At 44.8% G+C, this 101,305-nt stretch overlaps 4 protein-coding genes across 9 annotated transcripts; 1 reads left to right on the top strand and 3 right to left on the bottom strand.

Moving 5' to 3' along the window:
• Positions 1-5,918: 5,918 nt before the first annotated feature.
• FAM98A (family with sequence similarity 98 member A) lies at positions 5,919-23,498 on the bottom strand. Of its 2 annotated transcripts, XM_057415376.1 has the most exons (9): positions 23,369-23,498; positions 20,258-20,406; positions 19,347-19,481; positions 16,166-16,350; positions 13,699-13,779; positions 12,363-12,479; positions 9,356-9,523; positions 7,695-7,824; positions 5,919-7,631 (listed from the first exon to the last, which is right to left on the bottom strand). In XM_057415376.1, the coding sequence occupies exons 1-9, from the start codon at positions 23,419-23,421 to the stop codon at positions 7,075-7,077; spliced, it is 1,575 nt and encodes a 524-aa protein (XP_057271359.1). In that variant the 5' UTR covers positions 23,422-23,498; the 3' UTR covers positions 5,919-7,074. The 2 variants fall into 2 exon arrangements, with proteins under 2 accessions (XP_057271359.1, XP_057271357.1); XM_057415374.1 differs by having other exon boundaries at positions 5,919-7,824.
• A 15,658-nt stretch (positions 23,499-39,156) lies between these two features.
• On the bottom strand, positions 39,157-66,261 carry ZNF318 (zinc finger protein 318). 2 transcript variants are annotated; one of them, XR_008972921.1, is made up of 11 exons: positions 65,827-66,261; positions 60,569-60,714; positions 55,115-55,748; positions 52,589-54,013; positions 49,808-49,907; positions 48,780-49,066; positions 45,804-46,007; positions 45,226-45,325; positions 44,077-44,195; positions 39,511-43,647; positions 39,157-39,394 (listed from the first exon to the last, which is right to left on the bottom strand). XR_008972921.1 is itself a non-coding variant. In XM_057415424.1 (10 exons), exons 1-10 carry the CDS (start codon positions 66,196-66,198, stop codon positions 40,198-40,200), a joined length of 6,837 nt encoding a protein of 2,278 aa, XP_057271407.1. In that variant the 5' UTR covers positions 66,199-66,261; the 3' UTR covers positions 39,157-40,197. The 2 variants fall into 2 exon arrangements, 1 of the variants encoding a protein (XP_057271407.1); XM_057415424.1 differs by having other exon boundaries at positions 39,157-43,647.
• On the top strand, positions 66,017-88,613 carry ABCC10 (ATP binding cassette subfamily C member 10). 3 transcript variants are annotated; one of them, XM_057415425.1, is made up of 22 exons: positions 66,017-66,144; positions 72,838-73,034; positions 73,969-75,337; positions 76,601-76,828; positions 77,024-77,180; positions 77,883-78,022; positions 78,483-78,562; positions 78,711-78,882; positions 79,476-79,574; positions 79,791-79,980; positions 80,358-80,435; positions 80,823-81,014; positions 81,446-81,581; positions 81,964-82,159; positions 82,954-83,297; positions 83,456-83,625; positions 83,934-84,094; positions 84,514-84,767; positions 84,996-85,237; positions 85,709-85,806; positions 86,002-86,114; positions 88,099-88,613. In XM_057415425.1, exons 2-22 carry the CDS (start codon positions 72,874-72,876, stop codon positions 88,232-88,234), a joined length of 4,716 nt encoding a protein of 1,571 aa, XP_057271408.1. In that variant the 5' UTR covers positions 66,017-66,144; positions 72,838-72,873; the 3' UTR covers positions 88,235-88,613. The 3 variants fall into 3 exon arrangements, 2 of the variants coding, with proteins under 2 accessions (XP_057271408.1, XP_057271409.1); XM_057415426.1 differs by having other exon boundaries at positions 85,092-85,237; XR_008972922.1 differs by lacking the exon at positions 84,996-85,237 and having other exon boundaries at positions 88,099-88,223.
• Positions 88,614-89,747: 1,134 nt separating this feature from the next.
• DLK2 (delta like non-canonical Notch ligand 2) lies at positions 89,748-100,009 on the bottom strand. Of its 2 annotated transcripts, none has more exons than XM_057415416.1 (6): positions 99,867-100,009; positions 94,541-94,642; positions 92,877-92,940; positions 92,622-92,752; positions 91,817-91,964; positions 89,748-91,306 (listed from the first exon to the last, which is right to left on the bottom strand). In XM_057415416.1, the coding sequence occupies exons 1-6, from the start codon at positions 99,937-99,939 to the stop codon at positions 90,529-90,531; spliced, it is 1,296 nt and encodes a 431-aa protein (XP_057271399.1). In that variant the 5' UTR covers positions 99,940-100,009; the 3' UTR covers positions 89,748-90,528. The 2 variants fall into 2 exon arrangements, with proteins under 2 accessions (XP_057271399.1, XP_057271400.1); XM_057415417.1 differs by lacking the exon at positions 99,867-100,009 and adding an exon at positions 96,864-97,014.
• Positions 100,010-101,305: the final 1,296 nt, after the last annotated feature.

The following is a 101,305-nucleotide window of genomic DNA, read 5'->3' on the forward strand; positions in this document are numbered from 1 at the left end:
CTTATCTGGAAGAACAGAGGAAACCAAACCAAAACACCACAAAGCTCAAACCTGAAAGGTGTGCCCCAAATTGGCATGCATGTATTATTCTTCCTACTCCATGTCCCCACAAAAATAGGTGTGTGTAGGGAGCATACATGCCGAATGAAAGCAACCCAATTATAGGATTTCCTACAAAATTAAGTTATTGCACGCTTCATCAAGTTACAAGACCAGACAGTAACTTCATAGACTTCCCTAACCAAAACTGACAGCTGCACTCCTCTGTGGTAATTTGACAGTAAACTGCACTGTGACACCTGCTCAGGTCTGCATCTTGAATCCTGCAGGTTTGTTTTCCAAAACAAGTAGTAATGATAGTAATTCTGGGGAGAGAAAGAAAGAGGAAAAAAAAGAGAGGGAGAACATGCTTTCACTGTTTTAAACTCAGAGAAACATGTGCTGCAGAGAGCACTGATTTCCAAGGTAGGATGAGGGCCAGAAGCATCCCTCAGTCTTCCTGCAGTGTGCATATAAGCAGCTTTAGCAAAAATATGGTCCTTATTTCTTGTGGTGTGGCAGGTGACGGGGTCAGAGCAGGCTGACCGCACAGCTGCCATTACAGCATATGGCTTGCACACAATGCAAATGATGTGGTAGAGAATCTGAATGGAGAAAATTGGTTATGGTCCAGCCTGTTGATAGATCTGTTGAGATAAGCTTTTTAATGCTTTATAAATGAAATGCTCTTGTGCAACTCCATTCTTAGCATCACATAAGAGTTTTAGCCAGCATTTAGTCTGCAAACCTCAGCCCATTTCTTTCAGGGTCTTAAAAGTTAGTTTTAAGCTCTTGTGCCATCAGGCCCACAAACCATGCATGTCTTCATTTCGTTGTTGGACAAGAATGTTTCTCTTACATAATCTTACTTTCTCACATATTTACTCCCCAAGATACTTAACAAAGAATTTCTTGTTCGCCTCATCTGACTTAACAGGAGACAAAATGTATCAGCCATCAGAGTCCTGACTAAACAATGAGCCTCTGCTGGTCTTGGTGAAATCCTGCTTGCTGGAAGTAGAGCAGTTCCAGGAGAGTGTCCAGGAGAAAAAGTGTCATAATGACAAGAGTACTAGATTAATGAAGTAGCTAAAGTGAGATACAATCCCAAATGATGCTGGATACTACCACCACATCCATTCTTCCCTGTCTCAGGATCTTTGAAGAAACTTAGGGGGAGAAAGAGGAGCTTTTTTAAAAAACAAACAAAAAAAATCCAAACATAAAAACACCACACAGTGGAAAGATTACATCAAACCTTATTTACGGCACAAGCTGCAAATGCCAAAGAATACAAGCAATAAGAGTAGGCGAAAAATACAAGTGCTTGGATAGACTCTGTAAGAGATTATTTGGCTGTTTGAGCCAAACCCACTAGGACTTTCTGTGCTTGTGTAAAACCTCTGCAAAGCCATGTGATGCAAATAAGGGAGCTTCAGCCCTGCTGTCAACTTTATGGCATAACTTTGAGTGCTGTGCAGGGAGTCAAGGGGACATCTGGCTCCCTCAGAGCAAAATGCAAAACCAGGTTTGAGCTGCAGCTCTCCCCTCTGCTCTAGATCTCCTCAGTCTTGCCCATCCCTGCCACCACCAGTGTTACCCAGCTTTTGGGCTTTAAAAGACTAATCCCAGCTTCACAAAGAAACATCTTCCTAGGCAGAAGATATCTTCTCAGAGGTGCCTTCCTCAGGCAGGTGAAGCCTAAGGGAGGGGAGGGGGGGGGGAAGGTAACATGCTGGCTGACCAGAGCCAGTCAGAAGCATGGATTTTCCCATGCAGGGAAAAGTAAGCCATTTTCCTTTCAGTACAGAAGATGATAAAAAGCTGAGTTACAGAGCAAATTTAGGGGCAGATGCTGCTTAAAATTCTACATTTTCCCAAAATGTAGTGAACTGGCTGCCGTCACCTCTGTGGGCTGTTGCTCAGGAACTGCCCTCTGGAAGCCAAAGTGAAAGTGCGCCCCAGCGCAGCAGCCCCCATGGTCATCCTCACTGTGGGCCTGGGAGTCTGTCTGAAGCAGCCTTAGCAGCCAAAAAAGGGTCCTCACAGCCTGGGACACTTGCTCCAGAAGCTTTAGGCATCTGTATGGGAAATAGCTGCATGTGAAGAAGGATCCTGGATACAGGACACAGGCAGAAAACAAACAAAAACCCCCAGAGAACAAACAACAGACAGATGGGGAGTAAGTGTGGGAAGAAGCATTCTAAGAGAGCTCTCCCTCCCTATGTGACACCAAGAATGGAACAGGATCCCAATGGAGACTGAGCAGAGGGGGAAGGAAAGAAGAAAAGGAGGAAGGAAGAAAGGAGATCTGAATGCAGATTCCATGGAGACACAAGAGGTAGGAGACACAAGGGCTTGTCGTTTCATGATCACCATAGCCAAAGGAAAATCTAGCTGAGATTTGCTTCATTCAGCATCAGCCTGCTAACTGATGGGCCTCTGTACAGCACCAAAAAAAATAGCTCCAAGTCCTTCTCAAGAGAGTCTTGACAACACAGTTGGCCCATCCCGGGACACTGGAGAAACAGAGCTAACTTTGGAACAAGTTCTTGAATTATCAGCACTGATCTGAACTGGATTTTCAAAATAAGCACTGCAGCCAGCAGGCTAAACTCACTGGAAAATCTGCGTGCTCAGCTCCAAAGTGCTGTTTACAGCTGCTGACAATCTGGTCCTAGGAGACAGAAAAGCCATCAGCAAAAGGCTACCGCTGGGGCAGTATGAAATTTAGCCAAAAAGTCTGCTTTTTCCATGAGTTAAGCTAATGCCGGAAAGTTTAAAGAGCCCTTATCACCTTCATCTCTACTTCATGTGTGAAAACCAGTTATGACCTTCCACCTGCCCACAGCACAGGCAGACTCCCTCTTTCTTTGGTTTTACAATAGTGTTTTCCTACTTTTTGTACTTGTTTTTCTCTCCTCTGTTGTGGGAAAGACCCACGTGGACAAGAGGGGAAATTACTGGACAATAAAGGGGAAACAATGACACTGACAGCACTCAGAGCTGTAAAAAGCACTAAGTAAACACAAAGGAAAAGTATTTTTCCCTTCTACCCTTGTTTGTTGAGCCATTAGAGGTAGGACTTATTTTCAGCCAAAGAGGGGAGAAGGCAGTGTTTACAGCTGGTAATAGCACTTGCTTTTTCAATTTGCGTCCCTTTGAAAAGGCACAACCTGAAACAAGCAAACACACAAATATTCTGAGAGCCTACACAGAGGAAACAGAAGTTCACATCCACTTCAGTGTACCAGTGTCCGATCACAACACTGGTGTGACTCTAACCTAAGGGTATTCTAGGAGGCTGGGAAAGCAAGCTTGCAGTTTAGCCTTGCTTGGGACTGCTAAATCACACTCAACACCTTAAATGCGTACATACTTCTGTAGCATCCCTGTTGTCCAAGGAAAATCAGAAGTTCAGAGAGTAAGCAGGATCACAAGCCTCACAGTCTTCTGCAGCAACAACAAGACACTCTACTGCAGCCCTAAATATTGCAGAACTAATTAAAAATCATGTGCCATGAGCAGACAGTTGAGGGCTTTCTTGTGCTGGCCTTCATTAACCTAACAGGGAGCTAAATTAACTTCTAGTACTCTAGGAACTCATAGGAGCTTTTTGGAAACCCAAAAGAGCCATCAGGTCTTCCAGAGAATCATCTTACTCCGCACTCAACTCTTTCCACTTCAGCACAGTTTAATTTTCATTTCCCAGGTGCATAATCTGTTACAGGGAACACTCTTATGCCACAGCACTTTTCAAGCTCCAGCCACTTCTCATGTCTACTGACATGAATCTTGCTTCCCTTCCTCCCAGTTCTAGTTTAGGTAAGTGTCTAGGTCTCTAATTAGGCCAGAGACTGGTTGAAGCACTTGCCACTTTCATTAATTTCATTAATTATCCCCCCTATAAATGCTTGCTTACTTAATTGCCCTCTTGATCTGCTGGAGTTCTGCTTTTGGAACTAGGTGATCTTAAGGTCCTTTCCAATCTTAACCATTCTATGATTCTATGATGCACAATAAAATCAAGCACATATATCCAATCCAACAGTCTCCACAACTGATCTCTCCCAGCTTCCAGTTAAGAGATTCCATCCAGTGCAACAGGAATCGTGTTTGAAAAAACAATAAATATCAGAGCATTATACAGAGAATAACAAAGCAGTGGCTGTTCACTTTCATTAATCAAAGCTGCTCTCTCTACATATACAAAGCGTGTTTTCTTTGGGGAACAAAGAAGTCACAACACACTGAGGAAACAACAGAGTAAGGAAAAACAACAACAGCTGGCAGAAGCAAAGTGTTTTCTTTCCTGTTGGAAAAGTAAAGCCTCCTGTTTTGCCTTCTGAGTTTAAAAAACAACTTTCCCCCTCAAACAGCAGTGAATCCAGATTCAGGTTACCCTAAGTCCTGGAAGAGGGAGAAGGATAAGCAACATATTTTGAGGAGAAAAAGCTAACTGGAATAAGGAGCAAGGGGAAGCTCTGTGCTCCTACTTCATCCCAGCATCATTTCACCATGTCACATGGTGCAAAAGTGAGACTATCCACTGCAGCAACACTCATAGCCTTGCAGAGAAACTGGCAGCTCTAGCACAGAAAGAAGTCTCTGAAGGTGCAGATGCTCTCTTAAGAGCCTCCTGGGCTCCCGCTTGCTAGAAAGAAGATTGCAGCACTTTATGCACTAACAGAAAACACCAGCCTCTTTCCAGTGAAAAGCAGTGCGAAGAAAAGCAGAAGCTGTCAAATTAAAGATATGACATTCCCAGCAAAAGGCTCTTTAACTCTGTCAACCTCTCCACCTCCACCACTCCAGGACTGACCCAGTTGTAGGAATCTTAATTCTTAAAACCCCCACTAAATATTTTTGCATGAATGCAGCTTGACACCAGCTAATGCTCACAACAAGGCATTGCTCTTCCACAAGGGAGACCTATTCACTGGAGCATCCCGCTTTAAGAAACCATCAATACCTTTTTGAAGCAGCAATATTCATATTTAGATGTTCATAATTTGAACTATATTATGCTGAGATAGATCTATATCGGTGATTCTCAAGGACAGGACCTGGATTCAATATAGAAAACTCTTCCTTTGTCAGGCTTGTTAAATTTGTTTGAAACACTAAAAAAGGAGAAGAGACATTAAGTCAGACTCCGAAGTGTCTTTCACAGGCACCTTCACTTCCAGCCTCTGGATCACTAGCAGCACCTAGTGGCCACAATAAATTAAACAGGAAATCTTCAGATTCATCATGGAAGGAAACAGGGAAATCAATTCTAAACAATGTTTACCATGATATTTTCTCAATTAGCTCGGATTACAGAAACACCAGCAGTACACAGATTCTCTCAAATGCTCACGTTATTTACTTCTGTAATCTAAGGAACTCCTCCTGCCTGTATCAACCTGAATTCAGCTCCAAGGGCACTGCAGCTAACCAGAGACTGCCATCAGCATATGCTCTGCTACAGCAATCCCAGCACAGTAGCAGGAGCCTACATTTTCCACAAGTCTGGAGAAGCCCAGGCGAGCTCCCAGAAGCAGCATACCATGTTCACATGGCATGCAGGAGCATAACCTGGGAGACGGGTGCTCACACAGCCTAATTACAACTTTACACAGCAACCCCTAAGAGAAAGTACCACATCCTGCTACACCAGTTCAAAGGGAGGAACAGAACAAAACTCAGAGCAATTGAAGACCAGTTCCCTCCATCTGCTCCCGTTTTGACAGCTTCTCAGCAGGTAGAAAGCAGAGTACGGCTGGGACAACTACAACATCTAAAAACAGATCAAAACGTACATTAGATGAAGCAGGCAGCCATTCCCAGCTACTGTAGTAACTGCTTTTTACTACCAAGAAGGAAAAGAAACTGAATCAAAGTGAACATACACATACTTTTATTGCTCACCTTTTATACAACAGCACACCTTCAGCCATTTTCTTTCACAGCTTGACCATGTTTATGTACACAAAAAAAAACCAGCAAGAAGCATTATGTGGCTTTCAGTAAAGAAAAAACAAAACAAAACCAAAATAAACAAACCAACCAACCAACCAACATCAGAACACCAAACTCAGCCAGGCTTTGTTTTCTGCAGCAATAATAAAAGGGCTTCCTCCAGGCAGGAACTCATCTTCCTAGGCCGTAGTGCATTTCCTTAAAAAGACAACCCCCAAAACAAATTGCCCTAGATTTGCTAAGCCAGTGGTATTAACTTGCAAATAAAATAAATCTGTCATTTCTTGTAGCTGATTTCAAGTAAAAATTAGGTTTGAAGAGGAGCAACTTGTTTTGGATGGATGCAGGTCAGTTTTAATTGCCACACCTAACTACAGGCCTACACACACTATCGGTTCACAATTTAGCTTAGTTCTAAATGATCTTTGCAGATTTTGGCGGTGGTCAGTCTTCCGAGTTGAGCAGGTGGGAACACGTTGTCTAGCAGGAGATAAGGCTACCGGACATGGCATCCACAGGAGAGCTCATAGAATAGACAAAAAACCTGTTTGCCAGAGGGAGTTCACTGTGTGTGTGCGCACGTGTGTGTTAACATCTTTGTGACTAAAATGAGAGGCCAACAAGCCAGAACGCCATACTCAGAACTGGTTTTAGAACATCTAATTGCACAGTGATCTGGGGGAAGAATGCATAAGTTCTATTGTGTATTATAATACACAAATTTGACCAGACAGGTCTTGATATTTTTTTAAATCAAAGCGAAAGGCAAACACGGCAGGTAGTTTCAAAACAAAGGTGTTCTGAGCAGAAGGAACCAGACCAACATCTAAAAAGCATGACTATTAGTTGATGTTTAGGGTGCAGTGCGTAGTGATGATGCACTTAATTCAGACAAACTGGGGGCAGGAGAAGTCTACAAAAAGTGGTACTTTGCTCAGGGCAAAACATCCCACCCAAAGGATTCTACCTGCCACGGTACCAATCTGTACTACTCAAGCAGCGATTAAGCCAGGCCTCTGAAACCAGGTTTCTATTACATGAGCTCTGCTGAAGTGAAAATTTTTAGCAGCCTCAGCTTGTGAAATGTCTTCCTTGTCCAAAGCCAGACTGATTATACTGATAACCTCCATGCTGGAAATGCTGCTCAAACTGCCCCCCTTGATTAAAGTTCTGCCCACCTCTGCCCCCCCAGCCTCCTCCTTGTCCTCCACGGCCACCACGACCACCACGACCACCCCTCCCTCCTCCACGGCCACCCCCTCGGTCACTGTGGGTCCCACCATCTTGATATCTGTTGTCTTGCTGGTAACCACCACCACCACCCCCTTGGTAGCCACTTCCTGAAGACTGGTAGCCACCATAGCCTCCCCCTTGGTAGCCACCACCGCCACCGCCGCCGCCACCACCACCGTGGTAGCCTGTTTGAAAACCTGCATCTCTGTAGTTGCTCTCCCTGTAGCTGCCATCCTGGTAGCCACCACCTCCACCATCTGTCCAACCTCCTTGAAGCTTGTTTCCTCTTCCGCCTCTGCCTCCATGATCATAACCACCACGTCCTCCTCGTCCCCCTCGATCATGGCTTCCTTGTTCATGACCTCCTCGCCCTCCATATGATGAGTCATAGCCTCCTCTTCCCCCTCGGTCGTGACTCCCATGGTCATAACCTCCTCGCCCTCCATATTCATAGCCACCTCTTCCTCCTCTGCCACCACCTTGCTGTGGACCAGCCTCTGGTCTTTTCTGCCACGGTGGCATCTCAGGAGGTGGCGGTTCGATTTCATTGGGCCTTCCTCCTCTGTCAGGCACTCTGCCCATTAGCACCTGCAAAGGGAAAGGGAGAACTGCCATAGGACTTGTAGCACCTCACAGAAGAGTCACATTTACTGATACACACCACAAACAGCAGCCGCCTAAGAGTTCTTACACCCAGAAGATTTCATCAAGGCAAACTTTTGCCTGTTTGAATGTGACAGAACTTCGTCTCCAACTAATAAAAACCGAACAGGGATTATATAGTACTCCAAGCACTGCTAACTGGGTGCTTTTTGGGAGACCTGGGCTTTTTGTTCAAACAGCAGGCACCCCAGCAGAGGCAGCATCAATACAGCCTTTCACTAAACTGTTTATTAGTGCAGACTGCTAATCTCAAACAACCACAAGTACACCACCACCACAGTTTCTTTCCTAACTGGCACTCCGAATTGCTGTAGAAGCCATCAGCTTAGTAAACAAAGTGCAAAGATTCTTATTTTTCAGTAGGGACATGCAAAAACTTACACACCAACAAAGAGGTGTTAGACAGCACTAATCACAGTTGAGCAAGACTCCAGAGGTCTTTAGCTGCCTAAGGGTGCTGTGACATTAAGAATTTAGCAAGACTTACAATGGGACAGGACATTTGCATTGCCTCAGGTTTTAAAGTGATGTAACAGAGTAAGTTCAGTAGAAGCAGGTTACTTTGTTACTGTCTTGGAAAACATTTACTATTGATAATTTAATATTGATTAATATTGAGATAAGTTAATACAGTATGGATCAGCATCAGAGCAGTACTGCATTCCCGGTAGTACATACATGCAGTCTGATGATACAGTCACATCTGTCTTCCTACTTAATTTCTTACATTCCACGCTCCAACTACACTAAAAAGATGCAAAAATTATTTTTGTGTGTGTGTGAGATCAAATCAACCCACCACCACTCTATGCTAAATTAATTACAGCTTTACCTGAAATACAGTTGGTACCCAGAAGGCAGAAAAAGCATGCATGCAACCCACAAATTTTAAATGACTATGCACACCACTGTACATAGCTACTGAGCTTCAAGTTCAGAACATGTATGTCTGTGAGCCTATTACTCATGTGTAATCATAATTTTTGAAACAAGTTGCTTAGACTAAATCATATCCCTACTATGTCAGTACTAAAACTACACACTTGACTATAATCTTTTTTGTGCACACAGAGGAATCTAACTTGAGATCCTTGCTTTGCACTCTTAGTATCTTCTATTCACATAGACTAGAAACAAGGTTACTATGTAGGTGTTAGTTTAGACAGTGACAAAATTAGGTTGCAGCAGGGTAATAAAATCAGCACAAGCCTGCTCCCACTGAAAGTTACCAAAAGATATTGCAGCAATTTTTTACTGCCCCTAAGAAGAGGCATTCTGAACTAAACAGGTGAAACTAGAGCTCCCATAATGCACTGATGCATAATCTGGAGTACATAAACACCACGTTTCTTATCCTTTATTTCCAATTTTACAATCCTAAAAAAGTAGGTTTTATTACTACATTCAAATTACATAAATATATATAACAGAACAAACCATTTGTCACCAAAGGTACCTTATTAATGGCACATGCACTCTTCTCTCGGATGGACCCACTGCTTGTTCTCATGATCTTTGACAGATCCTGCCGAGCTGCCAAGAGATTTGCTATGGAAATAGTGCACTTAGTGGATAAGAGGGCACGTTTTGGCTGGTAGACTTTAGCCAGTTTTTCTGTTTGACTCTATTGAAGAGAAGAAAACCCAGTCAGCTAAAGTAATAGGAAAGCAATGGGATACCTCACCAAAAGAATCAAATTAACACTGATGACACTACTGCAAATAGAAACATATATATATAAATACCAGTGAGAACCACCGCTTTGTAACTACAAATCACTGCAATAAAGCTAGCATTTGTCAAATCCATTTCTTAAGTAATACAGGAAACACTATTCTGACTTAACTGCCAAGACACTGAACAACTGACAGTTTTAGGATTAACAATATAAACATGCAGACTGTGTTACCTTCAGGCAGCCAAACAGAACAGAAGTGTGACATATAGGTATACAAATTACTGATAATGTCTAAAAGATACTGAAAATGAAACATGCCCGTGTCCAGCCTCCAGACTTCCTCCTGTGCCTGCACCCTGACCCACACCCATTCCAGTTAGACTAGCATCACCCTATCTCCAACACTGTATCAGCAGGAAAAGGCTGTGTTAACTCTTTCACACTCTTCACTGCAGCCAGCTTCTTCACAAAAGCAAGCCACGGAAAGCGTACTAACAGAACTAAAGCTCTCAAGAGCTTGTTCTAATTCAGTCCTTTGTCTTCCACATGTACTGCCCAAGCTAGAAATGAGATCCTACACATCATCTTTACTTTGTATGCAATCTCTCTTCCTCTACTGCCTTTTGCCATTAACCATATTGGCTTCTTTGAACACCTCAAAAGTGTCACAGCAGTTTTCCAACGGACAGACACAACAGAAATCTGTGCTACAAGCCATGACATAATACACGAGTTACATCTATCTTCAGTTATCAACAGTGTATATAATGTGCGATGCAGTTAGGATAAACTAGATTACAATCTGCACACAGACAGAAGGGCTGCTTTTTGTCTGGAACCCAGATGACAACAGTGGGGTCAAGCAAGCCAGGTTTTCCAACAATTCCCTTGAAAGGTCAAGAACTTAGGAGCAAATTTTAAAATCCTATTTTCCATCTGAAGGCAGAAAACTGCAACTGGGACAAACTGAGAGAATGTATTTCCAAGTGTCTTGGTGGCAAGTTTAAGTTTTTAGAGCCAAAAGCTTCTATGTTTGTATTACAAACTGAACAGGAAAATATGCATGGCATTTACCTGATGCTGGCTAAAGACAGGAGAAGCAATGGTATTCACTAGAGCAGTAGTATGTTTTTCCCTGGGAAGTTTGACTGAGAGCTGAGTGCAGTATTCTGGTGCTACGGTATTTTTCTTTTCAGTGAAACTTAAAATTTTGCAACTTTAAAACCCCCTAATAACAGACTACGAAGTTTTTACTGGTGCTTCTACTATCTGGAGAAGGAATTATTTAGTTATAGTACTGTGTTCTGATACTTTTCAGATTTTAAAATTAAAAGAAAAATATTAACATTATTACCATAATGTATTAAAGCTAAAAGCTACTGTTAAAACAAACTCTACTGCATGTCTGGAATACCATAGCCATATTCCCCAATGTGAGTATGTTATGGTCCTAAAAAATTTACACTTGCATTTCAACAGATAGAAATGCATATATACAATCTGTGGGCTTTGTGAAAGGATTTCATGCACCTAGTCAACTTCAAAAACATCCGAGAATTCTCCTAGAAAACAAACAAAAAATGAACACGGATTTGGATGCAAAAGCTATAACACAATCAGAAGTCCCTGGCTTTTAACCTAATCCATACTTCTCCCCATTTTCACTATTAAAGTATTCAAACAATCAGTTCAACTTTCTACTAAAAAACCTGAAGAATATAAGGTTTAAGAGACAGTACATCAGCAGAGGTCCTACTCAAGAAAAAAAAATAGAATGGGGAGATGTCACAGTTTATTATTAAAATACAGTTGCCTTTTGAATAAATCGTTTCTTAAGAAAAAATATTTGGTGACTTGTGTGTGACAGTTTATCACTAATAACTCAGTCTCAAACACTGCTAGCAGCATAATTAACAGCAAGTTAGCAGATCTTAGTCCTGAAAAAAAAATACGTACTATTTGTTAAATTCTGCCATGGTAAATGCTCCATCCCCGGCAGTGTTCAGGTCCAGGCTGGACAGAGCCTTGTGAGGCATCCCTGTCTGTGGCAGGAGGGTTGGAACTGGATAACCTTATGGTCCTTTCCAACCCTAACCATTCTATGATTCCTTTTTAGAATAGAATCATAAAAATCATTTCACTATGAAATGCAGGAAATAGGGAAACCACATCATTATTTTTAAAAGTGCGTATGTATCACATAGAACAGATGTCGTGTCACAGCTACTTGCACAGTTTGAAGACAAAAGAAGCACAAAAAAATACTACCCTATCTATGAGGTAAGAAAATGTAGTGCCTTAGCAGCTTTTCTCATGTGCATTTGTGGAGCTGTGCAGATGCACTTTGAGTTAAGAAACCTGATCACTGTGGACAGCACAAATTAAGTTTAGGGATGGCCAACAGGAAGATGCTTTTCTACCATCACATGGACACAGCACTTAATGATTCACATTATGTACTCTGAACACAAACAGCTGGATCTCCACTTACTTTTCTTTTTTCCTAGTGGCCTACTTAGCTGTTATGTGGTGGCTTTGGTGCATAGCTAGTCACACATGGTCTATCTTCTCATTTTACATAATGTTTTAAAACCCAACAAAAGAGTTTTAAGTAAAATCTTTTAGTCATCTTACATCATCACGAAACTTCTTTAGAAACTGAAACCGAAACAAGACAACTCCCGTGGTTATTTTTTACTCATGAAGGATGAAACAATGAGGGGCTTTTCCAGAGATACTTATTCTAGAGCATTACCACCAACCAGGACTTCATAGCAAGTTGTACCTTAGCTCTATCTGACCAGCCAAAGGACTGCACAGTAACATCCAAACGTTTCACTAACAGTTTTCTTCGGACTTCATATTCGTTGACTATGGCTTGATTAATTGCTTCAATTTTTTCCTGAAAAAAAAAATTTATAAACATAACCTATGGATTACAGATAAAATGTTTCTATTTAAGATAATAAACTATGTGAATGGAAGAGAAAAAGACACAGAAATTTTAAACAGGGCTTAAGCCCACAATTATCTCCCTCATCAAATGGGCTCACAGCAAGCTCTGCCTGCTGACACTGTTTTCTTGAGGTCTTCAAAGGCTCTGTTAGCCTCACATTCAGCCTTCTACCATTTCTAACAGCACAGCTGCCTGTTTTTCAGAAGAGACACAGAAACTGCACACAATACTGAGGCTTTTCTCAACACCTAGCAGAAATGAGAAAACACTACATGCAACAAGCTGAAGGAGATGCCAGGATGTAACTAAGTCTAGGGACCAGGGTGTCCTTGCCTTCTTAAAAAGTAGTAAGCTTAAGGGCAAAGATAGAGAACTAAAAGTAGTGTAGGAGGATCTTGACTAAAGCACAATCTGCATACAGACAACAGTGCCCTTATGGTGAAAAGCCAGCATCAGAAACAAACCTGGTAGCAGAGGGCTGTCTAGCCACAGCTACAGTTGAGATATGCACCATTAAGGAAATAATTTATGTATGACTGTAGCCTGACTGGAAGGGGGGCAGGGGAGGGGGGGGGGGGGGGCAGGGCTTACTGTCAGCTTCAACAATACAAACACTAAAGGAAGCAGACTTCAGCTTTAACCAAGAGACACAAAAGAGACTTGCAGTCTTGCAGCAGTGGCCATAGCTTTGTGTTGGTGCAGCAGCAGCACCTAAACCAGGCACCATCCTTCTAAAACAGCAGACAATGCCCAGCTGGAGATGGTTGTGGCTCTGTGGCCTGTGGGCACAGCCTCTTCCACCTGGACACTAAGAGTTCCTTGGACAAAAAGCTATGAAAGAAGCAGACTACTCCAACAAGACAGAGGAGGAAAATGATGGAAAAACACACAGGGTGGTTGGAAAGAAGCCAAAAGTCAGCACCACCACCTTAAGTCTCCTTATAATGCAAAACTTTTGCCTGCATCTGCCCATATAGATTCATGAACCTAAGAACTTACCAGTTGCTGAACATTTATTGCACTGATAGATATGTAAAATACTAAAAGAAACTGTCTTCTCTTCAGAAAAAGATGAGAAAATTTTGCAACACTACACACAGAATCAAGATTAATATTTTATATATCTGAAAAGGGGAAACAGGCTGTAATACCTGCAACTACTTACCCAGTGAGCAGGTCCCAGCTGTTTCTTCAATAAGGGTTTTCCAACATGATTAGGTGGAACCTTTGCTAGTGTTTCCTTCAGCTGTTAGGAGATATATAAAAACATAAGCATCGGCTAAAACAAAATTACCTTTTGAAGATTCAAATTACAGGGGATGATTCTTGGACAGTCATAGGCATGACAGAGCAAACTCCAATAAAGTTGTTTTCTCTGGGACAGAGAACCAAGCACCCTTCGTTTGGAAAGCAGCTATTTTTATATGTCTGGTAGTCTTGGCTGTAATTATTTAAAAGTTAAGAGAAGGGATGACAGAGTAGATCTACAGTTAAAACAGAAAGATCCTATGAGGTACAGCTACTCTTGAAGACAGAGGGATTAGTCTAAACATCACCCCTCTAATTCAGAGAAGAAACACACTTGTTTCAAAAAGGTTTGTATTAAGACTATGTGAAATACAACATGTTCTAAAGAATGAAAAGGAGAAAATCTTCAATATGAAAACTTTAATTTATCTTGCATTTTAAAAGTTTGGGAACAACTTCGGTTGTCTATTCCCATCTCGAAATTTCTGAGGATTTCAGGGGAAGAAATGGAGTAGCAGTGACAAAAACTTGGATGAAGTCAGGCTGCAGTTACGAAACTTCACTTTTCCACTGATGCAAACCATGTTTTTCAATTTCCTTGGCTGTTCAATCCAGCAGCTGATTTAACAAATTCAGTGAGCTGGTTTTCCAAAGGTACTGAGCCTAATTTGTCTAACTTGAAGATTTTAAAACCAAGCGCTTTCAGAATAGCAGAGGTAGCAGTTCATTCAAGTATCAGCAGCTTGGTGTTTTTTAATGGGGTAGATCATTAACAAAGAGTAAATTACACAAAGATCCACTCCAAACTGTACTATGTACGTGCAAAGAAAAAGGTAGCTTGATTTCCACGTGCTAGATTAGAATATTGCCATTCTAAGACTCAGTTTTTAAAAAAACAAAAAATTTTGGGGTGATCTCCTGTCACAACTATCATCTTACACTCAAGAAGAAAATTTCCGCTCTGTTATTTAAGTTTTCATATTTTGCTTAACTTTGTGATATATTTTCATTTACAAAGTGCAGTAAGTTCAGTTCTTAGTCAACTTTCCTTCATCCTCAAATACTACCAACATCTGAACTGTTTGGACTGTAAGCACCAGAGCTATTCATAATTCCTAAGAAACTCTGTAGATTAGAAATTCCTGATGTATTTTATTAAGCCATAAGGAATGTTCAGGTTATTTGGTTTTTTTTGTAGTATGACCATCTACGGATATAAACCACTGAGATAACATTTAACCTTGTAAGACAATGAAACAGAAAAGTCAGTTAGAAAAACATAACAGAATTTCGAGATTAAAAGTATTTTTACCTACTTTGTATTCTCTATTTTTAAGTCTCTTTCACCAGCAAAGCTTGCTAGTATTGTTCATTGGTAGGAATATTTTCTACTTTTATAGAAAATGGAAGCACAGATTCTTATGTATCTAACTATTTAATGTCTATGACAATACCAAAACCAGAAAATATACTGCTTCCATTCTACACCTTAAGGCTTTTTCTGGAAAAATACCCTCCAAAAATACTCCAAGAGGTCAATCTAAACCGAGTTCTTGCAAAGAAATGAAGCACTATTTTCAGTTGCTTGGATCTGTTTAAATATTGCAACTAAAAGTTTAGTCAAAAATCTTCTCTGAAAGTATTTTAGGACGCCTTGTGAACTTTAAAGAACAGATGTGATTACAAAGATTCTTTTCTGCTGTTTTGCTCTCCCCTATCCTGCAAGCTAAGCTAGTTAATGTAACTTAAAAAATTCCTTTCGCCCACCTTTGGTCTGTGCACTGGACAGTCCATTCCACTTCATTTCTCTGCTTTATAAAAATTACTCAAACAGAAGAAAATTTCTTTAAAAAAAAAAAACAACCCCCAAAAACCTGAAGAATGCATACATGTAAAGAAACAAAAAATAAACCGGAACACAAGAACCAATGAAGCCTTACGGAAAAGGTGTAAACTTGACTTCAGTTACAACACCTTTTAATCTAAACATTTTTTTCAAATAGTAGATTCCTGTAGAAATTTCTTAATTTGTGTATTTCTTGGAATACATTTCTCCTTAACATTCTTCCTGAGGCCTAAGCTCAGCATTTTCCATGTCTTCTGCAACAGGTGATGACATTAAAGCCTACAGCAGAGTAAGAAATACCTCACCCTGGAAGGCAATGATAGCAGTAGTCCCTGACCTCGTGCCTTGGCATGGAAAAAGCCTTTAAACTCATCTTCAAAATCTTGACTCTTGGCATACTCAGTAAACCATGTTAGCTCTCCTTCACAATTCCAACACTCGAGTTTCACAAGAGGCAAATCTTTCTCCGGTAGCAGAACTACTTTCCATCAAAACAAAAACACCGTAAATATTCTAGTTTTGTTCCTTTGGATCTTACTTTTTTTTCAATTCCACTGAAGAACTGGAACATTGTTATGTTGGCGGGAGGCTTGGACATGCCTAAAGCAATACATATGCCTTTTAGCTCCTGAAAGACTTCACTGCCACCTCCTTCCTGTGCTTTTTTAGGAGGGGCGTTCACACACAGCATTCTGGCAGCTTCCAGTTCTGAGATGAGGTATGCTGGGGTAAGAAAAATTAGATTTCAGCATCAGATATAGCCGAGTTAAAGTATTTTAGAACCAGTGAGAACTCAAGTGCTTACAATGAACAAATGTGCAAATGGACCATTTTAGAAAGAGTGAAGGCTATAATTTTGGTATCCGCAGAACACTCGTATTTCTAATAATCACTGAGCCCAATGCTAGAAACACAACAAAGGGGGGAAAGGTTTAGTACAACCAATAAAAGCCTGAAAAAAAATCCCTATGATTCCAACAGGTATTACTCAGAGTTCAACACAGCACAGCTCTTTTCCTTCAGGCTTTGCCCAGCAAAGACAGGAGACTAGGAACATGGAAATAAGCAGGATGAGGGACTGGGACATACACTTTAAGCCAGACAAGCAAGCACTGCTTGATGCTCTAGGAAACAAGGCAAGGAAATGAGGAGAGAGAAGCGAAATGTTGGATGAATCTCCTCTACTTCCACAGGCAAGATGCAGAATGGAAACCACTTCTAAAGAATTCAGGTTTATAATAATTCCAGAGTCTTGAACCCAGGACATGCAGAAAGGAAGGCAGTAACTGATGAAACAGAAGCTAGAATGCCTGGAGTGCTCTTCGATATCAGAACTGAGAGAGCCTACAATCACATTATTACTCTTTTATCAAACAAACAAAAAATTAAAATCAAGATTTCTGAACATAGTATACACCCAAAATTTCAGCATCAGGTGTTGGCTGCAGTGATATAAATTTAGCACACCACCTTCATTTGTAATTGGCACAACTTTGAAGTCTGAATTGAAGAAAAAAAATTGTAGACACACAGCTTTAACAATACTTTTATCATGAATCATACTGGGTGACCATAACAGTAAAGTAAATAATTACTTCTAAAAATAAGGACTGATAAAGGCAGACTTGTGAGCAGCGATGTAATCCCACAGCGATACAAAAGCAGCTCACTACCTATAAAACTGGGACAGATCAAAAGATGAAGAAAACAACAAAGCATTTTAATGATCTCTAGAATTTTTCCTGTATCTCCAGAATAACTTCTACTAAAGACACAGAACACCTCTAAAGTATAAAATTCTTACAATATGTAAAGCTACGAAGAATCCTTTCTAAATTCTTTCAAAGGTACTTTATACACATTTTTCTTATATTAATTTTCAGTTACTTACACCCCATTAGGACCTCCTGAAAAAGAAGATACCACCAGCAGAATTTTATGTCAAGAATTCAGACCTCACATTCAAGCTACCTCTGTAAGACATAAATGTTCTCCAGACAGTGATCCTTTTTTGCAGATCTTTTCTGAACGCACCTGAAACTCTTGCACTTCTTATTTTGGCAGACTTAATAGAATAACACTTAATGTGTTATTCTAGAGCTGCTGCACACCAAGACAATCCTAACTACTTCCATTTATTTGGTGCTTTCCTCTCTGGGCAATACTGCTACATCTTCCAATTGACATAAAGTGTGCTGCATTTCATTAAAATGTAAAATATCCTGGCATACCACTGAAGAGGTTTATTCTGTTTCTCCTTAAAAAGTCTGGATTTATGGCATTATGGAATACTGTCCTGTCTCTGCTTCCTCCCGGAAGAGCATGCCTCCTCTGCCCCTCCTCACTGGCAAAGCATGAGAGACTGAAAAGTCCTTGATAGGGGTAAGCATTACTTAGAAACAACTAAAACGTCTGTGTATTATCAGCATTGTTCTCAGACTAAAGCCAAAACACAACATGGTATCAGCTACTAGGAAGAAAAATAGCTGTTACAGCTGAACCCAGGACAGATACTTTTAATTAAGTTAGCTTAATGTAGGTAAAGAAAGCTATGCAATTATCATGGTACACAAAAAAAAGGAATTTGGCATCTATTTCAATTCAACAGTTGACAATAAACACAGTGTTCCTGCCAGATGGGATACCAGAGTTCAGCTGCTGAACATGGGCTTGTATTACCAAAACGTACATCACACAGGACCTCTGGGATAAACTGTGTGTCACAGACAAGCCAAATTTCAAATGGCTTGGCTCACAGAGAATAAGCTGAAGAGCAGATTGTTTGAGCTACAAAGTAATTTAAATTTTTAATTACCTCACTGCATCTGACATTTTTGAGCATACTATCAAAATAAATTCAGACTAAGTCTTGCTACTCATCTTTCTCCTACTGTTGAAATACAGGAACCTACTCTGCAATTCATTTTTTACATCTCAGCTAGGGCTCAACTAAATTTCTGCTTTGAAAGTTAAAGAATTAGCAGAAACTGAGAAACCAAACAGAATATTCATTTATTTTAAGATCATATTAGAATTAGTGTTGCAATTTCCAACTCTGACACTTGTAAACATTTTTCTGTTTTGTTTTAATGTAAATCAACATCACATGCATTTTTCCAAATTTAAGTACTATTTCTTCTCCTCTAACATTTCCTAAGCAGGAGTAAAACCAATTTAGCTATTGAGATCTTCTGGGTGAAAGAGATGTCACTGCTGCTCCTGCTAATTTCTTAAGAACTGATCAAAAGAACTGGCAGTCAGGATAAAACATTCTCTCTTTTTTGCAACGATTCAAACTGTTGTCAGGATGTAGGAAAATGCAAGTCTTATTGCACTTCGCAAGTCCTCACAGTAGGGGCTGATGATGATGCATGTGATGTTAGCTGTTATTTTTAACACCCTTCTAAACAAAGTTCAGTGGCTAAATCCTTGCTAAATCCTTCAAATTACTCCCTCTTCAGAGTACCTTTCGAGAAGTAACAGGACAGGTTTTTTGGTAGTGAATGTGAAAAAGGTTCATGCTCAGACTGGTTACAGAGTGACTGCTAAGTTTATGAGACCCATATTCTGACACTGTAAATTACAAGGAAAACTAACTCATAATTTTAGGTAACTTTTTATACATTGTGATAAACAAAACAGGATCTCATTAAGTGTAAGAAACAATACTATGGTTCTTCACAAGAAGAGGTTTGCTTACAAGCGCCCTTTTAACTTACTAAGCAGCAAGAGACAGTTCTTTTGATTATGAAGGCGTTTTGTCACATCTCCTGATGTTAATGACGTATACGGACAGTTCATTTCAGCCAGCAACCCACTCATTTCAAGTTGAAATTCTTCTGCTTCATTTGGACCTCAGAAGGAAAGGATAATAATTTGTTTACAGCTAATATATACATTTATATGGCTATGATTAGAATGAATTAGCTATTAGAAAAAAAAAAATGCTCTGCTCCAGTTGCTCTTTAAAATTAAAACCCTGCTTTTAATGGAAGCCAAATGCATTTTTTGTGTTTCTCAAAGACAAAGCACAACCTACCTGGAGCCACAATAACCCTCATTATAGTAAAAATTATGTTTCACACGCAGCTTTTTCCAGCTACAACAGACAGCCACTGACAACTTCTACAACAAAAAGTGACATTAAAAACATCACAAATTTTACAGGGATATTTTAAGTATTAACTAACTCTTCCCACTACAAACGTAGAAAAAAAAATACATAGTAAGCACATAGTTAAGGTAACCAACAATAAAAAGAAAATATGGTTACTATAGTTACTTCTATCAAAATAAAACCAGAAGCACTGAAATAAAAGTATTCTCATGATCTTATTAGAAAAAGACACTAATGTTTCCTTAAACCTATCCAAGAAATTTAAAAAGTCTCCATGGCTGAACAACTGAAAGAAAAAGCTAACTTCAGAAGAAAGACTGACTGATCCTCACTAGTATTTCAGCCTCTACTGGCTGCTCCTTAAGCAAGTCTGAGGTGGAAAATATCCAAATTCTGACAGCATGCCGATAATACTCCCTGGTATAACAGATTAAGCAATTGTCAGCCCAAATCTTTATGGCATGCAACAACACACATTAAGTGCATGTTTGTGCTACAGTTATAGCTACTTACTGTTAGTTGCCTGCACATTTTCCTCTAGTTTACAGAATAGCCGTAACTCAGATACCAACCAAGCACAGAGTTTGGTAAATTCAGGGGAGTTGGCTCCATGAGAGACTGCCTGAGCCAGCGCTCCGTCATCTAACAATGGACCTTTGTAACTGAAAAGTAAAACAAAAGCACAGTTTAGTAATGTTTGCTACGACTGATGTCCTGTGATACGTTTACTTTATGAAGTGTACATACTGAGAGCTAAACGCTCTCCACATCCACAAGACTGAACATCTAAACTGTAAGGTTCCTGCACTGAACTGTAAGAAAAAGCATACTGAAAACGTCTGTGTAAACTCAGCATTTCCATGCACATTAGCTTACTGCCAAAAAGACTGCTTCACAAAAGATTATCATCAAAGCTTTCCTCCTGGAGAATGTTATGACACACAGTGACAACTTCTCTGCCTTTGTCTCTTGTTACTTACTATATACCTATCTAGGGCAAAAAAAGTTTCAAAGTATCATTCTTCAGCACTGCTTTACAGTAGGTTGAATGATTACTGAGGAACTAGTGCATCTTTTCTGTTGTTTCTTAGCATACATTCAAGGGTTGCCATGCAAAGCTAAGCCTTCAATATAAATGTTATACAAATAATCTGAAAAACAATATCCTCTTTTGAAAAATTTTCTTCTTAAATGGGCACAAGAAGAATACACAGAATTACTTATTTGCATAAACAAAATAAGCAAAAAATCAGGCCTAGTGTAAAAAAGCATAAGTCTAAAGATCAGGTATTGGAAGACAGTTTTCAGGACATCTGTGTCTCCTCCCCCTGAAACTCTGTCAGGGAAAGGAGGAAGAGTAGGAAGAAGACTGCCCTGTTAACCAGGTAGAAGCACAAAGTCAGAGCTTATCAGAGTATCCAAGAAAAATGCACAGTATTGTTTTGGTATACTGCACCCGAATCAGAAAGACATCCAGGAGTGAGCATAACTGACCAAAACCCCTCTTTCAAATTTCCTGATAAAGTCACCCACTGTATCACAGCAACACAGCAAGTCCAGTCAACTCCTGGCAAACCTCTGGTGTAAAAGAATCTCTCACAGAGCAAATGAAAGTGTTATTCTCTACACTTCATTCTTGTGCTTCACATCATTGCAACAGCCTGCTACTTCATCTAATGAAGTAGCCACACTCAAAAATAACTTTTACCTCACAATGCGGCTCAATTAGCAACACTAAATTAATCTACTAGCAGCTACTAGCAGCTGTAATCTGGTGCATGACAACCCTCCTGCATTACCACAGTAGGTTAGACAATTCCAACAGGCTAATAAGAACAAGTCCTGTCCCACAGATGTTTCAGACCTACATATATAGGAACCTCTGGGACTCAGAACAGAAACATGCAGTTATAGATCAAAGTAGAAGGGGAAGTGATGACAAACCTTTTGCTTTGGCAAGATCTGGATTTAAGTCACTGGTCACATCAGAAATCCCTTTTCTAGAACTCTTCTTTGACAGATATCACATCTTGACTGTGTTATCTCTGATAATTATAACTTCAGTTACACATCTACTTCCCAGTAATCCAATTCACAAGTTGCCAACTGTTTCTTTTTCCTTCCGCTCCTGCCAATGGCACATGTTCTAGAGCTACACTCCTTCTGGTGACATTATGCTGTCCATTTTGTTTGCTTTTTTCAACAGACTGACTTACAAGACAAGAGGCTGCTACTTGAGCACCTCAAAATTCAAAAGGAAACAACTCTGATGTGCAATGCTATTGAAAAAAAATTAATCAAGTAATACATTAAAGATATCTTCAGTATCTGGTTAGAAAAAATAAGCTGAACTATGAAGAATCATGGAACTTCTGGCAAAGCTTGAAACTTCAAACACCCCAGTCTTTCCAGACACAAGGAAACAAATCATGTAGTCACATGCAGTAATTTTCCCAGTTGTTATCAGTACTGTGGAAGCCCCATGTCTTTTGTCCTCCAAATTTTCTTTTCAACCACCTTTGCCAATCTTGATATTTTTTAATCTGCTTCCATTTTTCACTTTATTTATGTCAAAAATCAGCAACACTTTCTGTCTGCAATTACACAGATAAGGAGCACAAATCGCAACTCCTTCAAGCCACTAATATCCTTCTAAACACAAGGCAGAAAAAGGAAGCCAAGCATGGTATATGCATCACGGCAGAGACCTTTTCATATTTCAGCCAGAGAAATAGCTGCTAAAACAGAAACCTATTTGTGAAGTTTTGGAACTATCATCACCAACTTAGCCTGGTAATAGAATCTTTTCTGGAGCATGACGACTCTAGCCACAAAGTGAGTTATGGGAACGTAGCCAGTGTGTATAAATACAACTGTTTGCATAGAACTAGCAGCAGTAAAATTCTAGCTGCCTCTTGTCTGAACTCTCAACAGTTTACAGACATGCGAGCTTACAGTATGACACATTATTCTTGCTCTCCCTTTCATATTTATATAACCTTTACTGACTCTGACAGAGTAATAGGTTTAAACAAAACACAGAAGTTTCCTGTGATTAAGAAAAAAAAAAAAAAAAAAGATGGCAGAATACTATAATTTGCTTCCTTTTTCCCCCTATCTATTATTTTTCATTAAATATGAAGCCTAAGAGTTTTCTTTCCCCGTGGCTTACCGTAAAAGGCCTTCTCCCTTCCCCATCCCCGGCTAAGGCCGCTCTGTGGATGAGAGGTGCTACCGATGAGATGGCACCACAAGAACCAAGGAGATCAGCACGCACTGAGAGGTAAAACGCTTGTAAAGGCTGGTACGGCTGAAAACCTGTCTGTTGCACTTGGTGCTTCGCCAGACCCCAGCCGGCACCAACACCAGCCCAACCGTGGGGGGGCACCGCAGCTCTGAGGAACAGGGACCATGCGGGGGGGGCCGCGGCCCTGCGCGGCGACACCGGCCCCACTTGTCCGGGGCGCACGGCCATAGCCACGGGCCCGCACCGAAGCGCCCTTCTGCCTCCCGGGCCACACCGGCCGCCCGCGCAGGCCATGGCCCCGATAAAGGCCACCGAGCGCCCACCCTTCCCCCATCGCTGACCCCGCGACGGGGCGTCCCTCGGCCTCGGGCACCTACCCCAGGTCCTCCAGCGACTCCAGAACGTCGCTCTCCAGAAGCTCGACCTCCATCCTGCGGCGGGGCACGGGGGGCGAACCTGCGCGACAGCGGGACTCAGCTCCCCGGTACGGGCAGACCTGCCACCCTCCGCTCCCCTCCCCAGCCCCACACCCCGGCCCCGCTATGGGTCAGCGGCCCACCCTCGCCCTGCGCGGAGCCCCTGCGCCGCGCCTCCAGCCCCGGCCCCACGTACGCGGCTCACGGGGCCCCTCGCGGCCGCCGTAGGGAAGTGGGGGGTCGTGGGGAATAGAAGGGATGGATGGATGGAAATCAGCGCTTCCGCGGTGTCGTTCCTCCCTGCGGGCGGGCCTGTGGGTGGCGGCCTGTCCTGAGGTGGATGGGGCCGCCGGGGCAGTGCTGGTTGTGCCAGGGCTCGGTGCAGAGGGTGGACCTCCTCAAGGCGGTGCTCTGGCAGCTGTTTTAAAACTCATTTTTGCCTTTGGGGGCAGGGGAGGAGTGTGACGCCGTTCACTTGTTTCGGTTGCTCACTTGCCGTGGGTAAAGAGGCATCATTAATAATGGAATATTAATTTAGGGGATAATTTGGCTTGCTCTGTCCAGTTCTCTTCAGGCAGCACTGCTGCGTTGCCTGGTACGCAGCAGCTGTGCCGAAAGCGCATCCGTACTGAAAAGGGAGCATGGATCAGAGGGCAGAGTATGTTGTAATGGCAAGGACATGCCAGCGAAAGCCAGATAACAGCCACAGTCTGTGCCCAGCAGCGAGCTGATGCTTCAGCAGAGGAGTCCTGGCTGCCTGTACTTTCTGAAATTGCCCTTGTCAGGCATTAAGAAGAAAATAAGGAGGGAATCTTGTAGCCTCAAGATAGGTAGGAGGGCAAAGAAACACTGCCTCGAAGGGCTAAAGAAGAAATTCTTCTCTAACAGACAGCTCAATCACTGGTTCTGCTATTAAAGACAGGTCAATCTGCACATTTAGGGGAAAATTACCTCCTGAACAGAAAAAATGTAACATGAAAGGAATAATGCAGGCATTCCGCTTTCTTTGTGCACTTGCTTCTAGTGGTATAGTGATTTCTAAAGGGTGGCTGTAAGCTGTTTTGTTTGTTAGAAAACCAAACAGATTAAGGCTCCTGGCAAGCTGCTGGGCTAAACTTGACTGTAAGGATTTCCTGCTTTTCCCTTGGTCCATTCAGTCTGGATTTATTCAAAGCATCTCAGGTGTTCCACCTGGGAGCCTTGCCTGCATGGGTAGTCTGAGTTAAGGGTCTGAGGGTTTGAGTTTTTCCCTCCCAAATTCAACACTGCAGCAGAAGGCTTGTGACATTTTATTTAATGTAATGGTTGCGTTCCAGCTTGCTTGCACAGCTGGAAGTGTACAAAGCAGGGCAGTATGTCCACAGTCTGCCCCTGCTCCTCCATTGCTGCTGCTTCTGGTCACCGCATCTCTTTGATTCGGTTGTGGCAATACTGGAGGGTAGGGACAAGACAGAAGGCATCCTCTCCAGTCTGTATCACTCAGTTCCACAACTGCCTTATTTTCCTTTCTATGCTGTGGGAATCAGTGATTTCTTGAAAACCATACGGATCCTGTGGTTGGAGAGACGAATAGTTGGAGGTGTGATGCTACACTGGAGCAGGCAGCTACGCTTACCCCTAAGGACAGGGAAGAGAGCTTTGCTTTGTTTTTCTGTGTCTTGTCAGTTGTGATTTATCTTTTTTCCCCCTAGCTACATAAGAATTTTCACTACCCACAATTCTGAGGCACGGGAGGTGAGAATGGCAACTGCGCAGCATCCTGCCCCCTGTAGAAGAAATTCACTTGGGTAATGCATGGTTAGTTTTTGTTTTGCATACAAGATCTTCTCAAACAAACTAATCTTGTCCCAGGAAATTTGCTGTTGTGCAGTAAGGCCCATGGCTTTGCAGAACAGTTGCTTCTGGGAGTAGCAGCAACTCAGGCTGTCAGCTTGCACCAGGGTGGTAACTGGCGTAGCTGATTTACATGGAATACCCAAGGCTCTGCAGAAGACTTGTCAAGCTGCAGAACTGAGCTCAGCTCTCCTCATGTTTGTTCTCTCCTTGGCTCCTTCCCTCCCCACCCTCACTCACAGGGAGCTGTAGCTCTGGGATTCCACATGGTCCTCAGGCAGCTTCACTGCAGCATCCTGGCTGGAGCTGCACATAACTCCCTACAATGCACCAGCACTGAAAAAGCAATGTAATGCTAATTTCCTCTATGGTAAGAACAAAACCAGCCCAGGCTGCTGCTGTCCTCTCCATTGGACTCCTGTAAACCCCTTCCAGCCCCTTAGTTCTGGAGGGATGTGGATGTGTATGGTGGATCTTGGTCAGGTGCTCTCAGCCTGTGACATACAAGTTAAGGAAGTTGGCAGCCTTTGTGTGGCCTGCAGCTGTGCAGAGGCCAGAAATACTTACTCTGAGAGGTGTGAGGTGCTCCATTGCTCTGATACCAGTTGTCATTTAACAAAGACAATTGGTTTTCTATGTATTTGCCTTTTGATTGATTGGTTTTGGTGTCTGGGATGATGTGAGCTCTGACTGAAGACAAAGGACTTCCTTCTGAACAGATGCTGCTGTTTTGAAATAGATGAATCTTGTCAAGACATAACAATAAACTGCTGATGCTGATGTTTTGAAATAGATAAACCTTGTATACAGACTCAACGCACCACTTATGCTAGCTGTTTTAATGCCAAAATGGATACTGACTGGTGACCCATGCATGATCTTGTGCAATTGTCTGCAAGGAAACCCTACCAGCCATGCCCTGTGCTCTGGTCAAGCCCTGGTCTTGGTTGGTCAGGGTGTGTACCACCAGATGTTTCTACACAAAAGAATATGCAAGTCACTCTGACTTCCTGATTTGGGTCTTTAAAAAGCTGGACCTTCTTGCAGCAACTTTGGAGACCTCATCTACAAGTGGACACACTGCGTAGAACTTCCCAATTGCTGGGATAGGTTCCTCAAATCCTCACTGCAACAGGGGCTCCTCAGCAGCTGCTGATCTGGGTGGTGGTAACATATTTAGGCAGTTGGTGATGTATCTTAATCACTGTTCTCTTTCTCATGTAGTAACGATTAGGTGCATTACCTTGCTTATCTTGTTTGTTGCTTAAACCTGGAGCATAGTAAGCTGATTATTTTACTAAACGTATCATTTTATTTCTGCATTACCTTAATAGTAAAATAAGACCATTTTTTTTCCCTTGGTGACTGTGTCCTTTCTGGTGCCCCCATCAATTAGTAAAACAGAAAGAGGCAGGAAAATGTAAGTGTGCAGCTGCAACATGACCTTCACATTTTGCCCTGCTGTGGTGCCTGGCCAATGCTCTTGGCGCAGACAACAGTGAGATCATGAGAACCTGCACCACTCCACGAGTGAACAATGAGAGATCTGGCATAAAGCCGGCTGTGTTTCTAGGAATATAAAAGCAGGAGCTTCTTCTAGCCGAGTCTGAAGCCTCACCTGCGGGTGGATGCACCGTGTAGGAACTTTCACATTTACCTGAGACTCCGGCATCAGCTGTAACAGGGCTTCCCATCTTGAAGTGTGGGCCTGGATGATGCAGATTGGGTGGTATTTGGTGATGTATTTCTTCTTAATCACTATTCTCGCTATGCTTTAATGATTTGATGCATTGCTGATTTTCCTCTGTGCTGTACATATATATATGTTATTCTCTTTATTGTGCTTGTTTAGCATATATAGAGAGAGACATAAACCTGATTCATGTTAGTGTGCTTAGTTGCTTTAGTGTGCTTGTTTGCTTTAGTGCGCTTGTTTAATAAACTGTGCATGTTATAAGATTAGTGTGTAATCATTTTGTTGAGTCCCCTGCCTATTTGCTAAACAAGTTTGGGGTAGTTAGCAGGATACGAAACAAAATGTCATTTTTAAAGATAGAAAAGTGTTGCTGAGACAAGTGCAGAACTGGATATTCCAGGCTGGGAACAATTACCTTATAGCATTTTGGCTGCTGAGTGGTCGTGTCATGATTTATGTGAGAACTGGGACCCCTGTTTGAAAGAGGCAGAACTCGCTGATGTAGTGAAATGTTCACAAAATGTCTCAGTAGTTCAAAAGGAAAGGAAGTGAATGCTCTAGGGAGACGAGAGTGGATTCTGCTGGCTGCGTATCGAAAGCAGCATCAGCAGAGAGAGCAAGTGTGTAAGGAAAAGATTGATTTGGAGACGCAAGTATGCAAAGTGCAGGGAGAAATAGTTACGTTGCGGTATTAATTGGATGCTTACCAAGCAGTAGCAGAAAAAGCGGTTGTTTGGATAGCCCAAAATAAACATCGAAAGCAAAGGGGTCAAGTAAACAACAAAAAAGTGCATGCAGTGATCGGGGAGGCAAGAATAAATTGGGACCTTGAGAAATGGGATGGGGATGTGTGGGATTCAGCCAATTTAGATAGCAGTTCAGAGGGTGCAGTGGTTGCTGAAGCAAAGCTGATAATACGAAGGAAACTAGGATGTGACCCTAATGGTCATCCAGATAGGTGGGACGTGATAAATTTCACTCAGCATGAAATTAATGACATTATGGATACATTCAGACAAAAGCCTGGAGAACCTCTGCTCCCTTGGGCTGTTAGGCTGCACAATTAGGGGCTTCGGGAATTAGACTGGATTCAGCAGATGGTAAAAACTTTGCAGTGTTAAGCTGTGACTCATTTGTTCAGGATGCCTTCCGAGGAGCCAATGGGGAAATTAATTTATTAGCAGTAGTAGTGGAAGGCTGTAACAAAATACACCCCATGGAAGGGGAATGGCCCGGTGCAGATAAACCCTGGTGTACTTTACAGGATTGCATTCAGCGTATTAAGGAGGAAGGAATGAAGACTGCTGTTTTTATTGGAGATGCAAACACCGTGCTGCAAAGTGCATTATCAGCTCCAATTCGGAATAGGATCACTAAGACTTCACCACATGCATATAAAAGTATTATTATGATTTTATTGATAAAAGAAACAGGAAACCCCATAGGAGAAGTCATAAAAAAGATCCAGCTGTTAGAAGATTTGGGGGAATGGGGACCCAAACAAAATGCAAGAGGCAAGAACAGGAGTGGCAAAGTGAAAGAGAATTGAATCTCTCAAAAACAAATGTTTGTTGCCTTGTTGAAAGATGGGATGGACTGAGATAAAATTGACGGGATCCCTACTAATGAACTGTGCAGTTTATACAAGCAATGTGGGTTGAATAGACCTGTAAAAAGTGTAAAAAATTCAAGCTCAAACAAAAGTGATGACATGACGGATGAGGCAATTTGACCTTCCATTCCTGCCTTTGAACCTGAATGGGACAGTACACTTACCAATGGAGGGACCCCCATTGGCGAGTTGATGGTTCCAGGGGACAAAAAGGGATGGGATCAGCACAATGATCTCTACCTGCAGCCAGATGTTAAAATGTTAAAACAATTGAAAGAATTAAAACCAGAATGAAATGAAGGCTAAGCTCCAGCACAAGCATGGGTGAGGACAGACCATCATCCTCACATGGCGCTCCAAATTCATTGGAAAAATAGGTCTTGTCAATTGGTTAAGGCCCTTGTTAACACTGGAGCAGAGGCCTCTTTAATTTATGGTAACCATAAAAAATGTAAAGGGCAAAAGGTTTTGATTACAGGATGAGGTGGCAAATTAATTGAAGCAGTACAGAAAAAAATGAGATGAAACTTTGCAATCTGCCAAAACGAACTTACTCGGTGATGATTGTCCCTATCCCTGACTATATAATTGGAACTGACATTTTAAAAGGGTTGACATTATACTTACCTGATGGTAAGTATCAATTTGGAACCAGGACACATATATTGGCTTGTCAATTTTTAGTTGGGAAAGTTATATTATCTGGATTAATTGAACGGATGAATGACATGCTTAAGGAACAGTTAAAGAAATTGGGGGAGGCAAACTGAACATGTGGAGAGTCCATTTATCTGAAGTGCTACAGCTATAGAATAACAGACCCATTGGAGAAATGGAAACCCTTTCAATGAGGATGACTGCTCCTAATTTGCAAATAAAACCATTAACAGCAGCAGAGACCCTCACCTGGGAAATAAAGGAGGGAGGTTTAGCACCTTATCAAGCAACTCCGGATGCTGGAGGATTAGATTTGTATGCTTTACATATGCATAGATTGAATACCCAAGGCATCTGTGTCACTGATACTGGTATTGGAATACATATTGTCAGGTTACTTTGGTTTTATAGCCCCAAGGGCCAGTTTAACAATCAAAGGTATTTAAATACTTGGGGACATCATTGATTCAGATTATCAAGGGGAGATTAAGGTGATTTTGTGGAATAGTGGAGGTCAAGATACCTTAATTCACCATGAGACTGTATTGCCCAAATGTTGATTTTTGCCTGTGTTGAAAAAGCAAGTAAATAAGGGGGAAGCCCCACAGATAACCACAGCTCAAGGGAACCATGGATTTGAATCCACTAACCAATAGAAGAGTGGAGCTAAAGTTTGGGTTCAAACACTCAATGGCCCAACTGAGCCAGCTGAAATTCTTGCCACTGGAGAAAGACCACACAGTGATTAAATCCAAATGAGAAAAATGGGAATATGTCCCTGCAAATAAATGCTATTTGAGAGAATGATATTACTATGTTTTAGTTTTGTGTTTTACGGAAACTACAGATTGTAGCTGTCCTCATATGCCTTATGGTCCCCAGGAAGCTATTTGAACGGGGCTGACAACTCGCTTGTGCGCTCGAGATGGAAAAACAGCACCAGACCTCGCAGACAAGATAATTACACCTGTATGGGAATGAATCTTGCATCGTAGCTAATAAACATTTTTCCCAGGAGTAAATCTATGGACAACCAGTTTGTCAGGACAATGCTACAGACAGTTGTTTGTATAACATCAGACAGACCAAGATGTAGTAACGGTATCTAATGCTAGCACTGTCACTATCAAAATGTTGTAATCTTTCTAGTGTTTATATGATGACACTAAAAGACACTTATAATTATTGCACTGATAGTATTGAAAATGTATACAACTTCAGTAGTAGTGGGAATACAGCTCTGGCAACCCTCAGTGTGCTGTGTTGTATAAATGCTAATGAAATAGCAAATGGATTAGTTTGGGCAGATTAAATTACAGTTTTGCATAATCATCCTGTTGTAAACACTGATCAAACTGTCAGGGTCCCTGCTACCTGCACCCCCGTGGCCCAACAATACCAGAAGAATAGAATGCATTTTAACATTAGTTTTCCAGCCCAACCATCTTGGCAAAGGCGGCGAGCCTGATGGGACACCGTACTGGGGGGAGTGGGAGATGGTACTTAATTTCTAAATAGTGTAAATATAGAATCAAAAATCAAAAATAACTGGGCAAGATGTACCACAAATGCTTAGTTTACACGCACAATGGATGCCCACTGTATTTACCTCACAGCACCTTACTTTACAGTATGACAGTGAGTTCCTGCGACTTTGTAATAGTTCACAAAATCATATTCATCATGCCCAGAAAAACTTTAGTTCATTTATGAATTGGACCAAGTTCACATTACACACTGTATATAATGCAAAGGAATAAGGCACAGTATGACTTAATGAGTAATAATGAATTAACATGGAGATCATACTCACATCCTGGATTCCAGAAACTAACTGGATCATATTGAAATGAATTGGTGAATTTTGGGCATCAGATTGAACAACGCACCACTCACCATTGGTGGGACAGATTTACAGGATTCTCACCATCTGCTATGAAAATTCCAAGTATTTTAATTCACCCACTAATCATAGTAACTGTTACACTTACTTTACTAACATTATGGAAGTGTCGTCTATGGTACAAATTACGAGAAATTGTGTCTCATGTGTCTCTGTCGTGATCAGGGACCAAAGGACTGAATGTAATGGATGGGAACCTGAGAGGTGATCCCTGCTCATGACTCAGAGACATGGCAAAGTATGTTTTTGACAGAGTGTATCCAATAAAGTATATATGTTTATGTTCATTGTCACTGTTTGTTGAAAAGAGGCAGGAAAACATAAGTGTGCAGCTGTTCCATGACCTTCACATTTGGCCACGCTGTGGTGTCTGGCCAACACTCTTGGTGCGGACATCAGTGAGGTCATGAGAACCTGCACAGCCCCACAAGTGAACAGTAAGAGATCTGGCATAAAGCCGGCTGTGTTTCTAAGAATATAAAAGCAGGAGCCTCTTGTAGCTGAATGTGAAGCCTCACCTGCGGGTGGATGCACCGTGTAGGAACTTTCACACTTACCTGAGACTCCGGCACTGGCTGCACCAGGGCTCCCCATCTTCAAGTGTGGGCCTGGATGATGCAGATTGGGTGGTATTTGGTGATGTATTTCTTCTTAATCACTGTTCTCTCTATGCTTTAATGATTTGATACATTGCTAATTTTCCTCTGTGCTATACATATATATGTGATTTGCTTAATTGTGCTTGTTTACTATATACACATAGACCTGATTTGTGTTAAGTGTGCTTATTTGCTTCAGTGTGCTTGCTTAAATAAACTGTGCATGTTATACAGCTACTGTGTGAATGGCTGAGTACCTTGCCTGTTTGCAAAACAGCATCCTGAAATCTGCACTGGTGGAACAGTATGAAACACACTCGACTGTTACAAGGTGCAGAGCAAAGTTAAAGTGCTGCTAATCACTTTTTCATCAAAATACATTTTTTTTACCAATTTCTCCAAGGATGCTGTAGCTTTTCCAGAGTGCCCAGATGCAGCAGAATCCAACCAGCACGTTGCAGATAAAAGCCCACTGGCTGTGACGTACAGCTGTATCTACCAACTATCTAGGAATGTCAGTTCTGGCTAAGGTCACACTCTGGTTAGATGAATAGCCTGCTGGTGGTATTAACTAAAGCCAGATCCCAGGGGAAGATCAAGAGCAGAACAAACACATATGATGCTTCCCCTAATATTCTTCCAGTCTCCAACTACTTTCAGCTTTCCCGACTTCCTTCAGTCCTTACTGCTGTGCCATCGTGTTCTGCCTGAGAGGGCACCAGGGCCAGTTACAGAAGGAATCCATATTCTGAATGCACTTATGTTTGTGGGTGCAAGGGAGTCTGAGTGTCAGCAAACTGAGTGAGGCAGCAGGCCTTGGGGGCTTGTATCACCAGGTGTCTGCAGCTGAAGAGTGTATCACCTGGGTCCAGCACTGCATAAGTGAGCATCTAAGGCCTATTACTGGAGGGACCCATGTTGTATGTACCTCTGTATGTTCCATGAAGGACCTTCATTCCAGAGAGGGGAACTGGGTGATGCTGTTGGTCCTGTTTCCCTTTGCAGAAGTGCTGTTTTCTGGTTTTGTATGTGTTTATCTTTGTGGCTGGCTATCTATATACACATACACAGGCTTGTGTGTGTGCATGCCTATTGCGATGCACACTCTGCCTTGCTGCTGCTGGACCTGGGGAGATGGAGCTGCCAGCAGCTTCACCACTGTCAGTCTGTGAAGTTTAGCAACTCCAACCAACACTTCCCTCCTACTGCAGGCAGGAAGTAATTTTTGCTAAAGAACAAGGTTAAAAAGCAGCCTTTGTGCAGCAGTTAATTTTTCAGTAGCTGTACTGTACCATATTCAAGGCCAGGTTGGACAGAGCCTTGGGTGACATGGTCTGATGTGGTCTAGGGCATCCCTCCCTATAGCACGGGGGTTGGAACCAGATGATCTTGAGGTCCTTTCCAACCCTAACCATTCTATGATATTCTTGAATACCTTCTCAACAGAAATGCATGCTTATTTTATTTTCTAGAGTAGCTGAATCTTTGCTGCTCTGCTGCTTCGGGATGAAAGTACAGGCAGTCTCCTCTAGACAGGGTGTTCAAATCCATCTCTGGATTACACCTCTATTAGCCAAAAGGATGTCAGCGTTTTGGTAATTTAACAATCAGTCTCTGCAGTAGTAAATCAGGAAGAAGAAAGGGAAGTTGATTTATAACACAACAGCAAGCTGAGACGTGACAATTCAGTACTTAAGATTATACATATGGGTAAGACTTTCCAGGTACTGCTGCTAGGAAATGCGTTAGCATTGCATGGGGCTTGTGTGTGGAAAATAAATATTTCTAACGTGCTCTCCTTCACTGAGCAGCAGCAACAAACTAGTTGCATCACTTATAAAGCAGGATGAGCCTATCAATATGTTGTAAAGCAAACTCTTACACATTATTTCCTAGAATAATCAACAGCTTTGATAAACATATGCAAAAAGGCAGCCTGGCTGTTGTTTGTCTTTATTCTTTTACATGCTTGGTAGCTGATGCCAGGACATTTTTTATGCTGAAACCCAGCACCAAGTCCCTCAGGTGAAATAACAAGGGACTTCTGTGAACATACGACAAAAAAGTTTCATTAATAATTTAACATGGTAGCTGAGCTTAAAATAGCTGGAAGATTCCAGAGTAAGTGTAGAGAGAAGAGGTTTAAAAACCATTTTTCCCTACTTAAGCAGCTCTTCCAAGAGATACAGAAAACAAGCTACTATAGAACCATAAAGGTCCTACAAATCAAGAACCTTCAGAATCTAGCACTCTCTTGCTATTAATACCCTGAAGGAGCCTGCACTTTTTTAATCCTCTTTAGAGAATAATTTTTAAACAAACAACACTCAGGATCCAGTATTATTTCATAAAAGTTTAATATTTGTTTTTAAAACTCTTTAATCAAGAGAAAGGAAGCATCCATACATACACAGTCACCCTGGATGCTGGCAAAAGAACTTACAGACATACCCATGAACAGGATGTTTAGGTATTATGAACCTATATGAGAAAAGGCCTCACTGATTAATCACATTAATAATAATGAAAAGAATGTTCCCTCATACCAAAGAGAAGAGGAGGCACCAATCATGCAAATCTGTACCCACCTTCTCAGAACAGCATTCCAGGAGTCCAGCAGTTCCAGGTAACATTTTCTTAGCTCCTGTGGAAATTAACGAAAAGCCAGGAAAGAGAATAGGCTGGTTATGCAAACTTCATGCTCATCCTAAAATCCTGATTGCTAAGCATCTGGTGTATTTCACTGCTACATTCCCAAATCTGAGGCCCTTTTAACTGTTTTCCCCTCTGCATCAAAAACTTTCAATACTAAAAGCTTTTGATGTACTCTGGAAGAAATATGGCAAGCCTAATACGGAATGAAAACAGCTGCTGTAGAACATGCTGGCAATGTAGGTAGTGCACTAGGAGAAGAAACCTGTAAGAACTAGGATAACTAAAAGGTATGTATTTAATGCTTTGGTCTAGGATGCTAACCCTTATAAAGCAGAGAGTTTCATTTTACAAACCTGAAATGAATTTTCAATCTCTGAACCCTTCTTGTGTTCTGAAGCACAAATTCAACTCTCAGAAGAATAATTACAGGTCATTTAGTGTCTTGGATGAGTTCTGCAGACATTGTAGCCTGCTTAGGCTGTGCATACCTGTATCTTACTTCAAATGCTAAGTAGAAAGTGAATCACAAAGTACTGTAGCAAAGGCAGATACAGCTTTTTTTTCCCCCCACCCTGGCCAAAATGAATCCATTGCATGAATTCATTGCACTGAATACATGAAATAAAAGTGTGAATTATTTCTGTAATCCTATCTTGGATAGTATGGCTAAAGACACAAGCAAGATACGCTAGTTTTAAATCTCTCTCATACACCTGGTAAAGCAATATAATCTGTGAAACTAGGTGGCAGAGGACATGACTTTTGAACAGTACTTGACCATTTTAAATTTTAAATGCAGTTTCCAGTTCTTAGGAGAAAAAGCAGTGTCTGATATTCCTTTGCTGAAGGACTTTATTTCTTCCCCTGCTAATCAAGCATTTCTAAATACCCATCTTAGAGGTGCATAGTTACATGAGTCTTTCTCTCATCTAATTATTTGGGTTTTATCTTTAATGTATGGGGTTTTTTTTCTGACAAAGAGATGAACACAGCCTAATGTAAATACTGATGTGAGGATCATCCCTACCATTTCTTTATCAGGTAGCTGTTACAGGGCTTTTTGTATTTTTTTGCAGCTAACACTGCCCCTGAAGTGTTATTTTGTTTTTGCATTCATCTCAAGTTTGTAAGAAAATCAAACAGGGTGGTATTATCCCAATTATTATTTTCTATCAACAAAAGCAGTTTCTTGAAGAAAGGTTCTATTTTATTACGAATGGAAAACATTACCTTGTGTGTATACGCTCTCCTGTCTGTAAACTGAAGATTCTTCAGCCAGCCTACTGGAAAACGGAACACTTGTTTCCCTTGAAGGAGCTCTGATACAGGTTTTATTTCCTGCAGGCATTCAGCTGTTCTCCACCACCTGTGTGAGCAATTCTAATGGCTCTGCTCTCTGCACCTCCAGTTGCTGTACAGCTTCATGGGAATCATTACAGCAGCTTGCCTCCTTTTACCAGAGACTAGAACTGCTAACATGGTAATTAGCCTTCTCATTGCAAGCAACAAGACAGCCCAAGAAGAGGTGGAATCGCAAAACCAACCCCAGAAACTAATAATAAATATGGAGCATCAGGTTTCTGCTCTAAGGCAGTATATAGCAATATCCAGCTGCATTATTCTGCTCAAGTTGGTTACAACCAAGAATACATCCATACTGGCTGCAAATGGCTCAAGAAGGGATGGTCTAGCAGCTACAACTGCATCTCTAGCTCCTTCTTCATGCTAGATAGAGGCAGAGGAGTCAAGAAAAATCTATTTCATGTCTGCTTCATACTCTCACATTGGTGGCACGTAGGCTGCTTGCACTTAACTTTGCAGCAGACAAAAAAGGACTGAATGATTTTGCTCCCTTTACCTTTCCGTAATATGCTGAGAGAGTAATAAACCAACACAGTATTACATTAAGTGTCAAATAAAAACCATTCTCGTGATTTCTCCTGCCCTTTGCACTAAAATATAGTTTTATCATGCTTTGGGATGCACTAGTTTGGTGGATGGTTGTGGGCTTGCTTTCTTAGTCTTCTATCATCACTTACTTTCACTTGCTATTTCTGAAAGCTATTTGAGATTCACCAGGCTAAAAAAATAATCTCTCTTTGCCCATTTTTCCTACTGTTTCCACAAGCAAAATTTCAGATATTTGTGTGGCTTCCCTTAGCTAAGAATTAGGCATTTATTTGTACCGTTGGCAAGAATTAAGAAGGAGCAGAGACCTTATATCTCAATCTGCTCTTTGTACTTTTTACCACTGACATAAATGCATCTGGAAAAATATTAGTAACAGGATGCTGGTTGATAATTTCTTCCCTGCTCACACGCCATTTAAGTCTAAACCAAGCAAGAAAACAACCCCCCAAAAGCCTTTCTGCTGCTTAGTTAAAACACAGTCAAAACAAGATTCCAGCAAGCCAGAAGCAGAATTTACCTGCCCAAGAGACTACCCCAGGGAAAAAATGTACTGCATTTTGTCTAAAACATTACTTTTGTTTTCAAAGTTTTCTGCAAATTGCAAACCTCCGAAAGCTGCTTCTCCTTTCCAGATGCAGCCACAGAGGTTAAAAGAAACTGGAAGTATTAAAAAAACCACACCTGGACATACAATAGACTGACAGAATGCCGGCAGCTTATCCATGCCTCTTCTTCCACTGCCTCTTCATAGATTGATTTTGCAACAAACTTCGTCCAAGAGAAAGGCCTTTCTGCCAGCCTCCATAACAGCAAACTAAAGGCTGCAGCATCAAATGAAGGCTTAGAGTTGATCCACTGTCCTTTGAATGTTACAGGTATTTATGCCTGATTTGAGGTAGTGTCAAGAAAAGATTCAAACTGGGCTTATTTCCTACCAGCAGCTTTCTAAAAACCAGAAGAAAAAAAACCTCCTTTTGCGTTATGCAGCTTTTAGAGAACTAGGTTGGGAAGGAGAGGTTATGCTGTATTGCACCATTCAAACACACAAGTAAATCCCCTCCATTAACTCACCCCTCCTCCTCAGGATCTGGAGTCAAGAGTCCAAGGCCAGCCTAGAACTTAAGGCTTCCCAGTCAGTGCACTATGCTACAGCTCTGCCAGCACAGGGGACCAGTACAGTGGATAAATCATTTACTGCGTGCCTCTGGAAACCACAGTGAAGGAAAAAAAAAAAAAAGAAAAAAAAGAATACATAAATAAAAATATATGGCATTTCATGAAACCGCAAGACAAGTGTTACAGCCTGCCTCTGCTGCCTCTGCCATCTACACCACCTGCTTTGTTCTCATCCGTTCTAGCAGTTCAAGGAGCACCTTTCACTCCTATCTCATAAAAAGGCCAAATTAATCTTTCTTCTGGTGTGGAATAGAGCACCCTACTCCACTCGGGGACAGAAGAACAATTATTGGAATAAAGGGCATGAAGAGAAGAACTATTTAATTTGTACCACAGGAAGGTTCAGCTTCTGGAAAGCTCAAGACAAGAATCAGGTGACAATTCTCAGTTTCTCATTTGCAAAGCTCTTGCTTTCTCTTGATGCTAGTGGCTCTCTGTTTATGGCCAGCCAGGTTCAGCAGTGACCACCACTTCTACTGTTTGCAGAAGCAACAGTAGCAGAGCAGATAACAAGGATATTGGATTTATACCGACATCCTTTCCTCCAAAATAATCAAGAGTATGTCTCACACAGGTAGCACAGCATTGAATAAGACTGACCGAACAAGATGACTGTCCAAGTTATTCCATTTGCCGTTGCATGCACCTTCATGGAAACCAATCTGCAAAAGGAAACTAACCAGAAAGCACGTCTATATTCCAAAAGAGTACCATCTAAAACGCAGAACTGTGGAAAAATTCAGCGTTCCCTTTCATAACTCCCTTCCCTGCACTGACATCCCTATATACAAGGCAGGCAAGAAAATCAGTTCCCCTTTTCCTCTGTAGATTTACAAGGGATCAGGCACTTATCTGAAGAAACTAGACAGAAAATGAGGGAGGGAAATTTGGCTGCCAAATGTAAACAAATAAACTCAGATATCTAATTAAAAAAAAAAAACACACACACACACAAAAAAAAACACCAACAAAAAAAAACAAAACAGAAAACTGAGATCCACTACAAAGGACTTTTTTATAAACCAGGATTTAAGCAATCTCTACTCATTACCCAACTTCATTTTGAAAGTATCAAAGCATGTCAAAACATGCTTTCTTTAGTTTCAAAAAGCAAATGGTTCTTTGAAGAATGTAGGGCAATGATACCAACAAAGACATCTTATTTTCAATGCAGTAACTGCTTAGCATCACAAAAATGGCTCAAAAAGCCTTTCTCAAAACCTTCTTCCCTTCTTAATTACCTGGTTTTGATGACTTGACCATTTATACTGTATTTCCAAATTCAGCTTAAACAGATCTTACATTTCCAGTATGAAAACCACCATGATGACTCTGAAAAGATGTTTCATGTGAAGCTTCTTCACACAGTCACAGAATAGGAAGAAAAACTGGTGATTTTTGCCCCTCTGGAGGTCCATGTGCTGGTAGTAATTACAGAAGTATGAACTCTTTGGGTTCCCCCCCCAATGCCCTGCCTTGAGCTTTACATAGGGCTCAGGACTTCAAACAAATTTCCACTGATGATGTTGACAGTAGTTCTTCCATTGAATCGAGCTGGGAATAGATCATTTTTTTACTGAGCAGGCTACCTGTTGAATATCTTCATCATCTACCATTTCTCAGTTTGATAAGCTACTACAGGAGTTAGAAATTAATTGAAATCAAACACTTTCCTTAAGAAAAGAAAGAAGAAAATCAGGAAGAAAGTCTTGTTGACCAACATATGTTTATTTTTTAAACAATTTACAAATGTCATATTTATCCAAGCAAACACATTTAATACTTTAGTCTTTAACAAGCTATACAAATGAGAACCATCACACTAGAGCTTTTGATAGCTCAAGGACCATTCAGGGTAGGCATGCATGTGTCTCTATCACATGAAGCGAGTCCAATTCCTGACACCAGGGTTCTGGTCTTCTGCTTCTTCAGAGCTGGTCAGCTGCTAAATGATTTAACACAAACAGTTACTGGATCACAATACAATGAAAGAAAGCCCATTTCAAATCATGTAAGTGACCTCAGTATGTCTGGTCCAGGTGTCAGGCCACAGAGCCTTACCGATTAGTCTTCTTCTCCAAAAGCCAGTCGGACAGATTTTCTCCCCTTGCTTTAGTGCTGTGGCATCCATACATGTGCTTATACAATACAATGAAGCAGCTTAAGTACAGATGTAATACGACAGTAATTACAAATCACAGACAGATAAACAAACAAAACCAACTCTAATCACATTCTTGCATTTCAAACAATGAAAGTAAACAAAATCATGCATTACAGCTTAAAGAAATTTTCAGGTTTAGCTCTTCTGCAAGTCTCCATTTCCTCAAGTTCTAAATTGCTGTTCTTGAGCTTGTCCCAGTGGCTGGGCTACTCAGTGCTATTGACACAAACAGGGTGAGCTGGGAATTATCCAAAAACGGTCAAAGAATAAAAGCCCCCAAAATAAACAACAAAGACGCACGCATTATAAACGACAGATTCCATTTTAATAGCATAGTGTAGAAAAGAAATTGGCAAAAAAATTCACATGAAAAAACATTTTACACAATTAATTATGTACAGAATAAAGTATGTGTCTGGTTTCCAATGATGCAAATTTCCCTTTAGTCAAGTCCTACCACAGGATGCAAAATACACCCAAAACCTTCAACTGGAACAAAAAACAAAAAACAAAAAAACCAAACAAAAAACATATACATAATCCCAGCTCTGGTTCCTCAAATATTGGGACTGGCTGGGTTCACTTCAACCCACTGGGCTTTCTGCTAAGCTTTCAGCTAAGCTTTCAGAGACTCCTGACTTTGTTGTAGCTTCCAAACTACTGTCAGCAGTTTCTGTTTGCTCAGTCTTCTTGCTCAGAATGGTGCATGCTCCCTTGCCTCCTGAGCCACCCTCCTTCCCAGGTATTTCTTTGAGCCCAGGAAGGAAAGTTTCCGTGCAGCCAGAAGCCTGACTTTCTGCACTGCCCCCATCACAGCTCAGTGATGGCATTTCAATAGGACCACCTCTGCTCTCCTCCACATGCAGAAGGATCTCAGATGTGGGAGAAATGCCCTGCATTTCTAGAACTGGCATGACCACTTCTGTAGTGTCACTATTTGAGGACTGCAGTCCAAGCTGCAGCATAACTGGTTGAGAAATCCGTGTGCAAAATTTATCTTCCCGACTAGCAGAACTCAGTGTAGCAAAATCAGTTATCTCTGTTTCACCCACTGTTTTTTCATTGCCTAGCTTCTTAAGTTCACTGGACTCCAGCCTAATGGATGCAGTATTTTCTAGTTTTGAGACTTCTTTGATATTCTCATTTAAAAGTCCTGTTGTAAGGATGCTGAAGCATTCATATTTTACCTTAGTATCTCCCAAACTGTAATCAGCACTTTTGAGCTTGAGCTCTGCCTTCTGGGACGGAGCCTCATTGTTTTTCACATCTTCTGATGTCAAAGAAACTTTCTTGCTATCCACATGAACATTTGCAGAGAGACTTCCAGATTGCTCAGTGTTCAATCCTGAGTAAGTGGAATTTGGATGAAAGTCATTGGCTGCTGAGGTTCTTAAAACCTCATGCTTTGTTTCTGGGGCACAGACAGCTGCTTCTGAAAGATGCTCCTGATGGAAATCTGCTGGTAAAGCAACTACTGACTCTTGGACAAGACCAGAATGAATCCTAGAAAAGCCTCCAGTCCCTATTCCTTTTGCACCTCTTTTGATAAAAACATTATCTAATGTTGCATCAGATCCAGTGTGTCCTAACGATTTTTTTTCAACTACTAATTCTGCACTGGATCCGAGTTCAACAATACTTGCAGAGCTGGTGTTCACTAACCATGTAACTTCCTGCCTTTGGTTTTTGTTATCTAGCACTGGATGGTCTGAAGGTTCAGGCTGAACTTTTTCTTGAGCTTCTGATATGCTACTTCTACTTTCTGTGTTGGTGAGACATGTGTCTGGCTGTGCCTCTGTCAATTCTGAAGCACTAATTTCATTAGAACTAGTTTTTACTTCTACATTTGGAGTATCTGATAGATTCCAGCTACTTTCAGAACAAGAACAGGTCATGACGACCTGTTCCTCTCCATTACTAGTTCTGGAAGTGTCCCATTCACCAGGACTTCTTGTCAATTCTGAAATTTTACTTTGGGTTTCTGAAAATCGGGGAGCTTTGCCAAGGGCTCCTGGATGAGATACTTCCAAAGCTGTACTTTTCAGTTTTACATCTTTTAAGGAGGCATCAACAGAATTCTGCCCTATTGTTACTGCTACTAAAGCTTTTTCTTGTGTAGTGTTTTGAGAATCACAGAGCAAGTCTGGACTATCAGTTTCTGAGTGAGTTCTATAGCTATCACTTAATTCTTCCTCTACTAAGTGGGAGTTTCCCAGATTTTGAATTTTATTCTGTGTTTCAGTTAACGAAGTCTTTGAGTGCAAGCTAAGTTCAGGCTTTGCCTCTTTTATTTCCCAGTCTTTAGTCTCTGTATCCTTCTCCAAGGTACCAGGAACATTTGTGTTAGTAACTGCAGTTTTAACTGCAGTTTTATTTGCACCTTCCTGTTCAACTTTCTCTTGAATCTCTGTTTTCTGCAGATCACAGAATACCTGACTACCTACCTGCTCTCTACCTCTAATATCCGCAAGTCCAATTTCTGCAGCTATCTGGAAACCAGAAGCAGGTTTTGTTTCTGGCCATTCTGTGACTGACATTTCTGATAGCTGAGGCTGAAGTGTTTTCTTGTTCATTTCAGCCTGATTCTCACTGAGAACCCACTGCCCAGTCACTTGATTATTACAATGTGAGGAATCTTCTTTCAATTTGTTCTGAACATCTATTGAAAGAAGAGTCTGAGATTTTTCACCTACGTCTTTCAGAATACCATTTTCAATGTCAGGGCTCATCTCATTATGAAATATTAAGGTCTCCTGAATATCAGTCTTCCCAAGTTCTGAGCTTGTGTCAGCTGAGTGGACTTGGCTAACTTCAGCAGCCACATTCTGAGAATCCTCTTTCAAGGAGGATGAGCTATTATTTGTTTTATGGTTTGCAGATAAATCTGCAGGTTTTGTTAGGTTACAGTTTTCTCCATTTGGAAGTGCAGAACTGGCAAGCTTGCTATCAGCTGAACCCTTTCCACCACTACTGTAAAAAATATCATAGAGATCTTTAGCATTGGCTGTGGCCAAGCAAGAGTTCCGTTTCTCTACCTTTTTTGCCTGTTCACTGAAAGCAGTTGAAGTTGGTGGTGGAGGGGGTCTCACAGGCATTGCCAGCATTGTCTGTTCACTTTCAGACACACCTGGAGCAACTTCATCTGCAGGGATGACAGCTGTCTGCTGGACTGCTATTGGAGGAGGGGGTGGAGGTGGTATATCAGAAGTCTGAGAAGATTCACTTTTCTCAGCTGCTTTCAAATCCTCCTCTGCCCCTTTTAAAATTACTTCTTCTCCTCCAAAAGCTTTTGAGATGATATCTGGGGGAAGCAGAAGGTCTGCATTAGTTTCTTTTACTACAGGCAATGGTTTGGTGGTAGCTCCAGAGGATTTTATGGATAAAAAGGTGTTCAAAGGTGCTGGTTTGCTAACTGTTGCAGTCGTAGACTTCCTGAAAATCATGGTGGGGACTGGTAGATTGGGTAGAATTTTTGATGGTGTTGATGTGACAACAACTGGTGTCCATGGGCTAGTGTGTGGAATAACAGTTTTACCAGACAGCTTGATTTCAATGGGCTTGACGTGAGGTTTCCCAGACTGGCACTTGCTCTCCTCTTTGTTTCCTTCTGTACTCTCCTCCTTTGGAATAGTGCCTGCTGGGGTTTTATCGTCTCTCTCAGTCTTTTTCCAGCTGAATTTCCCAAAGGAAGTCTGGCTTGGTGATTCCTTTTTAGATTCCTCTTTCTTTTCCTCTTTTTTCTCCTCCTTCTTCTCTTCCTTCTTCAGCTTAAGCTTGATACCCATTTTTCTCCCAGAAGAATCTATTTTGCCTTGAGTCTCACTAGTCCCTTCTCCAAGCTCTGGGATACTCTTTGTTTCCTCTTTCTTTATTACTTTTGGTTTCTTCTCATCCTTGTCTTCTTTCTGTTTCTCAACTAGTTTCCGTTTCAGCTCGTTCTGCCGCCTGCGCTCTGTTTCCAGAACTACAGCCAATCCAGCCTGACGGTCTAAATTTCTCCTCTCTTCATAGAGTGGGTTTTCATCTATGTATTTCTGTGGAAATAAATGGCACAATTTTAGTCACTGTTTCAATTAAAAATAAATAAATAAATTCAGCTCTGTAACAGTTTTGATTTGTTCATTAAGTGCTACTAAGACAGTAGAGAACTTCTTCCTACCAGGAAACTCAGATGCTACAAACTCCACATTCTGAATTTACTGTCAATTGAGTGGAAGCAGTGCTGTCACTTTACAGAAGAATTTGAAAATCAACACTGGGACTTCAACACCATTGCAACTTCATGCAGATGAAAGATTATCCTCTATGTAGTGGGAAGTTCTGCTTATTTAGCTCAGTAGAATGTAGTGAAGATAATCAAATACATATACTCCAAGGAATCAAGTCTCACTCTCCAGTAAAGGAAGACAGAACAAGTAGAAGCTAACATGAGAAGCTACACTCCTGGTACACCAGCTACCAACCTTGTATTTCTCATTGTGGGGATGACTTTTCACATGCTGCTCTGCTGAGATCTGATCTCCAAAAAATTCATGACAGAGCTGGCAATAATATCCAGTGATAGGAATCAGAAACTCAGAGCCTGAAAGGCCAAAGAAAATGATCAGAGAAACAAAACTTAACAAATGCCAAGCTCTTTACAAAGCCAGATAAACGTATCAAAGAACAAGAGCAAAACCTGCAGCAAAGTTCCTTTTTGGAAAAATTAATGCTGCTCTTCTTATGCTTGCAGTATGGGAAACACCACTGCCAGGAGCAAACCCATAAAGTGAAGAATTACTATTGTTTACTATGACTGAAAAAATTATTTCAGAACTATCCAACCTATTAAGGCTATCCCAAATTCAAGTAGGTTAACATTTCCTACAGTCTTCATCTATTTTCCACCTTTGTAGTGTCATCTGTTCAAATACTAAGCACCTGTTTAAACCTAGTTTAGAAAAAGAACACAAGTGTTTCACTGAAGTTCAGCAAGGCTACATCTCTACACCTACACAAGCAGCTGCAGTCATCTAAGACACTGCAGATTCTTCTTCACCAGGCACTACTAGAAGTATGTAAGAGATTAATAAACTGTGATTGATCACTGGCAGGCCAATCTAATCACTCAGATGTTATATAAGTCTTCAAATCACTTACAGCCCCTTCCATATGGCTTTCTTAGATTCTCTGTATCCACATTCTACCAAGTACTCATCAATGATTTTTCAGGGAGAACTGTACTAAAAATGTATTGAATGGAAGTCTGTTGCAAGACTGTGGACTACTGCACAAGACGTGCCTAAATACAGCAAGCTCTTGTGGTCGTGTTCTGAATTCTAGCATGTTGGCAAAAATTACTTCAGAACTACACTGGAGAAAGAAAAGTTACCTGGCATTCGAAATAAAAACCTAAACTCTAAAAAGAAGAGAAGGAAATACGCTGTGTCATGCTTCATGACCTTTTGCACAAGAACAACCAGGAAATTAAATAATTTGCCTTTTACCTAATAATACAGTATTTATATGTGCTCCTATAACAAGTAAAAGTTTTGAAATCCCTTTCTCTGAGCAACTGGAACCTGCTGGACAGTAAAGGAAGATGATGCCCAAGTTAAAAAAAATTAACATACCTTTGGCAGGAACAGTTATCTTATCGATGCGTTTTATGGAGTCTTGTTTGGTCTCACTCTGTGTCTTCGAAGCCCAAGGTCTGTTGTAAGGATCCAGGGTCTATTTGCACAGTGACAGAGGTATACAGGCTCATGTATTACACTAGTAAGGGAAGTACACTTGACTTTTTCCTTTTTAACATCCTTTCAGAACACTGAACATTAAAATCAACGTGCAAATATTTACAGGAACTGTTTTCCTCTCTTTCCCCTCCCATTTTTGCAATTTATAATGAGAAAATAACCTGTGCAAAAGGTAAAGTGCAAATGATATCAAAGAACAAGTAAACATAAGGAACATGAATATCAAACACTAATTCCTGAGCAAACTGGACACAGGCCCCATTTACTAGTTGGAACACCAGCAGTTGTACAAATTGCTAAATCTGGCATTAGGGAAAGAAGGATTTGATAAGCAAATTCTTGGGTTCTTTTATCACTTCAGATTCACTCGTAAAATGTAGTTCTGTGATGTATGTTTTAGTGTTAATATTTATAGCAATACGAAATGCACTTAGTGAAGAAAGCCTGCAACATACCTGTCTGTGTTTCTTATTATGCATGTGTGTGAAAAAGTCAAACATGGTTCCGCAGATGGTATTGCAGTCTTTGCACCAGTGGTTCCCTGCATCATAATATTCATAAATATTGGCCAACTGGAAAGGATGTTTGGAGGACTGTGAAGAGGATTCTGCTGGCTTCGGGCTTCTACCTCTGGATTTTTCATTAGTAGTTTTTGATTCCTAAATTGAACAAAAGGAAACACTTCTCTAAGACAAGGTAGGGCAGACATAATGCTCTAGAACTCAGAACCTGCCTCCAGCAGAAGCCACACACACCAAAAATAAAAATATGTATCACCTGCTTTTCAGGGCCCAGGCTAATTCCACTGTTTCAGAGAGCTGGTACTGTCGACTAAGACGCTGCATGGCCGCAGTGAAGAGCTTCCAATAAGGCTCCCAGATGTAATGGCTGGATGGTTGTAGGTAATCAAGGAACCAAATGAACAAATTCCCTATGGCATGCACCCTTCCCACTTCATGGGTTTCACATAAAGATCTGAATAATTCCAATTTACAGTACTAGCCAAACAGTGCCCAGAAGACCTAAAACAGTTCCCCTAGAAGCATTCAGAAGTTACTGTAGAATTAGCTTGCATGAAAGCAAAATAAAAAAAAAGAAGAATTGGTTGACTAAAAGTACTTTTACAAGATTATTTGAGAGTTCCTGAATTCCTCAGAAGACTTTTTTCTTAGCAATAATAGAAAGATGGGTTTTTGTTAATTACCTAAGTATGCAAGGTGAAGCATCTTTCAATTTAAGCATCCGATATTTGCACTTACATTGATCTGTACAGAAAGACGCCATACAGTGATACACTTCAGGACTCTACCCAAAATTAATACTAAACTAACACGGCAGAATAGCAAAACAAATAATCCCTGATATAGATCATGAATGAGCCCTGATCATTTATATTACAATAGTACTGGATGTAGTTTGAGGTTTTAGTTACATTTTCCATGGCTGAAAGCCCATTATGTTATATCTAATGTGTGTGTTAACTTAGCAGACCCGAGTTGGCTGCACGATTTCCAAGTTATTCACTATCCATGTTGAACAAATTCACTTAAGCAGATTCAAAATTCTTAAATAACATCTGCTGTACTTGAAATTCCTTTGGATAAACAGGAATAGATTCTCTCCTATTAACACCACCCCACACAACATACAATGTAGATCAAACAATGAAGAGACACCCAGGCCACTATGTACCCCACAGATACCCATACCCCAGTACAATCTTTGCAGCAGAGTAGGAAGTGACCCAGTGAATATCTGCAGAAACTCTGCGTGCAAGAACATAGGAAAGCTGACATACTCGTAAAAAATGAGAAGACCAGCTTATAATCTGCAGGAAGTACATGGAAGAATGTTCATGATGTCTAAGAAGTGTCACTGTTTATGTTACTTACAGACATATATCCACCCAATATATCCTATAAAAATACTATCTCCATCAGAACTTTAAAAAGGCAATGTTTCTCATATAGATAGGTGACAGTCAACTCTTAAACCCAGTTTATGCTTAACCCCAACTCAAGGATGACTTTGTAATTGGCTGCTATTTAGAGCCCAGAAGAGATGATTTGTCTGTTTAGTCCAAGGCTCAGCTCTACACTGACTATGTAACTACAACACACGGACACAGGCTCAGCAGCAAGGGACCACAAGGCAGTTTGCATACATTTTTGCCATGAGGTTGACAGAGGCAACCAATATCAGTGTCAAAAGGCCTGCACCGTATTTCTTTTCTTTAAAAAAAAACTAACAACCAGAGTTATAAGGTGAATCTTAGACACTAAAGGCAGTGTCCTATGTACTTATAGATATCTGAAAGTATTAAATGTTCCTAGCCGGAACTCAGTATTTTCCATGTTAAAATAAGGAACTATGAAAAGGGGATCAAGTCATTATGGGTTTGGACAAAAAAAAAACAATGAAAGTTAAAATAATTAAAAATACATTCACACATGCCATATTTCAAGAAAAGAAAGCAATATAACAATGCAGTTTAGGATTTAAAAGATGTCTACTTTAGCTTCACAATGTGGTGACTGAAGCAAATGATTTGTAAAAGTAAGTGAACACTAAACTTCAGTGATGTTTCAAGAAACAATAAAAACAAAATACAAAAGCAAGCCTTAAAATGAAAGACATCAATAAGTTCTCTGAATCAGACCAGGATGAAACATAACAAAGTTTACAGGATACACAGATTTTTCCTCTCTGCAAAAAATATAGAGTAAGGTCTAGACAAAAGCCATTTACCACCTCCCATCAGCTATTTCTGTTATATATTTGAATAAACATCTGAAAAGCATGATAATCAATGTCCTGAATCATGTATAACCTTTCAGATATTACTGTCATACACTACTTCCAAAGTAAAAACTATCTTCTGTAATGCAATAAGCTCGTTTTGATATATCCAGCACTCATTAATACAGAGTATGTCAGAGAGACCATAATGATGCATAATGACATTTCTTAAAGAGAGAAGACATAGCATGTATATAATAATCATGTTCAGCTGATTTGTTAGTATCACCTAGTGAGAAGACCAACATGCTCCAAACTTGCAGAGAGCTTTCCTGCTACAAACATTCATCCTTGACAGGCCATGTCAGCAATGTTGTAGAGAAAAACCACCTGTCCTCCCAGTATGGCACTGAGACTGAACAGCTACAAACATGCATGATACTGTTCAACTAACATCTCAGCAAAACCAAGTCAGAACCAGTAAGTGGTACTGAAGTGCACAAACCCTGCGGAAAATTATAAACACTGATTACATTGACTCTCACCTATATGCGCCATCAAAACCAGCATATGACATGTGATAAACAAATCACATCAAATGATCCCCTAGTAAATGTTTGGGAGCAGCTGTCTCCCCAGTGCCCTCTTCTCTCAGTGGGAAAATCATCAGCACACAAGCTAGAAGATTTTACCTTGTTGGAGGAAGATGTTTTTTCCAGACCTTTTGCATTTTCTGACTTGCTGTTCTTCTCTGAGGAATCTTTGTTTTCCACAGATGGTTTCCGGGGTTTTTCAAATATGTTAATCCCCAGGATTTGTGCTACTTTGTCGAGCTCAGACTGCTTCTTGTCAGCTGCATCAGATTCTTTATGCAGCTCTGAAATCTCCTTCATAATATTCTCTTGTAGTCTGTTCACCTCAACCAACAAGGGGTCTTTGTGTCCATCCTTCTCACGACGTTTTTTCCTCAACATCTCTCCTGAGCCAATCAAGGAAATAGAAGAGTTGGAAATGCAATGGGAAAAGATCTGGATAACTATTTCAATGACAAGTAAAATGCTAATATAAAATATTACAGCTAAATCTTGACTAGGAAGTTGTAAAGATGGAACTGACTTTCAGGTACAGCATTACCATATCTCCCTTGTTATACAATTCTAACAGAAGCATCATAATCCTTCAAGAGAGAGAATCAGTTTAATTATCACTATTTCCCTGTGTGATCAAACAAGCTAAAGTTAATCTTACATTCTAACCTAAAAGTATCATTTTCCAAAGGTGATGGAAATTAGTATTTGCTTTGACCAAACAAAAGTTTTCAAAATAAAAAGTCAACTCTGTCTAGAGAGGACTCTTCCTTCTCCAAGTAAGATTAACAAAACCTTGAAAGGCACAATGACATGTCTTCAGTTACTATTTCCTACTTCTAAAGAAGCACTAAAATGTGTGATTCATTTAACTTGTCAAGCTGCCAAGAAGATGCAAGAACAACTGTTTGCTTCAGTGTAACAGCCCAAGTTTAACATAAATGATTTTAATATAGTAATTAGCTCACTGTTTTCTCAAGAGTTCTGCATTGCCCAGAGTATGAAAATATTAGCTCTAAACTATAGACTATTCTTATTTTGGTCTTCACATCTCCTAGCAGGTACTAGGACTTGTGATACACCACAGCAGGGAAAACAAAAGTGGGGAGAGGTGCGTGGTGCAGGCACTGTACCTTGCTGTTTACGAAGCCTGTCCAATTCAGTTTTGAGATAGTAAAGCTTCTTCTGCCGTGCTTCTCGTTCATTCTTCAGTTTTTCCCTCTCTTCTATCACCTAAACAGATTGGAAGCAGATTGGATTTTTTTCTCTTCCCGACCCAAGTTAAGCAGTCTTGAAAGAATGACAGCACGACCTCAGTTTGCCAGTCACAGAACACAGCTCACTATTCTTGAAATGCTCTTGAGTATTCTAACACAACAAATGCACCTCTTCCTCTGCATCTTCAGGTAACTATAACATGTACTCACCCTTCAACCCTGTATGAAGGTGATTTTTTTGGTCAGTGTCTTCCCTGAAACAGCTTTGTTTGTTGCACCATTTCCCAAGGCACTTAAACTCCGCTGACTAGCTTCTACAAGGATAAGCAAGATCATAATAAATGGCTCTCCAAAACTCCTGCAGTATCTCTACAGCCAGCATGTTCTGTCAGTGACAAAAGACTTCACAGCCCTTCACCCTGCCTCAGGCTTTGACTCTGGACAATTTTAGCTATTATTTAGGCTTCGGTTTCAATCTGACCATAACTGTATCACTGAATTTTATATTTTGCAGGCATAACTGTCTGAAACACCTAGATGATGTTTGCTTCTTGCTCAGTAAGGTAAATTCTTGCATGAGGGGCTCACAAATCTGCTTTTCACTGGCTTTCACTGATTCTCACAAAAGGAAACCTTATGCTAAAATGAAACTTGGAAAGTTCTTTTAATTTCCTTCTTGGCTTTATTTTTCAAGAGACAAGTCCCTTTTTTTTTTTTTACCTTCATAATGCTTAAAGCTTACTACTGACTCCTTCCTTGAATAAAAAACAACTGACCCAATGCTTTGTCTTTCCTAGAGAATTAGTACCACTACGGCAATGCAGATGTGGGCAGGATCTATAGATCTATATACAGATCTATAGATCCTGCCCAGAATAAGCCCCAGGAGTTCTACCAACATAGTTGTTGAGCAGTGAAAGCTCACTTATCTGCTGGTGTAGCACTTTGTGTAAGCACCCCTTTTTAAGTCACTTCAAAAAAAAAGCAGAGAGGTGATCTCAAACTAAAAATTTAAAGTGACTTCTTCTGAGCCTCTCTTGGATTCAGTTGTCCCTCCTTCCATGGACTGATTTCTTTTCAAGAATGTGATATAATCACTGAGTAGGCAAAAAGCTTCCAGCCCATCATGTGCTGTTTTTCTACTAGAAGATCTACAATCACAATATATCATTAGCACAGCTACACTGAAAGAATCTAATGCAGATATGCATATGTAGATGAAAATTAGATATGACTGGCAATGTGTGCTTGCAGCCCAGAAAGCAAATTGTTATACTGGGTTGCACAAAAGACATGGCCAGCAGATCAAGGGAGGTGATTCGCCCCCTCTACTCTGTTCTATTGAGACCCCACCTGCAGTACTGTGCTCAACTCTGTAACCCCTAGCACAAGAAAGCCATGGACCTGCTGGGGCCACAAAAATTATTAGAGGGCTGTGAAACCTCTCCTATGAAGACAGGCTGAGAGAGTTGAGCTTGCTCAGCCTGGAGAAAAGAAAGCTCTGGGGAGACCTTATTGTGGCCTTTCAGTACCTAAAGGCAGCTTACAAGAAAGATGGAGAGAGACTTTTTTACAAAGGCCTGTAGTGACAGGACAAGGGACAACAGTTTTAAACTAAATGAGGGTAGATTTATATTGGACCTAAGAATAATTTTTTTGCAATGAGGGTGGTGAGACACTGACATAGGTTGCCCACAGAAACTGTGGCTGCCCCATTCCTGGCAGTGTTCAAGCCCAGGCTGGACAGGGCTTGGACCAACCTGGTCTACTGGAAAGAGTCCCTGCCCATGGCAGGGGGTTGGAACTAATGATCTTTAAATGCCCCTTCCAACCCAAACCATTCTAGAATTCTATGGTATTATTTTAACAACAAACACTGAGGGGAAACCAGTTTGAAAACCTGAAAAAACTTCAGGACTCTTCCAGTCCTTTCACATTTATATACCCCCAGTTTCCTATTTTAAAATATCTTCTTCCCCACTAGTCTGTAATTACCATAAAGGTAACTAGAAGAGGAAAACATGAACACCCATAACCTAAACTGGTGTTGACGCACCAAGAACAGTTCCCCTTAAGCTCTTCTGATTTTGTGATTTTTGCAAGAGATGATTAATACAAATGTAGAGGCAAAGTTATATGTGAACAACAAAATCTTTTAGTATGTATTTAAGAATGTCTAATATAGGTATAACCATGGTATTATTGTACCATGTACCATGTTCAGATGGAACCTCCAGTATTTCAGTTTGTGCCGACTGTCTCTTGTCCTGCCACTGGACAGCACCACCAAAAGAAGTCCAGCTCCACCTTCTTTATACTGTCCCTTCATGTATTTATATATCTAGATATCTTCCAGTGTTTCAATATCTAAAGCTCAGCACAATAAAGCTAAACTGTAGCCACCTTGTGTTTTTCTTCTGTAAGATTTTGGCTGGCCCCAAGAACTTTGTGTCTATCTGTTCAGCCACAACGCATGGATGACCAACTTCTGGAGATTTTAAACTTTTTTTTTTTTTTTAATTTCACAGAGTAATACAGACAAATGCACAGAAAACTTTAACAGCAGGAAATTTAGTCCAGCTGTTTTTAAACTGGAGACACTCAGGGAATAAAAAGGCATACCTGAAGAGGAAAAGCTTCTACCCTAGCAATCAAGCAGTCCAACATTATTTTAATGTATCATAATAGGCAACATACCTTCTGCTTCTGAGCTGCACGGTTTTTCTCATCTGACATCTTTTCTGTGTTATTTTTGAGAGGGTGTGAAGACAGACGAAGGGGCACTTTGGAATGAGCAGGAGTGGTAGGGACATGAACAAGCACTGAACCATCTCGTTTTAAATCAGGGACATCCTTTCCCATAGAGACTGTCTCAATCACCCGGAGGTTGGGACGTGTAGGGTTTGCTGACATAGCCATAGTAAGAAGACCATGAGCTTCTGGCAGTGTGGGATTAGGCTGCTGGGCAGCGGGGTACATGGTCCAGCCAGAGGCTGCATATGCCATATAGTGCCCATATGCATCGTATCCTGGAGGAGCCATTGTGGGAGGTGGATAGTTTTGGGGCATTTGAGTGGGAGTGAACTGGGAATAGTTGGGAATTTGATATTGAGAAACAGAAGTAGGTGTAGGTGGCAAACTAGCAGGAGTTGGTGGAACTGAGGGTATAAGAGAGACGGGAGGATGAGGCTGTTCTGGTGCACATGGAGGCATATCCTGTCCCACTGGCTTGTTCTTAATATATTCTGATTTCTGAAGAGAGCATGCATCTTTAGACTGCTGGAAAGAGACTGGAGGTGATGCTGAGTGCTGCTGGCCTGACTCAGGAGAACGAGTGTCACTTCGGCTGCGACGCAAGTCCCAAGGGTCCAGTCTGCGAGAATCTGAAGAGCGACGATCAGGAGAACGAGATGCCAGCTTTTTGCCATGAAGGCGTTCCTGGGTACGAACAGCCAGTTTTCCAATTTCAGCAACACCAATGTCAAGTCCAATGGTTTTGAGTAAGTCATGGATCTTCGCATACTCAGCATTAGGCTCTTCTAAAGGATCCAGCTTGACAGCTGGAGCAGGAGAAGGAGGTGGGCTCACTTTCTGGTTTATTAGCTCGTTGCCACAACTCACTGGCGGCTTCTGAATGGGGAGAGATTCAGTTTTGGTGTCCTCATCCTCATCACCATAAAGAAATTTCTCTTCATCCTCAATGTCAGGAAAACTACGCCTCCTCTTCTCCTGAGCACTTATAGAATCAGCCATCATGCCCAGAATTCGGGAGAAACCACTGCCATCCTGACTGGCCCTTTCATGAGGCAGCAGGAAGTCAGTAGGGCGATCAGTAGGCTCTGACTTGGGTTCCACCTTTTCCTTGTGACTCAAGAAGCTTCCAAATTTATCTTCAAAAGTGAAAGAATCTTTGGGAGCCCCAGAAAGGGGACTCCACTCATATAAACCATCATGCAAGTCCTTGTTTGCAGACTCTACAACAGAGTCTTTGTTAAACCCTTTGAGAAAGTTTTCCACTTCAGAGGCAAAAGGAGCTGTTTCGTTGCTCTGGGACAAAGACGAATGACTAGAAAGAAGAGGAAGATCCTTGCTGGGAGCCAGACTGCTTGAAAAGCCCTCAGGCTGAAAGAGAGAGACATTGCTATTTACTACAGCACCTTCTGAGGTGACTGTGCACCTCACAGAACAAAGGAACATATTAATTTCTTCAGTTCAGGGCTGAAGAGTTAGAGAAGACAATATACAGTCTAAAGAGAACAGAGATTACAAAACAACTTGCCTAACGATTCTGGAATGTCACATCCAGCAATGAATGCTTATCTCAGAGAATACACAAAATCTCAATTTTATTTCATTATTTTTTACAAGCATAAGATCTGAAACTTTTATATTGAAACCCCACAACATGATTTTGGCTATACTTTGAGTTTACTCACAGACAAATAGGACTTCAACATCTTAAGACAGGTAAATCAACTGCACTGGTGTTACTCCCAGTCACTTCCTCAGATATGCATAATTAATGCCATGCTAAATAGCATTTCCAATAATAGGCATAGAATGGGATCCTCAGTATTGGAGCACCTCCTGAGATAAACATGTCATTGTCAAACCAACACTGATCAGTACAACAGGCAGATCAAAACTGATGCGCTAAATCATGAGAAAAATCAATTTATCACAGTGGGCACAATAGCACATCTTTCCATTGCTCTCATTTTGAGATTCAACTGATGTAGCTTGGGTACAAATTAAATAGGGTTGATCCCAGCCTACAGTCCACACGGGACAAAAACAAGGAAACTCAAAGATGTTTTCAGCCAGAGCTACTGAGGATGCATTAGCCAGTTCTTTAATTCTATAATAAATAAACAAGAAAGAGGGACTGTAACAGGTGAAAAGCTTTGATCAGCATCCTGGCTGCCTGTGGTACAAAGAGATGCAGCTGGCCCAGATATCAACATCCTGGACTGAATTTCAACATGGACACTTTATTCTGTCTCAGATTTTATATATACACAATTCTTGATTAAACACCTTCACTGTTTAAAGTTTCTAATGCAATCCTAACTTGTATGGCCTGAAAAAAGATACCTGTTCTCTTGACGACAGGAAAACATAAAGATTTGGGATGTCTATTTTGGAAATCAAACTAACGTTCTGCATCATAAAGTGAAGGTTTTGTAAAGTAGAAACACATAGACAGACAGACAGAGATCAAACCTGAACAGGAGACTCTACTTCCACCTCCACTCGCTTCTTCAAAATAGATTTTTTTGGCATGGATGGGATTTCCTCAGGCCTGTATGTGTACCGAGGCTCAGAAGTCTGTAGTGTATTTGTCAAGCCAGGGATCACATAACCACTGCCTGAAACATCGTGGTTCAAGTGGTTTTTACGTTCTTCTTCTTCTCTTTTCCGTCTTGCACGATCAAGCTCTCGGAATTCTTCATTTAGGTATGATGGGCTTGGGCTTCTACTGTGGCTGCGGCTTCGTCTGCGATAGTTTCGTGTTCCTGATGAGAAACCCTGATGCTCTCCACTCACACCATGCATCTTCTCATCCTTTTCATACCGTGGACGCTTTATTTCTCTTCCTCTCTCTTCTGGCCTCAGCGGGTAGGAGGATTTCCTGAGTTTATCACCATCTCTATCAGATCCACGAGGCAGCTCTTCTCGACGACCATAATGGGGACTATAATCTGAACGATGGAGAAAAACATCTCGATTGCGGTAGTCTTCATCATGTCTCATGATGAAGGGACTTGAAGGCTGATCTTCATGCGATGGGTATCTCTCAAGGCCTCGAGGACATGAGAGGCCTCTAGTGAATATTGGACCATCAGCCATATCATCCCTGTGTAAGAGAAGAGTAGAATAAACATTAAGTACTTGAATCAGAGTAAACTAAGTCTTATTCTTACTCAAGAGTAAGAAATTTCCAGATCACTTTCAGAATAACACCACCATCACCAAACAGAAGCAACATTTTTTGTATTTAAAGGGCAGGGGAGAGAAGGAGACTTATTTTTAATGATACTATACATCCCTCCTAGGAAGTCACCTGCAAAGACAATGATGTGAACATTTCAACTCATACTACAGGAGAGCCTTGAAAAATTGATACGATGGCCTTTTTTCTGTGAAGGGGAAAGACTACACACCTTACTATCATATTTCAGACCACAGTCCCTTTCCTAACCTCTCCCAGCAAAACACCAAGGTCACATTTCATATGAATTATTCAAGGCATAATTCAGTTTCAAACTGGCAATGCAACTAGATCCTCTTTTTATCTTCAGCTGTGGACAAGGACCACAGATTCCAGCAACATTTTCTGCTGCAACAGCTCTGTAGACAGAACTGCCACATTTACCAGTATACTCAAAAAGAAGCACGTTTTTTGACATCTTATGAACCAGGGATAGTAAATGTAAGAGTATCATCCTTTTGTGCCAGCCACTGAATTATTATACACAGTAGATGTGCAACTGGCACAACACCAGAGTAACTTGCTACATCTCTTAAGAGTATCTTCGTTTGGACTGATTCCTACACAGACCTCCAATTAGGAGTACTATTTTAACAAAGACCTTTTTCCTACCCCTAAGAACTTTTCTGGTACTGTTCTTTAGATGAGACAGAAACAAACCAAACTACTTTAAGATTACCAGCTGCTGGTTTCACTCACAGATATTTTAAAAATCTAGCAAGATCCTCCAAGAACGGTCAGAAAATGAGCTCCTAAGTGAAATTAATGGGAAGAAAACCTAGAGAAATGTCTTTCCTGAGTGACTGAGACATCGACTTGAGATAAACTATGTACTGCCTGAATCCTCAAAAATCACCTCCTCCTACTCAGGAAAGACCTTCCATAGATGTGAGAAGGGACAAATCAAGTCATGCCAGACTACGCCTTCAAAAATATTTGCACACGAATTACAACCCCAATTTTCAAAGTCAAAGAATAACAGACACAGACAAGGTCTTTTTCTGGAGTATTTTCATAGTTTACATATGCATCCTTAAAAGCAAAACAGGCACAAAACTGTACTTTACCTCTAACCTGAATAATTTCAAAGCATTTCATATTAGATGCTTTATCAGTCCAACACACCTTTTAAGGCAAATATCACATACACCAGTACTCAAAGTATTAGATGGCATCTTTCCAGTTTTCAGCAGATTATGCATATCCACCCCCTCCAAATACCCAAAAAAGTAGCTAGAATTAAATTTAATACATAAATGTTTACAGTCTCTATGAAGTTACATCTATCCCCAGCGTCACCTTTTCTGAGAGCTTGCTAGACCTACACAAGCTGCATGAACACACATAGTGGAGTAATAGATGTGTTTCACCATACAATTTCGACTGATTTTTGTGCAAATAATTTGCATAGATGCTTGCCAGGTGTCACCTACAATTCAAACAGTCTAACTGCAGTGACATAGCAGAAAGAATATTTAATCATACTTTGGAAAGAAGGGAACAGCAAACCTGCTATATTTCCAACTAGAAAGATGTTCCAAATACACTTTGAACAGCTAAGATGCAAATTTAAAACCTGAAGGTTAAATACAGATGTGAGGAAAGGGATTACTTGCCTTACAAAAACTGTGATTCTTCGAAGTACATTTTCTGTAAATAAAATCCAACAGAGATATGTCCCTTTTAACTGTTCTGGGTGGTTTTAGCCAGCAGTGTCCACTACAGGCTGTTGCACCCCTGAGAGAGAATACAAGGTGGTACCACTGTGACCATCCCAATTCCTTCACCACCCAAAATCCATTAATTACGAGAATTTTCTGTTTCAGAGAAGGAGAACAGATCACAAACTACGTAGACATGGTGCCTCAGAGAACTACAACTAGTGTAAGGTAAATTACTTTTTGGCATATATATTTACATAGGCAGAAACAAAAATAAAAGTCTGACAGCAACCAACAGGATTTCACCTCAACACACAGCCTTTGAGTAGGAAGTCAGATGAGCTGTTCATGCTCAAGCCGTCACTTTTGATATTATGCCAAAAAAATGCTATTTTAGAACACAGCTTAATACAGACCACGTCTCTGCAGTAATATGGTCTAATTTTTTGGATTAACCTCTGATTAAAGTATTGGTGGGATGCTCTGTATAGCTTATGCCAGCTCAGATAGTAGTAGAATATCTTAAAAATACTGACATAGGGAGAGATGGAAGACAGGGAGAGGGATAAGATATATTCTTCACTTTGAGAGACCAAGATTTTGGAAGACAAAACAAACACAAAAAAATACCAATCTGTTGAAACAGAAGACTGAAGCTGCTTAGGTGACCTTAAAGTCACAGGACAGCAGCATTCACTATGCTTACTTAGACATGTGCAGGAGGCCAGCTGCTCTAGAAATCTGGGGCAGGTTCTTACAGATGTTTTAGGATGGACCTGCACATGCACACACACCCTGAGAAACTCTCCTGGGGCATCCTGAAAATCCACTGCTGCAGCATCCCTGATTTCCATCTGTGGTATCTTATTTCCTTTATAGGTTAATGAACCTCTTTATCATCCCAAGGCCCTGCAAATTACAGAGAATAATTTGTAAAAGAGGTTGTTTGAAATCTCTGTGTAGTTAGCAAAAATAGTGGAGTATAACTAAATTCAGAATTATGTGCTCCAGTTACTTCAAAATTTTAAAAGACATCTTCAGAAAACACTTTTTTTTTTTTTTGACAATGAGAATGTACCACATGCCAAATAAAAATGTGACATGCCCAGTATTAAACCCAATGATGACCCACAATAAGGGCTACTTTAAAGCCCAGAGGTAGATGTAAAGTCAGTGTCCTGGTACCAGGGCAGCCTCTAAGAGGGGAAAACCAGTACATGACCAAAACCTCCATGAAAAACAAGTTCCTTAAACAAATACGAAGTGTCTTTTAAAAACAGCCAAAATGGCTAAACAATGAAGAAATTTGGAAGTCAAAAACAGTACCTAGAAGATTTAGGAAAAGCTAAGGGATCACCTGGTAGTCACATGCTTTAAGGTTCTGGGCAGTGGGCACCATTCAGACAAGTGCAGCCAACATAAACAGACTACACAAAAAAAAAACAAAAAGTCAATCACATGGAGTTCCTGCACACCTACACTACAAATATATGAGAAGCCACTTAAAAACCGAGGTCTACATGGTCTCACTTCCTCTTATTCTGATTGTGATTCAACTGTTATTTTTATTCCTTCTCAGGAGTCTATTCTGACCACTTGTTTACATCTATGGGTCCTGTAACAGAGATAAACTAAAAGTTCTTCACCATTTTCGCTCTTATGCTAAAACAAACTCCACTGCTCCTGATGTTACTTCTAACCATGCATCATAACCACAAAACAGGTTATATTTAAAACCTCACTGGAAAAAGGAAGCAATGGGACAAACACCGACATACACTAACCACCCCCCAGCCCTGCATGTTCTTAATGTGCCAGAGCAGTGCCAGCTCTCCTAAACACCATTTCCTGCTCCTTCCAACCACTGTACTCTCCCTGAGCATATGCACTCATTTCATTCAGAACACTGCAGACTGCACGGGGGATTTATAAATAAAACAGTGATCCCAGGAGTACTGAGGTAAAGGCATAAAAGTGACAGTACTGAAACCCAAACTCTCACTTGATTTTCTGCACCTGCTGAAACTTAACCTTATGCTTGAGAAAGACAGGAAATTCACTTAATCTGCTTACTTCCCTCTTTCCCTTTCTCTTTTCTTATTTTTTAACCAGTTGGGGATATTTGTATCAAAACCTGAAGTTATAGTGCCCTTTTTTTTTGGTGCTGGATGCTTATCCATGACCAGAAACTGCAATTTTATGTTCTGGGTCACAAACTATGCCATCTTCACAATATTCAAAACAAAGAAAATTATTTCATTTGCACAAAGTCTTCTGATTTTACTTCTTTTGCCAGATTATACCTGTTCTCCTACAGAAGACAAAGATTTTCAAACAGCATCTACTAATCTTTATATCTCACTGTTCACAGAAGTATTTTTAACATAAAAGGCATCTCTTCATTGAGTAAGTTTCTGTCAAATTCCAGACAAGGGATCCTAAGAATTCTAACACTTACCATGTATGAAACTATGTTTCACTTGTCTTCTGCAGAGTTTTTGAAGTCAAAATAATAAATCTTCTTCAAGTTACACTAGAGCTTTCTTCTGGACTGTTCTCAAAAATCAGGAAAGTAGACCAGTCCTTCCAATAAATGAGAAAGTTGAAGCTTTATACTATCTGTAAACAACCTTCCTTTCAGTCTTGTCTAAGTATATTCATAAGAAACAAAAGAAGGTGGCTGAAGGTGTGAAATGTCAAAAGCAGCATCTCCCTCCTGCAGTATAATCCAGGCACTTTTAGTTTACAGGGGTTTAATAAGCAGTTGACAAAAATCAGAGAAGAAGTATCTATTTAGAGCTACTATAAACACAGGAAGCTGGTTTTTGTTCAGGAATCCCCTGCACCACAACTTGCTGGAGGCTGGGAGAGTATTCCAGGGAAGCATCACCTACATGCCTGCCCTCCTACCCCTGTTCCCTAGGCATCCACTGGGCTAATTAGATGTTTGGTCTCACCCAGTACAGCCATTCCCTTGTTCTTACTGTTTCACATGCTTGAACCCCCACCTGCAGAGGACCATACCTGTCACTCAGGTTATCAATTGGTGAGCCCAGTCTATCAGGCAGCCTCCTTCGCTCTGGTGTGCCAATGCAATACCGGTCATTACCAACAGTAATCCGCAAACTCTGTTCCAGTGAAGACTCAGAGCGGAGACTCGGTGAACGTCTCTGTAAATTGAAGAAAGAGTGCAAGCCCATCAATCAGGGAATTTTAATCTCAGACACAGAAAGGCAAGTGACTCTGCTCTGCTTAACACATAAAATGTGGGGTTGATGGAGCAATTAAAAAATCAAGCTAGGAGGACAACTGCTCCAAATATTTCAATTGTCTTTAGTTACTAAAGAAAGGGGACAGTATTGACTGCATTGCAGTTCTCATCCCAGCTGCTAATAACATGCTCTAAACTCAAAAATACATTTCATGAAGTACCATTCTGGAAGGTGGAAAAAATAGAAGTTCAGAAAGTCTCAGATTTGCTGCTGTCCTCCTTTCTTGAGGAGAAGCAGCTAAACAAACATCACATAAAAGACAGTGCCAGAGTTTCTTAATAAAAGTGTCTGTGTTTCAGCCCTTTCCAGCTTTAGTAAAAATATCAACCTAAGTATAAACCAGTGTAAACAAAGATTTTCCTAGCAGCGATTTTTTCAACAGTTTTCCTCACCTCATGCTGCTGTCAGCAGGTAAGTGCAATGTAATACAAATGTAATGCAAAAAAGTACCAGTGGCTATCAAAACACCTATAATAGAGTTCCCATTATCATTATTTATTATCAGTAGATAAACCAGAGCTAAGCAAAGTCACCTTCAAAAAAACGTATAGGAGAAGGCCTGAGCTAACTGCCTCTGCAGAGACCTTCCTTTGGACACATACTCAATGCAGAAAGTGTCATTACTGGTACGATATGCTTAACTATTATGCCTCACATCGCTCTAGAATATGCCACTAAAATACAGGAATTATCTAAAGGGAGTTCTGTTAAGAAACAGATGAGAGTGCCTAAAGACAGAGATACTGAGTTTGCTTTTTTAAACCAACATGGTTTAGATTCATCTTAACAGGAAGCAGTGAACCAGCTTCACTTCTGCCAAAACAGTCATGCACTGCATATTGCTTTCATTCCTGAAAACTGCAGTAGCAAGCAGCAGGTGCACTATGTTGCCCGCATCCACGCTCTGAGACGATGCAGCAGATTCAGCTCAATCCTCCCAGAGAGCAAAAGAACAGTACATAATCTCCATCAAGAAAACAAAAGAGGAAAAAACAAACAAACAAAAAAATCACAAATTTGCCTGAACGCAATTTATTTGCAGTGCAAATCTGCACTAGAATCCACTGGGGACATAACCTTGTCTTGTGGTGACATATGACTGATATCTACTTTGCTCCATTAATTTGAATCCCAGCATCTATCAGAACACATTTTAATTGTTTTCTAAGACCAGCTGTGTTGTATCACACAGTGTGATCCTGCAACAGCCTGGCTGAGACATAATATAAAAGGTGAATGTATCTCTCATAAAAACGCTCTGAAGGCTCACTTTGTGCCCAATATAACACTGAATTTTGAGGGCTGCCTCAAGAAGTGATTATCTGGAAGGGCATCTTCTTGCCATCAAGACTGTTGGCAAGTTGGGCATATACATGACCACCTCCTGGAAATAAAGACAGAGAAGTGATGATTACATCTCAGAACAAACTTCTGCACAAAGAAAAGAAATAGTGTTACGTTTAGAAAGGGTAGGATGTTAGGATTGCCTGTGACTGCCATACAGATTGCCTAGCAAGAGCAGTTATAGTGGCAAGTTTTGAACTTGAACTTCAGAAGTTTGGGTTTTTTTTTTTGTTCAGTTTGAGAAATTCCAGTTTTAACAGCTTTTTCCTTTGGAGCACTGAACACCACCAGCAGTCATTCCTACTTATGCACTGCACGGCATTTTACTCCCTTCCTGTTCTGGCACCTAAACTGCAGCTACCACTGATGTAATACTGCACAGGTTCCATGCCAGCTCTTCTTCCCTTCTTTCTCTGTTGACCAAGCATATTCCAGTTCTCTAATTTCAGCCTATCTTCTTACAAGAAAGCAAAGAATCTGACAGAAACTATAAAAAACCCAAGCACACTGACCAGCAAACAAATAAAAGCAGCATGTGTTAACCCTGCAAGAACAAATAAGGTCTTCCACAACCTCTCACTGTACAGCCCTGACCTTCCTCTCCCCCATTATATTTTTCAATACTTGCCCCATTACTGTAGCTCTATGCTCTTCCAATTCCTACAAAGTTTTCCCCAGCTACTGAGAAACTAACACCATCTGTACTTAGAAAGTCCAATACACAGCTCTGCTTGCAGTCAGCATCCCAGTTGTGCATGAGAAAATGTGCAATCGTGCTGATAACCTGAACTGCATGCACTCCATCTCATAAAAAGCAACAACCAAACAAACAAAACCCCACAAAACCCCAAAACAATTCACAGAGTCAAGAAAGGGGAGTAAGAAATCTCTAAGGCTGCTCCTTCCGTACTGCAATTCATATGAAGGGTAGGGACAATAACTTAGAGCTTGCATCCTTCATTTAACCCCATACCCTTACTCCATCAGTATCTTCATTCCACAACCTGCATCTTCCACCCTTACACATACATTCCCCTCTTCCAAGTCCTCCTTCCTTATCGTAGCTTGAATTCCTCTTCCTCAGTCTTCTGTCTGAACTCATCTCTCCTCAACAACAGCTCCAAAACACTGTTTACTAACAACACTTGTGTAACTTTCCAGATTTCCACATTTTGTACCCTCAAACTTCTAGAGAGGGGTGCTTAAGTCATATAAATCTGAAAACTTTCATAAAACTGTACCCAATCATGCTGACCCAACATATCTGGTGTCTGCTTTGTTTTGATGACACTTAGTTCCACTGTTTGGAAAACATCATCATAATCCCAGTTTTTATCTTTCTCTAATTAATGCTAATTTTGTAAACTGTACTTCTAAAATGTAAAATTAACTGTATTTGCATTTTATGCTTTGTAACATCACTTTTGAAGATGAAGTAGTATCGGTCAAACACCTTTTAGTGGACAAAAACTTCCATGGAAAAAATGTACACAATATACACTCTAATAATTAATTACGCTGGGCTTTACCATATGCAAGAAAATGCACAATGCAGGTTAAAGAGCTATATTTAATTGTCTCAAGATCCCTTTTACTGTGAATGCTGCTTCCTAGAGAAAGATTTTCCTTAAATGAATATTCTTGCAAATAAACATAAAAACTAATTGGCTCAGCAGTTCAGCACTAGATAACTTGCTAAAGCCTGATTTCTCAGATTAGTAATTTTCTTCTCTGAAATTAGAATAAGCAAGAAAAACATCAAGAATCTGAAACACTTTGTGAAGAGGATTACTGTAACTTCAGCCATAAAGGTGCAAAATAACACTGGGAGAACTGGGAGAATAGTGTTTGTCAAAAATAATGCTTGTGTGAAGCGGGGGGGTGGGGGAGTGGCTTTTTTTTTTTTTTCTCATAAAAGGGGAGCATGAGGCTTCCAGTCAAAAATTCCCAGTTATAAATTTCTCCAAGTCTGAACCACCAACACATTTGGCACTGAAAGTTTTAGAGAGCCGGCACAGGTTCACAGCCTGTCATGGATACTGTGAAATGACAGAGTAAGTGATGGTGAAGTCAGTTTAAGAAAGTTCTGCTCCTGCATCCCACTTTGTCATCCCCTCAGTTGTGAATGCAACTGTCTACCAAACCACAACACAAAATTGCATGCATCAAAAAAAAAAAAAACCTTTTAAAAATTACTTATTTTCAATCGTGGGTCTTAGTAGCAATGTAATTTCAGGGCTACCCCACAGACAACCTATAAGATTGAGATAATGGTGAAATAGAGCCTAAAAACAAACAGCCAGAGGCAAGCTCCTCAGCCTGGCTTAACTGTCAAACACATTATCTTCCCATACCTTCAGGACAGCTCACCTTTAAGGAACAAATAGCACCAATAACTGAATTGGAACTCCACTACAGTCACCTGTGATTGATTCTATGGCTACAGCTCCGAAGAAATCCGGCAGGAACCAATACTGCCATTAGAGAAGACAATCCGTTCTCTCATAGGGTCCCATCAAGCAACAAATCTTAGCAGACAATGTATTTGTGTTAGACTGACTTTCAGTCGCATTGTTCCCTCAAATCAGCTCACCCTGATACCTGATCACCTACTTCACAAATACAATGAGAGCACAAGGGAGGGGGCAGAATATACTGCACAGCATGAAGAAAAAGTGTGTCCCCCCTTCTTTTAAACTGTACACATGCTGGGTTGAGTGACCATAGCTTCAAACATCCCAGTATTGAAATCTCTTCTTTCAACGCAATGCAAACCAACAGTGAACCCATTGCACATCACAGTTGTTAGCAGACAAGACAATCACTGCACCATGGAGTAACAAAAGGAAACCTAAATGAGCTAACACCACTCGCTCAAAAAAGTACAGCAATACACTTTGATTTAGTACGGAGGTGTCCGCACCCAAGATGGAATCACTTCAGATGCCAAACCAGAGTTTCACAAGCCCAAATCAGATTTTGCCAGGGCTGAGCGAGCAGACTGGAACACCTTGTGCACAGCTCCAACTACAAAGCAGCTGCTACCAAAGAATACCTAAGATATCAATCTGTAACAGTCTCCTTTGTATACCCGTGACAGCTGAAAAAACTCAAAGTACTCATTCAACATCCTTTTAAAAAAGTTATCGCCCCATGAATGTTTATACAGTAACACAAACCGATGTTAAATGGAGGAAAGTGACTAGCTACATCCTTTGCATTGGCAAACGATAGCATCATCTCTGAGCCTTATCTAAAATGGCTCTAGCCGATAAGAGACGGCAAATGTAACGGGGATTAAAGAAAACAAAACATTATCTGAAACGGTAATCGATTCTTTTCCCCCAGTTTGTGTTTCTAAGGAACAGGGAACAGATCCCCCTTCTCCCCCCTTCACAGAGACAGCCCGGGCCCGGTGCAATTCCGCAAGGACCCCGCAGAGCCAAGCCCGGGGCCCTGGCCCCGCTGCTCCCGGCTCCCGCCGCTCTGCTAGCGGCGACACGGGCTGACCCCAGGGCACGGCAGGGATCGGTGCGGGAGAGACAGCCCCCCAAGCGGCGGGGGGCGGGGGCCGCGGAGGCGGCGGGAGCCCCCCTACGGCGTGACAGTCCCCGAGGGAGGGGGCAAGCCCCGCACCGAGACCCCTCAGCGCACGGCAGTAGTTACCCGGCTGCTGCTGCCGTCTCCGTGCTCGCTTCCCCGGCGGCCCCGGGTCCCCCCGGGCCCTGGTGTTCCCGGCGGCGATGGCAACCTTCTGCTGCGGTGCGGCGACGGAGATCGGCGGGAAGCCCCGCGGTGGCCCGACGGGGAGCGGTGGCGGCGCGGCGGAGGACGGGGCGAAGCGGAGCGTGGCGGCGAGACGGAGGAGGCGGAGGCGGCAGCGGCGGCGGGTGGCGGCGGGGGAGGCCGGCCGCGGCCTGGTCCCGGCCCCGATGTGCCAGAGCGGGAAGCGCGGGACCCCGACGAGCTACAGTCTTTCAGCCGGTGAGAAGAAGACGAGGATGAGGGGCCGGAGCGGCCGCTGCCGGAGCGGTACATGATGGCGCCGGGGGTCCCGGCGGCCCGCGCGATCGCCCCAGCTCCTCTGACCCGGCCCCCCCCCCCCCCCCCCCGTAACCCCGAGGGGATGGGAGGTGTTGCCTGGGGACGCCTGCACAAAATGGCAGCCGCCGAGGGCCGGTCACGTGTGGCGGGGCGGGCTGCGGGCCGGCGGGAGGCGGGAGCTCGGGAGGGCGCCGCTCCTTCCCTGCCCGCTCCTTCCCTGCCCGCTCCTTCCCTGCCCGCTCCTTCCCTGCCCGCTCCTTCCCTGCCCGCTCCTTCCCTGCCCGCTCCTTCCCTGCCCGCTCCTGTGCCTCGGTGGCCGTGAGGGGGTCACGCTTCCCCGCCCTCCGGCGGCTGCGTCGTCCTGCTTGACTGTCCTGCGGGGCTTCCCCCCGCCTCGCTTCTCTTTGGGTTTCCCGGCTGATGGAGCTACACCGGGGAGCTGTGGGGAGACGCTGAGGGGTGGGCCTTTGTCGGACCTTGCCACATGGCGGTGATAGTCCTCCGGGTTAAGGCAGCAGTATAAAGGGCATTGGTGGTGGTTTTAATTCTGCTTGCACTGTGCTGTGGAACTTGGCATGGGTGGTGGCCTTAGGCAGAAGCGTGTTAGTGATGAATCCTTGGCCGCTTGATGAGGCGGCGCTGAGCCTGAGCTTCCAGCGCATACAGTTTCCGAACAGGTTTCCTTGACGTGACTGCCGTGAGCTGGGGTGATGTGATGGGGAGGAATGGATTCCTGCCTCCTCCCTCTCCTCACCTGAGCACTGGCTACCCGCCCTACACAGTGCAGGCAGCTGAGTCCAGCAGTTTCAGTTCTCACAAGTGAAGCACGAAATGCTTCTCTTACTTCATGCTGAGGCTGGTGAGGAGGAAGAGTGTCTTAACTGAAATGGGCTAGCAATAGAAAGTAATGAGTGCAAAGGTTCTGAAAAAAATTCTCCTATTTCCTGAATTTCTGAGCCTTTATATTCAGAAACTGGGCAGAGTTTGTACTGAGGGTTTGAATTTGGAGACCCACTCAAGTTTTGCAGTGTTGGATGAAATATTGCCTGTGTTCTGTAATCGCTAGAACAACACACCCTTAGAAGCATACTACTTAGAGCAGCAGCAACCAGGAGCAGGCTGGTGGGTCAGGGTCTGTGATACTGTAACAAGGTATTTCTGCTGGGAGGCGTTGTGTACAATTGAATTAAATCCATCTGCCCCACTTTGACATTTCCTGTGTGAGTGCACCACTACACAGGGTCAGGAAATACACTTGGTTATGCCAGTGATCAATGCTATATAAAAAATACCTATTTTCAGTTACTACTGTCCACTCCTTCCCCTTCTCTGCTATGGCTGATAATGTTCATCTGTGACCTCAATTCAGTTAGTATCCTGGGATACGAATGTCATCTTTGAAGAGCCCCAGCAGACTGCCGATCTCCTTCTAGTGGGAGCAAAGCACAATGATGGTGAAGGCAATGGGTACTCAACCTGTTCCGGCTACCTACCCAAAGCGTCAGATTTGGTGACACATGGTGAGGTACAGAGCTGTGCTTTATGGTAACTACAACTCTGATGTGCACCTAGGAATTTCCCCTCTAGTTTTGTATTGTACATCACATCCAAATAGTTTATCACTACATGGAATATGCTGTTATCCTGAATGTGTTCTGTTTGTTCATTAAAAGAAGAAAAAGAAAACTTTAATGCATTAGCGTCAGGTACCTGTGTACCTCTGTTTCACCAACTGAAGTAAGTAAGAACAGCCTAGCAAGAGGGAGAAAATGGACTTGTTTTATTTTGGGTGTCTTTTCCATGCTACTGCTTTCTTCACATCAGTTTTCAGAAAATAATTTTAAACCACAGTTTGGTTTCAGAACAGTCAAGAGTAAAAAGCTGCACACAAAACCTGTCAGCTCATATAAAGCTGTGATATATGCTTATGATATCTAAAAGCTTTGAAAAATCTGAGAACATGAAGATATTTTCTAACATCTTTTTACCTTGTGACGAAGAGATGTCCTTGTGGTTTCTGGTGGTAGTCAGTGGCATTTGGAAGGTGAAGGAATCCAGATGCCAGTAACTGATCAGAAAGATCATTAAAACATCTATCGGTACACCAGTAAGTAAACTGTTCAAGGAGTGAATGGTAAAAAGAGTTCAGAAGAGAAAAATCCCATTTGTTGGAGGAAAATACTTGACTGACTCGTGCTCATTACCATTTTGTAGCACCCTGTCATCTTACTGAGCATTACTCTACAATTAGAATTTATAAACTCATTCTGTACTAGCTGCAGTGTCATGTTTCAATCACATGCTTTACTGAGTTAAGGTTTTAAAGGGACGGAGCACCCATAGTGAGATTCAGTTAAATTACTCCACAAATCAGTGCTGAAATCTGCGCCTCTGCCTTGCAGAGGTTTTTGCAGTACTCCTGTGACTGGCACTCCAGACTCTCACTGGATAAAGGAGGTGCCAGTCAGTCTGCTCTGCTACAAGTTCCAGCTCCCAGACTCCTCTTTGGAATTCCAAAACTCATCTTTGAACTTGCAATTGGCTGCTGCTTGGAGAGATTTTTTTTTTAGCTGATTGTGTGCTGGGGGCAGTGTTGGGGTAATACTGTGTCTCTGAGTTCTCATTAGCCCTCAGATAAGAAAGTCGGGGGAGCAAACAATACTGAGAAGGAAAAGAAAATCAGAAAAGTTAGCAGTAGCTCAGTATGAACAAGTAAGCAGAAATCAGAATAGATGTTAAGTCAGACTGGACCATTGGGTTAAAAAGCAGTGCAGTAATGGAGGAAAACCTAAGACCTTGGTTATAACTTTTTTACCTTTTTATGACTGACTAGATTCAGGGACATGAGACAACTGTGCAGCACTCCCTTGAATGTTAAATGGCTGGGCTGCTCATAATAACAGAAACAATTTTTGTGGTTTTGTGACAAAATGAGTGTTCTCATGAGACTGTGCAGTGGAAGACACCCCTTTTGCCTCCTGAGCTTTGCATTAATTTATCCCCTGGAAAACAGGGCAAGATACGCATGTGGTTCAGGTTCAGGCAGAGCAGCCTGTTCATGAAAAGTCTTGGACTGAGCCAACTAATCAAACCTTCCCTGGTCATGACATAATGGAACTTGAGGATGGTTCAGCTGATAGCAGAGCCCTGCCTGGGAGCACAGAAAATGCATCCAAACAGACAACTGCTTTCAGAGATTCTGCATCAATTGATGCAAAATAACCACAGTTGATAGTTCTGAACTTAAGGCTTGTCTAGGCTGGCTTCTGTTTCAGCTCAATATTTACTTATAGCTAGGAAGTGAACTGGGCATGCAGCCTGCTCTCATTCCCTGATTCTGAGTCCTGGGAGGCGTATTAAGTCATCTGTTACAAAATAGACTCATAAGAGAAGGCAGATAGCTCTTCCCCACTGGGGGCATACCAATCCAGAGAATTAAAAAACTCTGGATAATAGCGAATAAAATCTGGCCTGCATTGGCCTGTGGGGTGGATTAAATTAAACCTGTTACTATTTTTTTTCCCTTTCATTTTGATTGCTCTGATTTTTTATAAATGTCAAGTGTCTGATTATTTATAGTGTGCAAGGTACTTTGTAAGCCATATACCCACAAGCCTGTACTCCCCATGGCGCGCATCTTAAACCAGTCAAATACATAGCAGTAAATGTCACAGGCAGCAATATTCAGAAGAAAGGAAAGCCAAAAGGAAGCACTACAAGGAGGAATGTTTCTTTAGATTCTTGCCATGTTCCTGTCTAAATGCACATACACTGAACAAGCACCAGTGATACCAGATAGGGCAGCGTGGATTGGTGTTCTCCTCGGGTGCCTTTTTTTTTAATAACCTTTATGTTTGTTTTCCCATCTGAGTATAGATAATGCTGTCTGGAGCAAACTGGGATCTGTGGCCTCTGAAAGCTATCCGTCTTTCAGCTGAAGTGGAAAAGTTCATGCTTTTCAACATAAAGAGTTTAGGAGAGATGAGCAGGCAGAATGCAGTATGTGGAAAACACTAGAACAGAATGTGGCTGAAATGGAAAAGCTCTGAGAGTGATCAGCTTAATAGAGAGAAGGATGGTCTTTGTCCTGATACCGAGAACTTCTCTCAGTCAGGGGAAGTGGGTGTTTGCTTGGGGTTTGTTAGTTTGTTTTGGTGGGGTTTTTTGTTTGGGTTTTCTTCATTTGGAAATAAGACATCAGAACCTTGAAACTTTAAGTTTCACTTGTGTGCAGCTCATCCTTCAGTCTCATACATCCCCTCTTTGCTCTCTTGAGAGTTTGCTGCTTTCACACCATTTTGTTAAAGTGAAGCTTCCTTGAGCAGAGAAGACATAAAACTTAGTGTCAAAGCATCTACAGGAGAGTTCATTCTAGAAACCTTTGGACAACTTGTGGCAGACAGAGCAGACTGCCAAAGGCACAGAGTATCTATAGCAGTATCTAGCTTTGTCATGAAAAGGCAGTCTCGCAACCTTGACATGCAGGCCAAGATTACTTTCAGGGTTGTGAGAAATCAGAATGCTCAGAGAAAGCAATTAAACAAGGACATGTATATATGTGTATGGTTTTAGGAGAACTCCACTGTCCTACTCCCTTCAAGGAAACTGTAATCCGAGGGTACTGTGGCCTACAAGCTCTTGCTCGTATCTCTGCTGCTTCAGACTCCCTCAGCCAGATTGTTCTGTTTTCTCAGACAGGAACGTTACTGATACTTTCCTTCCTCAGCACCCCACTGATAATACTGTTCAGAGAAGTCTTTATTGTGTCTCTGATGCTGAAAATAGTTTTCTACCTGTGATGAATTATTCACCCTGATATGAGAGAGAACTGAGGGAGGGCTTGGGGGAACTGAAGTGTTCCCTGCATCTGCTATAAAAATCACCAGCAGCAGGTGAAATTGCTGGGTGGGTGTGGTGACGTTTACCGCACACTCCTGTTCCTGCCTGTCAGGGATGAGGCTTTATGTCCTGTCCTTTTCTGACATCTGGGAAGCTGATCATTTACTCACTCCCCAATGCAACATGCACAGTTTGTGTTACTCAGATGATTGTTTTAGGCTAAGATAATGATCTGGCTTTTTACAACTGTTACCTGCTGTGCTGAGAGAGTGTTGCTGCTTTGGGCATACTCATCCATTGCTGACAAAGTGCTCTTGCACTGTATCATTTGCTATAAGCAAAAAACACTGTCCCAGCAGTGTTTATAGCACGTTTATATCCATGGAAGTAGTGCCTGGGCTGTCCCTGCTAGTGCTGGCTTCTGGACACACAGCACTGCGTAGATATCCTTGTGCTCATCGACACAGTGACACTGCAAGTATGTAACAAGTGTCGGTATAGAAAAGTCCAGGGTACCAGGCGCTGTGGGGCAGATGTGATAGCAGGAGGGGCAGTAAATAAGAGCGCAAGGAAGGGACCAGAGGACTTTTGGGGAAAACCGTGTTTATTCATGACCGGGGACTGATTTGAGTCTGTTTTTAACTAGAAGATAAAGGTCTGAACTACGTGCGCGTGTTTGACGTGTTTCCCTCTACCCCTCCTCTCGACCTCATGCTTTTGACCTGAATTTTTGACGCTCCCTGTGTTCGCCAACTACCCGCCGGCGGCACGGCGCGTTACAGGCTGCTGAGCTGGAGCTGCTTGGGAATAGATGGCAACCGCTCCCAGGCGCCGCCGGCACCTTGACCGCCGCCTAAGGCCGGGCCTCGGGCCGGGGCTGCCGCTCCCACCTCCGAGCTGCCTCGGGCTCCGCCCGCCCGGTTTGAGCCGCGCCCCCACTTCGTTGCCTACCGCCGGCTACGAGGCCCGGGCGCTGCGGCCCCGCTGCCAGGGCTGCGGCGCGTCCTCCCGGCCCACAGGGGGCGCACGGGGCGGCACTGCGCCTTCCCCTTCCACTGCGGTGAGCGCGGAGGTGGGGGGCGGGACCCACCGAGGTACGGCGGGGGGCAGGGGTCAAAGTTCGGCGTGCGGGGGTAACTGTGGTATTGCACCCTGGTGAGGCGGGCTGGGGGTCCCGGGGTTCCCGTGCCGGGCTTGTGTCCTTCAGCCGGCCCCGGGCTGGGGACGGCCTCAGCCGGCGCGAACGGCAGCCGGCGTAAAGCCGAGGCCCTCCCGGGTGTGCTTCAGCCCCGGGGGGCAGCACCGAGGAGGGAGCTCTGAGGGTGTCCCTCCCTGGGTAGCCTGAAGGTATTGCGTGGTCTTCTGGTTGGGCATCAGCATCCCCCAGAGCGACTTGGAGGGTGGTTAATACTACACGCTCTCTTTGAAGATGTAAATATAATGGATAGGTCGCAGCTCAAAATAATTTTCAAAGTGAGCAATAAAAAGGCAAATGCTTCCTGATGTTAGTTTCCAAAGGGTAAACAGGCCATGGGGGAAAAAAAATCAGCCTGGAAACAAGCAGAAAGCATCAAATTCCCAGAGCACTGGGGTCCCAGGGTGACTTAAAACCATAATTTAGTTTAAGATGGAGCTTGATCGTTTTGTGGAGTAGATGTTAAGACAGCAAGTGCACTGCAGCAGGGCCTGGGCTGTGTGACCCAGGAAGTTGTTTCTATCCCTGTGTTCGTTTCTTATCACAGTCCACCTCGGACTGGGGCTGTACCTCATGCTGTTCTTTCTTTTCTACCCTAGGGGATCCTGTCTCTCAGACTGAATTCTCAGCAAAGGATGGAGAACATCCTGGCTGATTTGTGTGGAACCAGCCCAGAGGACCCACTCCCTGTTTGGGATCATGGCAGCATTGGCCATTGCTTTAATCAGCTGACATTAAATGTGATTCCTCATGTGGTCCTTGCAGTGGTCAGTGCCTGCTTCCTTGGCACTCCAAGGTATGACAACTAATTTGTCTGATGCTTGGTTATTATGTAGGACTGGAGGTGAGGCTAGAAATTAGCTCTCCTTAATAATGTATGTGCTTAATACATAATTAGAGAAGAGCACAATATTATAAAGTTACTATGTTTGTCAGCATCCGTTCTAATTCAGAGTGTGTTGTACAACTCTAGTCCCTTCAGAAAGGAATCCAGAAAGACCAAATTAGGTAGTGAGCATAAAATCACTATAGTGATTATAGTGAGAAAATATTTCAAAAGAATTTCAGTAAATGGAGATTGGGAAAACTGAGAGTCTTCTGGGAGAGAATATAAATCCAAGGTGGCATGGAAAATGTAAATAAAGTAATAAGGGGTTGAGAGAAAACAAAAATTGTTTTTCTGTTTACCCTCTTCTGAAATTCATAAACATGGCAATGTTCAAAGGATAATAAAGCAAGTGATAATGAAATATTTTGTTGGGCTATAAATTATGGCCTTTACATACGCAGCATCACCGAAACCAACAGTGATAGAAATAATGCTTCTAGACAGAATATCACAAACACGAGAGAACTCAAGGACCACAGATGAGACACAGAGAATGTGATCATCTGTAATTGGTGCTAAAGAAGTTAAATATAACTTTGTTGTTAGTCCTCAAGGTCTGCAGTCTGATTTGCCCATGAAATACCACAGTTTGCAAACAAATTTATGCAGAGAAATGCTATTCTTTGATAGCACCTGAATCTCTGGTATTGATCAGATACTGGGCAATATTGATCTGATGTAGTTGAGCAATGCCAACATTCTGAAAAAGCTACAAATTGAGGGAGGTGAATCCATGAGTGAATGGATAAAGAGGGTAAAAGGAGAAGAAGAAAGGAGAGTACTGACTGAGAGGTGATGGAATTTCAACTGTAAATTTTTTCTCTGTTCTTTCCTCCTTAAGAATCAGCTCCCGAGTGCCTTGCAGGCCAGGGTGGGGATGCAGAATCACCGCATCCTTAGTACTTGCTGGCCTGTTCCTTGTTGATACCATCCCAGCCACCATTTCTCAGCAGGAGCTGGGCCCTGTGTACCTGGAAGTGCTTGCCAATGGCACTGCTGCCCTGACATGGCTCACACACAGCTTTGTTCTTCTCACGCTCTGCAAGTCCGTTCACAGTTTTACCAGAGGCCCTGTGGTCCTGATGCTCCTCACTCTTTTGCCCATACCTTCATTCATCATCACGCTGGTGTGGTACTACCAAAGCGGGACAGCTTGGTCACCTGCCCACCCTACTGCCTCCTTCAGGTTCGCCATTCTCTGCCTTCAGCTGGCCTCTCTGCTTGTGTATGTGATAGCCTGCCTCTTTCCCACTGCTGGCAGGCAAGACTTCCTCTCCATCAATAGCTCCTGGCAACAAGACCAGCTCATCTCAGAGCCAGGGATCCCAGTGCCTGATCAGCAGAGAGTGTCAGAAGATGGTGAGAGCTGGCTCTCACGCTTCTTTTATATTTGGATGAACCCTCTTATGAAATGTGGCTATCAGTGGAAGCTGAACCAACCACAGGATGTCTATGTACTTCCTCACCAGCTGGAGGCTGCCAGGGTCTGTGAGCGGTTCTACTCTTGTTGGCAGAAGAAGGCAGCTCTGCACCAAGTAGAGGAGGAGACGGTGTCTCTTACTAGCTCAATCATTGCTGGAGGCAATGGGAATAGCGACGCCCCAGACAGCTTGCACCATGGCCAGGAGGCCGTGCAACTCTTCTCAGTCCTTCATGCAGCTTTTGGGCTTCGTTTCTACTCCCTTGGACTTCTTAAGCTGGCTGGCAACCTGCTGGGTTTCTCAGGTCCTCTGCTTCTGAACCTGCTGGTGAACTTCATGGAGTCACAGCAGGAGCCCCTGAGCCATGGGGTGCTCTATGCTCTCGGGCTCTTTGCTGGCTCCTTCCTGGGTGCTCTTTTGCGGAACCAGTTCAGCTATGAGGTGAACAAGGTGACACTGATGGTGCGGGCTGCTGTCATCTCTGCCATCTACCACAAGGCTCTGCGTGTCAGCAGTGCCAGTATTATGCGCTTCACAGTAGGGGAAATTGTCAACTTCATGAGCACGGACACCAGCAGGTTGGTCAACTTCTGCCTCAGCTTGCACGAGGTGTGGAGCCTGCCTTTCCAGTTTGCCATTACCCTCTACCTCCTCTACCAGCAAGTGGGAGTAGCTTTTCTGGGAGGCTTGGCCCTGGCACTGCTGCTTGTGCCCATAAACAAGCTCATAGCTAACTACATTGTGATGAACAACAAGGAGATGCTGAAACACAAGGATGCACGGGTCAAGGTGAGGCCGAGCTGGTGGCATTAATTCTTTCAGGATTTTCTCTCTGAGTTTGTTGCTGTGTTTGCTCCCCATTTGTCCCTAGAACATTGGCTTTTTGGCTGCTTGTGATGATCCGAAGCTGTTGGGAAAAATGCTAGAGGGAGCACACACACAGAGACACTTGGTTCAAAAGTATTTCAGGGTGATGCAGTTTCACCACCCACAAGATAGTGAATCTCTAATGCTTGTCTTGTTCCCTGGGCTAATGCAAGTTCCCTTGCAGGTTTCTTTTCTGCATGTAGTACTTAAGGTGGGACTCCTGATTGCTTCTTCTAGAGATGCTTCCATCTAGGATTGCTCCAGTAATGCCATCAGTGGTGAGGTGGCTTGCAGTCTGGACAAAGGCAATGATCATGGATGTAGTGGTTTTATATTGCTCCAAGCTTAGCACCCTCAGTCATCTTTTCCACTGATTCTTGCATATTTGCTGTGCCATGTCTTTGCCACATCAAACATTAGATTCCCACCTTTTAACCTTGTATTTCAAATGCAACGGACAGCACTTTCACTCACCATTTCCATCATGCTTTGGAAGAATTAAGTGTAAGTCAATTCCACGTTAGAACTGTTGTGAGCTGTAAACTTATTTCTTTTCCCAACACAAGGTGCATCAAGTTGTAATGGGTAAGCTGGACTTTCTTCAGCTATGCAGGAGAGTTTTGCTGAGTGAAGTCTGCCTTGTTAGTTTAGTTTTGTGTTGAGTACAGACACATCTCAGCTTGCTCTGCACAAGCTGGCCTGAGAGCAGGGATTAGAGGACAGTATGTTAATGGGACACCTGAGCTGCAGGATGTGCTGCAGGCAGCCTCTGGATACAGGCTAGCTCTGCCAGGGCAGCACCAGCCTGAGGGTCGGGTGTTATTATCTCAAGGTGCTGTCAGGTCAATGGAGGTAAATGGCATCCAGGCTGGAGATAGTAATTCCACATATGCTTTCACCTGTGTTGCACATCCTTCAGTTGTGCAGTAGGGTAATATTTTGCCTTTTCCTGAGCCATACATGGCACAGGTGGTTGAGGAAGCTGGTGGAAAGAGTAAGAGTGAAGTTCCCAGTAGCTGCTGCTTGAGTTTATGTCTCTGATAGCAGTGAATGGTTCCTGGTATCTCTAGCCTGGCCCTTAACAGGAGGCAACTGCAAACCTGGCCCCTGCCCAGATGCCTAGCTAACATTTGGTGTGTTAGGCAAGCACTGGTTGTTCTATGTGATTTTCCTCTTTGCCTGCAGCTAATGACAGAGTTCCTATGTGGCATTCGTGTGATCAAGTTTTATGCCTGGGAGAAGCACTTCAGCACCAGGATAAATGCCTGCCGGGATGAGGAGCTGCAGAAGCTACGAGCCATCAAGTACTTGGATGCTGTGTGCGTGTATCTGTGGGCAGCACTGCCTGTTGTAGTCTCCATTACCATTTTCATCACCTATGTCCTCTTGGGTCACCAGCTCACTGCCACAAAGGTGAGTAGTTAGTAGGGAGAGCTCCAGCTTGTCTCATACAGAGGACAATCTACACTGGGGCTGCAGTCTCTGGGAAATAAACCCACCTGTGTCACCCCACGGCTCTTCAGGCTCTCACTGATGAAGCTATTTGGAGAATACAAGAGGCGAGGGAGGTCCTGCCTCCAGCTCATGGCTGTTTCCTTCCCCATGCAGGTGTTCACAGCATTGGCCCTTGTTGGGATGCTTATTCTGCCCCTCAACAGCTTCCCGTGGGTGTTGAATGGGACCTTGGAAGCTAAAGTTTCCTTGGATCGAATCCAGTGTTTCCTTGAACTTGTGGACCAAGACCTGGAAGCTTATTATGCCCTAGGTAATGTCAGAGAACGCTGCTGGGCTTGACACCCTGGGCAGGGGACACTTGGAACAGAGAGCTGAGGTGTGAGGCCAGGGGCAGTACTGGAGGGTAGCTGACTGTCATCCCCATCATTAAAGACGTTCAGTTGTCAGGTTCAGAGTGAAGGCACTTCATGTCTATGGAAAATGGGAGACAAGGCTGTAGCATTCCTCTTTACCAATAGTAGGCCATTGCTTGTCCTCACAAAACCTTGTTGTTAGTGTCCATTTAGAAGAAGCTACTCCCTACTCTGTCCAAAGCTCTTCTGAAAATGAAACCACCAACAACCTTGGCTTTGCCTGGCAGAAAGGGTTGCATGCATGCCCCTCTCCTGAGCCATTCCTGCTCCTTTTTTCTCCTTCCTTGCCTTTTGCCAGCTCCCTGCCATTCTTTTACCTTCAACAAGTTATGCTTACTGTGTCTCCATGACAGCCAACAGGTCACCATGTGTGTCTGTTGCGAGCTGGAAACAGGAGGGTTGGTGGAAGGGAGGTATAAGTTTAAGGGCAGGTTAGCAGGCAAGATCCCATTCTGTGCTTGGGTCAAGGGCATCATGGCAGTGCCTTGTCTGTGGCCTCATCCATTTGGGACAAAGCTGATAGTATCTCTGACACCAGGTGCGTTTAATTTTCTGGTCTTCTCATAGTAGTGCAATGCTATGCTGCTTTTCTCTTGCAGATAGCCCTTCAGGGACTGCTGTTGCCATGGAGATGCAATGTGCATCCTTCTCATGGGTGCCAGTTGAGGAGGAAGGCACCACGCAGCCCTTATCCACAGGCAGTCTGCAACTGCACATTGAGAACCTGTCGGTGAGAAAGGTGAGCAAGACTACAGGAGGTAACAGAGAAGAATGGCACTAGAGAATGGAGGAGAGGGAGCATGTTTTCATGTTCTCCTGGTCTTACGAGCTGTGCATCAAAATTTTCTCTTGGTCAAGGGGCACATTATCACAGCTCTCAGAGCTGAAGGGTACTGGAGGAGATTCAGGCATGGCTTACAGACAAGAGATAAACCAATTCCCTCTGCTTTCTGCCACTGCCGAAGGAGAGGACTGGGCAGGGAGCACAGCTGGGCTCCAGAGTTAACGCTCCTTGCAGACTTGTGTCCTGCTATATCAGGAGTCAGGTTTACCCAACAACTTCACCCAGCTCTGCTGCTGAACCTGTGAGATAATCCTAGTTTGTAACAGCAGTCAGATTTCTTACAGTGGCTCAAGAAATCTGGACAAGTCATTCTGTATTAGCACATCACACTGCTCTTTTTCATTTCCCTTTGCAGGGGATGCTTCTGGGGGTTATTGGGAAGGTTGGCTCCGGGAAAAGCTCTCTGCTTGCAGCCATCGCTGGAGAGCTCATTAAGTAAGTACCCTAAAGACTTCTCCCTGATTGGTCTCTCCATGCCACAGCAGGCAGGCACTATCCAGTGTCATCCTTATTCGTAGGCCATTTTGGTCTGCCAACAGTTCTTCTTTGTTGCCCTTTCTACCTACTTCTGCTGCACTTGCAGACAAGGTGGACGAGTGTATGTTAGTGACCTGGAGCAAGGATTTGGTTTGGCCACACAAGAGCCTTGGATACAGTTTACCACTGTCCAAGAGAACATCCTTTTTGGGCGGGAATATGATGCAACGCTGTATGAGGAGGTGGTGGAAGCCTGTGCCCTTTCTGAGGACCTGAACGTGAGTAGATGACAGCTGGGTTTTTCAGGCAGAGCCTGTCAGCAGCTGATGCTTTTTTGGATAAGAAGGAACTTCCCTGGGATCTGGAAGGGCTGAGTCTGTGGTGCTCCTTTCAATAATTCACTGAATTTGAGCCTTATGGCTATATTAGCCAGCAAACCTGGCTGTTACAGGATAGGAAGCTAGTCTTCTCTTCCCAGTTTATAACCTGATGACTGATTTTCGGATGTGACAAGCATTGGGAGCAACTGTTTGCTTTAGTGGGAGCTATGAATACTCTGTAAAGGCAAGATACTTACTTGAGTTTTATATTTATTTGTTTATTTCAGAGTTATCTTGGACTAGAAGTCGCTCTCAGTAGGTAGTTCAGATGTGGCCACCGTATTGTGGAGTGTAAGAGAGTTTAGTTGCATAAATGCCAAGCTTGCCTATTGTCTGCAGAACCAGTGTATAGACTCTTGCATTGTTTAATTTTTGGTAAGGTGTCACCCTAAGGAATTACTGCCAGAGGTATGGGAGGTACCTCACTGTTCTGGCTCTGGGTCCCCAGTAGTTTCCTGTCCCTTCTAAATGGATTTTCTTGAATGTTTTAGATTTTACCAGCAGGTGACCAGACAGAGGTGGGTGAAAATGGTGTGACACTCAGTGGGGGACAGAAAGCTCGAATAGCCCTTGCCAGAGCCGTTTACCAGGTAAATAGCAAAGGAGTCATGCTAGGGCAGATTGTGCCCAGTGCTAACTCAGATGTAAAGAAGCTGAAGTACTCAGCTGTACAGTGTGCTCTGGCAGCATGTCTTAAACCACATCGTGCTGGCCTAATGTGCTGGTGGTTCACCACACAGCAGCACTTGCACTTTTCATTACAGCAGGGCCTGCAGCTGTATCCTTGTCTTTTGTCTCCCTCTCAGGACAAAGAGTTTTACCTCCTTGATGATCCCCTGGCTGCTGTTGATGCAGAGGTAGCCAACCATCTTATGCAGAAATGCATTCTTGGAGTTCTCAAACACAAGACCAGGATCCTTTGCACCCACAGAACGGAATTTCTGGAGAAGGCTGATGCCTTGTTATTGATAGACAATGGCAGAATAGTTAAGACAGGTACACTGGCTGTCCTGTCATGCATTCGTTCGTGCCTGTATGCCAGTCTTGAAATGGCTTGAGCAAAGATGGACATGAGGGAGTAGGATTAACTAGTGGGAACCCAGTGATAAAGAGCTTGAGGACTCTGCTGTGGGCAAAGATGGGGTGGAAGGGAATGTGCAGATGCACAGATAAAACAGAACAACCCTAGAGCTGAGGGGCTAAGGCAGAAGGCCATAGCAAGTTATATGGAGCAGGGCCTTCAAGGGTGCAGGTACTGTGAGAGAAAATAGGAAATGTTATGAGAGAACAAAACTACCATTTCACAGCAAGAGGCAGTGAGTAACTGACAGCTGTTCCTCCCAGACTGAAGTTTTGCATGTCTCTCTTTGCAGGTACACCAGCTGATATCTTGCCACTTGTGGAATTCTTCCCCAAGTTCAAGAATGTGGACAAGAGGCAGAAGAATAAAGGTCTGTATGTGGCAAGCTTGAGGAAGGTCTGGGCCAGCACAGCTCAGCTGACCACCCAGACAGAACCCGTACCTGGTAACTGCTGGCCCTAGAGCAGATATCCCACCACCTTGCTCTGCTGTGGCAGTGCTGATCTGTGGATAGTGTGTTCATAGAGGAGGGGAAGCCCTTGTATCATTGGATATTAGTCTGGAGTACTGTTTGAACCTTGTTCCACTTGTGGTCCAGCTTTGAAGGTCTGCCAGGATTGGTGCACTATCTTGAAAGAGGAAAGAGGAGGGAAGAAAAGTCTCCTTCATAGCCTAGACTTGTTCTGTTCACAGCAAGGAGCAGCTGCGGGAAGAACTTACATTACACTGACCTTTGCTTTGACCTCCATTCCCACAGCCCCCGATGAACAGGGCCAAGAAGAGGCTGTAGAGACAGAGGCAGAAGAAACAACCCCAAACAATCATCTAATCCACAAGGAGGAAGAGAAGAAAGAAGGGGCAGTAGCTTTTCAGGTTTACAAGGCATATTGGCTGGCAGTGGGCAGCTGCTTGGCTTTATCCATCCTCTTCTCTCTGTTCCTGATGCAAGGTGAGGGAATGGCCCAGCAGCACATCTCTCTTTAGACATTCCTCACCTCTCATTCCCTGGTTGTGTGGAGTCCAGGGAAGAAAAGAGGCCAGGGGTTTAATTTCTCTCCCTACAGCAGGAAGATCCCTGTTCTTTTCCCCAGGCTAACGTATCACAGTTGTGAGGGGGCACGGGTGGCAGCAGGATCTGGCATCTTACTGCTGCAATTGTGTGTCTGCTTCTCTAGCACTGCCCTGTTGCTTCTGCAGCTCAAGGCTGTTCCCTTGCTCCTGCTTTACTAATAACAGTGGAGCATGCAGGCAGGGGAAGACTAGACTGGTCAGTGAGGCAATAACAAAAGTTGTCCAGGATCTTCCCCTCCAGCTTTTCTGCTTCATATTTGCTGATTGGAAGGTTGAATCCCTCTTTATGTAGTCTGTCTTTCTTCGTAGCATCCAGAAATATTTCAGATTGGTGGCTCTCACACTGGATCTCCGGCATATCCCAGACAGCAAATACTTCTGTGGTGGTCTGCTCAGCTTCCCCACCTTCCCCAGAGTTGCTTCTCTTCTCCGTTGTTGGGCTTGTGTAAGTGAATCTGGTCAGGAGATGCCAACGGGAGCACACTCCCATTTTTGCCTTTAACTGCATTTCCTGTGAAGATCCTTTCTGAGAGCAGGGATAAACTGACCACCCCACTGCAGGGGATCTGAGTGGCTGCATTTACAAAGAGAATCGAAATCTCTGACCTGATGAGGGGCCCAAAGGGTCTCTGCCTGGGGCTGATGGAAGCTAGCTGCATAGTAATCAAAGTGTTTGTCACAGCAAGCCAAAGGGATATCACAGGAATATCAGGTTTAAGTGTCCTGGTTTCCCCTTGAGCATGCTCCTAGGTTCTCCCGCCCTATCTGTGAGTTTACTGTCATGGGGACCTTAGCGGATTCCTAGCCTTCTTCCTTCTGTGTTCCAGCTCCCCCATTCAGGCTTTGGATGCCACCCCAGCCCCTTCCAATGGCTCACTGGATGTGAATTTTTACCTGATGGTTTACGGAAGCATTGCAGGGGCCAACTCCCTCTTCACCATTCTTCGGGCCTTCCTCTTTGCTTATGGCACTATCCATGCTGCCACTGTCATTCACAACCGACTGCTCCAGAGGGCTCTAAAGGTAATGGTCAAAAAGTCCAGGGCAGGCTGAGGCTTCTTCAAGTCACTCCGCCTTGACACTTTTCTCCTAGTTGGGAGTAAGGGTTTGGGAGGTGCATTAGGGTTTCTGCTGGTATTAGCTGACTATATCCAAAAAAGGGCTGCACCACAGCCAGCACAAGAGACCAATGAGCTGAAGTTCTAAATTTGTCCCATAAACCTTGTTCCATTCCATGGTGAGGGAGGGGAGTTATGACTACCACCTGCATCTATTCATTCATTAGGCTTAGATACATAGGAAGATGAAGGCAAATTGAATCAAAGTAGCTTTTGCTACTCATCCTGAGCTCAGATTCAGATGAAATTGGAAGGAATCATTAAGCAAGATTTAGGGCTGATGCTGGCATGTGCCAGTTAACTTTCTTTCGTATTTGGGCATCCTTGGGTTCTTGGGCTAGAGTAAGGATTAAAGGTTTGGAAGATAGGATTAGAGGCTAGGATTAGAGGGTTGTCTCACTGGCTGCTGGTGGGTCAGTATGGGATCTGAGTCACTGCTATCTCGGTAGCTGCCTGCCATTCACCACAGAAGGGCTCCTTCCTTTTACCGTATAAACAGCATGAGTTAACTTGGCTGCAAGTGGATGCTGGCTTTGGAATCTGAGATCTCTTCTTCAGCTGAGGAAAGGAAGGGGTCTGTCATGGCCACCCCTTTGTGGCCTTACCTGCTGCCCATGGTGCTGATCTCCTGGGCACTGTTCTGTGGCTGGATCTCACTGTAGCTGACTGGTTCTTACTTTTTGGTTCTCTTCTTGCCAGGCCACAGTTACTTTCTTTGACACCACACCAACAGGCCGGATCCTGAACCGCTTCTCCTCAGACCTGTACAGTGTGGATGACAGCCTGCCATTTATCCTCAACATCTTCCTGGCCAACATGTATGGGCTTTTGGGCATGCTGGTGATAATCACCTATGGCCTCCCTTGGATTGGTCTGATTTTAATCCCCTTGGCTGCCCTCTACTTCTCCATCCAGCGCTATTATCGGCGCACGTCCCGGGAGCTGAAACGCCTTTACAGTATCACCCTGTCACCTCTTTACACTCACTTCTCAGAGACCCTCTCAGGACTGAGCAGTATCAGAGCCATGAGGGCAACACAAAGGTGAGCAGAAAAAAGAGCACCCAGAGAGCCAGAGCTTTGGCTTTATATACCAGGGCCTTTCTGATATGAGGCTAATTACAGGGTAGCAGGAATGCCCTTGGTCTGGGGCAGCAGGAATGGAGGTTTAGTAGTGTAAACCTCTGTTGTGTACCTGCCAGGTTTGAGATGGAGAATCAGCTGCGCCTGGAGCAGAACCAGCACTGTCTCTTTGCCAGCAACACAGCAATGCAGTGGCTGGACATCCGCTTGCAGATGATTGGAGTTGCTGTGATTACTGCTATTGCAGGAATTGCTATCATCCAGCACCAGAAGCAACTGGGAAATCCAGGTAGGCTGCCAGGAATTGTTCTGTGCCCACTCATAGGCTGTGGCCAAGGGGTTCCTCCTCTCCTAGCCCAGAGTTGCATATCTTTCTACATGGGATAAGATCCAGAGCTCCTGCTCCCTGTCCCTCAGCAAGTCACCCACAGTATAGTGCTTCAGTTCATGTTCTCCTTCTGTGTGTCCCCATCCTCAAGTGGGATCCCAGACTCCAGGGTGCTGACTTCTTTGTTTCTTTGTCTTGCCACCAAGATCCCAGCTCCTTCTCTGCCAATAACTGTAAAAACATTCTTGCTTATGTTTTTGTCCTTGCAGGACTTGTGGGTCTGGCACTCTCATATGCCCTGTCAGTCACAAACCTGCTCTCAGGCCTCATTTCCAGCTTCACTCTGACAGAGACCATGATGGTGAGTGTGGAGCGGACAGAGGAATACAGCACAGACATCCCCATGGAGCCCCAGGATAAACTGGTCCAGGTAAAAGCTCAAATATGTTCTCTAGGACAGGCCCATTTTCTGACTCTGTGCCCTGCACTTGCCTCCTGGGGAGATTGCAGGGTTCCAGTTAATAAGTGGAGGTCCCTCAGCCTTAGAAGCCACCTTGATTACTCATCCTCTACCAGTACGTATCCTGGGGGAGATGAATCTCTGGCAGGAGTTGGTGAAAGTTGGAATGATGGGAAGGGGTAGGAGAGCAGAATGGGTGCTGGGTCCAAGCTGTGAGAGAAAAACAACCCTAGAAGGGGACTGGAATTGGAGCAGTGCTGTGTGTTGGGTCTGCTCAGAAGCCAGACAGCCATCCAGAGGGATAAATGGGGCTTGGCCTGTGGGGAGGTGAGGCTGAAGGTGATAGTGGATCACAGTCGTACCCTGTCTCACCTGTGCATCCCTTTTAGGTTGCTGCTGACTGGCCAAGTCAGGGGCTTGTGGAGTTCCAGCAAGTGGTCCTGGCCTACCAAGGGGGCTTGCCTAATGCACTTGATGGTGTGAACTTCACCATTTACCCTGGAGAGAAGGTGGGGATTGTGGGTCGCACAGGATCTGGAAAATCCACCCTTTTCTTGGCCCTTTTCCGCATGCTGGAGCTAAAATCAGGACAGATTCTCCTGGATGGTGTCAACAGCAAGCTGGTGGGCTTGGACGAGCTGAGGTACGGAGGGCTGAGCACAGTGGAGGGTAGCTGGCGGGGGCTGGAGGCTGAGAGCTGTCAGTGGTTGGGTACCAAAGAGAAGAGTGAGGAGCAAAGGACTTATAATCATGGCAACCTCTTGCTGATTGTGGCAGTTTCTTTTGAGTTGCTCAGTTGTTTCTGACCAGCTGTGCTAAAGAAACCGGACTGAGTGTGTTACCTGTGTCTCTTTGCCTCTAAAATATGCAGCAAGCAAAGACACCCCACCCCAGGAAGGAAGAACTACCGGCCTTTGTTTTTCTGTGGAACCCACCCCATGAACCCTCAGCTCTCATTTGGTTGCAGATCTAGGCTGGCCATCATCCCCCAGGATCCATTTTTGTTCAGTGGTTCAATCCGAGAGAACTTGGACCCCCAGGGAAAACGGACAGATGCTGAGCTCCGTGAGGTGCTAGAGCAGTGCTACCTGTGGGATACTGTTACTCAGATGGGTGAGTCTGAACCCAGTGAGATGCAGCTGGTGAGCCCTGGTACTGAGACAAGGGAGAAGGCCTTAGCTCAGTCAGGGAGATGAGGAAAAGGGCCAGGTGAATGCATTAAGGAACTGGTTAGGTGAACACAAGGACCAGGGTGGGAACAGGTCTGTGGGAGTTAGTGGCATTCCATGAGGATTAGTATCAAGGGACTGGCAGATGATGGACTGGGGGCAGGATCTTGCTGATGAGACCTGGCCCCAGTGGATGTTACAGCAAAGCCTGAGAGGTAAGCCAAGCCCCAGTTCTAGGGGAGTGTGGCATTTCTGTGCCACATGTTGCATCCAAGCATAAGGGCTCTGGTTCCCAATGTTTGGGTTTGAGCAGGACTGGGATATTGAGTGCTTCTGCAAAAGCCCCAGACTGGGGAAGCTGTTTGGGGCCCTGCGCGGAGCCTGGTGTTGTGACTGCTGAGCTTGACCCCCACAGGTGGATTGGACAGCGAGCTGGGAGAGAGGGGAAGGAATCTGTCTGTGGGCCAGAGGCAGCTGGTGTGTCTGGCGAGAGCCCTCCTGACACAGGCCAAGGTGAGTGCCCTGCCTCCCTGGAGCAGGGGGGAAGGGGAGTGAGCTGCTGATGGGTGTGGGAGCAGCAGAGTGCTCCAGAGTTGGGGTGTGATGGCAGCAGACATCCTGTGCTACCTTCTCAGGCTTTCTCTCGGGAGGGATTGGGGTGTCCCCTGGGGCACTTGGAGAGCTCCCATTACTCTCTGTCCCTGGCAGGTACTGTGCATTGATGAGGCCACAGCCAGTGTGGATCAGAAGACAGACCAGCTGGTGCAGCAGACCATCCGCCAGCGCTTTGCTGACAAAACTGTTCTGATAATCGCTCACAGGTACGGAGGATGCAGCACTCTGCGCCTAAATTCATCCCACCACTCACAGGGAGAGGTGGAGCTATTCTACCATGCCTGGGCCTTGAGCTGAGCAGGGAGGACTCTGTGATGAGGCTTTTCAAGTGTAAAGGCGGGATCTTGCCTACTTACCTTTTTTGCTTTATTTGCCCTGGGTGCTGAGAACAACTGGATGCGGAAATGTTGTACCCAGAAACTGGGAGACAGCAAAGGGCAAAAGGCTGCATTGTATGGCAGATGGCTCTTCCTGGGCACTGCTTCTTGGGACTGGGGAGTGAATCAGACCTCGTGGTTCTGCCAGTTTAGAACAAGGAGTAATGGACAGCTATCTTGTGGAAAGGAGCAGCATTGAGAGCGGGTAGGAGCAGGTGTCTCTGGCTCAGTAGAGGGCACTGCAGGACAGCCGTGGCCAAGGGCTGCAGGCAGCTCCTGGGTAGGCAAAACGCTGGGTGTCTTGTTTCCAAAGCCCAGGCAAGACACAGCGACAATGCCTGCCGCGCAGGTGAGAAATTTAGGGTTAGAGTAGGGAGACTAGCTAGTTGCAGGCAGAGGGAGGAGGGCAAAACATGAATACCGTGGATACTGGGAAGGGATGGGTCAGCATTAGGTAGTGCTATCTGCCCAGGGTGCTCTTACTCTTGCCAAATGGAGAACAGTTTGGAGGAGGATTATGCAGTTGTATGGAGGGTGTTTTCAAAACACAATACCACAAAAATAAAAACCAGATGAGCAGGGGCTGGTGTCCTGGTGCACAGAAGTGGGTAACAGACAGGGTGGGCTGGGCATGGAAAGTGAATCGGGTGGGTCAAGTTAAATACATCAGATAGGACAGAGGCAGGAGGGGTGTGGAGGGAATGTGGTTCATACAGTAGGGATATTGTGCCTAAATAGAGTAGAAAGGTAAGAGCACCATGGGCTGAGGTGTGTGTTTGGGTTTGGTGGAGGGAGGCCACCTCTGATGGGAGTAACTAGAGAGGAGAACCAGCAGAGAAAGGAGTGGCTGAAGGTGAGGCAGCAAGACTGGGTTGAAGATGGCTCCAGCCCCTCTTGCACTGGGTTGAGGAGAGATGGGGGAGAGCAGAAAGGAAAGAGAGGTGGTAATGGAGTTGTTTTGTACTCATGCTTCTTTCATGCCATTCAGCTTTGGGTGAACCATAATTGGATGTTTAGGTGAAAATCTAGGCTGGAAAATGACTCAGTACTTGTCCCTTGCCCCTCCACACCACTTCCAGTGCTGCAGCCTGGCACTCTTTTGGGGATGGATGTGTAACCAAAGTCCTTAATTCCACAATGCTTTATGCCTGTTCAAATTGTGTACAATGTCTTCCAGATTTGTAGGGCTGTAGTTCAGCACTGAACAGGACATGACTGTGCAAAGACATTCCTGCTGCCCTGTCTTCCCTCCCCAGGGCCAGAGGTTGCTGCCATGCTTAGTAATTCGGGCAGAACAAGGTACAGACATGTGGTGTGGGTGTGGTGACTGGCAGTCTGGCAACCACAAATCCACTGGTGGTGACAGTGTAAGCAGAGATGCCAGATAGCTGGGGAGTGGCAACTGATGCTCAAGTCCACTTCTGCGGCCCTCAGGAGGTGGCAGGTAAGGAAATGTAGGGGCAAACAGAAGCAACTCAATAACTCTCCTGTGGAAGAGAGACATCTTGTGCACCCCTACAATCAGGCATGCACTGAGCTTTCCCTCCACAGAGCTTCCCTCTGTGCTCCTGATGGCCTGCCATGCCCAGCAACAGAACAGCATTGCTGTGCTCTCCTAAGAGGTGGTGCATTTCAGCAGCATGCAGAGGCTTTCTGGGAGCTGGACTGCAGTGTGCCCCTGAGTGCAAAGGGAGATGGTCCACAGATCCTGATGTTGGCAATGTCAAGGGACACCCCTTGACAGCAGGGGAAGCAGTATTCAGGGTTTCTCCTCAGATACACCTATGTGTATCCTGGTGTTTGCTGTCCACAGGTTGAACACCATCCTAGACTCGGACCGTGTGCTGGTGATGCAGGCTGGAAGAGTGGCAGAGCTGGATTCACCCACCCGCCTAAGCCAGAAAGATGGCTCCTTGTTCCAGAGCCTCCTGCACAGCGGGCAGCAGTGACTTCCTCCTGGGCTAAGCCCAGGCAGCCCTCCTGGCTCTGTGCCTGGCTTCCCCATCACCTCAGCTATCAGCACTGTCACTGCAGGGCCAGTAGCTGCTGAGGTGAGAGAAGGGTTTATTCCTGCCTGCAGACAGTGATTGTGAGTCCTCAGGGATTCCCTGAGGCTCCTGCATGGCACTGCAGCCTTTCCTTTAGTAGGGAAGATGGGATCTGGTGTTTAGGGCCATGCAAGCCTGGCTGTTGGGATACTGCTCCCCTCCAAGGCTCCCCTTTGAGATGACAGAGGGATTTTCTGCTCACTGAACAATCAGTGAATCCTAATCTGAGACTTAGTCTCACATGTACAATTTAAAATAAAAGTGGAAACATCCTTGTGAAGCTCTGTTATTCAGGTACCTGTCCCCTTTCCCCGAGACACAGACTTCCTTGTGACATACAGCAGTAGTGCCCTCTCTGCACAAAGACAACCCTACTTCCTCCCTACTTTCAGAGGATGCTGACCTTACAAAGCCCAGAAGGTTGCACCTGGGCACCTGGCTGCTCTTCCTCCACTTTATAGTGGAAAAGCCCTTCCCCTGAAGGGCCAGAATGTGGGTGGTTACATTAAAGGCCTCTAAGGCTAGTTTGCTCCAAGACCACTTTTCCAAGGGAAACTCCTTATCCCTCCTGCCCTGCTCCCAGCTGCACAAACCCACAGCTGCTTTCAGTTTTGGGATCAGGTTGGGGTCCAGACATCACTTGCAACCTGAATTATTTTATGATTCTCTGATACGCTGTTTCTGGGCTTGTATTTGTTTTATTTGATAAAGGTACATCATCCATCCATGTATTAAAAATATAATCTTTCTGATGAAGCCCCAGTCGCCTCTTCCAGGTCTCTCTCCTGGCTGAGTGCTCAGTCCTCTGTCTGCTCCCTTCACACATCTTGAACCCAGCTCTGCAACTCTACAGGCCAGTAGCAGGGTTTGGGTTGTGGGGTGTTTTTCACCCCACTGCTTAACTCTTCATGCCCGTGTGGAGGCTTGGAAAGCCCTGGCCCTGGCAGAGAGACGTTGACTGCTGCATACCAGAGCAGTGCAGGCAGGAGCAGACCTAGTACAAGGGCCAAGTTACCTGGCCATCTATTTACTGCCTCTTAGCCGTGCTTTAGCAGTGATGAAGGCAGTATCTTATGCTACCTATGGTCATCCTAGGCTCGGTAGCCTGTCCTCACATACACTGTGGAGAGTTCTTTGCTGTATCAAGAAACACTGCAGTGGCTGATTTGAGCTGCCTGTCTTGGAGCGACTGGGAGAGAAAAGGAGGATCTGGAATCTTATATTGCTGCCACAGCACATCTCCAGCCTTGTCCATCAACCTGCCACAGCACATCTCCAGCTTTGTCCATCTCCAGTTTCACCTGTGACAGCATATGAGAAGGACCAGCTCAGGCCTACAGGACCCCAGAAGGGAGCAGGCCATGCTCCCCGTTACCCGAAAATATTGAGGCAGAAGTGCACACGGGAGCAGGCAAGGAGCTTGGTCATTTGTGGCCAGACCTGAAAGGACAGCTCAGTAAGTGGGGGCAAGAAGATCGCTGGATCATCAGCAGGAAAGTACGGAAAGTGTTTGTAACCCCAAGTCTGAGAGCAAGAGGAGGGGACATTACCCAGGGCAGAAGGGCATGAGGGGACCCCAAATGATCTCCAGAGTGTCTTTGAACTGGCTCAGAGAACCACAAGGCCAAGGAGCAAAGGTGTTTGCTCGCTCCCTAGGGACATGGCATCTGAAATGACAGCCTCCAGAAACAGCTGAGAGCCACCCCATCCAGTACTGGGGCAGAAGGCCTGTGCAGCCACAATCGTCCTGAAGGCCTCAGAAGAAATACCCCAATACCAGTGGAAATGAGGACAAAGCCCTCTTCCTGTAGTCACAAAGAGACGTTACAAAGGGCCTGGCAGAATTTGGGTTTGCAAGAAGGCTGTGCCCTCCTCAGCACTCCCTGTCCTGTTTCTGAGGGCGCAGAGCGGACGATACCGGCACTGCACGGCATGGGCTGCTGCAAGCGGCACGTCACTGCTCCCCTGCAGGGCTCGCCCATCGCAGCCCTGCTTTCAGGTGCCCATGGGTGCTGTCTGAGCACACAGCTCAGACCCAGGCAGCGCCATCACACCAATGCTGGATGCCCAGGGGACTCGTGGATGCATTTGGTGCCCTGGGAGCCCTTCCCTGCTGCCCACCTTGTGCTGGTGCGGCTCCCCAAGGTGCAGTTCGAGGGGGTTGGTGCCAGGGCCCAGCTCAGAGTCCTCCCAGCTCACAGCTCTGTTGTCTTCCTGGGCTCAATCAGGACGGTGTTGAGCATGCCCACCTGACACTCCTGGTCTTGCAGCTTCCTCTCAGCCTGGGAAGGGCTTTGGCACCAGTTTGACCTCTGGCGGCCCCTTTGCCAGTTCCTCAGCAGGAGCAGGACGGTGATGAGGACCAGCACTGCTGTCAGCACCCCGAACACCAGCACTGTCACCAGCTGCGCTTCACTCAGCCCTGAGTCCCTTTGGGTCACCACCTCCTTCACAGAGATTTTCAACAACCCTCCCCCCAGCTCTTTCTCGCTGTGGTTGGCCACACGCCGCCCCGTGACTGCGGTCCTGACAGGCTCCGGCTGCGTCACCCCCGGCATCTCGCTGGTGGTGCTTTTCACAGCTCCGCTGCTGTCATGGTTCACAGGGTGGTAGGGGGGAGCCCATGTGGGCTCGGGGACGGGGATCTCGCAGGTTTTGCCAGTGAAGCGATCAGGACACAAGCAGTCATAGTCATTGATGCGGTCGTAGCACTTGGCCCCGTTCTTGCACGGCTGGCTGGCGCAGTCGTTGATGTTGATGGTGCAGAAACGCCCTTCAAAGCCCACCTGGCACTGGCAGGAGAAGCGGTTGATGCCGTCGTGGCAGGTGGCGCCGTTGGCACAGGGACGCATCAGGCAGTCATCCACGTCCTTCTCGCAGAGAGCCCCCACGAAGCCAGCGAGGCACCGGCAGGTGAAGTTGCTGGCAAAGCCGTTTTCATCTTGACACTGCCCCCCGTTCTTGCACGGAGACCTGCGTGGAGACAGCAAGGGAGGGTCATGGCCATGGAGAGCAAGCGGCTTCCCCCACCCCAGGAAGGGGAGCACACAGAGCTGCTCGTGTGAACAGTGGGTCCGGCACCGTCTCTGCATGAGGCAACTACCTCAAAGAGAAGACCAAACAGGAGTTTCCACCTCTCCAGGTGAGAGGCTGTGGGACATCCTCAAGGGCTGTGGCTGTGCACGGGCCCACCACCCACCAGGGAGGGTCTCCAGCCAAGTGATCTGAAGAGAAAAGGCACCCTCCTGACGTTCCATCAAGGCACGGCCTGTGTCAGCTCATCCCCCTTACGACACCAATGACCTTGCCCCAGTGGGACTGTGCGGTGCACGCAGCTAAACCAAAGCCAAAGGTGGTTTTGGCTTAACTCCATTAGCACATGGAAATCCACAGATAACAAGCCCAGCAGGGCCACCTCTTGGCAGTGCATGGCCCAAAGTTAATGCTGGCTGTAATGTCACTGCCCTCGCTGCCGTGTCTCACCCTGCCTTCTCACATGGCCCCGTCTTCATCTCACAGTCCTTCCCATGGAAGCCTTCTGGACACAGGCAAGAATACTCCCCGTCTCGATCGTAGATGCACTGAGCCCCGTTCTGGCATGGGGGGGACTGGTGTTCGCAGATGTGTATGTCTGAGGGGAAAGGAAGAAGTGGGAATCAGCAAGAAAAGAGGGGCAATGTGGCCAATTCAGTTCAAACACACCCAGTGAAACCCAGTGGGGATGGAGAAACTGCAGGAGCTTTTCCCTCCACCCATCCAACAGGCATCTGCAATAGAAATGCAGTGCCTATGTGGCACCTCCCAGCTACAGTCCACAAAGTGCACAGGCTTCGGGATGCAGAGAAAGCAAATCATCCTGCAGATCTGCACGATGTGAAGGTGCTGTGTATGCCATCTGGCCAGCCAGTGCAGACCCCATGGCACAGAGGAGCCTCTGAGGCCAGAGGAGGGGAGTCCACCAGTCACCTGCCAAAGGCAGGAAGCCCTGGGGAAAGCAGGAGGTGTTGCCTGGAGCCCAGACACAGCATGGGAAAGGCAAGGAGCCTGCTTGCTCCATGTCCCAAGGCTGGCTGGTACTGTGGCAACTCTTGCCATGCAGCCAGGGAGCAGGTGCCGGCTGCCTGACCTATTCTGCCCAGATGTGGCAGCCAAGCAACATCCCATCTCCCAGGCAGCCTAACAGCATACCCTGTGGGGCTGCTGGCCAGACTGGCTCACCTGTCCGCGCAGGGCTTGCTGGGCTTCTGCCCCCAGCACCAGAGGCTGTGATGTCCAGCCCAGGACTCACCTTTGTCACAGAATTTGCCAGCCCATCCGGTGTGACAGATGCACTGCCAAGGCTGGTGGCACGTCCCATGGAGACACCCCGGCATACGCACACAGTCCTCGCAGTACTCGCCCTCCCAGCCTGGGTCACACCTGCAGGAGGACAGGGCATGGCAGCATGGTAAAACCCCAGCAGGGACTATGGAGCAGCTGTCTGCTTGCTGTGCAGGGCTCTTGCAGGTATGGCATCGCTGGGAAACCCTCCCAAAGGCCGTACCTGCACTTCCCATCCTGGTCGCAGCAGCCATGGGCAAGATTACAGCGCTCGCTGCAGTCATCACCTACAAGGCAGGAAAAGGGTGGAGTTGGGTTAAGCAGAGACCACAGATGACTCCAGATCTGCCCATGGTCCTTCTGGCTCACAGGGGTTTTTTCTTACTTCCTAAGCACTCGGCATGCCCTTCCCCAGAACCTTCCTTTCAATGGCTGGATGCCACATGAGAGATGAGGATTTCACAGTTACCCCAGCAGAAATGACACTGCCTTTATTGAGAAAGGGGACCCTGCTTGAAAACTACCTGGTTTCCAATCATCTCCATGTCTCTCTGCTGCCTCCCGTAGACTTCAGGCCCCTCTGAGCAAGAGCTGGGTTTGCCCAGCACACCACACTGCGCATTAAGGTGACCTGTGTAATAGAGCCTGACTCACCGGGGACCTTGGTTATGAAGCAAGCATAGTGGGAAAGCTCAGGGCCAGGTACTGCAAGGGGGACAAAGGAACTGAGGACGGAAATGGGAAGAATGGTTCCTCTTTATCTCCCAGGAAGTCCCTGTCCCCAAAGACAGCCATTAGCACAAAGAGGTCTGGTCAGGGCTCCTGGCCTCCTCCAGAACGCTGTTGCCAGCACTCCCCTCCGGCATGGGGAGGTATGGAGCTAGGTATCTGTTTATTTATTTAAAGTTCTGTTTATTTATTTAAAGGCAACAGAAGCTGTAACTGAGCCTTGGCCTCGCTGTGCCACTTCTCATCCTCTGCTCGGTGCTGGCCTGTTTTCTCCAGCAAGGTATCTTCTTTCATCTTCACCTTCCTCTCTGCCTCATCACTTGCTTGCATCTTAGCCCAACAAGGAGCTGGCACTCTCTGGCTCCATGGGCAGTAAAGCCACAGCAAATGTCAGGAGGCAGGGGGTTTCTGCAGGAGCCTAGTGTGATCCCAGGCCAGGCCCAGGAGATGAACACCCTTACCTGACTGAGCCCCTCCATCCCAGACAGGGGCAGGTTAAAGTCCCCATGCCAAAAGTCATGCTCTGACTTCCCCCAGGCTGTGTGATGTGCTGCCTAGGAGGTGCGCAGGGGGAGAAACACCTCATGCATGCGTGTTTGCTGCAGTGAGGCAACAGGTCCCACTGCTCAGGATAACAACCTCCCAAAACAAGCCACTGTGGAGCTGGAGAAGCATCCCGGGACTGCTCAGCCTAAGCCTGGGAATCATCACCTTTCCTATTTGTAACCACCTCTCCTGGCACAAAGCTTTGGGAATTCATTGCCTATTGGAGTAGCGGGAGAGCAAACTAATCTTTGGGAAAGGATTTTGTCTCATAGGATCCACAATTAGCTGTTCCATTTGGGATCTTCTTTCCCCCTCGTCCTGGCTCTCCGAACAGGCTCATTTGTTTAGGAACCCATTCACGCCAAGACAGAGCAGTGGGACCTCTCACTGCTGGTCTGCTCAGGCACTGCACCCCCATGGGCATCAGAGTGAGGGTCTCTACAGTTGCCACCACTCACCCCCCAGGTGCTGGGTGACTGAGCAGCATTTTCCACTCTTCCAGGTCAGACCACCTCTATTTTGCATGGAAAACGGAGAAGACTACAGCAATGCCAAGAGTAGGTTTGGAAAGATGGATATGAAAGAGAAGTACCCATGCCTACAGAGACTCACCTTGGGCAAGTTGGTGATGGGCCAAGAGGATCCAAACCAAGGACATGAGCTGGAGACAGAAGCTCCTGAGCATGGTCAGTGTGGCCCCACCGAGATGAACACCTACAGAGAGAAAAAGAACAAGCTCAGAAAAATCCCCTGGCTCACACCGCAGCTTCACTTCACGCATCCCTTCCTCACTACCTGAGAGTTTTGACTTGAAACATCCAGTTTTGTACAGACTTGTCACCACACTCCTCTCTGTCCTTCCAGACTCCTTCCTCTAAGGCAATGTTGGAGCACCAAGAATCAAAAAGCCTTTTAAAATGTACTCTACAGGAGAACTGAGTGTGCACACTCCACCCTGAACATATAGTATCTCAGGCTGTTACACGGCATCTCAGAGCACCTACCCTGGCCAGCTGCTGTCAACAGAGCCAAATCCTCCAGAAAAAAAACATCCCAGCTGTGGGGACCTTTGTCTGGGGGGCTTCAGCTTTGTGTTAAGCAAAATCCCTCCTGTGCATGTTCGAATGAATAGATAGGCTGAGTCTTTTTACAGCACCCAGGCTGCTTTTCAAGCCCTTCAGGAAGGCAGGGAGTCGAGTGGATCTAGCAGGTGAGCAGGCAGTAAACAGCAGCCCTATTCCATTTTCCAAGCAAGGGAGTGAAGCGATAGGCACTAGACCCAAGCTGCAGCCCCAGGTAGGAAAGGCAAACACGCACCTCTCCCTAGGTGCAGTCTTTTTCCTCGGCTGTCCTGCAGAGAGCCCTGTCAGCCCAGCGTTCCTGCACCCATCTATTTTCCGACCGCCTCCTGCCCTCTTGAAATAACATTAAATACTTCCAAAATCACTTCATTCCCTCCCAGCCTCCTGGGGTTGTTAAGGGCAGGAAATTTGAGGGTGATATCATAAATATATTACTATAATGAGATGGGAGGGGTTAAACAGTTGTACTAGGAGAGCGGTGAAGGTATGGAGCAGGCTCCAACCAGTTGCGTGGGTGTGATGGACAGGGGCCATTCCACTTTCAGCTTCACTCCTTAGCTTGGGAAGGTTGTGTTTGGTTGATAGTTACATGAAAGACTTCATAGATGGGAATAGAAGTCCTTCAACCCACTCACATGTACACATGCATTGCATAAAGAGGTTTTGGGGTCCCTACTAAGGGCCTCACCTGCCTGGACCAGACAAAATAGCCCACAAAAGCAATGATGTTGCTCGAAGCATCTCTCCAGCAAACAAACCATCACCAATGAAAGATGCAGGTTTTCAGAGGGGCTACAGGATGTTACTGTCACTGCCCCAGACAAATTCCAGCACAGACTGCTGCATCCTCCCTGCCCATAGTCCTCTTGTCACCACACTCGAGGACGCCCCCTCGCCTCCTGACCCAGAACACTGGGCAGTGGCGCACAGCTGCTGCATTTCAGGGGAGGGTGAAGCAATTCCTATGAAACTTACAAAATAATTTAGGGCTGAGCAGTTGGTCTCCTTTTCCTCCAGGGCTGTGGGGAGCTCAACCTTCGACCACATGTCATTGCAGAGGTCATTTTTCCCCATGGCTCCCACAGCGTTCCCACTCGAGGCACAGCCTCTTGGACCTCCTGACGTGGCCACACCACAGTTGCTGCCCCCAGCTCCCACTCAGGGACCCCTCGGACCCTGACAAGGCGCAGGGGGCATCCTGAGGGGCAGCTGGTGCGCAAGGGAGGTGCAAGCAGCACCCGGGCAGGCCTGGCTTTGGGTCAGAGGGATGCAAGGCAGGGAGCTCCCTCTGTCCCCCTCCTTCACTAGCGCCTGACCAGGCTGGGGGCTACTATCCTCAGGGGCTGCAGGCTATTAGAGATGGGCCCCGGGACTATTAAACTCCCCCTTGGGAATATTAGGGACCTCCGCACTGTTGGGGGCCAACAGGGAAACCTCGTGAAAGAGGCTATCACGTGCTGCCCCTAGTCTAAGGACCCCTCGGGACCCCCAGTCTATCACGCACTGCCCCTAGTCTAGGGTCCCTTAAGGACCCCTCGGGCTGCGGGTCCAGGGGCAGGGGTGGGAACCCGGAGGATGCCGCGCCGCTGCGGTTCCGCGCTCCTGCCTCTCCTCTCCTTCCCTGCGGCTTCGGGACCACCCCAGGCCCCCAGTGCCCCCCGGGAGTCACGGCCACGGGGGTGCCCGCCTTCCCCCCACCCCAAGGCCGGCCGGAGGGGACGATCCGCGGAGCCCCGCATCGTCCCGGCCCCACCGGTCCCCCTGCGGCCGGGGAGGCGGCGGCAGCGGAGGGGTTCCGGGGCATGAGGGGGCTCCGGGTCCCCGCCGAGAGCTGCCCCCCGTCCCCTGCTCACCTCGGCGACGCGGCGTGTCGTGGGGCTATCGCGGGGAGCGGCGGCGGGGGGCGGCCATGCCCGGCGCGGCGGCGGCGGGGCTGGGGAGGCGCGGGGCTGCGGAGGGAGCTGCCGCCGCGTGTGCCGCTCCGCGCCGCTCCGCCCGCCGCCGCCGTGCAGCCCCGGCCGCCTGCCAGCGGCTGCGTGTGCCTGCACATCCCCGCTCCCTCCCCGGGACATCCCGCCTCCCGCCGCCCCAAACCGCAGGCAGCCCCCGGCCCGGCCCGCCCTGCCCGCTCACCCCTGCCCTGCTCCCGCCGCCGGGGGCATGGGGAAGGGGGGGGGCCGGCACGGCCACACGCGGGCCCGCACTGCCCCCGGATGGGGGGGGAAGGGGGGGGGCTGCGTCTGCGAGGGTCACCGGTCCCGTCCCCAGAAGCGGCCCGCAGAGGATTGAGGGGTTGCCCCTGGCTGGGGGTGTCCTCCCGGCGCGGCCCTGCCCTAGCGGGGACCCCCGCCCGGACCCCCGCAGCTGCGCACACATGGTTGGGTAGGGGCCCCGGCCCGCTGCTGCTGGGCGCCTCCACCTCGCAGCCTGGTTCCCCCCTCAGCAGTAGGTGTGGGATGACCCCAGCCTTCATTTCATTCAGGTTATCTGAACCAAGCAAAACCGCCTTCTGCAGCCCCTCGCTGCCAGCTTCAGAGGCTACCAATACACCTCGGCTGGCAAACCGCAGGGTTAGGAAGCCCCATGCTTAAGGTAGAGGTGCGAAGTGGAGTTGTCATCCCACAAAAATGAAGACATCCAGTGATCCCTGGCACTCCTCTCACTGCCGCTCACAAGCTGTGGAAACCAGCGCCCCAGCGTACAATACGACAGCCCTGGGAGAGGGGCTGAGCTGTCACATCTTCAGGAGGGACAGCTGCCTGCTCTTCTCCTCACCTTCCATGGCCTTGCTGGTACTTCACTAGATCATATCTGCCACCTTCAAAGGTTCTAGCAATCCTTCATTAGATCACAAGTTCACCTCAGCCAGCCCTCACCCCACGAGTTTTGCTGTTTTTCCACCAGGAAGGAAGAAGAACCACGTCCTACTGGCAGTTACCTGGATGCTTCCACATTCCATTTCATCTCATTAGACAAAGCTTAAGCCGTCCCTGCTCTCACCTTCTCCAGTCTCCCTGGCCTTCTACGGTTCCTGACAGCCCCATCAGCACCACACATCCTGTGGCACCTGTGGGTGGCCCCAGCGCCCCAGGACAGCCCAATAGACCCTCATAGCCCAGCTCTCTGCTGGCTCTGACTACAGACCCCTGCTTGCTCCATCCTCTGCAGGTCTGGACAACACAAACCTGAGCAGTAACATGGGATCCTCCCACCATGCCCACCACTACAGGTGCTGCCTCCTTCCTGCCTCTTTCCTGCTCTCCTGTCACCAGGAGCACTGTTCCTGTCCTTCCTGCCTCCTCCTGTCTCCATCACCCCACCTAACTTCTCCAAGGTCCCCAAGAACCAGGGAGGTCCAAGCCTCCTGCTGCTCAGGCTGCTCCACTGGCTCCCCAGGTATGCATGGAACAGGTGTGCACCCACTGTTCTGAGACGTTTCCTGTGGTTCTTCATCCATCCTCATCCCTTGATCCTTCACATCCAGCTCAGTCTGCTTCTGAGTCCTGGTTCACACCTTATCTGGGTCTCACAACAGAAGGGAAAGGGGGAGGCTGAGGGCAAAGCACAGCTCCTGGTACTCGTTTCAAAACCAGTCAGCCTTTCCTTCAGTGACTGATGCTCTAGGACCTGGGAAGATCCAGTCTTCTCCGATCCCCACAACACTCTGCCTTGCACTCTTCTCTCTGCCAATCATGGTTGGAGGCCAAGTTTTTACTGCTGGTGCCTCCAACAGTGAATGTAGGCTGCTCAGCCTTACCCTCACCTCCTCTTTGAAATCTTGTTGTCTACACCGGCTGCCTTAGATAAGGCACCTGTGACATCCTCACCTGCTCTTGCCCTCCTCTGCTGGGGTCTGCCCTGGTCCTGACCAGGCTGTGCTGTAATGCCATTGCACAACCATGCCTGGGTGCTCTGAAACCTCACACAGTTAAATGCCCCCAAGAAAACCCTCTGGATGCTATGTGTGCATTTGAACAGGCAGGTAGGAGGGTGCTTGTGGTGGGGTCCCTGCACACATTGATGCCCGTAAGTATTTGTGTCCACAACATGAACACTGTGAGAGAGGGAGATGGGATAAGGTTGCAGTAAGTGGAGCAGGACACGTAGATCTCCCTATGCTGCTTCTCTCAGAGGTGAGAGCTGTGTTGCAGAGCAAGGGATGTGCAGGCTGAGGAGGTAAAGCTGGCTGCTGGAGATCTGAACACTGAGGCAGGGGAATGTAGAATAGAAATGAGGGTGGGATTACAGAGCAGGGGAAAGGCATATTTGAGGAAATGGGATTTGGGGGGGGGTAGGTTTGGTTTTGCATGCGAATACCACAGACAGAAGCAGGCAGGGATGAATGGGAGTAAAAACGTGGGTACAGAAGAAGATGAAAGAGATAAGAAGGGAACCCAAACACTGTGGACCTTGGGTGTGCTCCTTCCTCAGCACAGAAGGGCTGCTGTCCCACCCCCAGACACAATCCCAAGCCCCAGAAGTCCTTGGGCTGCCCAGGGTGGCTCAAGCAGAGCAGCTCTATTTACAGACCCAAGAAATGGGTGTTGAAGAGGGGATTCCTGCACTTGGCTTAGACCTTGCTCTGCTGGGCTCTGATCCCTGCCATGCCATCCCTAGAGGCGTCTCGGATGGAACAGCTGCTGGGTCAGAATTAGGAAGGATTTTTTCCTAGCCATAAGAGTCCCTCTGCTGCTGTTCCCTCCGGTGAAGGAAATCCCACAAAGCAGGGACCTGGAGTGCGAACAGGAATGATCTGTCACCACAATCTCCCCCTCCAGTGCACGCCAGCCACAGGGTCCCTCCCTGGACATCCTTACAATGCACCATCACTGCTCCCAGACAGAGGGAGAAATTACCTGTCAAAACCAGCTGGGGCTGTTTCCCTTTCTTCCAGTGTCTGGAACCTACACCTTGGAGGCAGCCGGTCATCAGGGGAGAGCAGCAGATGCTGAGCTGAGGGAACAGGTGATGTTGCCTCTTTCCACTGAGGAGCCTTCCCTGGTGCAAAGCGAGAAAGAAACTCCTGTGCAGAAGCCTGGAGAAACGCACTGGTTCCTGCTCATTCTAATCCGAGGGAGGCAGAGGAGCAGCACAAACCAGCTGGAGAAAGACAGCAAGCACCTCCAAGCTGCCAACTCCAATGATCATCCTCTCCCGCAGCTCTCACTCCGCATCACCCTCTCGCCTTACGCAAAGCAGAAGCACAGGGTCTCTGGGTTAAAACAAATGTTCTCTGCCATCCCACCCCCCTTGCTTTTCCCATTCCACCCCAGCCCACAACAAACATCATCAGCTCACTGGCCCTGCAGCCATGTAACCCAACCCCAGCCATTGTTTCCCCTTCCCCAAGGTCTATATTTGACTCTGCGGCAGCACCGTGGCTCTGTGTGTGAGTGTGTGTGCGCACTCACTACACACGCACGCTCCGATATTTGTTCAGAGCCTCATTCCCCAGATGCCCGGGATTGCTTAGAAATAGCTTCCATGGGCAGTAGGTGTTTGTGCCTGCAGTGGGGAAGTGGAGGGGGCAGGCAAAAGAGAAGCAGGGAGAGGGTGAAGGTCAGAGGTGGAAAACCTCCTCGCTCTTCCCTCCCAGTATGCACTATCTCAATGATCTGCAGCTCTGCGGGGTGTGGATGGGCTGTGGCTGGACAATGACAACACTTGCTCTCAACAGCAGGACTAGTGGCAGAGCTGGAGAATGATGGAGGAAAGGCCAAGCTGTGGTCTTGGTGAGTCCATCCTGTGTTGCTTTCTAGCTTCACTTTCTAGTAGCAAAACTACAGGTCAGCCTCCAAAAGCCCTTCAAACTTTACTAACTCTGGAGGCTGAGACTACCAGAAATGGCACTAGGGGTGGAAGTGCCTAGTTCCCTTAGCCTGGTGGCTCTGCAAAGGGTACCTCAGCATACGGGAGCTGCCCTGGGATTCACCCTCCTCCATTTCAGTACTGCATTAAGGGTAGCCACCCTGGGCTACCCCGGGATGTATTTTGTATTTTCCCAAAGCCTCCAGGAATGCTGCCCAAGCCCAGTGTCACATTCCCCATGATCACAGAGTCCCTGGGAACACTCTCTAGGCTTGGCATAAGCCTCTTTTATTTGCATCCTTTGGAGCCTGCCAGCACACATGGCAAAATCAGCAGTATAAGTGCAGTCAAAATGAACAGCAGGAAGGATTGCCTTTATCCTAAACACTGGTGATCTGGGGAACTCATTGCCACTGGCATGCATTTAAGAATGTCTAGATGTCTGTATAGATATCGAGAATAAATAGGAATGAAATCCAAAGAGCTG

The sequence above is a fragment of the Pezoporus wallicus genome, unplaced genomic scaffold (genome assembly GCF_028554395.1).
Source record: "Pezoporus wallicus isolate ANWC-B61680 ecotype Strahan unplaced genomic scaffold, APGP_CSIRO_Pwel_v1 contig_5352, whole genome shotgun sequence".
NCBI lineage: Eukaryota > Metazoa > Chordata > Aves > Psittaciformes > Psittacidae > Pezoporus > Pezoporus wallicus.

Coding starts and splice junctions, on each gene's coding strand:
- FAM98A (XM_057415374.1), bottom strand. CDS start 23,421: ATGGAGGTCGAGCTTCTGGAGAGCGACGTTCTGGAGTCGCTGGAGGAC. Junction 20,407..23,368: donor GAGTCGCTGGAGGACCTGGG/GTAGGTGCCCGA, acceptor TTTACTTTTCAG/TTACAAAGGTCCATTGTTAG. Junction 19,482..20,257: donor AAATGTGCAGGCAACTAACA/GTAAGTAGCTAT, acceptor TTTCCTTCTGAG/GTCCAAATGAAGCAGAAGAA.
- ZNF318 (XM_057415424.1), bottom strand. CDS start 66,198: ATGTACCGCTCCGGCAGCGGCCGCTCCGGCCCCTCATCCTCGTCTTCT. Junction 60,715..65,826: donor GAGACGGCAGCAGCAGCCGG/GTAACTACTGCC, acceptor TTCAATTTACAG/AGACGTTCACCGAGTCTCCG. Junction 54,014..55,114: donor AAGTAGAGTCTCCTGTTCAG/GTTTGATCTCTG, acceptor TCTCTCTTTCAG/CCTGAGGGCTTTTCAAGCAG.
- ABCC10 (XM_057415425.1), top strand. CDS start 72,874: ATGGAGAACATCCTGGCTGATTTGTGTGGAACCAGCCCAGAGGACCCA. Junction 76,829..77,023: donor ACCAGCTCACTGCCACAAAG/GTGAGTAGTTAG, acceptor TTCCCCATGCAG/GTGTTCACAGCATTGGCCCT. Junction 78,563..78,710: donor ATCGCTGGAGAGCTCATTAA/GTAAGTACCCTA, acceptor CTGCACTTGCAG/ACAAGGTGGACGAGTGTATG.
- DLK2 (XM_057415416.1), bottom strand. CDS start 99,939: ATGACCGGCTGCCTCCAAGGTGTAGGTTCCAGACACTGGAAGAAAGGG. Junction 91,965..92,621: donor TGGCAAATTCTGTGACAAAG/GTGAGTCCTGGG, acceptor CTTTCCCCTCAG/ACATACACATCTGCGAACAC. Junction 91,307..91,816: donor GGGCCATGTGAGAAGGCAGG/GTGAGACACGGC, acceptor GTCTCCACGCAG/GTCTCCGTGCAAGAACGGGG.